Raw genomic sequence first — 144179 nt, 5'->3', positions numbered from 1 at the left:
ATTAACTATTTTGTGTGACATACCGTATTTCTCTGTTTAAAAGTCATGAAAATTCAAATTTGGAAAATTGCAAAATTTTCAAATTTTCACCAAATTTCCATTTTTTTTCACAAATAAATACAAGTAATATCAAAGAAATTTTACTACTATCATGAAGTACAATATATCATAAGAAAATACTGTCAGAATTCCCGGGATCCATGGAAGCGTTCCAGAGTTATTACCTCATAAAGGGACAGTGGTCAAAATTGTAAAAATTGTCCTGGTCATGAATGTGCAAATCACACTTGGGGGGGTAAAAGGGGTTAATCTATATTCAGATTGGCTATCATTATTGTCTCTTTATAACCCACAGAGTACCTATTGGGGATTACATCTATACTTATATAAGCAAATTTTTTCCCTCAGAATTTTTACATTTTCTTCATCTCGTATCTCTTATCTATGTGTTTTCCCACCTGACTATTGGTAGGGACATCTAGGGAAGTAAGGGATTGTCCTCGTTGAGTGGAGGCGCCCAAAAAAATCGAGCTCTTAGGCTACTTTCACACATCAGGTTTTCGGCGTCAGGCGCGATCCGGCGTCGTGCCGGAATGCCGGATCCGGCAAATGTTTTGTAAAACCTGATGTGCCGGATCCGGTTTTCTGCTGGATCCGTCTTGTTCTTGACAGACAAAACCGGATCCGTCTCATCCGGTTCATCCGTTTTTCTATCCGTTTTTCGACGGATTACGCCGGATCCGGTTTTTAAAATTGACCCTCAAGGCAGAGTACACTGGCAGGATGACAGAGTGTGAAAGATTTGTGCCCTTTACCAAACTTGTGTACCTTCTGGACCAACAGTATATACCTTTGCCAACCAAAGTTGGCTATCTTGTCATGGTCTACTATTTTTAGCTTTAGGCCACAGGTGTGTACCTGGTTGTGTTTTATGCAAAGTATTTCACCTTTTAACAAAAGTTGTGTACATTGTTAGGAAATCACCAACAATAAACACAACTTTTTAGGTGAAATACTTTGCTTCAAACACAACCAGGAACACAACTGTGGCAAAAAGCTAAAATTTACCCACAGTTATATACCTGGTTTTGAATACCTTTTTACCTTTGAAATACCCTGTATTTAACCTTTTTTTTAAACATAGTTCGCCGCAGAAAGAAAAGACAGACAACCATTGTGAAACGATAATTTAACTTTTATTTAAAAATTATTTTTTTTGTAAAATGTTTTTAAAGTGCAAAAAACTTTTTTAATAAAGGTTTTAAACCCAATGGGCATTTTTATAAAAAAAAAAAAAAATACAAATCTGTGTAGTGTGGGGTGGAAATACTGCTGGAGGGGCTGCGGGACACTTCGACACTGGGTGTGTGGAGAGAGGACTGGGATCGTGGTGGGGAAGGAACAGTTAGAGGTGAAGGTGTGGAAAAAGCTACAGAATGGGTGGACATGTTGGAGGCAGAAGAGGTGGTGGGCGGTGGAGTGGAGGGTTGGGCAGGGACTGTAGGAGCAGATGATGTTGATGGAAAGTTGTATGGGGAAGGAGTTTGGTACGGGGAAGGAGTTTGGTGCGGGGAAGGAGTTTGGTACGGGGCAGGTTGCTGGAAGTGGGGAGATGTCTGGTACTGGGGAGGTTGCTGGTACTGGTGAGGTTGCTGGTATGTAATAGGAGGGGGAGGATGGAAAGTGGCTGGAGGGGGTGCAGATGTAATAGGAGGGGGAGGATGGAAAGTGGCTGGAGGGGGTGCAGATGTAATAGGAGGGGGAGGATGGAAAGTGGCTGGAGGGGGTGCAGGTGGAGGAACTACAGTGGTGGGAGGTGGAGGTTGGGAGGTAACCTGCTGTAGAGCACCGTGGCACGAATGCATTACATGCATCTGCTGGGTAGGAGATAGTGTTGCCATGCGCTCCACAACAGACCTGAAAAAGGTGTGGTTTGGCGAAGATCTTGTCATGGTCTACTATTTTTAGCTTTAGGCCACAGGTGTGTACCTGGTTGTGTTTTATGCAAAGTATTTCACCTTTTAACAAAAGTTGTGTACATTGTTAGGAAATCACCAACAATAAACACAACTTTTTAGGTGAAATACTTTGCTTCAAACACAACCAGGAACACAACTGTGGCAAAAAGCTAAAATTTACCCACAGTTATATACCTGGTTTTGAATACCTTTTTACCTTTGAAATACCCTGTATTTAACCTTTTTTTTAAACATAGTTCGCCGCAGAAAGAAAAGACAGACAACCATTGTGAAACGATAATTTAACTTTTATTTAAAAATTTTTTTTTTGTAAAATGTTTTTAAAGTGCAAAAAACTTTTTTAATAAAGGTTTTAAACCCAATGGGCATTTTTATTAAAAAAAAAAAAATTACAAATCTGTGTAGTGTGGGGTGGAAATACTGCTGGAGGGGCTGCGGGACACTTCGACACTGGGTGTGTGGAGAGAGGACTGGGATCGTGGTGGGGAAGGAACAGTTAGAGGTGAAGGTGTGGAAAAAGCTACAGAATGGGTGGACATGTTGGAGGCAGAAGAGGTGGTGGGCGGTGGAGTGGAGGGTTGGGCAGGGACTGTAGGAGCAGATGATGTTGATGGAAAGTTGTATGGGGAAGGAGTTTGGTACGGGGAAGGAGTTTGGTACGGGGAAGGAGTTTGGTACGGGGCAGGTTGCTGGAAGTGGGGAGATGTCTGGTACTGGGGAGGTTGCTGGTACTGGTGAGGTTGCTGGTATGTAATAGGAGGGGGAGGATGGAAAGTGGCTGGAGGGGGTGCAGATGTAATAGGAGGGGGAGGATGGAAAGTGGCTGGAGGGGGTGCAGATGTAATAGGAGGGGGAGGATGGAAAGTGGCTGGAGGGGGTGCAGATGTAATAGGAGGGGGAGGATGGAAAGTGGCTGGAGGGGGTGCAGGTGGAGGAACTACAGTGGTGGGAGGTGGAGGTTGGGAGGTAACCTGCTGTAGAGCACCGTGGCACGAATGCATTACATGCATCTGCTGGGTAGGAGATAGTGTTGCCATGCGCTCCACAACAGACCTGAAAAAGGTGTGGTTTGGCGAAGATCTTGCTTCTGAATGCATGTTTTGCAGAAGTGTCTTCACCTCTAGAATGCTGGAGTTGATCTGCTGAAAGCCTGCGGAGATTTGCTCTGACAAGACTTTTAGACAGTTCTGGAAAGACGCATTCAGATGCAAGAACTCTTGCGCATAACTCTTTTCCTGACCCCTCTGCCGCTGCCGCCCAGTACCCGCAGGTGTACTAGAGGTGGCAGGGGCAGAAGGGTGGGGTAAAGGGAAAGCGATCTCCTCACCAGCAGCTTCATGTAATGTAGGCGGCCACGATGCTCCTGTGCTGGTGGATGGGACAGATGGGTCGAATGTGTGGGAAGGCTGGGAAGGTGCAGATGTACCGGGGCGGTCGAAGTGTCCCTCGGTGCCGGTCTCCTCAGGGATCGCCTCAGAAGGGTCCAATCGTGCAGGCTCCCGAGTGCTGCTCACCGTGCTGTGGAATAAAGAGAAAAAAAAACAATTAAAATACTGACATGGTATGGCCCTGGCTGAAAAAAAAAAGTTACATCTAACATTTTTTTTCACATGTGGTGTGTAATATTTACCTTCTGGTGAGCATTGTTTCCCGGAGGAACGACAGGGCTTGTGCGTACTTGTACTTGCTCCTGCGTCCTCCAGATCCACTCGGGGCCCGCATCTCTTTATTGAACTCCTTCTTGAAACGATCCCTCACAGACCGCCACCGATTCACAATTCTGTTCCCTGAAATGAGAAAGGAGTGGTTAGTATACAACATCAGTGTTTCACAAACTCCAGTCCTCATGGTCCCCAGGGGTCATGTTTTCAGGATTTCCATAGTAAATAGAAATCCTGAACACATGATCCGTGGGGACCACGAGGACTGGAGTTCGGGAAACACTGGTTTACATCAAGCAACCGGTACTGTATATACTTACGCTCTTTAATCTGGGCCCGAACATCGAGGTCCTCCCAGCGGCCCACAAGGAGCGAACAGATTTCCTCCCAGAGTCGTCGGGTAACGATAAGATCAGCGTGGCGGCGGTCAGCCATATTCCAGAGCGGCTCCCTTTTTCTGACGAGATCGATGAGGTGGTCCACATCGAGTCCTCCATCCTCACCGTCAGAGTCGGGAGCACGCTGTGAAGGCTGTTAAAGAAAAAGACAAAAATAACATTAGCCTCCACAAAAGAAATGAAATAAAAAGTGCAAAAAAACAAAGCAAAAATATTTATACTTACACGCTGGTGACCGCCGCGTTGCTGTCGCCGACGACCCTGGGAGGCACTGCGAGGACCTCTTGGCCGAGCACCAGATTGGGAAGACTAGAGAAAAAAACAAAAAATGTTATGTCTTTGGATGTAGGCATTTGTTTGCTGTGTGTGGTCTGCAGAACATTGTTTTCTATGTGTTGTGTGTAGTGTGATGTTGTGTTTCTGCGTTTGATGCAAAAAACTTACCAATTGTGAGCCCACTCCAGGTGTCTGTCCACCCCTTCCTTCTTCTTCTGGGAGCTCCTCTTCATCTTGTGATTCCTGTTTTGAAATAAAAGGCAATGAATAGACATATATTACAGAGATGATGGATTTTGGAAATAAAAACTTACCGTCAAACGCTGACGATGCGAGGGAGGGCTCCCAGAAGAAGATGTGCTGTCCTGTTGATGGCCAGACTCCATGGCTGTGGGTATTGCTGCTGCTGTTGCTGCTGCCAGTGATGCCATTTCTGCTGCTGCTGCTGCTGCATCTCTTTGGCGGCTGTTGAATAAAGAGAAACAAAGGGCCAATGAATATCTTGATATTCCATAGCCCTAGTTTGGAGGAATGGGGGATTTGATAATTACCGTCTCTCATCTGCTGCTGGACTCCCCTCCTCAGCATGTTCCATTTGCTGCTCCATTTGGGGTGGTGCTGATGGTGCTGCTGCTGCAGATGTCTGCTGCCTTCTCCTGCTCCTGGTTCTTGGCTTGGGTGGCATGTTGGGTGTGGCTGAGGGTCCCATTGTCTTGCTTTTATATATCTCCTGTGGGCAGAGCTACTGAGCATGCTCAGACCAAAAAACCGGATCCGGCGCATTGCGGCGCTCATAGGCTTTCATTGTGTGAAAAAGCCGGACGCGCCGGATCCGGCGTGTCCGGCTTTTTTGCCGGAGACAAAAAACGTTACAGTAGCCGTTTTTTCCAGACGCCGGATCCGGCGAAAACCGGATGAAACGCATGGCCATCCGGCGCGATCCGGCGCAAATGCAAGTCAATGGGGGGGAAACCGGATCCGGCATTGCATTTCGCCGGATCCGGTTTCTGTCAAAAGCGCCGGATCGCGCCTGACGGCGAAAACCTGATGTGTGAAAGAGGCCTTAGGGTGCCAACCTCCACTGCTAGATAGGAGTCAATTAGGACTACTGTAGGGTTCTGTAGATACTTGTTATCAATTTGGTTTACATTGATTTGTTTTTTTGACCAATTGTTTACACTGGGTAGGTGTCTTTTAATGCTATAATTAAAATAAAATTGTTTTAAGGGATTATATGTTCACACGTAATTATTACTCACAAGTCTGTATATGATCTTGTTTGCATACTCCTAAGGTGTCTAAACAGCAGAAATCATTCAAAGTCACCCTTTGTTGAAAACTACACCTCTGAAAAATTTTATTCAGGGGTATAGTGAGCATTTTGAAGCCACAGGTACTACACAGAATTAGAAGACATTAAGTTGTCATATTGAAAAAGTTCATTTTTTGTACACAAATCTTGTTTTAACCCCAAATTTCTCACTTTTGCAAGGATGACACCAAAAAGTGGACCTTAAAGTTTGTTACACATGTTCTTTTGAGCCTGACAATATCCCACATGTAATCAGAAAGTTCTGTTTAGACAAACAGCAGAGCTTGGAATGGAAGGAGCAATTTTTGAATTTTAGCAAACAAATTTGGCTGAAAGATATGGAGAGCACATTTCGTATTTGCAGGGCCCCTAAGGTGCCTAAACAGCAGAAACTCCAAACAATTGACCCCAATTTGGAAACTACAGTGGTGGATTCCGTTTATCGGCCTCTGGGCTAGATTTTTGCATCCACGTAATCAGACTACATACATTTCATCTCTCCAGCAAAACGGGGGTCGAACGGCGTCAAACCCGACAGAAATTTTGGACATAATGCGGCGTTACTATCATACATTATATATTATCGGCGGAGATTATCACCCTCAGTCACCCTTGGATCCTCAACCATGCATAGAATCTTATATTCATGACACTGCCCTTTCTACACTGGCCACGGATTTAACTATCCCGTTAGACTCGGACTTTACGACAGAGGAGATTGTTGAAGCCATCCAAAATACTCCGGCTGGTAAAAGCCCGGGACCGGATGGGTTTTCCCCTCATTTTTATAAGATGTTTCAAGAACAACTTAGCCCTATTATGACATGGGTGTTTAACTCCATCACAGCTGAGTCTCTGTTCGTTCCACAGTCTTTAGAGGCTTTTATTACAGTGATACCGAAGACGGGGAGGGACTCTAAATTAGTAACAAATTACCGCCCAATATCTCTCATAAATGTTGACGTAAAATTATACGCAAAAATTCTAGCGAATCGACTGGCTCCTCTCTTGCCTTCAGTAATACATTCAGACCAGGTGGGGTTTGTGCGGGGAAGGGAGGCGAGAGACGGCATAAGCAAGACTCTCAACTTGACTGCATATGCTAAATCGAAATGTAAACCGTTGGTTGTGCTGTCGATGGATGCGGAGAAAGCCTTTGACTGTGTACACTGGGGCTTCATGTTCTCGTCCCTACGACAGATGGGCCTGGGAAACCGCTTTTTGCATAGGGTTGCAGCCCTATACTCTGGCCCGTCGGCAAGGGTTAAGGTAAACGGAGCAAAGTCGGACTCTATGACCATTGGGAATGGGACCAGGCAAGCGTGCCCTTTGTCGCCCCTTTTATATGCGATAGTTATGGAACATTTGGCGGTGGTGATCAGAAAGAACCCCAGTGTGCACGGTTTATGGGTAGACAATGTTCATTATAAGGTCTCTCTTTATGCGGACGACCACCTACTATATATCCCAGCCACATATTACCCTCCCATCATTGATGGAAGAGTTCCAAAAATACGGAGCAGTCAGCAATTTTAAGATTAACTTTCAGAAAACTGAAGCCCTTAACATATCCCTAGGACAGACAGAACTTACAAGACTTATGGGAAATTTCCCCTTTCGGTGGAAGACTGGGGCCATTCAATATTTAGGCATTCAAATCCCTACTGACACGACTGACCTATATAAATTAAATTATGTGCCCCTGTTGGAGTCGACTCTGAAACGGTTGAGGGAATACGGACGGAAGAATATCTCATGGTTTGGCAGGATGGATTCATTTAAAATGGACATTCTCCCCAGGTTCTTATACCTATTCCAGGCGGTCCCGATTGTGCCGCCGAAGACATTCTTTCAGACCATTAGATCTGCGTTAATCCGCTTTATCTGGCAGACATCTAAACCTCGTCTTAAATATTCTATTCTAACCACCCCGAAACCCAGATGGGGTGCGGGCCTTACTGACCTGGAACTCTATCATAGAGCTTCCCTACTTGCACGTCTGTTTGACTGGCAGTTCGGCCACCGTTCTAAACAATGGGTTCAATTGGAACAGATGTCTTTTGGTATCCCATTGCGCCATCTTCCGTGGATCAGACGTACTGAACAGGTCGCAAATGACTTTAAGGGACCAACAGGTTTCTTGACTCGAGAAATTTTACAGACCTGGAATCATGTTAAACATAAAAAGAAACTGATCAGCACTTTGAACCCACTGTCACCAATATTTGGTAACCCGGACTTTCCTCCAGGATGTCACAGAGACCAATTTTTAGGTTGGCATAGGAGTTCTGACTTACGACTGGGACAGATACTAGTGGACGGAAATTTTCCGACGTGGGATGCCTTACAGGAAAAGTTTCCCAATAGGTCACTCTCCTGGTTGGAATATAATCAGTTGAGATCGTTTATACGGGGACGTTTGGTCGACCGTACTTCTCGCCCTCCCACGACGCGGTTGGAGGATTTCTTACAACTGCAGGACCCTCCCTCTCATCTGATTTCCTTTTTATATAAGGAACTTCATTCAGGAGACTCGGAAGTGGCTCCAAGTTACATCCGTGCATGGGAGGAGGATATGGGTTGTAAATTTTCGGCGGAAGACCTTGACAAAGCATTTCTTTTTACAGATAAAATGTCTCCGGCCTGGGGGTGCACAGGAGAAAAACTATAAGATACTGACTAGGTGGTATCTGTACCCCGTTAGATTGAAGTCCATCTTTCCGACAGTGGATGATACATGCTGGAGCTGTACAATGGAGAGAGGCACGCTATACCATATATGGTGGCAATGCCCTGCTGTACAACCCTTCTGGGAGGAGGTGTTTCGGGCCTACCAGAAGATCTCTGGAAAATTTGTCCCTCCCTCCCCACAAATTGCCATTTTATCTATTCTCCCGGGTTCCATATCCACTCAAAAGAAGAGCCTTCTCCGGTTTTGTATTACTGCGGCACGGATGGTGATCCCACGCCACTGGCGTACGACGACAAAGCCAACTATGGCTGAGTGGTTGTCAGAGTTTACAGACATTTTTCGTATGGAGGAGTTGATGGCTGAATTGGAGGGAGATAACTCCCGTTTGATTCGAACATGGCAGCCTTGGATCGTGTTCAGGGAGACGCCTGGACTACTTCGATTGGTCGAAAACGCTTCTTAGAGGCCGGCTCGGAAGTCAGACACCCGTCTTTTTTTCCCCTTTCCCCCCCTTTCCCCTTCGCCCTTCTTCCCTTTCTCTTTCTTTCTATACTTCCTGTGAGTCTTCTTTCTCTTTCTAATTTCTTTCTCCCTTTGGTATTTGCAATACACCTTCACAGGTTACGGGCAAACTGTTGTTGAACACGAACCATTGTTGCTGTGATCTAGTACGGCTTGGTGTATAATCGTGTATAATCTTGCATCTTGTATCTTATGTCTTGTATGTTATATGTCAAATTCTTTTCAATAAAATAGATTCAACATAATCGAAGAGCAACATTTACACTCTTGGTACATGACGTTTGTAAGATACGTATAATCAATTAAGTGACATGCACCTCTCAATGAATTAGGGATATTTTCTTTAGCAGCCTAATGAATAGGGGCTTAGTGCCTCGATTTGCGATGCTGGTTATTCCATTTTTCTGGCGTGAAAGACCGTCAAATCTCAAAATCTTTGTAAAATTTGTAAGTGGACCAAAAACTTTTGTCACTTTATAAAATATATTTAAATATTTTTACTTTCTTACTTTGGAATAGTGCATATGTTCCACCCTCATCCACGTTTTTAGGTCCTATAATTCTAGGGACATTTCGAAAATTTGTTTGCAAAGATTTAAGCTAACCTGTTTGCATGTGACATTGACTTAATGTAGGCTTCATAAAAAGTTTCTTTACATCAATTTTGTCTAAACCATGGTCTCAAGAAGGCCTGCATATTTTTATGGGTATAATTGACTATAGGTCTAAATCCCTCCAAATCTTTATCCCCTTCATGACCCAGCCTATTGTGACCTTAATGACCTGGCCACTTTTTGCAATTCTGACCAGTGTCCCTTTATGAGGTAATGACTCAGGAACGCTTCAATGCATCCTAGCGATTCTGAGATTGTTTTTTCGTGACATATTGGGCTTCATGTTAGTGGTAAATTTAGGTCGATAATTTTTGCGTTTATTTGTGAAGGTTGGTCACACTCATCTAACATAGTGTTTGACGAGTGTGACCAACTTTTCACTATTGAGGCTGCCTATGCAGCATCAGTAGTAAAAAGATCTAATGTTATAAATAATAAAAAAAATAAAAAATCGGGTAATATTCACCTTTCGATGTCCCCAGGCCTCCGCGATGCTCTGGGAGGTCCTGTTCCCAGTGATGCTTTGCGGCAATGACCTTTGATGATGTTGCCGTCTTGTGAGACCGCTACATTATCGCGAGACAGCGACGTCAGCAAAGGTCATCGCAATGCATTACTGGGAACGGAACCTGCCGCGTGTATCGCTGAAGCCTGGGGACGCTGCGCGGGACATTGGAAGGTGAATATAACCCGATTTTTTTATTTTGATTCTATTTTTTACAGGGATATGGTACCCACAGCCTGGAGGACAGTATCCTGTCATCCGGCCCATGGGTACTATCCGCAAATGTTCTGCTTACTTTTCGCATGGTGGGTACAGCCACATGCAGAAAGTAAGCAGATCAATGCATTCGTATGTGGGCGGAATCCCCGCGATTTCGCAAAATAATGAGCATGCTGCGTATTTTTCCCATAGGATTGCATGGGATGCTGTTTTTTTGCAGTGTCGCGGCAAAATCGCGCGTTAAAAACCGCCCCGAAAACGTGAAAAAAACGCGACGTGTGAACGCAGCCTGATACTTTCCTTGGGTCTGTGGGTCTAAAACCCATGTCTTTTTTTTCTGGGCATTTGGTTTTTATTGGATTTTGTGTGTTTTCTGCTTTTGCCAAATAAAATTTGCATTTTGTACTATACATTTTACATACATTTTTTTCAGGTTGATCGCCATTATAGCATGTCTTTTCTCGTTGTTGTATCCTGCCATTTATTTGCTATAAGCAGATCCCTCCTACAATATTAATATCTGTGGATGGTGCCCTCCATTTCGTTTTTTCAACAGATTTTTATCTGGTGTTTTTTTAACCCTTTGTTTCGGGAGTTGTGGCACATCATTGTATTGGTGTATTTTACAGGTTATATTTGAATTGTGCCTGTATTTATAGTTGTCTTTATTCTCTTGGCTAGTTCACCCACTTTATGGATCTTTCAGCCAGAGAAACAGCGTGGAGTAACAGGGCATTAGGATTGTTTGATGAGACTGATAATTTGGTAAAGCGCCCAGCTCCTGCCTCTGATTTTCAGGCTTTATCATTTGAAATTACCAATTTACATAAGTCGCTCACTAAAATATGGTGGAACATTAGGAGCCTCGAAGAATATAAAAAAGTGGGCATAATTCCCCGAGGTCTTCGCATACAGATTTTTCCCTCTTGGGAAGCAGCTTCTGACTTCCAGTCTGTTTGGGAAACAGGGTTGGCTAAATGTTTGATTACTTTAATTGACATTTTGATTGAGCAAGGCCAGGCTGATTATATGAGACTACTCCCCCCATCTTCCGCCTCCTGAGTATATGAGACTACTCCTCCCATCTTCCACCTCCTGATGATATGAGACTACTCCCCCATCCTCCGCCCTTTGAGTATACGAGACTACTCCCCCATCCTCCGCCCCCTGAGTATAGGAGAATACTCCCCCTATCCCCCGCCAACTGAGTATACGAGACTACTCCCCCCATCGTCCGCCCCCTGATTATATGAGACTACTCCCCCATTATCCGCCCCTTGAGTATACGAAACTACTCCCCCATCCTCCACCTCCTGAGTATACGAGACTACTCCCTCCATCCTCTGCCCCCTGATTATATGCGACTACTCCCCCCATCCTCCGCCCCCTGAGTATCGGAGACTACTTTCCCCATCCTCTTCACCCTGAGTATAGGAGACTACTTTCCCCATCCTCCGCCTCCTGATTATATGAGACTACTCCCCCCATCCTCCACCTCCTGATTATACGAGACTACTCCCCCCATCCTCTTCCCCCTGAGTATAGGAGACTACTCCCCTCATCCTCTGCCCCCTGAGTATACGAGACTACTCCCCCATCCTCTGCCCCCTGAGTATACGAGACTACTCCCCCCATCCTCTGCCCCCTGAGTATACGAGACTACTCCCCCATCCTCCGCCCCCTGAGTATACGAGACTACTCCCCCCATCCTCCACCCCATGAGTATATGAGACTACTCCCCCCATCTTCCGCATCCTAAGTATAGGAGACTACTCCCCCCATCCTCCACCCTCTGAGTATAGGAGACTACTCCCCCCATCCTCCACCCGCTGAGTATATGAGACTACTCCCCCCATCCTCCGCCTCCTAAGTATTGGAGACTACTCCCCCCATCCTCCACCCCCTGAGTATATGAGACTACTCCACCCATCCTCTGCCAAACTGAGTATATGAGACTACTCCCCCCCCATCCTCTGCCCCCTTGTCACGATCCATGCTGGATTGTGACAGATTTAGTACAAGTAACCTATTTTTTCCTTTAAGCTTTTGGCTTAAAGTTAGTTTTGCCCCCGGTGGCCATTAGGGTCATTACACTGTGGTGTCTTTAGTTCTAGTTAGGCCCCCGGTGGTGGCTAGCATTATTACACGTGAATCATTAGCAGGTGTGATTGCTCTGGCTCTTGCCTATAAAGGAGTGTCAGGTGGTTGCAATCACTGTTGGTGATATTGCTCATTTCCAACCAAGTCTGGTGAAGGAAGGAACTGCAGAGAGGAGTTCCTTGCAGCTCAGGGGAGCGCTGGTATAATAGCTTCAGGCGGAAGCTGAATTCAGGTGTCGAGCTTCAAGGGTGAAGCTGAACTTTGTGTCATGATCTCAGTGCAGGTTTTTGAGCTGCACGTCAGGGGTTAATGTCTGGAGCTCAGTGCAGGTTTTGACCTGCACACCTCGGGTTAATGATTATGGGCTATTTTTGGTTCTGGGAGAGCCTCTTAAGCCCCTGGGAAGTTCCAATCTTTGTCAGTTATACTTTTGCCTTTGGCCGAGTCTGGTGACCTCCGTGTGCCTGTTCGTTGTTATAGCTTGTTTATATGGTTCTGACCGATTCTGTTCCCCGTTGTGAGTTTGCATGTTGATTCTGTACTGCGCTATCCTCTGTGTATGACTCGTTGCCTGTTATCTGACTACTCTCTGCTCGCCCCTCTTGTACCTTGCAGCTATTTCTGTGTATGACTCATTGGCTACGTCCTGACTATCCTCCCTGTCTATGCCCCTTGGTAACTTTGTCTTGCAGTTACCCTGCTAGGAGTTCTCTTGCAGCTCCTAGCTCTCTGGAGTTTAGGCCACGCCCCTAGCAGTCACGTGCTTCAGATCCTGCTGTTCTGAAGTACGCACCTACTCGGCTGCTGCCCGCTCCACAGGTATCTTTGAGCACAGTTCGCTTTACTCAGGACACGCGCACTGGCTCAGTGAGCAACTTCAGTGCGGTGTTCCTGACATTTTGGTGTTATACTCTGTTGCTGGGAGCAATAGCAACAGAGCAAAGCTAAGTGGTGTTTTTTTCTGTTTGTGACTTTCCTTGTGTGTGTATTAGTGCAGTGGTGGGATTAGTTTCTGCACAGTCCAATTCACTAGAAAGGGATAGGTGCAGGGCGAGCTAGGGATTTGAGGTATTTCACCCCTGAGTATATTACACTACTCTCCTCAGCCTCCTCCTCCTGTATATATTACACTACTTTCATCCTCCTCCATCTCCTATATATATTATACTACTCTCCTCAGCCTCCTCCTCCTGTATACATTAGACTACTCTCATCATCATCCTCCTCCTGTATATATATTACACTACTCTCATCCTCCTCCTTCTCCTGTATATATTACACTACTCTCATCCTCCTCCTCCTCCTGTATATATATTACACTACTCTCATCCTCCTCCTGTATATATTACACTACTCTCATCATCAGGTACGGACTGGGGCTAAAATTCAGCCCTGGCATTTGAAATCGCACAGGCCCATGTTGTCCACGTCCCCAAGAACCAGATGAGTATATTACTAATATTACCCTGGACGGAGGAAAGGAAGAACACCGATTCTGTAAGCAACGTAGCAGACAAGGCAGCCCATGACCAGACAGGCCCTTCTGGCATTTGCCAGATGGCCAGTCCGGCCCTGCTCGGGGGGCATGACTTGAACATTCCTATTGTAAACACTGAGATGTGGGGAAGTATGCTTGACGAGAAACGTAAAACTTACATTATCCATTGAGGTCTCTAGAAATGTGGAGAATTTGTGTAATTTTGTGATGAGTGTAGACTGGACGGTAACATCCTGTGATAGTTATTATGGGTTACTGCTGAACCTGGAGCGGCAGACATATCACCCGGTTCCCATACTATTCTCATTGCTATATACAGTGCATGTCATGATAATTCTCTGCCATGTGGTGCCATACTGTGCTATTCTGTGCTGGGTATCACCAGCAGTGTCCTGTGGCTATAGTATTCCACCTGTGTAGTCAGGGCGTTACTGCACTGGTAAGTTATTGGGTGACTGATGTAACTGTATTCTACTTTTGATGGACAGATATACAATAGATTAGTGACTGACGGACATTAGGCCTCATGCGGAGATGGAAGTGAGTGATAATGTCAGAGTAGAGGATGCAGGAACTTGCGTCCCTGACTCAGAACCATAAACCCAGAGTTCTAGTGACAATGCCACCTCAGTCAGTTAGAGATGCGAGTCAGCTGTGTATCCAACCCACTGCCGCCTTGTAGGGCGCGGTCTCCGCTCCTGAGCCCGCTTCATGCACTCACAGCCAACATTCGCTGAAAATATACAGCTAAATAAAATCCTCATAGCACACGTAGTAACAGAAAACCTGGTGTTCTAGTAACAACACAACCTCATCCTCAGGAATAAGCAATAACAACATATAGGGAGGGCTGTAGGAAGGGGCCGGTGAGTTTACATGTTACATCGTAACTGTGCAGACTACTAGAGGCCCAAAACCTAATTATTCAGAAATCCATGTTTTATGTCACTGTGGACATCAATTCATTCCTACAGATGTGCAATGTAGAGGATAAGTAATAGTATATGAAACTCATGACAATGTGCAGTGTTACCACCTTTCTATAGATCACACACTGGTAATAAATGCAGAAATACACGAGATACAGGATGATGATGTTCAATAATTAATCATTTTATTTTTGTCTCCTATCAGTATGTTTTGAGCTGTGGGAGGAAACCGGAGTACCCGGAGAAAACCCACACGGACACGGGGAGAACATACAAACTCTGTGCAGAATGAGTCCCAGATTTACACTGAAGACCACCGTGCTGCTCGCTAACAGCGCTAATCACTGCGCCACCGTGCCGTCCTGTAGTATGATGGTCCTACATCTCCAAGTAGCCTGCCAGCCAGATGAGAATGCAGGAGACTGATATGTAACAGAGAAAATAGAAGAACTCGGGGGTGGGATTCCTACAGACCCCGCCTCTTTCTTCAGACCACACCCAGGTCCACGCCTTCCTGAGTCAGTAGTCAGGTATTGAGGGAGGGGGCTGCGTTATATTTCCATTGCTGCTGCTGTTAATGCTCTTCCACCGCTTGCTCATGTAGGAGAAGCCACAGAACAGCTGCTGGTCCTCTGGGGTTACAGGTGGTTTCTGAGCTTCAGTGTCAGACATCACTTGGTGCAATTCAATTTGTTTGCTGGTTTCCATATCTGGGTTCTATAGAAGAAAGACAAATCAGTCGGGTTAATTAATTAGGTATTTAATTATATCCGTCCCCTCTCGAGGGCACCTGTACAGATTGTGGATGAGCCGTGGTAACCGTGTGCAGATTGCCGATAATCACCATGATGCATCGTTACCTGCCCCTTGAGAACAAGTCAACTCCTGGTGCTGCCTGGCAATCTGCGGAATCCACATCTGCTACAACTGCACCATAAAGCTGCATTCACATGTTGCAACCACATTGGGTTCTTTTTACTCAGTGTCAACCATAATGCATACTTTTGTTGTGTTTTTACCCCAAAAATGTCCAGAGCATAATGGTTCTTTTTCGTAGGAAAAAAATGCACAGTGTGAACACAGATTAACGTATCCAAATTAGTCACTAAGTGGCCTTCTGAAGAATTGGGGACAATAACTACACTTTTGAGAAATATGTAAAAGCTTGTCCATCCTCCACATTCTGTAATTCCACCCATTTACCAGCAGGGGAGGATAAACACATTCTGGCCTACACTACGTAGGATTGTTACTCATTATTTGAGTATTTCTTACACATATTATCACATTATACAGACGAGGAGGTGACATTATAATAAAAGAACGCTGGGCACTTACAGGTGTCATTGTAAATGGTGGACGGGACCTTCCCGCCTCTAATGCCTCCCAGTTTATGGGCGAGAAGAATGGATGTTCTTTTAGATTGCTGCAAACAACCTGCCTCTTCTCTGGTGATTTACACAAGAGCTGCAATTATAGAAGAAGCATTATTATATCACAAGTAATAATATAAATAATCTCAGAAAAAACAGCAGTAACAGAATTATTTTCTCACTTTCTTATAGAAAGATGAATTTCTTAAAACAACCATTGCTAGAAACAAATATGATAGGATAGGATAGGATAGTACAGGACAGGATAGAATAGGATAGGACAGGACAGGATAGGATAATACAGGACGGGATAGGATAGGACATGACAGGATAGGATAGGCTAGTACAGGACGGCATAGTGCAGTATAGCATCGGATAATACAGGACAGGATAGGATAATACAGGACGGGATTGTACAGGATAGGATAGTACAGGATAGGATAGTACAGGACAGGATGGTACAGGATAGGAAAGGATAGTACAGGACAGGTATCAGGATCCTGACAACGCCGACATACAGCCTCTGCTGAGCAGGGACTCGCCCGCACTGTAAGGACCCCTGGGAATAAGAACAGCCAGAAAGTGCAGATGCACAGGACCTGAACGCTGAAGTTTAGCAAGCTGGCATAGGACCTACGGTCATGTGACTGCAAGGGGGTGGGGCTTAGCATTCTGCTTACAGAGAAGGTAGAAAACTCAGAGTCGGGCAAAACAGAGGTCATACACAGTACGGGCAAATGAGGTACAGGAGGGATAAACAGACGGGAGGTCAGACAAAGCCAAATGTCATACACAAGAGGGCGGTGCGGTACCAAAGAGACGAGCAGAGAGCAGTCGGGTCACAAGCAGAGAGTCATACACGAGAGCGGTGCGGTACAAGAGGGGCAGGCAGAACTCGTAACAGGGACAGAACCGGATCACAACCAAACAAGCAACAAGTTATCAGGCACAAGGCACACGTATACAAGAGGTCAACTAACTCAGCCGAGGGCAGGAGTATAACTGACACCGGACACAGGTCCAGTGAGTATTAAATAGCCGCCCTCTCCCAGAGAGAGGCAGAACAATTAACCCCCAGTCTGACCAGGACGGGCCAAAGCAAAATCCCGTCCTGGATCATGACAACAGGATGGTACAGGATGGGATAGTACAGAATGGGATAGTACAGGATGGGATGGTACAGGATAGGATGGTACAGGATAGGTTAGTACAGGACAGGTTGGTACAGGACAGGATAGTAAAGGATAGGATGGTACAGGATAGGATAGTACAGGACGGGATGGTACAGGATAGGATAGGATAGTACAGGACAGGATGGTACAGGACAGGATAGGGTAGTACAGGACGGGATAGTACAGGACAGGATGGTACAAGATAGGATGTTACAGGATAGTACAGGACGGGATGGTACAGGATAGGCCATCAGTAGTCGATCAGTCAGGGGCCGATACACACTAATCCTGAGGATTAGCTGTGTGAAGAGGTTTTGGTGAGCACTGCAGCCTCTTTACTGTATAATCTGGCCTGTAGATAAGAACACTGTACATATAGGAGAGGCTGTGCCGGGGCTCCAGCGTTGTCCCAATTCCTTCTATTGGATAAAGCTGAAATACCCAACACAGTGGTGATGAAATGTACGGTGTATTATCAAATCTCCTGACTGGTCTATCCTTCCTATGTCTCCAGGTAGTAGTGTCTATTTACTCACTCTCTCTATGACATCCCTGAGCTGAGAATCCATGTTGTACGGATACCATGGTTTATCACATTTAACACACGGACCATAGTAAAACGGGTGAGATCTTGTGGCCATTTGGAAGACTATGACCCCAAAAGCGAACAGGTCGACCGTGTAATTAAAGGGCTGTCGACGAAACATCTGTGGAAATATAAGATTAGAAGAGTAAGTTAGTACATTGTTCATCCTGGAAGAGGGAAAAGTACCGTGAGCCATGGTTACTGGTAGTGTTTTTTCACACCTAAGCCCCCATACATATGACATGTCGGCCAAAAGATCATTTGATTGATGGCTATCGCTCAAGTCGAGAATCCCCAGTACACAGTAAACTGGTTTATTTTATTTATTATGCTTTTCTTATTCAGCGCGATCTTATTCCGCAGTGCTGTACATACAGTGCTTTCCCTATCACTATGTCTTTGGAGTGGGGAAGGAAACCAGAGAACCCGGAGGAAACCCACACAAACATGGTATTGTCCTTGGTGGGATTTGACCCCAGGACCCCAGCACTGCAAGACTGTAGTCCTAACCACTGAGCCACCGTGCTGCCCTAGGCTTATGCTTCTGATATTGGCCGGTTCGGCTGACCTAAGTCTAATATGTATGGGGGCCATTACACAGTCCATCTATTAGATAACATTAGTAAATGTGAGCGCTGTGGTGATAGATCTGTGATTCCACAAGCTCCACATTAAGTGAGAATTGCAGGTGAATAATAAGAGATATTAGTAGTCACAGTCACCTCAGGAGCCATATAGGGAAGAGTGCCATAAAAGCCTCTGATCTTCTGAGAGCCAAATACATTCATAGCAGCAAGGCCGAAATCAGCAATCTTAGCGTGTCCATCACCGTCCAGAAGAATGTTATCTGGTTTTAAATCCCTTAAAAAAAGAAAGAAAAATAGTTCTGTGAGTCAGACGTAGATCAGCTGTAGTGCTTGGGTTGCTGTGGGGGCTTCACAGGACCACTCACTTTACACTGGGGGAAGATTCACTAATCCTATCTTGTGTAGACATATACCAGGATGTCTGAAAACGCGCCAAATTAATCACGGTGGCTGTATGACACATTAGGAGCATCTTCAGAGACTTTTGTCTGATGTTACACCACTATTGTTTTCATTACTTAGAGCCAATAATTTTCACAAAAATCTGGTTACAGTTTAGTTGCACGTTGTGACATTGTAAGCCACATGGATTCCCATCAAACTATTCCCATTTCCATAAAAGCCTTGTCCCCTTCTTCAAGTGAGCCCCAAAAGTGTCTAAAAGACTTCATAAATGTGGTACACGTCATGTTCACCAGAATTTTGGCCAAATAACACCACAATTCTGGCACAGTTAACTATTTCCCATAGTAAATCTTTCCCTATGTAGAAAACAAGAAATGACTTTTATTACCGGTGAATAATCCCCCGACTGTGGAGAAACTCTAATCCACTCAAGATTTCTGCTGCAAGGAACCTAAAAAGGAAGAAAAAACTCCTATCAGCATTAATTGTTCTACTGAACCACTAATAACTATGAGGGGAGACAGCGGCCACAGAAATCACAGAGCGGCTGCTCTCTTACCTGGTCGTGCAGATATCCAGGGGGCCTCTGGAACCGATAAATGCAGCCAAATCACCACCACTCAGATATTCCATGGCATAAAATGCATAGTCCTGTGTAAGAGGAGGGAAGATGATGGTAAATAATGCAGATTTTATCCATCCTGATAACATTTACTATGGTTCTGGGACCTATACTGTAGATCCAGAAGACATGTCTGTGTGTCTGCACACATTGGAGAGGTGTCCAGGGTGAAACTAAGTCAAAATCCTCTAATGATAGCTATCAGTAATGGTGCCCAGGGCATACAGGCACACAGAGCATGCAGCAGGTCCCTTCATTTACACAGGCAAAAATTAAATTTGCAATCTGATGGAAGCAAATGGACATGATGAGAGAAAGGAGAAAATTTATAGAACGTGAGGAGTCTCTTACCGCTGTCTGGAATGTGCCATAGACATGTGTGAAGAATCTGCTGTCTTCAGTAATTTCCAGGACATCTCTCTCTATGCGGAGGATGTCTTTATAATTCTCCAACAATTTCCTCTTCTTAACCATCTTGACCGCCAGCTGAAGTCCGCAGGGTTGATGTGTCGCCAGCATCACCTTGCCAAAGCCGCCTTCTCCAAGCTTCCTGGTAAAGATGAAACTCTCAAGGGAAAAACAGGCAGTCACTTGCTCTGAAGGGCTGGTGGTCTGAGCACCGATTACACCTAGAACGGAAAACAGATATAAGAACTAACAATCTTACAGTCATGCTCATATATAATGCTACAATAAATTGGCAATTTTTTTAAAATCTAACATGAAGTTTGAACCATGATGAACCTGGTTACCACCATATTTTGGCTGTAGAGCCCCAAGTATAGACGGTGGAGAGCTCTGATGTACGTGGTAAGATGTATGGGATAAGATTATGTCATTAGGTAACATTTTGTAAAATAAATGAACACTTTATATAAAGCATGGATGTAACCTGTGACTAAATGACTATAGACTTTACCTTCTGGAGCTTGATTGATGGATTTATCACTCTCATGTCTTCTCTTTGTGGTGGTCGCAGTGTCAGATGTCATCTTTCTCTTAAGCTGTTCTCTACAACTTTGATTTTCAACTCGCTCATGATATAAATGAGAGCTCCTGGTTTTAGCTGATAAGCTAAACCTTATTTCAGAGGTAACATCTTTTCCACTCTCAGATTCCACCATTCTTCCTCTCTTATTTGGGGTTTCATCTCCTTTTTCAGGAGATGTGTTCCCTCTCTTTTTCCCCTTTTTAAGGGTCTTTTTCTCTGGAGGATGTCCAGAAGATGATGTACAGGGATCATCTGTCTTCTCAACAGGTACGTCCTGTACAATGTCCTGAGAAGTTTCTCCACTCTGGGAAAAATTCTCTTCTGTGCATCTCCTTTTAGCCCTCCTCTTATTCTTTTCACTACACTTCCTTTTTTGTCCCATGATAAGTTAATATCAATAATAACAAAATTGCTAAGTGCACAAAAGTAGTCTTCACTCTCCAACCGATGAAGGTAAAGTAAGAACAGCGACATCGGAATCCTTAGCCTAACACTTAGTATTGTGACATCATCGCCACTGTGACATCATCTCCATTGTGACAATCAGCCAGAGTGAAAGCGATGATGTCATCGGCTGCTCCAGGACTAAGTTTGAAATAATCAGATAACCTAGTATAAGAAAAGTTTAGTTTTTCATAGTAGCATACTTAGCATATTTCAAGATCCTACTCAAGGTTCCTAAATGTTTTGCCTCTAACTATTTTAAAAAACTGTGAACACTAGAAAAAAAAAGAACTGATGCAGTAACAAATACAAAGATTAATAACCAAATAAATAAATGTTTCTTTATTCAATATGTAAAATTGCTGGACACAATCTCATTAAAATAATATATGAAGAAAAACCTATTATAATAACAATCGGAGACTCGGGTCTCCAGAGTACCAAGAATATTAGACAGGTGATTTTTATGTTATGGCTCATGGGTTCAAATCTGCAGTGATGCACATGAATGAAAGCGCTGGGGTCCTGGGTTCGAATCCCACCAAGGACAACATCTGCAAGGAGTTTGTATGTTCTCCCCGTGTTTGCGTGGGTTTCCTCCGGGCACTCCGGTTTCCTCCCACACTCCAAAGACATACTGATAGGGAATTTAGATTGTGAGCCCCATCGGGGACAGTGATGAAAATGTGTGCAAACTGTAAAGCGCTGCGGAATATGTTAGCGCTATATAAAAATAAAGATTATTATTATTATTATATTGTGCCCCCACCGCCTGCATCCCACAGGCATGTGTTGTGTAGAGGCCATAGCGACATTTTATCTACATATAAAATCTCCACATTCTCCAGTGGATTTTATACTCACTGGCGTTTTGTCCACAGTGATATTTTACCCTGCAGGAGCCATAGGATGACGTAGTTGCATGACTTTATCTCTCTGTGGATGTAATGTTACGGTATTATTACTGCGAAAAAAAAGTGAAAAACTATCCGGCGCTAGGAATCCGTTGGCTGCATTAGGAGATCAGCTGTATATAATGGATCTCCCAGGATATACGACCAAAAGGGCGGTGCTGGACACTCTATAAGGTGTAGTCCACATACAGCATCTTCAGAGAAAAGAGTATTAGACACCTTGGAAGTAAAATGCACGTATACATTATTTCTATGCAGCGGTAGATGGAACGTGCATGCAGGCAACATTATGTGGCAACCGATGTTTCGCACTGTGACTGACGCTTCTTCTGGCCCGACTCTATCATGACGTCAGTACAAATTGTGCAATTGCCGCATCTAATTTCCTTTAGCTGTGGAATTTTCTAACCAGGTGGTTTTCCTATCACTAAAGTGGCTCCACACTGAAATATCTTTTTTTTTATTGTGATTGAGTTTCTAATATAAAATCTGGATAATTATCAATTATATGACAATTTTTTTTATAAATGGCTAAATTTATAGCTGCATATAAAGGACTGTGTTTAAAAGAAAAGCGAACAGATTTTCTATTCTTCTTTCTTCATCTTTCGAATATGGCAGGTCACTGGAGCTTCGCATCTTCAGAGGTTCTGTGACTTCATTTTTTTGATTACCCTCTTTTTGTTAATTCTTCTTTTAATTCCGTCTCCTGTTCCGTGAAGGTTTCCATAATATTATTTGTACATCGTATACACAAGAATTGACTGTATGGATTACATTTTTTACATGTGGAGGATGGGCACTTTCTTACTGCAAAGAAAGAGTAGTTTTCTGTAGTTTTTAGTGATGATTTCGTTGTAATTATACAAACTGAAATGTCTAAAAATTCTATGATGATACCATTAACCTTTCTAGTAAATTTCATATTAATTGTGTTAAGTTATAATTTTTATCATATCCCTGTTTATTATCCTTATGTTGTCTGTGCAGACTTTTTTTCCATCCGTATGGCTTCTGTGTTATTATTCAGCAGTAAATAAACATTGCAAGACCAATGTGTCCTTAAAAATTGGATGTAAAACATACATATGATATACCGATTTTTTTGCACACCCATAGGCTTGAGTAGGTGAGTCTCATCTGAAATTCCGAAGTGAATGGTGTTATCTGAACAGCTCCATAGAATACCATTGATCCGAGCGCTGTCCGTGTGAGGTCTGTTGAGGCCGGGGGGACCGTGGCTGATCGCGGCCGGGTGTCAGTTGATTCTCACAACTGACACCCAGTACTAAGTGCCAGGAGCGGTCACGGACCGCTTCCAGCACTTTATCCCCCGGAATACTGTGATTAAACATGATGGCAGTGTTCCGGAACCGGCAGGGCTTACATCCCCTCTGCCTTTGGATCAGAGGCACCGTGGCATAACACGGGGTCCCAATTGCTGCCATGGAGACCCAATATTATCATGAGGACATCAGAGTTTCCAGGCCTGAGAGACTTCCTGTCATGCGCAGTGCATGCCAGGAAGTCTCACAGGTCAGTGTACAGAAGCTGCAGCGCTGGCAGCTTCTATAGCATGCAGATCTGCATCAGAAGTGATCAGTCTGCACAAAGTGAGTGTCCCATAGTGGGACAAAATGTAAAAGCAACAATGAAATAAAAAAAAATTTAATAATTGTAAAAATATTTTAAATAATAAATATATATTTATTCTATCATTAAATCAATATTTGAATAAAACTAAATAATAAAAGTACACATATTTAGTATCGCCGTGTCAGTAACGACTCAACCTATAAAACTGTCCCACTAGTTAATGCCTTTAGTGAACACCATTAAAAAATAATCAAGGCAAAAAAACAATGCTTTCTCATCATACCGTGGAACTAAAAGTGGAATAACACGCTATCAAAAAGACGGATATAAATAAACGAGATGCCGCTGAAAACGTCATCTTGTCCCACAAAAAACAAGCCACCTGACAGCATCATCAGAGAAAAAATAAAGTTATTACTCGCAGAATAAAGTGATGCAAAAATAATTACTTTTTATATAAAATAGTTTTTATTATATAAAAGCGCCAAAACATAATATCAATTTTACTACATGTGAAATGGTGTGAACGCCCCCCCCCACAAAAAAAATTCATGAATGTTCATTCTGCCTCTCAAAAATCGGAATAAAAGGTGATCAAAAAATGTGATGTGCCCGAAAATGGTACCAATAAAAACGTCAACTTGTCCTGCAAACAACAAAACCTCACATGACTCTGTGGGCCAAAATATGGAAAAATTTATAGCTCTCAAAATGTGGTGGTGCAAAAACTATTTTTGCAATAAAAATCTTCTTTTAGCGTGTGACAGCTGCCAAGCATAAAAACCTGCTATAAATAGTAAATCAAACCCCCTTTATCACCCCCTTAGTTAGGGAGAATAATAAAATAAAAAATGTATTTATTTCCATTTCCCCATTAGGGTTGGGGTTAGGGTTGGGGCTAAAGTTAGGGTTAGGGTTGGGATTAGGGTTGGAATTAGGGTTAGGGGTATGTTAGGGTTAGGTTTGTGGTTACAGTTATGGTTAGGGTTGGAATTAGGGTTAGGCGTGTGTTGGGGTTAGGGTTGGAGTTAGAATTGGGGAGTTTCCACTGTTTAGGCGCATCAAGGGCTCTCCAAGCGCGAAATGCATCTGATCTCAATTTCAGCCATTCTGCGTTGAAAAAGTCAAATGGTGCTCCTTCCCTTCCTATTTCTGCCATGCGCCCAAACATATGGGGTATCGGTGTACTCAGGACAAATTATACAACAACTTTTGGGGTTCAATCTCTCCTGTTACCCTTGGTCAAATAAAACAAATGGGATCTGAAGTAAATTTTTTGTGAAAAAAGTTAAATGTTCACTTTTTAAAAAATTTCTGTGAAGCAGTTGAAGAGTTAACAAACTTCTTAAATGTGGTTTTGAGCACCTTCAGGGGTGTAATTTTTAGAATGGTGGCACTTTTGGGTATTTTCTGTCATATAGACCCCTCAAAGTGACTTCAAATGTGATGTGGTCCCTAAAAAAATGGTGTTGTAAAAGTGAGAAATCGCTGTTTAACTTTTAACCCTTATAACTCCCTAACAAAAAAATGTGGTTAAAAAATTGTGCTGATGTAAAGTAGACATGTGGAAAATGTTATTTATTAACTATTTTGTGAGAAATACTCGTATTTCTCTGTTTAAAGGACATGGAAATTCAAATTTGGAAAATTGCGAAATTTTCAGAATTTTCACCAAATTTCCATTTTTTTCACAAATAAATGCAAGTAATATCAAAGAAATTTTACCACTATCATGAAGTACAATATGTCACAAAATAACATTGTCAGAATTACTGGGATCCATGGAAGTGTTCCAGAGTTATTACCTCATAAAGGGACAGTGGTCAGAATTGTAAAAATTGGTCCGGGCATTAACATGCAAATCACCCTTGGGGGTAAAGGGGTTAATCTATATTCAGATTAGCTATCATTATTGTCTCTGTATAACCCACACAGTTACAAAACCTCCAAAAACTAAGTATTCAGGATTATATAATCTAAAACAAACCAGAAAGAGAATAATCCCTAAAAATTAACTTTTAATTCAATCACTAAAAAACATATAATGGGTAATTTTACCATTATATGTTTTTTTTAGTGATTGAATTAAAAGTTAATTTTTAGGGATTATTCTCTTTCTGGTCTGTTATAACCCACAGAGTACCTATTGGGGATTGCATCTATATTTATATAAGCAAATTTTTTCCCTCAGAATTTTTACATTTTCTTCATCTCGTATCTCTTATCTATGTGTTTTCCCACCTGACTATTGGTAGGGACATCTAGAGAAGTAAGGGATAGTCCTCGTTAAGTGGAGGTGCCAAAAAAATCAAGCTCTTAGTGTGCCAACCTCCACTGCTAGATAGGAGTCAATTAGGACTACTGTAGGGTTCTGTAGATACTTGTTATCAATTTGGTCTACGTTTACATTGATTTGGTTTTTTTGACCAATTGTTTACACTGGGTAGGTGTCTTTTAATGCTATAATTAAAATAAAATTGTTTTTAAGGGATTATATGTTCACACGTAATTATTACTCACAAGTCTGTATATGATCTTGTTTGCATACTCCTAAGGTGTCTAAACAGCAGAAATCATTCAAAGTCACCCTATATTGAAAACTACACCTCTGAAGGATTTTATTCAGGGGTATAGTGAGCATTTTGAAGCCACAGGTACTACACAGAATTAGATGACATTAAGTTGTCATATTGAAAAAGTTCAATTTTTGTACACAAATCTTGCTTTAACCCCATATTTCTCACTTTTGCAAGGATAACACCAAAAAGTGGACCTTAAAGTTTGTTACACATGTTCTTTTGAGCCTGACAATGTCCCACATGTAATCAGAAAGTTCTGTTTAGAGAAACAGCAGAGCTCGGAATGGAAGGAGCAATTTTTGAATTTTGGCAAACAAATTTGGCTGCACAGTTTGCTACCCACATACTTCTCAGTATGTCAATACCTGTAATGAATGGAAGCGGAGGCAGAGATGGTGAAGTTCACATTCATTTTTTATTTTTAAAGTGGAACCTCGGGACCACGGTCCGGGGGACTCCGAAGGGGGCGTAACTAGTGAGCCCCGGGTACCCGAAGTAAAGCCCCTCAGACAGGACCAGAGTGGAATACCCGGAGGGCACAGGTGCTACCTCCAGTTTGACCTCAGACACAAGGCAGCTGTCCCAATGGGACCAAAAGAGATAACAGGATACAAAAGCAGAGTCCATAAAGAAGTAGACACACAGGTGAGGCTGGTCCTGGTTCCGGGTAGTTGGTACCTAGCAGGCTCCCGTAACCTTGTCACAGTCTATGGACATGGATGGCTGTTTGCAGAATGGGATGGCACTTGCACAGATGTTTGCAGAGATTGCCAGGATACAAATAATCTGTGGAGACAGATAGCATGAGAGAATGCACAGAGATTGCTAAGAGCAGCGCAGACAGGTCATGAACAGAACCGGATGTAGCAATGATAGATACTCGTTGCTCCGACACTCTCCCTATGGAGGAGAGACCAGAAATAGCAGCTAGTGCGCTGCCATTGGATAATTACTAGTGTTGAGCAATACCACCCGATACTGAAAAATATCAGATCAGAATGGATCGGCCGATCTAAAAAAAGTATCGGGTATCGCCGAATCCGATCCCGGAAGTCCCATTCAAGTCAATGGAACTGAAATATCGGAATTAAAAAAGACCCCTTTCTTTCCCTGTAGGTTAATTCTACATGAAGAAACACAACTAATAATGATGTAGAATGTATTGTGGGAGGTGTAGGAGACATTAAAGCCATAGAGTTTTAGCCCAATCAAATAGAATAGCAGGAATTAAAATTTTTTTTTAAAGACGTTTGGAGTTACAAAGATATTTACTATGTTAACCTCTTTTATATTTTGTCAGATATGTATGTTTCACTACTTCCATGCTCTTCACCTTCTTTTTTACTTCTCCCACACTTTCTCCTTCATCATCCTCAGCAGCATCTTTTTCATCAACTTCTTCTTCACCTTATTCATCTTCTTCTTCTTCACCTTCCTATTTAATTTTTATTTAGCATTCTGCATATTCTTCTTATTCAACTATTATTCTTCTTCATATTCAACTTCTTCAGCTTCTTCCTGTTCTTCTTCATCATATTCTTATTTGTGTCAGGCATTCCTGTAGTTGTTATCTATAAAAGTTTGAAGATTACACCTTCCGTTCAGCCTGTAACAACAGATTTACAACAGGATTTGTCCACGTTCAGTTTGGCCTGCAGCAGCAGGCCTTTTCCAGGGGCACCACGAGGAGGAACGGACTCACCCCCATACACTGCTTAGTCTTCTTCTGCTTATAAATTAGATAATGTAATTTTCTCTGATTTTTAGTCTTATGCTTAATGTTCTTCTGCTTTTGGTTTTTCTGCTTCTTGGTCTTCTGTCTCTTGTTGTTCTGCATCTTGGTGGTTGTCTTCCTGTTGTTTGTCCTCTTGATCATCTTCTTCAGGGTCATCTTTTAGGTATTCTTCTGTGTGGAAAAGTAGCAGAAGGTACAAGAAGACTGAGGAACTGCCGAGAACCAGCTGACGGTACTGGAACCCAGAGGGGCAGCAGAATGAACAAGAGCCAATGGCACAACCATGGACCAGCTGACGTTGCTGGAACACGGTTACTAAGCAGGAGGTACCTGTGCTCCAAAGCACTACCAAGGACCAGCAGACGTTGCTGGAACTCGGATACCAAGAAGGAGGTACCTAGGCAAAAGGCACTGCCGAGAACCAGCTGACGGTACTGGAACCCAGAGGGGGAGCAGAAGGAACAAGAGCCAATGGCACAACCATGGACCAGCTGACTGTGCTGGAACCCGGAGGGGCAGCAGAATGAACAAGAGCCAATGGCACAACCGTGGACCAGCTGACGTTGCTGGAACACAGTTACTAAGCAGGAGGTACCTGAGCTCCAAAGCACTACCAAGGACCAGCAGACGTTGCTGGAACTCAGATACCAAGAAGGAGGCACTTAGGCCAAAGGCACTGCCGAGAACCAGCTGACGGTGCAGGAACCCAGATGGGTAGCAGAAGCTGCAAGAGCAAATGACACTAGCGAGGACCAGCTGACGGTGCTGGAACCCGGAGGGGCAGCAGAAGGAGCAAGAGCCAATGGGACAACCGTGGACCAGCTGACAGTGCTGTAACACGGTTTCTAAGTAGGAGGTACCTGTGCTAAAAAGCACTACCAAGGAACAGCAGACGTTGCTGGAACTCGGATACCGAGAAGGAGGCACCTAGGCCAAAGGCTCTGCCGAGAACCAGCTGACGGTGCTGGAACCCGGATGGGTAGCAGAAGGTATCCATGATCAACAAAGTTGCAAGGCCACGAGCAGGATGCAGTTTCCGAAACCCACAGTCCTACAGGGGGTGCTTGTCCTATTGGCACTACGGAACCAGCCTTTATTACCAGAACCCGTAGCCCACATAGGAAGCACCAAAACTGCAGGCACCATAGACTCGGCTAACCCAACCGCAACACGACAGGACAACGTATTGGTGGCAAAGTGACGTTGACACTACCCGGAAACAGTAGGCGTGCTGGAACCAGGCTGGGCAGGAGGGAGTGCCCGTGCCAAAGACACTTCCGAGAACCAGCTGACGGTGCTGAAACCCGGATGGGTAGCATTAGCTACAAGAGTCAATGGAACTACCGAGAACCAGCTGACGGTGCTGGAACCCAGAGTGGCAGCAGAAGGAACAACAGCCAATGGCACAACCGTGGACCAGCTGACGGTGCTGGAACACGGTTACTAAGCAGGAGGTACCTGTGCTCCAAAGCACTACCAAGGGCCAGCAGACGTTGCTGGAACTCAGATACCAAGAAGGAGGCACCTAGGCCAAAGGCACTGCCGAGAACCAGCTGACGGTGCTGGAACCCGGATGGGTAGCACAAGGTACCCAGGAAAAAAACAAAGTTGCAAGGCCGTGTGCCGGCCTCAGTTACCGAAATCCACAGTCCTACAGGGGGTGCTTGTCCTATTGGCACTACGGAACCAGCCTTTATTATCAGAACCCGCAGCCCACATAGGAAGCACCAAAACTGCAGGCACCACAGACTCGGCTAACCCGACCGCAACACGACAGGACAACGTATCGGTGGCAAAGTGACGTTGACACTACCCGGAAACAGCAGGCGTGCTGGAACCAGGCTGGGCAGGAGGGAGTGCCCGTGCCAAAGACACTTCTGAGCTGCAACTGGCGATGTTGGAGCCCAGGGGTCAATCATGCAGCAGGCTGAGGCCTACTTGGAGCGAGTTTTATATTGGTTGCACACAACTACTGATTTTAACCGGGCTCCACTTAGGCCTCTGGCTCTACTGTCTCTTGTATTTCCCCTGGCCTCCAACCCCACCAGTCGCTGCTCTGAAGTGGCGTGTGCACAATCCACACTTGTTCCTGTGTGACTGGAGCTCATTTACGTCAGTTGATCCACTGATGTGTGTCCGGCAAGGTCTCCTGCTCTGTCCACATTCCAAACTACTAGTAATGTGAATGGGGACAGAGCGGGAGACATTGCCGGACACACATCAGTGGATCAACTGATGTGCCTGAGCCACAGTAACACAGGAACAAGAGTGGATTGTGCAGACGCCACTTCAGAGCAGCGACTGGTGGGGTTGGAGGCCAGGGGAAAAACTAGAGACAGTGGAGCCAGAGGCCTAAGTGGAGCACGGTTAAAAATCAGTAGTGTGAGTTTGGAGGCAGCAGGAGACTTTGCCATCAACACAGCAGGGGAACAGCTGGCGTTACTGAACCCCACAGACACCGGAACGAGTGTTTCAATCTGTGCGGATGGCACTTCCAGGCTACAACTGGCTGTGTTGCAGCCCAGGATGAAGCATGCAGCAGGCGGAGGCCAACTTGCAGCTGGTTTTATAGAGGTTGTAGACTACTACTGATTGTAACCATGCTCCACTATGGCCTCCGGCTCCACTGTCTCTAGTATTTCCCCTGGCCTCCAACCCCGCCAGTTCCTGCTCTGAAGTGGCGTCTGCACAATCCACACTTGTTCCTGTTTAACTGTGGCTCAGTCACGTCAGTTGATCCCCTGATGTGTGTCTGGCAAGGTCTCCTGCTCAGTCCTCATTCACACTACTAGTAATGGGAATGTGGACAGAGCAGGAGACCTTGCCGGACACACATCAGGAATCAACTGACGTGACTGAGCCACAGTAACTCAGGAACAAGTGTGGATTGTGCAGACGCCACTTCAGAGCAGCGACTGGCGGGGTTGGAGGCCAGGGGAAAAACTAGAGACAGTGGAGCCAGAGGCCTAAGTGGAGCACGGTTAAAAATCAGTAGTAGTGTGAGTTTGGAGGCAGCAGGAGACTTTGCCATCCACACAGCAGGGGAACAGCTGGCGTTACTGAACCCCACAGACACCGGAGCGAGTGTTTCAATCTGTGCAGACAGCACTTCCAGGCTACAACTGGCTGTGTTGTAGCCCAGGATCAATGCTCCGAGCAGGCTGAGGCCTACTTGGAGCGAGGAGAAAATACGATGTAGTGTGAGTTTGGAGGCGGCAGGAGACTTTGCAATCCACATAGCAGGGGAAAAGCTGGCATTACTGAACCCCACAGACACCAGAGCGAGTGTTTCAATCTGTGCGGACGGCACTTCCAGGCTACAAATGGCTGTGTTGTAGCCCAGGATCAATGCTCCGAGCAGGCTGAGGCCTACTTGGAGCGAGGAGAAAATACGATGTAGTGTGAGTTTGGAGGCGGCAGGAGACTTTGCAATCCACACAGCAGGGGAAAAGCTGGCATTACTGAACCCCACAGACACCAGAGCGAGTGTTTCAATCTGTGCGGACGGCACTTCCAGGCTACAACTGGCTGTGTTGTAGCCCAGGATCAATGCTCCGAGCAGGCTGAGGCCTACTTGGAGCGAGGAGAAAATACGATGTAGTGTGAGTTTGGACGCGGCAGGAGACTTTGCCATCCACACAGCAGGGGAAAAGCTGGCATTACTGAACCCCACAGACACCAGAGCGAGTGTTTCAATCTGTGCGGACGGCACTTTCAGGCTACAACTGGCTGTGTTGTAGCCCAGGATCAATGCTCCGAGCAGACTGAGGCCTACTTGGAGCGAGGAGAAAATACGATGCAGTGTGAGTTTGGAGGCGGCAGGAGACTTTGCCATCCACACAGCAGGGGAACAGCTGGCGTTACTGAACCCCACAGACACCGGAGTGAGTGTTTCAATCTGTGCGGACAGCACTTCCAGGCTACAACTGGCTGTGTTGTAGCCCAGGATGACGCATGCAGCAGGCGGAGGCCAACTTGCAGCTGGTTTTATAGAGGTTGTAGACTACTACTGATTGTAACCATGCTCCACACACTGTCTCTAGTATTTCCCCTGGCCTCCCACCCCGCCAGTTCCTGCTCTGAAGTGGCGTCTGCACAATCCACACTTGTTCCTGTGTAACTGTGGCTCATTCACGTCAGTTGATCCCCTGATGTGTGTCTGGCAAGGTCTACTGCTCAGTCCTCATTGACACTACTAGTAATGGGATTGTGGACAGAGCAGGAGACCTTGCCGGACTCACATCCGGGAATCAACTGACGTGACTGAGCCATAGTAACTCAGGGACAAGTGTGGATTGTGCAGACGCCACTTCAGAGCAGGAACTGACGGGGTTGGAGGCCAGGGGAAAAACTAGAGACAGTGGAGCCAGAGGCCTAAGTGGAGCACAGTTACAAATCAGTAGTAGTTTGAATGTGGATGGAGCAGGAAACATTGCCATCCACACAGCAGGGGAACAGCTGACGTTACTGAACCCCACTAACACAGGAGCTAGTGTGTTTTGCTCTGTGAAGATGGCACTTCTGAACACCAACTGGCGTTGTTGAAGCCCAGGATCAGGCATGGAGCAGGCTGAGGCCTGATGGTGTTGGCATGTGGATGGAGCAGGAGACTTTGCCCTCTATACAGCAGGGGAACAGCTGGCATTACTGAACCCCACTAACACAGGAGCTAGTGTGTTTTGCTCTGTGAAGACGGCACTTCTGAACACCAACTGGCATTGTTGGAGCCCAGGATGAAGCATGGAGCAGGCTGAGGCCTGATGGTGTTGGCATGTGGAGGCAGCAGGAGACATTGCCGTCCACACAGCAGGGGAACAGCTGGCATTACCGAACCCCACTAACACAGGAGCTAGTGTGCTTTGCTCTGTGAAGACGGCACTTCTGAACACCAACTGGCGTTGTTGGAGCCCAGGATGAGGCATGGAGCAGGCTGAGGCCTGATGGTGTTGGCATGTGGATGGAGCAGGAGACTTTGCCGTCTACACAGCAGGGGAACAGCTGGCATTACTGAACCCCACTAACACAGGAGCTAGTGTGTTTTGCTCTGTGAAGACGGCACTTCTGAACACCAACTGGTGTTGTTGGAGCCCAGGATCAATCATGCAGCAGGCGGAGGCCAACCTGCAGCAAGTTTTATATAGGTTGTAGACTACTACTGATTGTAACCGTGCTTCACTATGGCCTCTGGCTCCACTGTCTCTAGTATTTCCCCTGGCCTCCAACCCCGCCAGTTCCTGCTCTGAAGTGGCGTCTGCACAATCCACACTTGTTCCTGAGTTACTGGGGCTCAGTCTCGTCAGTTAATCCCCTGATGTGTGTCCGGTAAGGTCTCCTGCTCTGTCCACATTCCCACTACTAGTAATGGGAATGTGGACAGAGCAGGAGACATTGCTGGACACACATCAGGGGATCAACTGACGTGACTGAGCCCCAGTAACTCAGGAACAAGTGTGGATTGTGCAGACGCCACTTCAGAGCGGCAACTGGCGGGGTTGGAGGCCAGGAGAAATACTAGAGACAGTGGAGCCAGAGGCCTAAGTGGAGCAGGGTTAAAAATCAGTAGTAGTTTGAATGTGGATGGAGCAGGAGACTTTGCCGTCCACACAGCAGGGGAGCAGCTGGCATTACTGAACCCCAATAACACAGGAGCTAGTGTTTTTCTCTATGCAGACGACACATCTGAGCGACAACTGGCTGTGTTGAAGCCCAGGGATTATAGTTCAGGTGGTAGAAACATGAACACAACAGGAGACCTGGATACAGTTGCCAACCAATTATTTAGTCGGGAAGAGGACTGGCAAATTCTGGGGAGATCCAGGCCTTGTTCATTTTCAGAAAAGTAAGCCGGTCAACGTTATCGGAAGAAAGTCGCGTGCGACGGTCTGTTAGTACACCACCTGCGGCACTAAAGACGCGTTCCAATAAGACACTGGCAGCAGGGCAAGCCACCACCTCCAATGCATACTGGCTAAGCTCTGGCCATGTATCCAGCTTAGAGACCCAAAACTTGAAGGGGGAAGAGCCATCTGGGAGTACACTCTCAGGGCAAGACATGTAGTCTGCCACCATCTGACGGAAACGTTGCCTCCTGCTGACTGGAGCCATCAGTGATGGTGTAGACAATTGTGGCGGACACACAAAACTTTGCCACAATTGGGCCATAGTGGTCTTGCCTTGTGCTGAGGCCCTGCCTCTACTCCCTCTTTGTGCCGAGTTTCCTCCACTGACTCGTCGCACAGAGGTGCTTTGTAAAGCACTAGCACCACTGCTCTCGGGTGGAATGGAAAACATGATGGACTGCACCAGTGTGTCTTGGTACTCCCGCAGTTTACGCTCCCGGCTCAACGTTGGTATGAGGGTTTGCAAGTTGTCCCGGTAGCGAGGATCTAGGAGGGTGTACACCCAATAATCAGCCATGTAGAGAATGTGGGCGATGTGGCGGTCGTTTCTCAGGCACTGCAGCATGAAGTTAACCATGTGCTGCGGACTCCCAACTGCCAAAGAACCGCTGTCCCCTGCTTGAGGCGTGATCTCTGCCTGCTCTGCATCACCCCTCCCTCGCTGTACATACTGACTAGAGCTTTGTGTACCTCCCTCCTCTGGAGAGATGTCTGACTCCTCTTCATCCTCCTCACAAAGTGTCCCCTGCCTAGGCCTTTGTGAGGAAGCACATAGCGCAGACTGTCCAGAAGCAGATGGCATTTGGGACTCCTCATCCTCCACCTCTTCCAAAACCTCATCCCTTAGTGCTTGCAGTGTTTTTTGAAGCAGGCAGATAAGGGGGACAGTCGTGCTGACTAGTGCATCATCTGCACTCGCCATCCGCGTGGAATCATCGAAGGCACGCAAAACGAGGCAGATGTCCTTCATAGAGGCCCACTCAGTGGTGCTGAAGTGTGACCGGCGCACAGTGCGACTTGTTTGCGCCTGATGCAGCTGGTACTCCATGACTGCTGCCTGCTGCTCACACAACCGCTCCAACTTATGTAACGTAGAATTCCACCTGGTGGGTAGTTCACATATGATGCGATTTTCCGGAAGGCGTAATCGGCGCTGCAGAGCAGCAAGGCGCGACCTTGCCGTGCTGGAACGCCGCAAGTGAGCGCACTCTATGCTGACCTTGTGCAGCAGTGCATCAAGATCCGGATAGTCCCTCAGAAAGCTCTGCACGACCAAGTTGAGCACATGTGCCAGACATGGGATGTGAGTGAGGTTGCCAAGGCCAAGAGCTGCCACCAGATTTCAGCCATTGTCACACACTACCAAGCCCGGCTGGAGATTCGCTGGCACAAACCACATGTCGCTCTCCTGCTTGATGGCATTCCAGAGCTCCTGCACTGTGTGGCTTCGATTCCCAAAAGAAATTAATTTGAGTACGGCCTGTTGACGTTTGGCCACAGCTGTGCTCAAATCGGTCGTAACAGGCTCCTGCTGCGCTGTTTCAGAGGAACTTGAGTAGGAGGAGGAGTCAATGTGTACAGACTGGATTCTTGCAATCCGTGGAGTTGGCAGAACACGTAGAGCGCCACTCTCCAGATCTGTACCCGGCTCCACAACATTGACCCAATGGGCAGTGAGGGAAAGGTATCGTCTCTGTCCATGGTTACTGGTCCACGCATCGATCGGTGGTCAGGTGGACCTTGCTACTGACGGCGTTTAGTAGCGCATGTTTTATGTTTGCCTCCACATGTTTCTGCAGGGCAGGGATGGCTCGCCTGCTGAAATAAAAGCGGCTGGGCACGGTGTATTGTGGGACTGCCAATGCCATGAAGTCCCGGAAGGTGTCAGTCTCCACCAGCCTGAATGACAGCATTTCAAGTGCCAGTAGTTTGGCAATGCCAGCATTCAGAGCCTGTGCTCGGGGATGGTTTGCCGAGTATGGCCGCCTTTTCTCCCATGCCTGTGCTACCGATGGCTGTCGAGTGGCCTGGGAGTGTGAGGATGACTTGGAATGTGGTGCTGTGGGTGGAATGTCACAGGGTCTCCGGACAACAGTGCCAGAGGTTCTTCCTTGGCGATCCTGTGAGGAAGCCGAACCAGCTGTGTGTGAGTCTGGAGGAAGAGGCCCCAACACGAGCTGAAGAGGTAGTAGGTGGTGCTGTACGTTGGCCTACGTCTTCAGTGTGTCTGTGTAACTCCACCTCGTGCTTGGTCCGCACATGTTTCCACATATTAGTGGTATTGAGGTTGCTGACATTTTTCCTTCTTTTGACTCTCTGATGACACAGCTTGCATTTGACAAAGCAAATGTCATTTGCAACTGGCAACTGTGTCAAAAAAGGACCACGCACTGCAAGTCTTGGGAGCGCCCGTTTTGCCTTTTGAAAGTGGAATGCTTCTAACGGGTGCCGAAGTGGAGGCTACAGGCAACCAAGTCTGCCCCCTCCCTCTCCCTCTGGTTTTGGCCGTTCGGGGAATCTCTTCCTCAGAGCTGCTCCCACCACCTTCCTGTTCCTCACGCCATGATGGGTCAAGGACCTCATCATCTACACTCCCCTCTTCAAACACCTGCTTCTCCTGGGTTGTCTCGCCAGCACCGTACGCAACAGAAAGTGGCACCTGTGTCTCGTCATCATCTGATGCGTACTGAGGTGTGCTGACCATAGGCACTGGCCCACCCGCCTCTTCAGATTCAGAGGGACAAAGAAGTTGCGCATCACTGCATACTCCCTCTTCTTCACATTCTGGAATGCTGCTTGGCTGGCCCCCACGTTCCAAACCAACAGATTCCGAGAACAGAAGTAGAGACTGTGATGGCTCCTGTCCAGGGCTCTCTGACTGCCTGGGCACTTTGGCAGGTGGTGAAGAGACAAATGTTTGCTCTTCGGTGCTCTGGCCCTGAGAGGATGTGGAAGTAATTGAAGTCGATGCGTTAGCTGCCATCCATCCCACAACGGCTTCAATTTGTTCCTCCCGCAGCAGTGGGGTACGGTGAGGTCCTACAAAGCTGCGCATAAATGACTGTTGCCTGCTAAAACTGGGGGATGCTGACTCACTGGTGCCAACAGCAGGCACAGAATCCCCACGTCCTCTCCCTGGAGAATCCCCACGTCCTCTCCCTGCAGAATCCCCACGTCCTCTCCCTGCTGAAACTCCATGCCCACGTGCCTTACTCCCTGCCTTCTTCATCTTGCTAGACTGAGAAAGATAGGCAGAAGAGTACAAAGGGGGGCCTTAGTGTGCTTATTCCTGAACAGTTGGTTACAGGTTTAAGAAACACTAATTTTATGCAGAGTGTGTGTCGACTACACTTTAATGGGAGCTAATGTGGCCTACACATCTTTCAAATGTAGTGTTTGGTGAACTTTGTTTTTTCTTTTTGGGGAAAAAAAACTAAAAGGATGTGACCAAAGATTTGAAAGTGAGAGTATCACCAACTTTCTGGAGCTATTACAATGCAGGCAGGTAACCTACAATGCAAAAGATGAGGCTCCCAAAAAATTGGGTAATACTAATCTGGCTGCAGCTGAAGGGCACAAGCCAGAAACAAGGCTCCTCTATCTACCCCTATATAGTGTTTGCAACCAACTAATATAGATGGATATGGATGGATGCACACTAATAGGAGAAGAAAAAATGAGCTGCAATTAAAGAAAAATATGTGTGAGGCAGTGACGCACGCTGAGGGGCCTACAACCAGACGTAGCTGCAGGACACACTACTCAGCGTGAGCTGCACTCACACAGTCAGAGACCTCTCAGACAGCCGTGAACAGTGCAGCTAAGTGGGCACTAGCACTGAAAGGCTGCAGAAAGGCTCCGCTGTCTACTACTAGTGTTTGCAACCAACGTATATGGATACGGATGGAAGCACACTAGATAGAATTTTTTTAAAAATAAGCAGCTCAAAAAGAAAAATATGTATGAGGCAGCAGTGAGGCACGCTGGGCGGCCTACAACCAGGCGTGGCTGCAGGACCCACTCCACAGCGTGAGCTGCACTCACACAGCCCTTGCAGACAGCTGTGAACACTGCTGCTAGGGAAAAGAAAGCTACAGTGGTGGTTTATGTAGCCTGGGTAAAGCACAATATTGTTTTGAGAATCGCTATTTCTAACTGTCCCTCACAGTCTTCAACAGCAGCCTGTCCCTAACTGAATTCACAGCAGAGTGACCAGAAATGGCGGCGGCGGTGGCTTTTATAGTGCATCATGACATCATTTCAGCAGCCAATCACAGCCATGCCAATAATTAACATGCCTACATGCCTAACAGGATGTGCCCACACTTCTGAGGATTCCCATTGGCTGAATCAAAGCGAGCGGGCTCATAGCATTATGGGAACTTCCGATTCCGGTATCCGATATGATAAAAGTATCGGAAGTCAGTATCGGAATTCCGATACAGCTAATATCGGCCGATACCCGATACTTGCGGTATCGGAAAGCTCAACACTAATAATTACCAAATTTGAAAAATGCACACTGTCCCTTTAAGAAACCAGGGGAGCGTGTGCGCGTGCTTCAATGGCTTTGCCTGAAGACCTGCTGACAGGATGCCAGGAGATGGGGGAGGGGGAGAGAGTAGGACGCCGAGGAGCAGCATGAGACAGACTGGGAGCTCGCTGCTGCACAGGGACAGCGTGCAGCACAGGAGGTAAGTGGCCAGAACGGTGTGCAGTGGCAGACTGGGACGCAGAGCCAGCACGGGGACCGGGTGTAACAATACCCCACATGTAGTCTAAAAGTTATGTTTGGACAAACGACAGGGCTCGGAACAGAAGAGGCACAATTTGAATTTTAGTTCTATCTGGAATCTATAATATAACGGTGGGAGCATCACTCTGTCTGAAGCCTTTATAGACTGCTCAAGCACAACGCACCTGCGCAGTCTGGACAGAGTAACGCACCCGGGGATGAGGAGGGTGGCCCAGGAGATCGCGGTATGCGTAAGCACTGAACGCATACCACGATCTCCGACACAACACCTTACCGATCCGGTGTTGCCGAGGGGTCTTGCTGGGATGTCAGGAGAGGGCGAGTTGTGGCGCCGGAATTGGTGCATGCCCAGTCCGTGCTTTCCGGCTCCACATTTTGGTAGACACACTGCAGTGTGTCTTCAAGAAAATGGTGCCAGAAAGCGAGGACTGCGCAGGCGCCGATTTCGTTGGCATCGGCGCATGCCCAGTCCGAGCTTTCCGGTGCCATTTTGTGGAATGCACACTGCATTGTGTCTTCAAGAAAATGGCGCCAGAAAGTGACGACTGCGCAGGCACCGAATTCGCCGGCACAATCCCTCCCTCTCCTGACATCACAGCACAACTTACCAATCCGGTATTGCCGTGGGTTCTCGCCTTGATGTCAGGAGAGGGCGGGTTGTGGTGCCGGAATCGGGCTCCAATTTTGGACGGCACAATCCCGCCCTCTCCTGATCTCACGGTGAGACTTCGTGGCAATACCAGAATTGTGGAATGAGGGCTACCATGCATACCAGGAAAGGGGGGGTGAGGGAACCATGCATACGAGTATTGGGATGAGGGGACCACGCATACCAGGATAGGGGGGGTGAGGGGACCATGCATACCAGGATAGGGGGGTGAGAGGACCATGCATACCAGGATTGGGAATGAGGAGACCATGTATACCAGGATTGGGGGGTGATGGGACCATGCATAGAAAGATTGGGGGGTGAGGGGACCATGCATACAAGGATAGGGGGGTGAGGGGACCATGCATACCAGGATTGGGGGATGAGGGAATCATGCATACAAGGATTGGAGGGTGAGGGGATCATGCATTCCAGGATTGGGTGTGAGGAGACCATACATACCAGAATAGGGATGAAGGAGTACCATGCATACCAGGATAGGGATGAGGGGGCCATCAATAGCAGGATAGGGTTGAATGGGTACCATGCATACCAGGATAGGGATGAGGGGGTCATGCATTCGATTATAGGGATGAGGGGTACCATGCATAGCAGGATAGGGATGAAGGGGTGCCATGCATACCAGGGTAGGAGGGGGGCAGCACATACCAGGATGGGAGACCATATACCAATAAAAATGCTCGCCACCCAGGCATAGAACCTGTGTGGTTCAAGAGCAACAGGAAATGAACATAAATCTTTATTTTGCTAATTATACCCTCTAATTTATTTGTCTAACATAGTAACATAGTAAGGCCGAAAAAAGACATTAGTCCATCCAGTTCAGCCTATACAATTCTGTCAGAATAAATCCCCAGATCTACGTCCTTCTAAAGAACCTAACAATAACTGTAAGATACAATATTGTTACGCTCCAGGAAGACATCCAGGCCTCTCTTGAACCCTTCGACTGAGTTCGCCATCACCACCTCCTCAGGCAGGGAATTCCAGATTCTCATTGCCCTAACAGTAAAGAATCCTTTTCTATGTTGGTGGAAAAACCTTTTCTCCTCCAGACGCAGAAAATGCCCCCTTGTGACCGTCACCTTCCTTGGTATAAACAGATCCTCGGAGAGATATTTGTATTGTCCCCTTATATACTTATACATGGTTATTTGATCGCCCCTCAGTCGTCTTTTTTCTAGACTAAATAATGCTAATTTTGCTAATCTCTCTGGGTATTGTAGTCCCCCATCCCCTTTATTAATTTTGTTGCCCTCCTTTGTACCCGCTCTAGTTCCATTATATCCTTCCTGAGCACCGGTGCCCAAAACTGTACACAGTACTCCATGTGCGGTCTAACCAGAGATTTGTACAGAGGCAGTATAATGCTCTCATCATGTGTATCCAGACCTCTTTTAATGCACCCCATGATCCTGTTTGCCTTGGCAGCCGCTGCCTGGCACTGGCTGCTCCAGGTAAGTTTATCATTAACTAGGATCCCCAAGTCCTTCTCCATGTCAGATTTACCCAGTGGTTTCCCGTTCAGTGTGTAATGGTGATATTGATTCCTTCTTCACATGTGTGTAACCTTACATTTATCATTGTTAAAATGCATCTGCCACCTTTCGGCCCAAGTTCCCAACTTATCCAGATCCATCTGTAGCAGAATACTATCTTCTCTTGTATTGACTGCTTTACATAGTTTTGTATCATCTGCAAATATCGATATTTTACTGTGCAAACCTTCTGCCAGATTGTTAATAATTATGTTGAAGAGAATAGGTCCTAACACCGACCCCTGCGGTACCCCACTGGTCACAGCGACCCAGTTAGAGAATATACCATTTATAACCACCCTCTGCTTTCTATCACTAAGCCAGTTACTTACCCATTTACACACATTTTCCCCCAGACCCAGCATTCTCATTTTGTGTACCAACCTCTTGTGTGGCACGGTATCAAACGCTTTGGAAAAATCAAGATATACCACATCCAATGACTCACCTTGGTCCAGTCTATAGCTTACCTCTTCATAAAAACTGAATAGATTGGTTTGATAGGAGCGATTCCTCATAAACCCATGCTGATATGGCGTTACACAGTTATTCTCATTGAGATCATCCAGAATAACATCCCTCAGAAACCCTTCACATATTTTACCAACAATAGAGGTTAGACTTACTGGCCTATAATTTCCAGGTTCACTTTTAGAGCCCTTTTTGAATATTGGTACCACATTTGCTATGTGCCAGTCCTGTGGAACAGACCCTGTCGCTATAGAGTCTAGTGAGGTAGTGAGTAGTTTTTTTTGCAGTTTTATGCAACACAAGCTTGAAAAATTACAATTTGCATTTTTTTCACTGTCACGTTCATAATTTTTTTTTTTACATTCTAAGGAACACAGCTCAAATTTTATTGCACTAGTTTTTGTAGTAATTGTCAGTGTACATGTGGTATCCTTGGAGAAGAAATGGTGTCATTAGTTCCCAGATATTTTTTTTTTTTACCTGGGATGCTAATTGTCAGGGGGCAGTTTGGTGGGTTAATTTGGCTGTCCCTATCTTTGTAAATTAGATGGCCCTTGAAATTCATGAAGGAGTCGTTGACTGCAACATTTTGCTCTGGATATAGGAATTTAGGAAAGATTCTTTTAGGAGGGAAATTGGGGGTCTCAATTTGTTAAGGAGATTGTAGGTGGGGTCATTTCTTGTGGGGATTGGATCCAGGAATGGAATGAAAGGATTTGGGGGGTTTGGGGGTAAAATTGGTGACATCTAATTTTATTCCAGGCCCTGCCTCTGATGATTCAGCAGTGACCACTAAATCTAACACCATCAGGCTGTGGGATCTTGTGGAGGAAGAGGGGCCATCACTGTCTGAAAACTCTACTGCTTCAGAATCAGATTTCGTTTGACTCACGAAACTAACGGAGCAAAGCAGGGTGTACCGCTGCGCCTCGGTAACCGTTCTGCATGCCATCATTTTATTGTATATGAATGCCTAACAATAAGAACTAATGTAATATAACAATAGCAGACCTAATGTAATAGTAATATTTTTTTTAATTTTATTAATTTTATTATTTTTTTAAACTTTTGAATGAACCTAACCCTAAGCCCAACCCTAATGCTAACTCCAACCCTAGCCCAACTCTAACCCTAAACCCAACCCTATCCCCAACCATAAGGAGTTATCCCTAAGCCCTGGCTAAAAGCAAAGAAAGAAAGAAATCAAAATTATAAAATTAAAAACAAAAAAAAAACTAATTTAATCTGACTAGGAGGATGACAAATATTGGACTTTTGATCACTCTGAAAGGATCTATCACAGTGATCAAAAGTCAATGACCAATACAGAATATCTCTACTGTTGTTGTGCCGCCCGGAAGATCATTAACTAACATGCGCCTTGTTCTGCCCATTCTTTGCAGCTAGATATTTTTAAGTGCTGTTCCGGCTATTGCCAGTAGGTGTCATAAGTTACCCTTCTCCTTTTATTCATGTGTTTTGGAATTTTCTGTTCTCCAAATGGTTAATTGTTCAGAATCGCCCCTTCTTTCTGCCTGGTCAACAACATGTAACCGTTTTTCCAGCCGTCTCCGGAGTAGCTCCACCTGCACAGCTCAACTCTTTGCAAACCATTGCTTATAACAAGCAGATTCCGGTAAGGATAATGCAATTATTAGTTATCTCTGTTAGCAGCCATAATGCAGCCCCTATGATGTTAATCTTGGAAGGAAAAATTTGGAATGAAGATCCTTAACCTCTTCCCGACCTTTGACGCCACGTAGGCATCATGAAAGTTGGTGCCAATCCGACCCATGACGCCTATGTGGCGTCATGAATTCATAGCCCCCCTGCGGGTCGGGTGACCGGGGTCACTGAAAGGTCACCCGACCCGCACACACAGGACCCTTTCTACTTCACCCCAAGGGGGTGGCTTAGCCCCCCATGTTTACGATCGCTCTGATTGGCTGTTGAAAGTGAAACAGCCAATCAGAGCGATTGTAATATTTCACAGATATTACATGTCCTTAGTCATAGGTATAGCTTATCAAAACTAGGAAGCTTAAATAAATGAACACATGAGGAGACTGCAAAGTGAACACCCAGTTTCAGGTAATTAGCTCCACCCTATTCAGACCTAAGCAGTTAATGTTGTTAAGCTAACATATAAATAAGAAATATATGTTTGCAGACATAAATGAATACATGCAAAAACAGCAATAAACCATAAATCACAATAGACATCCTAGTTTTGATAAGATATACCTATGACTAAGGACATGTAATATCTGTCTGAAACGCATAAGTAGCCTTGCCTGTCATGGTGGCTTATTAATATGATTTTAAAACCTTCCTAATAAATATGAGTTTAATCTTTTTTCACTAATTTTGGTGCTGGAGACCCCCTCTTTTCTTCCTTTGGATTTATAGCGCCAGTTGAACCGCACTTGACATCTCCTGGCATCAGATCGCGTATGGACTATATGGACACTGATGAACGGTAGGCTGAATATTTTTTCCTCCTCTTTTGCATGGCTGGAGACACCGATCAGACCCCCCTACCGATTGACGGCGCCGATCGGCCGCCGCTGTCATCATCTGCTATACCCTTCCCTCCGCTCCCCCACCTTCTGATCCCCCCTCACCCACTGGTACCTCTTATGTCCCTCTGGCCATCCCAGTGTCCCACCGTTCCGGATCATGGGCGCTGCCATCTTGTAAAATGGCGAGCGCATGCGCAGTAAACCCGCCAGACATTCATTTATTTTGATCACTGTAATAAACTCTCACAGTGATCAAAATGAAAAAAGTAAATAAACCCCCCCTTTATCAACCCCATAGGTAGAAACAAATAGTAAAATAAAGAAAATATTTTTGTTTTTCCATTAGTGTTGGAATTAGGGTTAGGGTTAGAAATAGGGTTAGGGTTAGAAATAAGGTTAGGGTTGTAATTAGGGTTAGGGTTGGAATTAGGGTTGGGATTAGGGTTAGGGTTGTAATTAGGGTTAGGGTTGTGTTTAGGATTAGAGTTGGGATTAGGGTTAGGGGTGTGTTGGGGTTAGGGTTGTGGTTAGGGTTATGATTAGGGTTGGAATTAGGGTTATGGGTGTGTTGGGGTTAGAGTTAGAATTGAGGGGTTTCCACTGTTTAGGCACATCACATGGTCTCCAAACACGACATGGCACCACCATTTATTCCAGCCAATTTTGCATTCAAATGTCAAACCGTGCTTCCTCCATTCCGAGCCCCTACGTGTGCCCAAACAGTGGATTACCCCTACATGTGGGGTATAAGCGTAATCAGGAAAAATTGCACAACTTTGGAGGTCTAATTTCTCCTGTTAACCTTGGGAAAATAACAAATTGGGGCTAAAATAATTATTTTTGTGGAAAAAAAATTATTTTTTATTTTCACGGCTCTGCGTTATAAACTTCTGTGAAGCGCTTGGGGGTTCCAAAATCATATTTATTGAAATTTTACATGAAAGTTTTTACATAGTTAAACAGGAAAACACATCAATTCCGCAAACAGTGCAGAGTAGATTAATAATACATCAAGAAAACAGACATACAAACGTAGGAGGCAAGGAATAAGGGGGGGGAGGGGATATTTACACCTAAGTATAGGACTGTAAATTACTTAGATCAAAGGTCTTAACAGAAACTGACCCGCTAAAGTGCAGGTTCCTGAATATCAAAGTTGCATATAAACTAGACACATAGCAGGGTTCATCGCGGGCAGGGAATATCAGACCCTGAATCGAAGTAGCACAAGCATCATCACGGTGGATTGAAGGGGAGCCGGCTACCAAGGAGAGTTGTGGGAGGAAACCGGAGTACTCGGAGAAAACCCACATGGACACGGGGAGAACATACAAACTCTGTGCAGATGGAGTCCCAGATTTACACCCAGGACCACCTCGCTGCTCGCTGACAGCGCTAATCACTGTGCCACCATGCCGTCCTGTAATTTGATGGTCCTACATCTCCAAGTAGCCTGCCAGCCAGATGAGAATGCAGGAGATTTATATGTAACAGAGAAGATAGAAGAACTCGGGGGTGGGATTCCTACAGACCCCGCCTCTTTCTTCTGACCACACCCAGGTCCACGCCTTCCTGAGCCAGTAAATAGTATAGTAAAATAAAACCTGAGGCTACAAAAAATAGATTTTTGAATATGCAAGTTTATTGTGATAATTAAATGTCAGTCACACAGTACCCAACGTTTTGGCCGAACTGGCCTTTATCAAGGGTGTTATCTGAATAAAACATAATAAATAAAATTAGAGATTCTTTCTAAGAACATGATCTGTGAAATAAATGCAGAGTCATTGACTGACATACTATATAAATGAAAAAAAATACAGGAAAGAGGACATTTGACCAAAATGAGCAGTGCATTAACAAAAATAAAATTAGGAATCCATCATCAGAACAAATCATCACAGTAAATCATTAAACACATGCTGTAAAAAAAGGAAGAAAAAAAGGAATTATCAAATGCCATAGATAAATTAAAGCCTAATGCAGCCCTAAGGTACCGTAGAAAATTGTGCAAAGAGCAAGTAAAAAAGATATAAGTACCTGTGTGGTTATATGTTGGAATTTCAAAGTTCTAAACAAAAACCGGGAGAAAGAAAAGTAAAAGACTCAGTAAGTATCAAAGTGTAACAGAAAGGAGCGGTGCAGACATATTCTATCAAAAGCTATGTATAGCTAATATTAACAAACCTGAATCAGGGAATTGCGGTCAAAAGGGGGCTGCGCCGCCGCCTGTGATGAGTGTGTGTGTTATCCGGAACCAATGTCTTTTTTATATGCTGTGTGGCTGACAAATGCGGTACAGCTGGGGAAATAACAGACGCCCAATGGCGCCGATATCGTGTTTGCGCAGAATAGGTAATAACAGGCGCCCAATGGCGCCAATATCGCGCATGTGCAGACCGTCACAGAGGACGGAAGTGGGGCATAATATGTCCGGGACCGGAGGTGTGGCATAGAGGCATAGTGATGAATTGGAATAAAGTAGTGATCGGTATGGCGCAGGCGCTAGTCATAATGAAAGAAGGAAGTGGAGCATATTAAATAGAGACTAAATCTCCCGATATCATATCATGTAAAGGGGAATAAAAACCGCCTATATTGCCACATAATAAAATAGTATTAAATAAAACCAAATGACTGCCATGATATTCATGTAATAATCCATATGTATACACACAAAAAAATATGGACCGACTGTAAAAAAGGAATAGAAATATCTAGACGTGCATATCCCATATGTGTGTATAAACTTGTTGGAAAATTAATGTTCAGAATAAATATGTAAACCGTAAGGGAAAGGGGGAAAAAAGGAAGAGAAGGAAAAATCACCAAGTAAAAGAAATCAAGGACCGAAGGTGAGTACCTTAGGGCCCCGTTACATTTAGCGATGCACCAGCGATCCTGACCACAATATGACCCGGTTAGGATCGCTGGTGCATCGCTAAATGGTCGCCAGTGAGCTGCCAAACAGGCAGATCTCAGCAGCGACGCAGCAGCGGTCATTACTTACCTGTCAGACGCGGCGATGATGTCTTCTTCCGCCCGCATCCAGAAGGCTGCCAACGAGAAACGGCCCAGGACGTTCTCGCGCGATCAGCGATAACCAGGGGGGAGCCGGTCAGAGGTAAGTATGACATGTAGCGATATCGCTAGCAATATCGCTGCTGCGTCACAAAATCGGTGATGCTTTAGCGATATTGCTAGCGATATCGCTATGTGTGAAGCCCCCTTTACTTCCACAATTCGGTCTGTAAAAGAAAAATACAAAAGAGATTATTTTTTCTATAATATATAAATGAATATATACATATATAGGGGACACATATACATACAGATATGATCTACATAATATGTTACATGGGAAAAACATACAAATGCGCATATACATGAATGGCAATCACATGTACACACATATTAGCACGCAAATATCTATACATACATACAAGGTAAATATAGTGCTCCCCATTACAAGAAGATAAGGGCACACAAACTCCATGACATCATAATAGAAGTGAAGAAAAGGAAAATCAGTAAAAATCCTCATACTCCCTATTAAGGCCATAAGGTTCCAACGTTTGAAGAACAAAAATCCAATAAGCCTCTCTTTCCTTTAATCTTTGTATCCTGTTGCCTCCTCGTCTAGACAAAGGTACACTGTCAATTATTTGATAGCGAAGCTGAGAAATATGATGGTTATGTGAAATGAAGTGAGCTGGAATGGGTAACAAGGTTCTCTTACACCGGATAGTGGATTTGTGTTGAGCCAGTAGTCAGGCATTGGGGGAGGGGGCTGCGTTATATTTCCATTGCTGCGGCTGTTAATGCTCTTCCACCGCTTGCTCATGTAGGAGAAGCCACAGAACAGCCGCTGGTCCTCTGGGGTTACAGGTGGCTTCTGAGCTTCAGTGTCAGACATCACTTGGTGCAAATTCAATTTGTTTGCTGGTTTCCATAACTGGGATCTTTAGAAGAAAGACAAATCAGTCGGGTTAATTAATTAGGAATTTAGTTATATCCGTCCCCTCTCGAGGGCACCAGTACAGATTGTGGATGAGCCGTGGTAACCATGTGCAGATTGCTGATAATCACCATGATTCATCGTTACCTGCCCCTTGAGAACAAGTCAACTCCTGGTGCTGCCTGGCAAGCTGCGGTATCCACATCTGCTACAACTGCACTATAAAGCTGTGTTCACATGTTGCAACCACATTGGGTTCTTTTTACTCAGTGTTAACAATAATGCATACTTTTGTTGTGTTTTTACCCCAAAAATGTCCAGAGCATAATGGTTCTTTTTCGTAGGAAAAAAATGCACAGTGTGAACACAGACTAACGTATCCAAATTAGTCACTAAGTGGCCTTCTGAAGAAATGGGGATAATAATTACACTTTTGAGAAATATGTAAAAGCCTGTCCATCCTCCACATTCTGTAATTCCACCCATTTACCAGCAGGGGAGGATAAACACATTCTGGCCTACACTACGTAGGATTGTTACTCATTATTTGAGTATTTCTTACACATATTATCACATTATACAGACGAGGAGGTGACATTATAATAAAATAACGCTGGGCACTTACAGGTGTCATTGTAAGTGGTGGACGGGACCTTCCCGCCTCTAATTCCTCCCAGTTTATGGGCGAGAAGAATGGATGTTCTTTTAGATTGCTGCAAACAACCTGCCTCTTCTTTGGTGATTTACACAAGAGCTGCAAATTATAGAAGAACCATTATTATATCACAAGTAATAATATAAATAATCTCAGAAAAAAACGCAGTAACAGAATTATTTTCTCACTTTCTTATAGAAAGCTGATTTTCTTAAAACAACCATTGCTAGAAACAAATATGATAGGACAGGATAGGACAGGACAGGATAGGGCAGGACAGCATCGGAGGATAATACTGGACGGGATAGGGTAGTACAGGGCAGGATGTTACAGGATAGTACAGGACAGGATAGTACAGGACGGGATGGTACAGGACAGGATAGTGCAGGACAGGATGGTACAGGACCGGATAGGGTAGTACAGGGCAGGATGGTACAGGATAGGATGTTACAGGATAATACAGGACGGGATGGTACAGGATAGGCCATCAGTAGTCGATCAGTCAGGGGCCGATACCCAATAATCCTGAGGATTAGCTGTGTGAAGAGGTTTTGGTGAGCACCGCAGCCTCTTTACTGTATAAACTGGCCTGTAGATAAGAACACTGTACATATAGGAGAGGCTGTTCCGGGGCTCCAGCGTTGTCCCAATTCCTTCTATTGGATAAATCTGAAATACCAACACAGTGGTGATGAAATATACGGTGTATTATCAAATCTCCTGACTTTTCTATCCTTCCTATGTCCCCAGGTATAAATGTCTATTTACTCACTCTCTTTATGACATCCCTGATCTGAGAATCCATGGTGTACGGATAACAAGGTTTATCACATTTATCACACGGACCGTAGTAAAACGGGTGAGATCTTGTGGCCATTTGGAAGACTATGACCCCAAAAGTGAACAGGTCGACCGTGTAATTAAAGGGCTGTCGACGAATCATCTGTGGAAATATAAGATTAGAAGAGTAAGTTAGTACAATGTTCATCCTGGGAGAGAGAAAACTACCGTGGTCCATGGTTACTGGTAGTGTTTTTTCACACCTAAGCCCCCAGGACATATGACATGTCAGCCAAAAGATCATTTGGTTGATAGCTACCTCTCAAGTCGAGAAGCCCCAGTACACAGTAAACTGGTTTATTAATTTATTTAGTGCCATAAAAGACTCTGATCTTCTGAGAGCCAAATACATTCATAGCAGCAAGGCCGAAATCAGCAATCTTAGCGTGTCCATCACCGTCCAGAAGAATGTTATCTGGTTTTAAATCCCTTAAAAAGAGAAAGAAAAATAGTTCTGTGAGTCAGACATAGATCAGCTGTAGTGCTTGGGTTGCTGTGGGGGCTTCACAGGACCACTCACTATACACTGGGGGCAGATTCACTAATCCTATCTTGTGTAGACATATACCAGGCTGTCTGCAAATGCGCCAAATTCATCACAGTGGCTGTGTGACACATTAGGAGCATCTGACGGCACATCTAGAACTAGTCTGAATAGTGCATACCAAAAAACAGCTTACATATCAAATAAGGAAATGGTTGCACTCAATTGCATCAAGGCATATCAAATATGAAATATATGAAATACGAATAGCATAATGGCTTTTGTAATCTAAAAAAAACATATGAGATACTTAGCACAAAATTTGGCCAAAAGATGTGAGCCCATTCACCAACGTGAAGGTGATCTCATTGAACAGGTCCCTATTCTAACTGCCTAGTGTGAACTAACCTCTGGCTAATAACATGGTAAAGCCTGTATTTAGCCTGTAAGATAGGAACCAAAATGTGATTGCATGTAATTAAAATCACAGCTTGATGAAGGGCGGAGTGCTCAGTCAGAAAGCTAACATACAAATGACAGAAAAAACCGACGGCACATCTAGAACTAGTCTGAATAGGTGCATACCAAAAAACAGCTTACATATCAAATAAGGAAATGGTTGCACTCAATTGCATCAAGGCATATCAAATATGAAATATATGAAATACGAATAGCATAATGGCTTTTGTAATCTAGAAAAAACATATGAGATACTTAGCACAAAATTTGGCCAAGAGATGGGAGTCCATTCACCAACGTCATTATACTATTCGTATTTCATATATTTCATATTTGATATGCCTTGATGCAATTGAGTGCAACCATTTCCTTATTTGATACATTAGGAGCATCATCAGAGACTTTTGTCTGATGTTACACCACTATTTTCATTACTTAGAGCCAATAATTTTTACAAAACTCTGATTACAGTTTAGTTGCACGTTGTGACATTGTAAGCCACATGGATTTCTATCAACCTATTCCCATTTCCATAAAAGCCTTGTTCCCTCTTCAAGTGAGCCCCAAAAGTGTCTAAAAGACTTCATAAATGTGGTACACGTCATGTTCACCAGAATTTTAGCCCAATAACACCACAGTTCTGGCACTGCTAACTATTTCCCACAGTATATCTTTCCCTATGTATAAAACAAGAAATGACTTTTATTACCGGTGAATAATCCCCCGACTGTGGAGAAACTCTATTCCACTCAAGATTTCTGCTGCAAGGAACCTAAAAAGGAAGAAAAAACTCCTATCAGCATTAATTGTTCTACTGAACCACTAATAACTATGAGGGGAGACAGCGGCCACAGAAATCACAGAGCGGCTGCTCTCTTACCTGGTCGTGCAGACATCCAGGGGGCCTCTGGAATCGATAAATGCAGCCAAATCGCCACCACTCAGATATTCCATGGCATAAAAGACATAGTCCTGTGTGAGAGGAGGGAAGATGATGGTAAAAAATGCAGATTTTATCCATCCTGATAACATTTACTATGGTTCTGGGACCTATACTGTAGATCCAGAAGACATGTCTCTGTGTCTGCACACATTGGAGAGGTGTCCAGGGTGAAACGAAGTCAAAATCCTCTAATGATAGCCGTCAGTAATGGTGCCCAGGGCATACAGGCAAACAGAGCATGCAGCAGCAGGTCCCTTCATTTACACAAGTGTGGGGAAGGTGACTTGACGGACAGACGTGACTGGCAGTAGGAGAGGACGGTTTGTGCACCAGAGATGGAGATTGACAGGATAGAAGGGTGACAGCTGGGAAAGATAGATAGGAGGGTGTGGAACCGAGAAATGACCACAAGATGGCAGGGGAGAATAGTTGAGGACTGAACATCAGCTTATGGCTCAAGAAAACGCTTAGTCATGGGGGGACCCAAGAGGGGAATTCCCCAGTGAGAGAGGGGAAAAATAGAGCTGGTTGGGGTTCCAGACAGGCCAGTCCCGGGAGGAGCTCAGGAAAGGAAGACTCAGGACAGAAGACTGGAAACAGTGGAAGAGCTCAACCAGGGGACTGACAGAGAAGAGACAGTCAAGGGGGGTGGCCCTGACCCGCAGGACAGACGAGGCCCCGGGGGTACCGATTGGACGACGACCTCAGGCAGGTGAAGAGCTGGCGATAGATTGGTCTAGGACAGCCCCAGCAAAAGATCCGCGAGGGACGTTACTTCGACTGGAACAAAGGTGCAGGTACCCGGGCCTGCAGATAGAGTGCTGTAAAGAAGCTGCGGTGCGTGTGAATAAAAATCCGGAACTGTTACAAGTGGAATCTGTCTCCGTCTCGTCTTTGTCTCGTCTGGTAAGCAGTGGTCCACCCCCCCCATCCCCGGCCCCTACCACATTGGCAAAGATTAAATTTGCAATCTGATGGAAGCAAATGGACATGATGAGAGAAAGGAAAAAATTTATAGAACATGAGAAGTCTCTGCCGCTGTCTGGAAGGTGCCATAGGCATGTGTGAAGAATCTGCTGTCTTCAGTGATTTCCAGAACATCTCTCTATGCGGAGGATGTCTTTATAATTCTCCAACAATGTCCTCTTCTTAACCATCTTGACCGCCAACTGAAGTCCGCTGGGTTGATGTGTTGCCAGCATCACCTTGCCAAAGCCGCCTTCTCCAAGCTTCCTGGTAAAGATGAAACTCTCCAGGGAAAAACAGGCAGTCACTTGCTCTGAAGGGCTGGTGGTCTGAGCACCGATTACACCTAGAACGGAATACAGATACAAGAAATAACAATTAATCTTACAGTCGTGCTCATGTATAATGCTACAACAAATTGACAATTTTTTAAAATCTATCATGAACTTTGAACCATGATGAAACTGGTTATCACCATGTTCTGGCTGGAGAGCCCCAAGTATAGAAGGTGGAGAGCTCTGATGTACGCAGAAAGATGAACGGGATAAGATTATGTCATTAGGTTACATTTTGTAAAATAAATGAACACTTTATATAAAGCATGGATGTAACCTGTGACTAAATGACTATAGACTTTACGTTCTGGAGCTTGATTGATGGATTTATCACTCTTCCGCCTTCTCTTTGTGGTGGTCTCGGTGTCCAATGTCCTCTTTCTCTTAAGTTCTCTATAACTTTGATTTTCAACTCACTCATGATATAAGTGAGAGCTCCTGGTTTTAGCTGATAAGCTAAACCATATTTCAGAGGTAACATCTTTTCCACTCTCAGATTCCACCATTCTTCCTTTCTTATTTGGGATTTCATCTCCTTTTTCAGGAGATGTGTTCCCTCTCTTTTTCCCCTTTTTAAGGGTCTTTTTCTCTGGTGAATGTCCAGAAGGTGATGTACAGGGGTCATCTGTCTTTTCAACAGGTACGTGCTGTACAATGGCCTGAGAAGTTTCTCCTCTCTGGGAAAAATTCTCTTCCATGCATCTCCTTTTAGCCCTCCTCTTATTCTTTTCACCACACTTCCTTTTGGCTATCCCCAGCCTAAATGATCTTTTAAAATATTTGAAATAAATTTGAGGATTTTATCTATTTTTGGGACTTGCCAAAATTTCTTTCTTATGATAAGTCGCAAGTCACGACTATTGGCAGGAGACCCACTACATTGCAAGATGAACTGAATCATAATATAGGACACGGTGAGGCTATTTTTTTGTTTGTTTTACCTTTGAGATGTATCCTCAACCTATATGATCTTTTAAAATATTTGAAATAAATTTGAGGATTTTATCTATTTTTGGGACTCGCCAAAATTTCTTTCTTATGATAAGTCGCAAGTCACGAATATTGGCTGGAGACCCATTACATTGCAAGATGAACTGAATCATAAGTAGGACACTGTGAGGCTATTTTTTTGCTTGTTTTACCTTATGGAAAAATTTATAGCTCTCAAAATGTGGTGGTGCAAAAACTATTTTTGCACTAAAAAGCTACTTTTAGCGTGTGACAGCCACCAAACATAAAAACCTGCTATAAATAGTAAATCAAACCCCCTTTTATCACCCCCTTAGTTAGGAAAATAATAAAATAAAAAAATGTATTTACTTCCATTTCCCCGTTAGGGTTAGGGTTGGGGCTAAAGTTAGGGTTGGGATTAGGGTTAGGGTTGGAATTAGGGTTAGGGGTAGGTTTCTGGTTACAGTTATGGTTAGGGTTGGAATTAGGGTTAGGGGTGTGTTGGGGTTAGGGTTGGAGTTAGAATTGGGGGGTTTCCACTGTTTAGGCACCTCAGGGGCTCTCCAAACACAAAATGCATCTGATCTCAGTTTCAGCCATTCTGCGTTGAAAAAGTCAAACGGTGCTCCTTCCCTTCCTTTTTCTCCCATGCGCCCAAACAGGGGTTTACCCCCACATATGGGGTATCGGTGTACTCAGGACAAATTGTACAACAACTTTTGGGGTTCAATCTCTCCTGTTACCCTTGGTCAAATAAAGCAAATAGGATCTGAAGTAAATTATTTGTGATAAAAAGATAAATGTTCATTTTTTAAAACATTCCAAAAATTCCTGTGAAGCACTTGAAGGGTTAATAAACTTCTTAAATGTGGTTTTGAGCACCTTCAGGGGTGCAATTTTTAGAATGGTGGCACTTTTGGGTATGTTCTATCATATAGACCCCTCAAAGTGACTTCAAATGTGATGTGGTCCCTAAAAAATGGTGTTGTAAAGATGAGAAATCGCTGTTTAACTTTTAACCCTTATAACTTCCTAACAAAAAGAAAATTTGGTTCCAAAATTGTGCTGATGTAACGTAGACATGTGGGAAATGTTATTTATTAACTATTTTGTGTGACATACCGTATTTCTCTGTTTAAAAGTCATGAAAATTCAAATTTGGAAAATTCCCGGGATCCATGGAAGCGTTCCAGAGTTATTACCTCATAAAGGGACAGTGGTCAAAATTGTAAAAATTGGCCTGGTCATGAATGTGCAAATCACCCTTGGGGGGTAAAAGGGGTTAATCTATATTCAGATTGGCTATCATTATTGTCTCTTTATAACCCACAGAGTACCTATTGGGGATTACATCTATATTTATATAAGCAAATTTTTTCCCTCAGAATTTTTACATTTTCTTCATCTCGTATCTCTTATCTATGTGTTTTCCCACCTGACTATTGGTAGGGACATCTAGGGAAGTAAGGGAATGTCCTCGTTGAGTGGAGGCGCCCAAAAAATCGAGCTCTTAGGGTGCCAACCTCCACTGCTAGATAGGAGTCAATTAGGACTACTGTAGGGTTCTGTAGATACTTGTTATCAATTTGGTCTACGTTTACATTGATTTGTTTTTTTGACCAATTGTTTACACTGAGTAGGTGTCTTTTAATGCTATAATTAAAATAAAATTGTTTTAAGGGATTATATGTTCACACGTAATTATTACTCACAAGTCTGTATATGATCTTGTTTGCATACTCCTAAGGTGTCTAAACAGCAGAAATCATTCAAAGTCACCCTTTGTTGAAAACTACACCTCTGAAGAATTTTATTCAGGGGTATAGTGAGCATTTTGAAGCCACAGGTACTACACAGAATTAGAAGACATTAAGTTGTCATATTGAAAAAGTTCATTTTTTGTACACAAATCTTGTTTTAACCCCAAATTTCTCACTTTTGCAAGGATAACACCAAAAAGTGGACCTTAAAGTTTGTTACACATGTTCTTTTGAGCCTGACAATATCCCACATGTAATCAGAAAGTTCTGTTTAGACAAACAGCAGAGCTTGGAATGGAAGGAGCAATTTTTGAATTTTAGCAAACAAATTTGGCTGAAAGATATGGAGAGCACCATTTCGTATTTGCAGGGCCCCTAAGGTGCCTAAACAGCAGAAACTCCAAACAATTGACCCCAATTTGGAAACTACAGTGGTGGATTCCGTTTATCGGCCTCTGGGCTAGATTTTTGCATCCACGTAATCAGACTACATACATTTCATCTCTCCAGCAAAACGGGGGTTGAACGACGTCAAACCCGACAGAAATTTTGGACATAATGCGGCGTTACTATCATACATTATATAATATCGGCGGAGATTGTCCCCCTCAGTCACCCTTGGATCCTCAACCATGCATAGAATCTTATATTCATGACACTGCCCTTTCTACACTGGCCACGGATTTAACTATCCCGTTAGACTCGGACTTTACGACAGAGGAGATTGTTGAAGCCATCCAAAATACTCCGGCTGGTAAAAGCCCGGGACCGGATGGGTTTTCCCCTCATTTTTATAAGATGTTTCAAGAACAACTTAGCCCTATTATGACATGGGTGTTTAACTCCATCACAGCTGAGTCTCTGTTCGTTCCACAGTCTTTAGAGGCTTTTATTACAGTGATACCGAAGACGGGGAGGGACTCTAAATTAGTAACAAATTACCGCCCAATATCTCTCATAAATGTTGACGTAAAATTATACGCAAAAATTCTAGCGAATCGACTGGCTCCTCTCTTGCCTTCAGTAATACATTCAGACCAGGTGGGGTTTGTGCGGGGAAGGGAGGCGAGAGACGGCATAAGCAAGACTCTCAACTTGACTGCATATGCTAAATCGAAATGTAAACCGTTGGTTGTGCTGTCGATGGATGCGGAGAAAGCCTTTGACTGTGTACACTGGGGCTTCATGTTCTCGGCCCTACGACAGATGGGCCTGGGAAACCGCTTTTTGCATAGGGTTGTAGCCCTATACTCTGGCCCGTCGGCAAGGGTTAAGGTAAACGGAGCAATGTCGGACTCTATGACCATTGGGAATGGGACCAGGCAAGTGTGCCCTTTGTCGCCCCTTTTATATGCGATAGTTATGGAACATTTGGCGGTGGTGATCAGCAAGAACCCTAGTGTGCACGGTTTATGGGTAGACAATGTTCATTATAAGGTCTCTCTTTATGCGGACGACCACCTACTGTATATATCCCAGCCACATATTACCCTCCCATCATTGATGGAAGAGTTCCAAAAATACGGAGCAGTCAGCAATTTTAAGATTAACTTTCAGAAAACTGAAGTCCTTAACATATCCCTAGGACAGACAGAACTTACAAGACTTATGGGAAATTTCCCCTTTCGGTGGAAGACTGGGGCCATTCAATATTTAGGCATTCAAATCCCTACTGACACGACTGACCTATATAAATTAAATTATGTGCCCCTGTTGGAGTCGACTCTGAAACGGTTGAGGGAATACGGACGGAAGAATATCTCATGGTTTGGCAGGATGGATTCATTTAAAATGGACATTCTCCCCAGGTTCTTATACCTATTCCAGGCGGTCCCGATTGTGCCGCCGAAGACATTCTTTCAGACCATTAGATCTGCGTTAATCCGCTTTATCTGGCAGACATCTAAACCTCGTCTTAAATATTCTATTCTAACCACCCCGAAACCCAGAGGTGGTGCGGGCCTTCCTGACCTGAACTCTATCATAGAGCTTCCCTACTTGCACGTCTGTTTGACTGGCAGTTCAGCCACCGTTCTAAACAATGGGTTCAATTGGAACAGATGTCTTTTGGTATCCCATTGCGCCATCTTCCATGGATCAGACGTACTGAACAGGTCGCAAATGACATTAAGGGACCAACAGGTTTCTTGACTCGAGAAATTTTACAGACCTGGAATCATGTTAAACATAAAAAAAAACTGATCAGCACTTTGAACCCACTGTCACCAATATTTGGTAACCCGGACTTTCCTCCAGGATGTCACAGAGACCAATTTTTAGGTTGGCATAGGAGTTCTGACTTACGACTGGGACAGATACTAGTGGATGGAAATTTTCCGACGTGGGATGCCTTACAGGAAAAGTTTCCCAATAGGTCACTCTCCTGGTTGGAATATAATCAGTTGAGATCGTTTATACGGGGACGTTTGGTCGACCGTACTTCTCGCCCTCCCACGACGCGGTTGGAGGATTTCTTACAACTGCAGGACCCTCCCTCTCATCTGATTTCCTTTTTATATAAGGAACTTCATTCAGGAGACTCGGAAGTGGCTCCAAGTTACATCCGTGCATGGGAGGAGGATATGGGTTGTAAATTTTCAGCGGAAGACCTTGACAAAGCATTTCTTTTTACACATAAAATGTCTCCGGCCGGGGGTGCACAGGAGAAAAACTATAAGATACTGACTAGGTGGTATCTGTACCCCATTAGATTGAAGTCCATCTTTCCGACAGTGGATGATACATGCTGGAGCTGTACAATGGAGAGAGGCACGCTATACCATATATGGTGGCAATGCCCTGCTGTACGACCCTTCTGGGAGGAGGTGTTTCGGGCCTACCAGAAGATCTCTGGAAAATTTGTCCCTCCCTCCCCACAAATTGCCATTTTATCTATTCTCCCGGGTTCCATATCCACTCAAAAGAAGAGCCTTCTCCGGTTTTGTATTACTGCGGCACGGATGGTGATCCCACGCCACTGGCGTACGACGACAAAGCCAACTATGGCTGAGTGGTTGTCAGAGTTTACAGACATTTTTCGTATGGAGGAGTTGATGGCTGAATTGGAGGGAGATAACTCCCGTTTGATTCGAACATGGCAGCCTTGGATCGTGTTCAGGGAGACGCCTGGACTACTTCGATTGGTCGAAAACGCTTCTTAGAGGCTGGCTCGGAAGTCAGACGCCCGTCTTTTTTTCCCCTTTCCCCCCCTTTCCCCTTCGCCCTTCTTCCCTTTCTCTTTCTTTCTATACTTCCTGTGAGTCTTCTTTCTCTTTCTAATTTCTTTCTCCCTTTGGTATTTGCAATACACCTTCACAGGTTACGGGCAAACTGTTGTTGAACACGAACCATTGTTGCTGTGATCTAGTACGGCTTGGTGTATAATCGTGTATAATCTTGCATCTTGTATCTTATGTCTTGTATGTTATATGTCAAATTCTTTTCAATAAAATAGATTCAACATAATCGAAGAGCAACATTTACACTCTTGGTACATGACGTTTGTAAGATACGTATAATTAATTAAGTGACATGCACCTCTCAATGAATTAGGGACATTTTCTTTAGCAGCCTAATGAATAGGGGCTTAGTGCCTCGATTTGCGATGCTGGTTATTCCATTTTTCTGGCGTGAAAGACCGTCAAATCTCAAAATCTTTGTAAAATTTGTAAGTGGACCAAAAACTTTTGTCACTTTATAAAATATATTTAAATATTTTTACTTTCTTACTTCGGAATAGTGCATATGTTCCACCCTCATCCACATTTTTAGGTCCTATAATTCTAGGGACATTTCGAAAATTTGTTTGCAAAGATTTAAGCTAACCTGTTTGCATGTGACATTGACTTAATGTAGGCTTCATAAAAAGTTCCTTTACATCAATTTTGTCTAAACCATGGTCTCAAGAAGGCCTGCATATTTTTATGGGTATAATTGACTATAGGTCTAAATCCCTCCAAATCTTTATCCCCTTCATGACCCAGCCTATTGTGACCTTAATGACCTGGCCACTTTTTGCAATTCTGACCAGTGTCCCTTTATGAGGTAATGACTCAGGAACGCTTCAATGCATCCTAGCGATTCTGAGATTGTTTTTTCGTGACATATTGGGCTTCATGTTAGTGGTAAATTTAGGTCGATAATTTTTGCGTTTATTTGTGAATAGTGTTGAGCATTCCGATACCGCAAGTATCGGGTATCGGCCGATATCAGCGGTATCGGAATTCCGATACTTAATTCCGATACTTTTTTCATATCGGATTCCGGGATCGGAATCGGAATAGGAAGTTCCCATCATGCTATGAGCCTGCTTGCTTTGATTAAGCCAATGGGAATCCTCCGAAGTGTGGGCACATCCTGTTAGGCATGTAGGCATGTTAACTATTGGCATGGCTGTGATTGGCTGCCGAAATGATGTCATGATGCACTATAAAAGCCACCGCAGCCGCCATTTCTGGTCACTCTGCTGTGAATTCAGTTAGGGACAGGCTGCTGTAGAAGACTGTGAGGGACAGTTAGAAATAGCGATTCTAAAAACAATATTGTGCTTTATCCAGGCTACATAAACCACCACTGTAGCTTGCTTTTCCCTAGCAGCGCTGTTTTCACAGCTGTCTGCAAGGGCTGTGTGAGTGCAGCTCACGCTGTGGAGTGGGTCCTGCAGCCACGTCAGGCTGTAGGCCACCCAGTGTGATCACTGCTGCCTCATACATCTTTTATTTTTTGAGCTGCATTTTTTAAATAATTTCAATCTAGTGTGCTTCCATCCGTATCCATATACGTTGGTTGCAAACACTAGTAGTAGACAGCGGAGCCTTTCTGCAGCCTTTCAGTGCTAGTGTCCACTTTGCTGCACTGTTCACGGCTGTCTGAGAGGTCTCTGACTGTGTGTGAGTGCAGCTCACGCTGAGTAGTGTGTCCTGCAGCTACGTCTGGCTGTAGGACGCTCAGCGTGCGTCACTGCCTCACACATATTTTTATTTGAGTGCAGCTCATTTTTTCTTCTATTAGTGTGCATCCATCCGTCTCCATCTACGGTGGTTGCAAACACTATATAGGAGTACACAGCGGAGCCTTTCTGCAGCCTGTCAGTGCCAGTGCCCACTTAGCTGCACTGTTGACGGCTGTCTGAGAGGTCTCTGACTGTGTGTGAGTGCAGCTCACGCTGAGTAGAGTGTCCTGCAGCTACGTCTGGTTGTAGGACGCTCAACGTGCGTCACTGCCTCACACATATTTGTCTCTGAGTGCAGCTCATTTTTTCTTCTCCTATTAGTGTGCATCCATCCGTATCCATCAACATTGGTTGGTTGCAAACACTATATAGGAGTAGATAGAGGAGCCTTTTTTTCTGGCTTGTGCCCTGCCGGCGCAGCCAGATTAGTATTACCCAATTTTTTTGGAGCCTCATCTTTTGCATTGTAGGTTACCTGCCTGCATTGTAATAGCTCCAAAAAGTTGGTGATACTATCAGTTTCAATTCTTTGTTCTCATACTTTGAGTTTGTTTCAAACAAAGAAACCACATAAAAAGTTCACCAAACACTACATTTTGAACTTGTGTAGGCCACATCAGCTCCTATTAAAGTCTAGTCCACACACACACACTTCATAAAATTAGTGTTTCTTGTACCTGTAACCAGCTGTTCAGGAATAAGCACACTAAGGCCCCCCTTTGTCCTTTTTTGCCTATCTTAAGCAGTCTTGCAAGATGAAGAAGGCAGGGAGTAAGGCGCGGGGGCGTGGGCGTGGGCGTGGAGTTTCAGCAGGGAGAGGACGTGGGGATTCTGCAGGGAGAGGACGTGGGGATTCTACAGGTAGAGGACGTGGGGATTCTGGGCCTGCTGCGGGCACCAGTGGATCAGCATCCCCCAGTTTTAGCAGGCAACAGTCCTTTATGCGCAGCTTTGTAGGACCTCAACGTACCCCACTGCTGCGGGAGGAACAAATTGAAGCCGTTGTCGGATGGATGGCAGCTAACGCATCGACTTCAATTACTTCCGCATCCTCTCAGGGTCAGAGCACCGAAGAGCAACCATCTGTCTCTTCACCACCTGCCAAAGTGCCCAGGCAGTCAGAGAGACATGGACAGGAGCCATCACAATCTCTACTTCTGTTCTCGGAATCTGTTGGCTTGGAAAGAGGGGGCCAGCCAAGCAGCATTCCTGAATGTGAAGAAGAGGGAGTATGCAGTGATGCGCAACTTCTTTGTCCCTCTGAATCTGAAGAGGCGAGTGGGCCAGTGCCTATGGTCAGCACACCTCAGTACGCATCAGATGATGACGAGACTCAGTTGCCACTTTCTGGTGCGTACGGTGCTGGCGAGACAACCCCGGAGAAGCAGCTGTTTGAAGAGGGGAGGGAAGATGATGAGGTCCTTGACCCATCATGGCGTGAGCAACAGGAAGGTGGTGGGAGCAGCTCGGAGGAAGAGATTCCCCTACCGGCCAAAACAGGAGGCAGAGGGAGGGGGAAGACTTGGTTGCCTGTACCCTCCACTTCGGCACCCGTTAGGAGCATTCCTCCTTCCAAAGGCAAACCGGGCGCTCACAAGAGTTGCAGTGCGTGGTCCTTTTTTGACACAGTTGCAGATGACATTTGCTTTGTCAAATGCAAGCTGTGTCATCAGAGAGTCAAAAGAGGGAGAAATGTCAGCAACCTCAATACCACAAATATGTGGAAACATGTGCGCACCAAGCACGAGTTGGAGTTGCAGAGACACCCTCAAGACGTAGGCCAACGTACAGCACCACCTACCACCTCTTCAGTTCGTGTTGGGCCCTCTTCCTCCAGCTCACACACTGCTGGTTCGGCTTCCTCACAGGATCGCCAAGGAAGAACCTCTGCCACTGTTGTCCGGAGACCCTGTCAGATTCCACCCATAACAGCACGTTCCCATCCATCACAGCCATCGGTAGCACAGGCATGGGATAAAAGGCGCCCTTACTCGGCAAACCATCCCAGAGCACAGTCTCTGAATGCTGGCATTGCCAAACTTCTGGCAGTTGAAATGCTGTCATTCAGGCTGGTGGACACTGACACCTTCCGGGACTTAATGGCATTGGCAGTCCCCCAATACAACGTGCCCAGCCGCTTTTATTTCAGCAGGCGAGCCGTCCCTGCCCTGCAGAAACATGTTGAGGGCAAAATAAAACATGCGCTACTAAACGCCGTTAGTAGCAAGGTCCACCTGACCACCGATGCGTGGACCAGTAACCATGGACAGGGACGATACCTTTCCCTCACTGCCCACTGGGTCAATGTTGTGGAGCCGGGTACGGATCTGGAGAGTGGCGCTGTACGTGTTCTTCCAACGCCACGGATTGCAGGACTCCAGTCTGTACACATAGACTCCTCCTCCTACTCAAGTTCCTCAGAAACAGCAGAGCAGGAGCCTGTTACGACCGATATGAGCACAGCCGTGGCCAAACGTCAACAGGCTGTACTCAAATTAATTTCTTTGGGGAATCGAAGCCACACAGCGCAGGAGCTCTGGAATGCTATCAAGCTGGAGAGCGATGTGTGGTTTGGGCCAGCGAATCTCCAGCCGGGCTTGGTAGTGTGTGACAATGGCCGAAATCTGGTGGCAGCTCTTGGCCTAGGCAACCTCACACACATCCCATGTCTGGCACATGTTCTTAACTTGGTCGTGCAGAGCTTTCTGAGGGACTATCCGGATCTTGATGCACTGTTGCACAAGGTCCGCATAGAGTGCGCTCACTTGCGACGTTCCAGCACGGCAAGATCGCGCCTCGCTGCTCTGCAGCGACGATTTGGCCTTCCAGAACATCGCATCATATGTGACCTACCCACCCGGTGGAATTCAACGTTACATATGTTGGAGCGGTTGTGTGAGCAGCAGGCAGCAGTCATGGAGTACCAGCTGCATCAGGCGCAAACAAGTCGCACTGTGCGCCGTTCACACTTCAGCACCATTGAGTGGGCCTCTATGAAGGACATCTGCCTCGTTTTGCGTGCCTTCGATGAATCCACGCGGATGGCGAGTGCAGATGATGCACTAGTCAGCATGACTGTCCCCCTTATCTGCCTGCTTCAACAAACACTGCAAGCACTAAGGGATGAGGTTTCAGAAGAGGTGGAGGATGAGGAGTCCCAAATGCCATCTGCTTCTGGACAGTCTGCGCTACGTGTTTCCTCACAAAGGCCTAGGCAGGGGACACTTTGTGAGGAGGATGAGGAGGAGTCGATGGAGGAGGAAGACATCTCTCCAGAGGAGGGAGGTACACAAACCTCTACTCAGTATGTACAGCGAGGGTGGGGTGATGCAGAGCAGGTCGAGGTCACGCCTCAAACAGGGGACAGCGGTTCTCTGGCAGTTGGGAGTCTGCAGCACATGGTTGATTTCATGCTGCAGTGCCTGAGAAACGACCGCCGCATCGCCCACATTCTCGTCTCGGCTGATTATTGGGTGTACACCCTCCTAGATCCTCGCTACCGGGACAGCGTACAAAGGCTCATACCAACGTTGAACCGGGAGCGTAAAATGCGGGAGTACGAAGAGTCACTGGTGCAGTCCATAATGTTTTCCATTCCACCCGACAGCATTGTTGCAAGTGCTTTACAAAGCAGCTCTGTGCGTCGAGGCAGTGGAGGAAACTCTGCACAAAGAGGGAGCAGAGGCAGTGCCGCAGCACAAGGCAAGACCACTATGGCCCAAATGTGGCAAAGTTTTGTGTGTCCACCACAATTGTCTACACCATCAGCGACGCCTCGAGTCAGCAGGAGGCAACGCTTCCGTCAGATGGTGTCAGACTACATGTCTTGCCCTGTCGCTGTACTCCCAGATGGCTCTTCCCCCTTCAAGTTTTGGGTCTCTAAGCTGGATACATGGCCAGAGCTTAGCCAGTATGCATTGGAGGTGCTGGCTTGCCCTGCTGCCAGTGTATTATCGGAACGTGTCTTTAGTGCCGCAGGTGGTGTACTAACAGACCGTCGCACGCGACTATCTTCCGATAATGTTGACCGGCTGACTTTTCTGAAAATGAACAAGGCCTGGATCTCCAAAGACTTTGCCATTCCTCTTACAGACTAAATTAGTGGTTGGCAACTGTATCCAGGTCTGCTGGTGTGTTCATTTTTCTACCACCTGAACTATAATCCCTGTGCTTCAACACAGCCAGTTGTCGCTCAGATGTGTCGTCTGCACAGAGAAACACACTAGCTCCTGTGTTACTGGGGTTCAGTAATGCCAGCTGATCCCCTGCTGTGTGGACGGCAGAGTCACCAGCTCCATCAACATTCAAACCACTACTGATTTTTAACCGTGCCCAACTTAGGTCTCTGGCTCCACTGTCTCTACTATTTCCCCTGACCTCCAACCCCGCCATCTACATCTCTGAAGTGGCGTCAGCACAATCTACACTTGTTCCTGTGTTCCTGTGGCTCAGTCCCATCAGTTTATCCCCTGATGTGTGTCCGGCAAGGTCTCCTGCTCTGTCCACATTCCCATAACCAGTAGTGGGAATGAGGACAGAGCTGGCGAACTTGCCGGACAAACATCAGGGGATCAACTGATGGGACTGAGCACCAGTAACACAGGAACAAGTGTAGATTGTGCTGACGCCACTTCAGAGATGTAGCTGGCGGGGTTGGAGGCCAGGGTAAATAGTAGAGACAGTGGAGCCAGAGGCCTAAGTGGAGCATGGTTAGAATCAGTAGTAGTCCACAACCTCCATAAAAACCGCTGCCCATTGGCCTCTGCATGCGGCATGCGTAATCCTGGGCACCAACAGCGTCAGTTGGTGTTCAGAAGTGTCGTCTCCACAGAGCCAAACACATTCGTTCAAGTGTTAGTGGGGTTCAGCACTGCCAGCTGTTCCCCTGCTGTGGAGATGGCAAGTCTCCTGCTGCATTCACCTGCCAAAATCCAGTAGGCCCCAGCCTGCTCCTCGCCTAATCCTGGGCTCCAACAGCGTCAGTTGGTGTTCAGAAGTGTCGTCTCCACAGAGCCAAACACATTCGTTCAAGTGTTAGTGGGGTTCAGCACTGCCAGCTGTTCCCCTGCTGTGGAGATGGCAAGTCTCCTGCTGCCTTCACCTGCCAAAATCCAGTAGGCCCCAGCCTGCTCCTCGCCTAATCCTGGGCTCCAACAGCGTCAGTTGGTGTTCAGAAGTGTCGTCTCCACAGAACCAAACACATTCGTTCAAGTGTTAGTGGGGTTCAGCACTGCCAGCTGTTCCCCTGCTGTGGAGATGGCAAGTCTCCTGCTGCATTCACCTGCCAAAATCCAGTAGGCCCCAGCCTGCTCCTCGCCTAATCCTGGGCTCCAACAGCGTCAGTTGGTGTTCAGAAGTGTCGTCTCCACAGAACCAAACACGTTCGTTCAAGTGTTAGTGGGGTTCAGCACTGCCAGCTGTTCCCCTGCTGTGGAGATGGCAAGTCTCCTGCTGCCTTCACCTGCCAAAATCCAGTAGGCCCCAGCCTGCTCCTCGCCTAATCCTGGGCTCCAACAGCGTCAGTTGGTGTTCAGAAGTGTCGTCTCCACAGAACCAAACACGTTCGTTCAAGTGTTAGTGGGGTTCAGCACTGCCAGCTGTTCCCCTGCTGTGGAGATGGCAAGTCTCCTGCTGCCTTCACCTGCCAAAATCCAGTAGGCCCCAGCCTGCTCCTCGCCTAATCCTGGGCTCCAACAGCGTCAGTTGGTGTTCAGAAGTGTCGTCTCCACAGAACCAAACACGTTCGTTCAAGTGTTAGTGGGGTTCAGCACTGCCAGCTGTTCCCCTGCTGTGGAGATGGCAGTCTCTCCTGCTGTCTCCGCATTACAAAGACAGTAGGCCTCTGCCTACACCCTCCTATTTCCTGGGCTTCAACACAGCCAGTTGTAGTTCGGAAGTGCCGTCCACACGGAAAGAGACACTTGCTCCCGTGTCTCAGTGGGGTTCAGTAACGTCAGCTGATCCCCTGCTGTGTGGATGGCAGTCTCTCCTGCTGTAAACTCATTCAAAATACAGTAGGCCTCTGCCTACACCCTCCTATTTCCTGGGCTTCAACACAGCCAGTTGTAGTTCGGAAGTGCCGTCCACACGGAAAGAGATACTTGCTCCCGTGTCTCAGTGGGGTTCAGTAACGTCAGCTGATCCCCTGCTGTGTGGATGGCAGTCTCTCCTGCTGTAAACTCATTCAAAATACAGTAGGCCTCTGCCTACACCCTCCTATTTCCTGGGCTTCAACACAGCCAGTTGTAGTTCGGAAGTGCCGTCCACACGGAAAGAGACACTTGCTCCCGTGTCTCAGTGGGGTTCAGTAACGTCAGCTGATCCCCTGCTGTGTGGATGGCAGTCTCTCCTGCTGTCACCTCATTCAAAATTCAGTAGGCCTCTGCCTACACCCTCCTATTTCCTGGGCTTCAACACAGCCAGTTGTAGTTCGGAAGTGCCGTCCACACGGAAAGAGATACTTGCTCCCGTGTCTCAGTGGGGTTCAGTAACGTCAGCTGATCCCCTGCTGTGTGGATGGCAGTCTCTCCTGCTGTAAACTCATTCAAAATACAGTAGGCCTCTGCCTACACCCTCCTATTTCCTGGGCTTCAACACAGCCAGTTGTAGTTCGGAAGTGCCGTCCACACGGAAAGAGATACTTGCTCCCGTGTCTCAGTGGGGTTCAGTAACGTCAGCTGATCCCCTGCTGTGTGGATGGCAGTCTCTCCTGCTGTAAACTCATTCAAAATACAGTAGGCCTCTGCCTACACCCTCCTATTTCCTGGGCTTCAACACAGCCAGTTGTAGTTCGGAAGTGCCGTCCACACGGAAAGAGATACTTGCTCCCGTGTCTCAGTGGGGTTCAGTAACGTCAGCTGATCCCCTGCTGTGTGGATGGCAGTCTCTCCTGCTGTAAACTCATTCAAAATACAGTAGGCCTCTGCCTACACCCTCCTATTTCCTGGGCTTCAACACAGCCAGTTGTAGTTCGGAAGTGCCGTCCACACGGAAAGAGACACTTGCTCCCGTGTCTCAGTGGGGTTCAGTAACGTCAGCTGATCCCCTGCTGTGTGGATGGCAGTCTCTCCTGCTGTCACCTCATTCAAAATTCAGTAGGCCTCTGCCTACACCCTCCTATTTCCTGGGCTTCAACACAGCCAGTTGTAGTTCGGAAGTGCCGTCCACACGGAAAGAGATACTTGCTCCCGTGTCTCAGTGGGGTTCAGTAACGTCAGCTGATCCCCTGCTGTGTGGATGGCAGTCTCTCCTGCTGTAAACTCATTCAAAATACAGTAGGCCTCTGCCTACACCCTCCTATTTCCTGGGCTTCAACACAGCCAGTTGTAGTTCGGAAGTGCCGTCCACACGGAAAGAGACACTTGCTCCCGTGTCTCAGTGGGGTTCAGTAACGTCAGCTGATCCCCTGCTGTGTGGATGGCAGTCTCTCCTGCTGTCACCTCATTCAAAATTCAGTAGGCCTCTGCCTACACCCTCCTATTTCCTGGGCTTCAACACAGCCAGTTGTAGTTCGGAAGTGCCGTCCACACGGAAAGAGATACTTGCTCCCGTGTCTCAGTGGGGTTCAGTAACGTCAGCTGATCCCCTGCTGTGTGGATGGCAGTCTCTCCTGCTGTCACCTCATTCAAAATTCAGTAGGCCTCTGCCTACACCCTCCTATTTCCTGGGCTTCAACACAGCCAGTTGTAGTTCGGAAGTGCCGTCCACACGGAAAGAGATACTTGCTCCCGTGTCTCAGTGGGGTTCAGTAACGTCAGCTGATCCCCTGCTGTGTGGATGGCAGTCTCTCCTGCTGTCACCTCATTCAAAATTCAGTAGGCCTCTGCCTACACCCTCCTATTTCCTGGGCTTCAACACAGCCAGTTGTAGTTCGGAAGTGCCGTCCACACGGAAAGAGATACTTGCTCCCGTGTCTCAGTGGGGTTCAGTAACGTCAGCTGATCCCCTGCTGTGTGGATGGCAATCTCTCCTGCTGTAAACTCATTCAAAATACAGTAGGCCTCTGCCTACACCCTCCTATTTCCTGGGCTTCAACACAGCCAGTTGTAGTTCGGAAGTGCCGTCCACACGGAAAGAGACACTTGCTCCCGTGTCTCAGTGGGGTTCAGTAACGTCAGCTGATCCCCTGCTGTGTGGATGGCAGTCTCTCCTGCTGTCACCTCATTCAAAATTCAGTAGGCCTCTGCCTACACCCTCCTATTTCCTGGGCTTCAACACAGCCAGTTGTAGTTCGGAAGTGCCGTCCACACGGAAAGAGATACTTGCTCCCGTGTCTCAGTGGGGTTCAGTAACGTCAGCTGATCCCCTGCTGTGTGGATGGCAGTCTCTCCTGCTGTCACCTCATTCAAAATTCAGTAGGCCTCTGCCTACACCCTCCTATTTCCTGGGCTTCAACACAGCCAGTTGTAGTTCGGAAGTGCCGTCCACACGGAAAGAGATACTTGCTCCCGTGTCTCAGTGGGGTTCAGTAACGTCAGCTGATCCCCTGCTGTGTGGATGGCAGTCTCTCCTGCTGTAAACTCATTCAAAATACAGTAGGCCTCTGCCTACACCCTCCTATTTCCTGGGCTTCAACACAGCCAGTTGTAGTTCGGAAGTGCCGTCCACACGGAAAGAGATACTTGCTCCCGTGTCTCAGTGGGGTTCAGTAACGTCAGCTGATCCCCTGCTGTGTGGATGGCAGTCTCTCCTGCTGTAAACTCATTCAAAATACAGTAGGCCTCTGCCTACACCCTCCTATTTCCTGGGCTTCAACACAGCCAGTTGTAGTTCGGAAGTGCCGTCCACACGGAAAGAGACACTTGCTCCCGTGTCTCAGTGGGGTTCAGTAACGTCAGCTGATCCCCTGCTGTGTGGATGGCAGTCTCTCCTGCTGTCACCTCATTCAAAATTCAGTAGGCCTCTGCCTACACCCTCCTATTTCCTGGGCTTCAACACAGCCAGTTGTAGTTCGGAAGTGCCGTCCACACGGAAAGAGATACTTGCTCCCGTGTCTCAGTGGGGTTCAGTAACGTCAGCTGATCCCCTGCTGTGTGGATGGCAGTCTCTCCTGCTGTAAACTCATTCAAAATACAGTAGGCCTCTGCCTACACCCTCCTATTTCCTGGGCTTCAACACAGCCAGTTGTAGTTCGGAAGTGCCGTCCACACGGAAAGAGATACTTGCTCCCGTGTCTCAGTGGGGTTCAGTAATGTCAGCTGATCCCCTGCTGTGTGGATGGCAAAGTCTCCTGCTGCCTACACAGTCGTACCACTACTGATTTTTAACCGTGCTCCAATTAGGCCTGTGGCTCCACTGTCTCTCGTATTTCCCCTGTCCTCCAACCCTGCCAGTTACAGCTCCGAAGTGGCGTCTGCACAATCCACACTTGTTCCTGTGTTACAGGTGTTCAGTCCGATCAGTTAATCCCCTGATGTGTGTCCGGCAATGTCGCCTGCTCTGTCCACATTCCCATTATCGGAATGTGGACAGAGCAGGCGACATTGCCGGACACACATCAGGGGATTAACTGACCGGACTGAACACCTGTAACACAGGAACAAGTGTGGATTGTGCAGACGCCACTTCGGAGCTGTAACTGGCGGGGTTGGAGGACAGGGGAAATACGAAAATCAGTGAATCCACAGGCCTAAGTGGAGCTTGGTTCAAATTAGTAGTCTACAACCGATCTTAAAATTTCTTCAATGCAGCCTAAGCCTGCTCCGTGCTTGTCCCTGGGCTTCAACACAGCCAGTTGTTGCTCGGAAGTGCCGTCTTCACAGAGTAAAACACTAGCTCCTGTGTTTGTGGGGTTCAGTAACGTCAGCTGTTCCCCTGCTGTTTTGATGGCAATCTGTCCTGCTGCCTCCCAATTGACAGCACATCAGGCCTCAGCCTGCTAAGTGCTTGTCCTGGGCTCCAACATCGCCAGTTGCTGCTCATAACTGACTTTGGCACGGGTACTCCCTCCTGCCCAGCTTGGTTCCAGCCCTGCCTGCTGTTTCCGGGAAGTGTCAATGTCAGTTTGCCACCCCAAGTTGCCATGTCGTGTTGCGGTTGGGTTAGCCGAGGCTAGGGTGCCAGCAGTTTAGGTGCTTCCTATGTGGACTGCGGGTTCTGGTAAGAAAGGTTTGTTCCATAGTGCCAGTAGGACAAGCACCCCCTGTAGGACTGTGTGATTCGGTAACTGCGGCCAGCTTGCGGCATGCCAACTTTGCTTTTCAGGGGTAACTTCTGATACCCCTCCGGGTTCCAGCACCGTCAGCTGGTTCTCATCAGAGCCTTTGGCCTAGGTGCCTCCATCTCGGTATCCGAGTTCCAGCAACGTCTGCTGGTCCTTGGTAGTGCTTTGTAGCACAGGTACCTCCTGCTTAGTAACCGGGTTCCAGCACCGTCAGCTGGTCCTCGGTTGTGCCATTGGCTCTTATTCCTTCTGCTGCCCCTCCGGGTGCCAGCACTGTCAGCTGGTCCTCGCTATTTCCATTTGCTCTTGCAGCTTATGCTACCCCTCCGGGTTCCAGCACCGTCAGCTGGTTCTCGTCAGAGCCTTTGGCCTAGGTGCCTCCATCTCGGTATCCGAGTTCCGGCAACGTCTGCTGGTCCTTGGTAGTGCTTTGTAGCACAGGTACCTCCTGCTTAGTAACCGGGTTCCAGCACCGTCAGCTGGTCCTCGGTTGTGCCATTGGCTCTTATTCCTTCTGCTGCCCCTCCGGGTGCCAGCACTGTCAGCTGGTCCTCGCTATTTCCATTTGCTCTTGCAGCTTATGCTACCCCTCCGGGTTCCAGCACCGTCAGCTGGTTCTCGTCAGAGCGTTTGGCCTAGGTGCCTCCATCTCGGTATCCGAGTTCCGGCAACGTCTGCTGGTCCTTGGTAGTGCTTTGTAGCACAGGTACCTCCTGCTTAGTAACCGGGTTCCAGCACCGTCAGCTGGTCCTCGGTAGTGCCATTGGCTCTTGTTCCTTCTGCTGCCCCTCCGGGTGCCAGTACCGTCAGCTGGTTCAAGAGGACAAAGAACAGGAAGACAACCACCAAGATGCAGAACAACAAGAGAGAGAAGACAAAGAAGCATAAAAAAACAAAGCAGAAGAACATTAAGCATAAGACTAATACTCTGAGCAAATGATATTATCTTATTTATAAGCAGAAGAAGACTAAGCAGTGTATGGGGGTGAGTCCGTTCCTCCTCGTGGTGCCCCTGGAAAAGGCCTGCTTCTGCAGGCCAAACTGAACGCGGACAAATCCTGTTGTAAATCTTTTGTGACAGGCAGAACGGAAGGTGTAAACTTCTAACTTTTCTAGATAACAACTACAGGAATGCCTGACACAAACAAGAATATGATGAAGAAGAATAGGAAGAAGATGAAGAAGCTGAATATGTAGAATAATAATTGTTGAATAAGAAGAATATGAAGAATGTAAGAAAAGGAAGAAGAAGAAGAAGAAGAAGAAGAAGAAGAAGAAGAATGTAAAAAAAGGAAGTAGAAGAAGAAGAAGAAGAATGTAAAAAAAGGAATAAGAAGAAGAATGTAAAAAAAGGAAGTAGAAGAAGAAGAAGAAGAATGTAAAAAAAGGAAGTAGAAGAAGAAGAAGAATGTAAAAAAAGGAAGTAGAAGAAGAAGACATACATGTCTGGCAAAATATAAATGAGGCTAACATAGTCAATATCTTTGTAACTCCTAACATCTTTAAAAAAAAAAGTTTAATTCCTGCTATTCCATTTGATTGGGCTAAACCTCTATGGCTTTAATGTCTCCTCCACCTCCCACAATACATTCTACATTATTCTTAGTTGTTTTTCTTCATGTAGAATTAACCTACAAGGAAAGAAAGGGTTTTTTTTAATTCCGATATTTTGGCCCCATTGACTTGCATTGGTTCCCGGTATCGGAATCGGCGATACCGATACTTTTTTTTAAGATCGGCCGATCCATTCCGATCCGATATTTTCAAGTATCGGCTGGTATCGCTCAACTCTATTTGTGAAGGTTGGTCACACTCATCTAACATAGTGTTTGACGAGTGTGACCAACTTTTCACTATTGAGGCTGCCTATGCAGCATCAGTAGTAAAAAGATCTAATGTTATAAATAATAAAAAAAATAAAAAATTGGGTAATATTCACCTTTCGATGTCCCCAGGCCTCCGTGATGCTCTGGGAGGTCCTGTTCCCAGTGATGCTTTGCGGCAATGACCTTTGATGATGTTGCCGTCTTGTGAGACCGCTACATTATCGCGAGACAGCGACGTCAGCAAAGGTCATCGCAATGCATTACTGGGAACGGAACCTGCCGCGTGTATCGCTGAAGCCTGGGGACGCTGCGCGGGACATTGGAAGGTGAATATAACCCGATTTTTTTATTTTGATTCTATTTTTTACAGGGATATGGTACCCACAGCCTGGAGGACAGTCTCCTGTCCTCCGGCCCATGGGTACCATCCGCAAATGTTCTGCTTACTTTTCGCATGGTGGGTACAGCCACATGCAGAAAGTAAGCAGATCAATGCATTCGTATGTGGGCGGAATCCCCGCGATTTCGCAAAATAATGAGCATGCTGCGTATTTTTCCCATAGGATTGCATGGGATGCTGTTTTTTTGCGGTGTCGCGGCAAAATCGCGCGTTAAAAACCGCCCCGAAAACGTGAAAAAAACGCGACGTGTGAACGCAGCCTGATACTTTCCTTGGGTCTGTGGGTCTAAAACCCATGTCTTTTTTTTCTGGGCATTTGGTTTTTAATTGTTTTTATTGGATTTTGTGTGTTTTCTGCTTTTGCCAAATAAAATTTGCATTTTGTACCATTTTTTTCAGGTTGATCGCCATTATAGCATGTCTTTTCTCGTTGTTGTATCCTGCCATTTATTTGCTATAAGCAGATCCCTCCTACAATATTAATATCTGTGGATGGTGCCCTCCATTTCGTTTTTTCAACAGATTTTTATCTGGTGTTTTTTTAACCCTTTGTTTCGGGAGTTGTGGCACATCATTGTATTGGTGTATTTTACAGGTTATAATTGAATTGTGCATGTATTTATAGTTGTCTTTATTCTCTTGGCTAGTTCACCCACTTTATGGATCTTTCAGCCAGAGAAACAGCGTGGAGTAACAGGGCATTAGGATTGTTTGATGAGACTGATAATTTGGTAATGCGCCCAGCTCCTGGCTCTGATTTTCAGGCTTTATCATTTGAAATTACCAATTTACATAAGTCGCTCACTAAAATATGGTGGAACATTAGGAGCCTCGAAGAATATAAAAAAGTGGGCATAATTCCCCGAGGTCTTCGCATACAGATTTTTCCCTCTTGGGAAGCAGCTTCTGACTTCCAGTCTGTTTGGGAAACAGGGTTGGCTAAATGTTCGATTACTTTAATTGACATTTTGATTGAGCAAGGCCAGGCTGATTATATGAGACTACTCCCCCCATCTTCCGCCTCCTGAGTATATGAGACTACTCCTCCCATCTTCCACCTCCTGATGATATGAGACTACTCCCCCATCCTCCGCCCCTTGAGTATACGAGACTACTCCCCCATCCTCCACCTCCTGAGTATACGAGACTACTCCCTCCATCCTCTGCCCCCTGATTATATGCGACTACTCCCCCCATCCTCCGCCCCCTGAGTATAGGAGACTACTTTCCCCATCCTCCGCCTCCTGATTATATGAGACTACTCCCCCCATTCTCCACCTCCTGATTATACGAGACTACTTCCCCCATCCTCTTCCCCCTGAGTATAGGAGACTACTTTCCCCATCCTCCGCCTCCTGATTATATGAGACTACTCCCCCCATCCTCCACCTCCTGATTATATGAGACTACTCCCCCCATCCTCTTCCCCCTGAGTATAGGAGACTACTCCCCTCATCCTCTGCCCCCTGAGTATACGAGACTACTCCCCCATCCTCTGCCCCCTGAGTATATGAGACTACTCCCCCCATCCTCTGCCCCCTGAGTATACGAGACTACTCCCCCCATCCTCCGCCCCCTGAGTATACGAGACTACTCCCCCCATCCTCCACCCCATGAGTATATGAGACTACTCCCCCCATCTTCCGCATCCTAAGTATAGGAGACTACTCCCCCCATCCTCCACCCTCTGAGTATAGGAGACTACTCCCCCATCCTCCACCCGCTGAGTATACGAGACTACTCCCCCCATCCTCCGCCTCCTAAGTATTGGAGACTACTCCCCCCATCCTCCACCCCCTGAGTATATGAGACTACTCCACCCATCCTCTGCCAAACTGAGTATATGAGACTACTCCCCCCCCATCCTCTGCCCCCTTGTCACGATCCATGCTGGATTGTGACAGATTTAGTACAAGTAACCTTTTTTTTCCTTCAAGCTTTTGGCTTAAAGTTAGTTTTGCCCCCGGTGGCCATTAGGGTCATTACACTGTGGTGTCTTTAGTTCTAGTTAGGCCCCCGGTGGTGGCTAGCGTTATTACACGTGAATCACTAGCAGGTGTGATTGCTCTGGCTCTTGCCTATAAAGGAGTGTCAGGTGGTTGCAATCACTGTGGGTGATATTGCTCATTTCCAACCAAGTCTGGTGAAGGAAGGAACTACAGAGAGGAGTTCCTTTCAGCTCAGGGGAGCGCTGGTATAATAGCTTCAGGCGGAAGCTGAATTCAGGTGTCGAGCTTCAGGGGTGAAGCTGAACTTTAGTGTTGTACTCTGCTGCTGGGAGCAATAGCAACAGAGCAAAGCTAAGTGGTTTTTCCCTGTTTGTGACTTTCCTTGTGTGTGTATTAGTGCAGTGGTGGGATTAGTTTCTGCACCGTCCAATTCACTAGAAAGGGATAGGTGCAGGGCGAGCTAGGGATTTGAGGTATCCAGCTCGTCGCCAGGTGCGGAACCTGCCTAGGGATCGTCAGGAGTGTAGGGACACTGACTCAGGGGAGTGCAGGAGGTCTCCACGTTCCCGTTCCCTATTGTAGGGCCCTCCATTGTAACGGTTTCCCGGTGTTTCCCTTAACTCTGTTTAAATTCGCCCTGCTGGAGGCGGTGTATCCAGGGTCACGGGTGTGATAGAAATTCGCCTTGCTGGAGGCGGTGTATCCAGTCACACGTGACATTACATTATCACCAACCCTAACATTTTTCTCTGGTGAGCCATGGGCCAAGTTCAGACCGGTGAGCAGTTGCTGCTGGCCCTCAATGAGATTAGTGAGGATGGAATGATGTGTTTAAGCAGCACCTGCAGTGGAATTATGGGTCTGAGGCCCACCCTCTGCCTCAACTAGAGGGTCCATTTGCGGCTTTGGCGAAGATACGCCTTGGAGTCCCTGCTGGGAGCAAGACTTGCTTATACAGGCGGATGTACCCAGGCAAGTGGGAGGAGTTGGTGTCCCCATGGTGCTGCCTGGTGTTCCCCAAGGTGAAGGGGTTCATCCCTGTAGTGAGCAGACTAATGATTTAGTCCTTGGGGCTCACGTCAAAACTTCTGTACTATCAGAGAAGCCGTGTCCCCCTGGTCATGTGGAGGAAGACAACCTGGAAGTGTATATTTCCTCCTCGCCCTCAGAAGGTACTATGTCAGCAGAGGTGATGGTTGGCGAGGTACCTGAGGGCATACCGGCGCTTGATAACAGTGGAGCAGAAGTCAGTCTGCTGAATGCTCAGTTTGTCCAGACGCATGGTCTAAGGTGTGAGACGCCGGACAAACCCATAAGCGTCCAGGCCATTAACTCTGTCCCACTGAGCCAGGGGGGGTTAAACCTAGTCGTAGAAAACATTATGCTGCATAGTGGACATCATGATGAGTCCCAGTCATACTACGTCTTGGAGGGAAATCCAGCACCTATCGTTGTGGCCCTCCTTGGTCTAAGAAACACAACCCGGTCTTAAATTGGCGGACTAGGGAAGTAGTCAGCTGGGAGCAGTCGTGTGAGGGCTGCTGCCTAGGGGCTACTGTCTCTGCCATCTCTCTACAATCATCCCCTTCCTCTCCAGTGAGAGCAGTGCAGGTGCTGCAGGAGCGTAGGGGCAAGGCTCAACCCTCACCATTAGCCAACCCTGAGAGGCGCAGACGTCGTAGCAGGAGGGGTTGGAGGGTGGTGTTTCCCTTGGTGAATTGCAGGGGTGTAAGTGTGGTGACACAGGGGGATGCCTCTGTTGTAAGTTCCAGAAAGAGTTCACCATATTGTGACAAACGAATGTGTGGCAATAAACATTCAAGTCCGGACCTGTATGTGAACGAGCATATTTGGGTGGCCACCAAAAAACATCCGGTGGAAATGTGTTGCGGAGACTTACCAGCTGGAGTTACCCCCAAACATGCACATACACAACTGGTTCCCCAGGTCGGCGCTTTGGAGATTTGTGGTGCCTCCAGAACATACATTGCCAATACCAGCAGTGCTCGTTTGTCATAAACCTGAAGCGCAGGTAGTTGTTGGGGTGAACTCTGGACCTGGGCGTCCCCACCGTAGGTGGTTCCCTGATGAGGAGCGGTCTTGAGGGTCCAGAGGCCCCTCATTGAGGGAGGGTACTGTGACGATCCATGCAGGATTGTGACAGATTTAGTACAAGTAACCTTTTTTTTCCTTTAAGCTTTTGGCTTAAAGTTAGTTTTGCCCCCGGTGGCCATTAGGGTCATTACACTGTGGTGTCTTTAGTTCTAGTTTGGCCGCTGGTGGTGGCTAGTGTTATTACACGTGAATCACTAGCAGGTGTGATTGCTCTGGCTCTTGCCTATAAAGGAGTGTCAGGTGGTTGCAATCACTGTTGGTGATATTGCTCATTTCCAACCAAGTCTGGTGAAGGAAGGAACTACAGAGAGGAGTTCCTTGCAGCTCAGGGGAGCGCTGGTGTAATAGCTTCAGGCAGAAGCTGAATTCAGGTGTCGAGCTTCAAGGGTGAAGCTGAACTTTGTGTCATGATCTCAGTGCAGGTTTTTGAGCTGCACGTCAGGGGTTAATGTCTGGAGCTCAGTGCAGGTTTTGACCTGCACACCTCGGGTTAATGATTATGGGCTATTTTTGGTTCTGGGAGAGCCTCTTAAGCCCCTGGGAAGTTCCAATCTTTGTCAGTTATACTTTTGCCTTTGGCCGAGTCTGGTGACCTCTGTGTGCCTGTTCGTTGTTATAGCTTGTTTATATGGTTCTGACCGATTCTGTTCCCCGTTGTGAGTTTGCATGTTGATTCTGTACTGCGCTATCCTCTGTGTATGACTCGTTGCCTGTTATCTGACTACTCTCTGCTCGCCCCTCTTGTACCTTGCAGCTATCTCTGTGTATGACTCATTGGCTACGTCCTGACTATCCTCCCTGTCTATGCCCCTTGGTAACTTTGTCTTGCAGTTACCCTGCTAGGAGTTCTCTTGCAGCTCCTAGCTCTCTGGAGTTTAGGCCACGCCCCTAGCAGTCACGTGCTTCAGATCCTGCTGTTCTGAAGTACGCACCTACTCGGCTGCTGCCCGCTCCACAGGTATCTTTGAGCACAGTTCGCTTTACTCAGGACACGTGCACTGGCTCAGGGTTAGGGTTCAACTTCAACTTCAGTGCGGTGTTCCTGACATTTTGGTATTATACTCTGTTGCTGGGAGCAATAGCAACAGAGCAAAGCTAAGTGGTGTTTTTTCCTGTTTGTGACTTTCCTTGTGTGTGTATTAGTGCAGTGGTGGGATTAGTTTCTGCACAGTCCAATTCACTAGAAAGGGATAGGTGCAGGGCGAGCTAGGGATTTGAGGTATTTCACCCCTGAGTATATTACACTACTCTCCTCAGCCTCCTCCTCCTGTATATATTACACTACTTTCATCCTCCTCCATCTCCTATATATATTATACTACTCTCCTCAGCCTCCTCCTCCTGTATACATTAGACTACTCTCATCATCATCCTCCTCCTGTATATATATTACACTACTCTCATCCTCCTCCTTCTCCTGTATATATTACACTACTCTCATCTTCCTCCTGTATATATTACACTACTCTCATCATCAGGTACGGACTGGGGCTAAAATTCAGCCCTGGCATTTGAAATCGCACATGTTGTCCACGTCCCCAAGAACCAGATGAGTATATTACTAATATTACCCTGGACGGAGGAAAGGAAGAACACCGATTCTGTAAGCAACGTAGCAGACAAGGCAGCCCATGACCAGACAGGCCCTTCTGGCATTTGCCAGATGGCCAGTCCGGCCCTGCTCGGGGGGCATGACTTGAACATTCCTATTGTAAACACTGATATGTGGGGAAGTATGCTTGACGAGAAACATAAAACTTACATTATCCATTGAGGTCACTAGAAATGTGGAGAATTTGTGTAATTTTGTGATGAGTGTAGACTGGGCGGTAACATCCTGTGATAGTTATTATGGGTTACTGCTGAACCTGGAGCGGCAGACATTTCACCCGTTTCCCATACTATTCTCATTGCTATATACAGTGCATGTCATGATAATTCTCTGCCATGTGGTGCCATACTGTGCTATTCTGTGCTGGGTATCACCAGCAGTGTCCTGTGGCTATAGTATTCCACCTGTGTAGTCAGGGCGTTACTGCACTGGTAAGTTATTGGGTGACTGATGTAACTGTATTCTACTTTTGATGGGACAGATAGACAATAGATTAGTGACTGACGGACATTAGGCCTCATGCGGAGATGGAAGTGAGTGATAATGTCAGAGTAGAGGCTGCAGGAACATGCGTCCCTGACTCAGAACCATAAACCCAGAGTTCTAGTGACAATGCCACCTCTGTCAGTTAGAGATGCGAGTCAGCTGTGTATCCAACCCACTGCCGCCTTGTAGGGCGCGGTCTCCGCTCCTGAGCCCGCTTCATGCACTCACAACCAACATTCGCTAAAAATATACAGCTAAATAAAATCCTCATAGCATACGTAGTAACAGAAAACCTGGTGTTCTAGTAACAACACAACCTCATCCTCAGGAATAAGCAATAACAACATATAGGGAGGGCTGTAGGAAGGGGCCGGTGAGTTTACATGTTACATCGTAACTGTGCAGACTACTAGAGGCCCAAAACCTAATTATTCAGAAATCCATGTTTTATGTCACTGTGGACATCAATTCATTCCTACAGATGTGCAATGTAGAGGATAAGTAATAGTATATGAAACTCATGACAATGTGCAGTGTTACCACCTTTCTATAGATCACACACTGGTAATAAATGCAGAAATACACGAGATACAGGATGATGATGTTCAATAATTAATCATTTTATTTTTGTCTCCTATCAGTATGTTTTGAGCTGTGGGAGGAAACCGGAGTACCCGGAGAAAACCCACACGGACACGGGGAGAACATACAAACTCTGTGCAGAATGAGTCCCAGATTTACACTGAAGACCACCGTGCTGCTCGCTAACAGCGCTAATCACTGCGCCACCGTGCCGTCCTGTAGTATGATGGTCCTACATCTCCAAGTAGCCTGCCAGCCAGATGAGAATGCAGGAGACTGATATGTAACAGAGAAAATAGAAGAACTCTGGGGTGGGATTCCTACAGACCCCGCCTCTTTCTTCAGACCACACCCAGGTCCACGCCTTCCTGAGTCAGTAGTCAGGTATTGGGGGAGGGGGCTGCGTTATATTTCCATTGCTGCGGCTGTTAATGCTCTTCCACCGCTTGCTCATGTAGGAGAAGCCACAGAACAGCCGCTGGTCCTCCGGGGTTACAGGTGGTTTCTGAGCTTCAGTGTCAGACATCACTTGGTGCAATTCAATTTGTTTGCTGGTTTCCATATCTGGGTTCTATAGAAGAAAGACAAATCAGTCGGGTTAATTAATTAGGTATTTAATTATATCCGTCCCCTCTCGAGGGCACCTGTAAAGATTGTGGATGAGCCGTGGTAACCATGTGCAGATTGTCGATAATCACCATGATGCATCGTTACCTGCCCCTTGCGAACAAGTCAACTCCTGGTGCTGCCTGGCAATCTGCGGTATCCACATCTGCTACAACTGCACCATAAAGCTGTGTTCAAAAGTTGCAACCACATTGGGTTCTTTTTACTCAGTGTCAACAATAATGCATACTTTTGTTGTGTTTTTACCCCAAAAATGTCCAGAGCATAATGGTTCTTTTTCGTAGGAAAAAAATGCACAGTGTGAACACAGATTAACGTATCCAAATTAGTCACTAAGTGGCCTTCTGAAGAATTGGGGATAATAATAACACTTTTGAGAAATATGTAAAAGCCTGTCCATCCTCCACATTCTGTAATTCCACCCATTTACCAGCAGGGGAGGATAAACACATTCTGGCCTACCCTACCTAGGATTGTTACTCATTATTTGAGTATTTCTTACATATATTATCACATTATACAGACGAGGAGGTGACATTATAATAAAAGAACGCTGGGCACTTACAGGTGTCATTGTAAATGGTGGACGGGACCTTCCCGCCTCTAATTCCTCCCAGTTTATGGGCGAGAAGAATGGATGTTCTTTTAGATTGCTGCAAACAACCTGCCTCTTCTCTGGTGATTTACACAAGAGCTGCAAATATAGAAGAAGCATTATTATATCACAAGTAATAATATAAATAATCTCAGAAAAAACAGCAGTAACAGAATTATTTTCTCACTTTCTTAAAGAAAGATGAATTTCTTAAAACAACCATTGCTAGAAACAAATATGATAGGATAGGATAGGATAGTACAGGACAGGATAGAATAGGATAGGACAGGACAGGATAGGATAATATAGGACGGGATAGGATAGGACTGGACAGGATAGGATAGGCTAGTACAGGACGGGATAGTGGAGGATAGCATCGGATAATACAGGACAGGATAGGCTAATACAGGACGGGATTGTACAGGATAGGATAGTACAGGATAGGATAGTACAGGACAGGATGGTACAGGATAGGAAAGGATAGTACAGGACAGGTATCAGGATCCTGACAACGCCGACGTACAGCCTCTGCTGAGCAGGGACTCACCCGCACTGTAAGGACCCCTGGGAACAAGAACAGCCAGAAAGTACAGATGCACAGGACCTGAATGCTGAAGTTTAGCAAGCTGGCATAGGACTTACGGTCATGTGACTGCAAGGGGGTGGGGCTTAGCGTCCTGCTTACAGAGAAGGTAGAAAACTCAGAGTCGGGCAAAACAGAGGTCATACACAGTACGGGCAAATGAGGTACAGGAGGGATAAACAGACGGGAGGTCAGACAAAGCCAAATGTCATACACAAGAGGGCGGTGCGGTACCAAAGAGACGAGCAGAGAGCAGTCGGGTCACAAGCAGAGAGTCATACACGAGAGCGGTGCGGTACAAGAGGGGCAGGCAGAACTCGTAACAGGGACAGAACCGGATCACAACCAAACAAGCAACAAGTTATCAGGCACAAAGAACACGTATACAAGAGGTCAACTAACTCAGCCGAGGGCAGGAGTATAACTGACACCGGACACAGGTCCAGTGAGTATTAAATAGCCGCCCTCTCCCAGAAAGAGGCAGAACAATTAACCCCCAGTCTGACCAGGACGGGCCAAAGCAAAATCCCGTCCTGGATCATGACAACAGGATGGTACAGGATGGGATAGTACAGGATGGGATAGTACAGGATGGGATAGTACAGGATGGGATGGTACAGGATAGGATGGTACAGGATAGGATAGTACAGGACAGGTTGGTACAGGACAGGATAGTAAAGGATAGGATGGTACAGGATAGGATAGTACAGGACGGGATGGTACAGGATAGGATAGGATAGTACAGGACAGGATGGTACAGGACAGGATAGGGTAGTACAGGACGGGATAGTACAGGACAGGATGGTACAAGTTTGGATGTTACAGGATAGTACAGGACGGGATGGTACAGGATAGGCCATCAGTAGTCGATCAGTCAGGGGCCGATACCCACTAATCCTGTGTGAAGAGGTTTTGGTGAGCACCGCAGCCTCTTTACTGTATAAACTGGCCTGTAGATAAGAACACTGTACATATAGGAGAGGCTGTGCCGGGGCTCCAGCGTTGTCCCAATTCCTTCTATTGGATAAAGCTGAAATACCCAACACAGTGGTGATGAAATGTACGGTGTATTATCAAATCTCCTGACTGGTCTATCCTTCCTATGTCTCCAGGTAGAAGTGTCTATTTACTCACTCTCTCTATGACATCCCTGAGCTGAGAATCCATGTTGTACGGATACCATGGTTTATCACATTTAACACACGGACCATAGTAAAACGGGTGAGATCTTGTGGCCATTTGGAAGACTATGACCCCAAAAGCGAACAGGTCAACCGTGTAATTAAAGGGCTGTCGACGAAACATCTGTGGAAATATAAGATTAGAAGAGTAAGTTAGTACATTGTTCATCCTGGGAGAGGGAAAAGTACCGTGAGCCATGGTTACTGGTAGTGTTTTTTCACACCTAAGCCCCAATACATATGACATGTCGGCCAAAAGATCATTTGATTGATGGCTACCTCTCAAGTCGAGAATCCCCAGTACACAGTAAACTGGTTTATTTTATTTATTATGCTTTTCTTATTCAGCGCGATCTTATTCCGCAGTGCTGTACATACAGTGCTTTCCCTATCACTGTCTTTGGAGTGGGGAAGGAAACCAGATAACCCGGAGGAAACCCACACAAACATGGTATTGTCCTTGGTGGGCTTTGACCCCAGGACCCCAGCACTGCAAGACTGTAGTCCTAACCACTGAGCCACCGTGCTGCCCTAGGCTTATGCTTCTGATATTGGCCGGTTCGGCTGACCTAAGTCTAATATGTATGGGGGCCATTACACAGTCCATCTATTAGATAACGTTAGTAAATGTGAGCGCTGTGGTGATAGATCTGTGATTCCACAAGCTCCACATTAAGTGAGAATTGCAGGTGAATAATAAGAGATATTAGTAGTTACAGTCACCTCAGGAGCCATATAGGGAAGAGTGCCATAAAAGCCTCTGATCTTCTGAGAGCCAAATACATTCATAGCAGCAAGGCCGAAATCAGCAATCTTAGCGTGTCCATCACCGTCCAGAAGAATGTTATCTGGTTTTAAATCCCTTAAAAAAAGAAAGAAAAATAGTTCTGTGAGTCAGACGTAGATCAGCTGTAGTGCTTGGGTTGCTGTGGGGGCTTCACAGGACCACTCACTTTACACTGGGGGCAGATTCACTAATCCTATCTTGTGTAGACATACACCAGGATGTCTGAAAACGCGCCAAATTAATCACGGTGGCTGTATGACACATTAGGAGCATCTTCAGAGGCTATTGTCTGATGTTACACAACTATTGTTTTCATTACTAAGAGCCGATAATTTTCACAAAAATCTGGTTATAGTTTAGTTGCACGTTGTGACATTGTAAGCCACATGGATTCCTATCAAACTATTCCCATTTCCATAAAAGCCTTGTCCCCTTCTTCAAGTGAGCCCCAAAAGTGTCTAAAAGACTTCATAAATGTGGTACACGTCATGTTCACCAGAATTTTGGCCAAATAACACCACAATTCTGGCACAGTTAACTATTTCCCATAGTAAATCTTTCCCTATGTAGAAAACAAGAAATGACTTTTATTACCGGTGAATAATCCCCCGACTGTGGAGAAACTCTAATCCACTCAAGATTTCTGCTGCAAGGAACCTAAAAAGGAAGAAAAAACTCCTATCAGCATTAATTGTTCTACTGAACCACTAATAACTATGAGGGGAGACAGCGGCCACAGAAATCACAGAGCGGCTGCTCTCTTACCTGGTCGTGCAGATATCCAGGGGGCCTCTGGAACCGATAAATGCAGCCAAATCGCCACCACTCAGATATTCCATGACATAAAATGCATAGTCCTGTGTGAGAGGAGGGAAGATGATGGTAAATAATGCAGATTTTATCCATCCTGATAACATTTACTATGGTTCTGGGACCTATACTGTATATCCAGAAGACATGTCTCTGTGTCTACACACATTGGAGAGGTGTCCAGGGTGAAACTAAGTCAAAATCCTCTAATGATAGCTATCAGTAATGGTGCCCAGGGCATACAGGCACACAGAGCATGCAGCAGGTCCCTTCATTTACACAGGCAAAAATTAAATTTGCAATCTGATGGAAGCAAATGGACATGATGAGAGAAAGGAGAAAATTTATAGAACGTGAGGAGTCTCTTACCGCTGTCTGGAATGTGCCATAGACATGTGTGAAGAATCTGCTGTCTTCAGTAATTTCCAGGACATCTCTCTCTATGCGGAGGATGTCTTTATAATTCTCCAACAATTTCCTCTTCTTAACCATCTTGACCGCCAACTGAAGTCCGCAGGGTTGATGTGTCGCCAGCATCACCTTGCCAAAGCCGCCTTCTCCAAGCTTCCTGGTAAAGATGAAACTCTCAAGGGAGAAACAGGCAGTCACTTGCTCTGAAGGGCTGGTGGTCTGAGCACCGATTACACCTAGAACGGAAAACAGATATAACAACTAACAATCTTACAGTCGTGCTCATATATAATGCTACAATAAATTGGCAATTTTTTTAAAATCTAACATGAACTTTGAACCATGATGAACCTGGTTACCACCATATTTTGGCTGTAGAGCCCCAAGTATAGACGGTGGACAGCTCTGATGTACGTGGTAAGATGTATGGGATAAGATTATGTCATTAGGTAACATTTCGTAAAATAAATGAACACTTTATATAAAGCATGGATGTAACCTGTGACTAAATGACTATAGACTTTACCTTCTGGAGCTTGATTGATGGATTTATCACTCTCATGTCTTCTCTTTGTGGTGGTCGCAGTGTCAGATGTCATCTTTCTCTTAAGCTGTTCTCTACAACTTTGATTTTCAACTCGCTCATGATATAAATGAGAGCTCCTGGTTTTAGCTGATAAGCTAAACCTTATTTCAGAGGTAACATCTTTTCCACTCTCAGATTCCACCATTCTTCCTCTCTTATTTGGGGTTTCATCTCCTTTTTCAGGAGATGTGTTCCCTCTCTTTTTCCCCTTTTTAAGGGTCTTTTTCTCTGGAGGATGTCCAGAAGATGATGTACAGGGATCATCTGTCTTCTCAACAGGTACGTCCTGTACAATGTCCTGAGAAGTTTCTCCACTCTGGGAAAAATTCTCTTCTGTGCATCTCCTTTTAGCCCTCCTCTTATTCTTTTCACCACACTTCCTTTTTTGTCCCATGATATGTTAATATCAATAATAACGAAATTGCTAAGTGCACAAAAGTAGTCTTCACTCTCCAACCGATGAAGGTAAAGTAAGAACAGCGACATCGGAATCCTTAGCCTAACACTTAGTATTGTGACATCATCGCCACTGTGACATCATCTCCATTGTGACAATCAGCCAGAGTGAAAGCGATGATGTCATCGGCTGCTCCAGGACTAAGTTTGAAATAATCAGATAACCTAGTATAAGAAAAGTTTAGTTTTTCATAGTAGCATACTTAGCATATTTCAAAATCCTACTCAAGGTTCCTAAATGTTTTGCCTCTAACTATTTTAAAAAACTGTGAACACTAGAAAAAAAAAGAACTGATGCAGCAACAAATACAAAGATTAATAACCAAATAAATAAATGTTTCTTTATTCAATATGTAAAATTGCTGGACACAATCTCATTAAAATAATATATGAAGAAAAACCTATTATAATAACAATCGGAGACTCGGGTCTCCAGAGTACCAAGAATATTAGACAGGTGATTTTTATGTTATGGCTCATGGGTTCAAATCTGCAGTGATGCACATGAATGAAAATAGGAACAACTCCATATTGTGCCCCCACCGCCTGCATCCCACAGCCCTGTGTTGTGTAGAGGCCATAGCGACATTTTATCTACATATAAAATCTCCACATTCTCCAGTGGATTTTATACTCACTGGCGTTTTGTCCACAGTGATATTTTACCCTGCAGGAGCCATAGGATGACGTAGTTGCATGACTTTATCTCTCTGTGGATGTAATGTTACGGTATTATTACTGCGAGGAAAAAAGTGAAAAACTATCCGGCGCTAGGAATCCGTTGGCTGCATTAGGAGATCAGCTGTATATAATGGATCTCCCAGGATACACGACCAAAAGGGCGGTGCTGGACACTCTATAAGGTGTAGTCCACATACAGCATCTTCAGAGAAAAGAGTATTAGACACCTTGGAAGTAAAATGCACGTATACATTATTTCTATGCAGCGGTAGATGGGACGTGCATGCAGGCAACATTATGTGGCAACCGATGTTTCGCACTGTGACTGATGCTTCTTCTGGCCCGACTCTATCTTACAGCCCCTCTGCCTTTGGATCAGAGGCACCGCGGCATAACACGGGGTCCCAATTGCTGCCATGGAGACCCAATATTATCATGAGGACATCAGAGTTTCCAGGCCTGAGAGACTTCCTGTCATGCGCAGTGCATGCCAGGAAGTCTCACAGGTCAGTGTACAGAAGCTGTAGCGCTGGCAGCTTCTATAGCATGCAGATCTGCATGCTATAGAAGTGATCAGTCTGCACAAAATGAGTGTCCCATAGTGGGACAAAATGTAAAAGCAACAATGAAATAAAAAAAAAAATTTAATAATTGTAAAAATATTTTAAATAATAAATATATATTTATTCTATCATTAAATCAATATTTGAATAAAACTAAATAATAAAAGTGCACATATTTAGTATCTCCGTGTCAGTAACGACTCAACCTATAAAACTGTCCCACTAGTTAATGCCTTTAGTGAACACCATTAAAAAAAAATCAAGGCAAAAAAACAATGCTTTCTCATCATACCGTGGAACTAAAAGTGGAATAACACGCTATCAAAAAGACGGATATAAATAAACGAGATGCCGCTGAAAACGTCATCTTGTCCCACAAAAAACAAGCCACCTGACAGCATCATCAAAGAAAAAATAAAGTTATAGCTCGCAGAATAAAGTGATGCAAAAATAATTACTTTTTATATAAAATAGTTTTTATTATATAAAAGCGCCAAAACATAATATCAATTTTACTACATGCGAAATGGTGTAAACGCCCCCCCCCACAAAAGAAATTCATGAATGTTCATTCTGCCTCCCAAAAATCGGAATAAAAGGTGATCAAAAAATGTCATGTGCCCGAAAATGGTACCAATAAAAACGTCAACTTGTCCTGCAAACAACAAAACCTCACATGACTCTGTGGGCCAAAATATGGAAAAATTTATAGCTCTCAAAATGTGGTGGTGCAAAAACTATTTTTGCAATAAAAATCTTCTTTTAGCGTGTGACAGCTGCCAAGCATAAAAACCTGCTATAAATAGTAAATCAAACCCCCTTTTTCATCCCCTTAGTTAGGGAGAATAATAAAATAAAAAAATGTATTTATTTCCATTTCCCCATTAGGGTTGGGGTTAGGGTTGGGGCTAAAGTTAGGGTTAGGGTTGGGATTAGGGTTAGGGTTGGAATTAGGGTTAGGGGTATGTTAGGGTTAGGTTTGTGGTTACAGTTATGGTTAGGGTTGGAATTAGGGTTAGGCGTGTGTTGGGGTTAGGGTTGGAGTTAGAATTGGGAAGTTTCCACTGTTTAGGCGCATCAAGGGCTCTCCAAACGCGAAATGCATCTGATCTCAATTTCAGCCATTCTGCGTTGAAAAAGTCAAATGGTGCTCCTTCCCTTCCTATTTCTGCCATGCGCCCAAACATATGGGGTATCGGTGTACTCAGGACAAATTATACAACAACTTTTGGGGTTCAATCTCTCTTGTTACCCTTGGTCAAATAAAACAAATGGGATCTGAAGTAAATTTTTTGTGAAAAAAGTTAAATGTTCACTTTTTAAAAAATTCCTGTGAAGCAGTTGAAGAGTTAACAAACTTCTTAAATGTGGTTTTGAGCACCTTCAGGGGTGTAATTTTTAGAATGGTGGCACTTTTGGGTATTTTCTGTCATATAGACCCCTCAAAGTGACTTCAAATGTGATGTGGTCCCTAAAAAAATGGTGTTGTAAAAGTGAGAAATCGCTGTTTAACTTTTAACCCTTATAACTCCCTAACAAAAAAAATGTGGTTAAAAAATTGTGCTGATGTAAAGTAGACATGTGGAAAATGTTATTTATTAACTATTTTGTGAGACATACTGTATTTCTCTGTTTAAAGGACATGGAAATTCAAATTTGGAAAATTGCAAAATTTTCAGAATTTTCACCAAATTTCCATTTTTTTCACAAATAAATGCAAGTAATATCAAAGAAATTTTACCACTATCATGAAGTACAATATGTCACAAAATAACATTGTCAGAATTACTGGGATCCATGGAAGTGTTCCAGAGTTATTACCTCATAAAGGGACAGTGGTCAGAATTGTAAAAATTGGCCCGGGCATTAACATGCAAATCACCCTTGGGGGTAAAGGGGTTAATCTATATTCAGATTAGCTATCATTATTGTCTCTGTATAACCCACACAGTTACAAAACCTCCAAAAACTAAGTATTCAGGATTATATAATCTATAACAAACCAGAAAGAGAATAATCCCTAAAAATTAACTTTTAATTCAATCACTAAAAAACATATAATGGGTAATTTTACCATTATATGTTTTTTTAGTGATTGAATTAAAAGTTAATTTTTAGGGATTATTCTCTTTCTGGTTTGTTATAACCCACAGAGTACCTATTGGGGATTGCATCTATATTTATATAAGCAAATTTTTTCCCTCAGAATTTTTACATTTTCTTCATCTCGTATCTCTTATCTATGTGTTTTCCCACCTGACTATTGGTAGGGACATCTAGGGAAGTAAGGGATAGTCCTCGTTAAGTGGAGGTGCCACTGCTACATAGGAGTCAATTAGGACTACTGTAGGGTTCTGTAGATACTTGTTATCAATTTGGTCTACGTTTACATTGATTTGTTTTTTTGACCAATTGTTTACACTGGGTAGGTGTCTTTTAATGCTATCATTGAAATAAAATTGTTTTTAAGGGATTATATGTTCACAAGTAATTATTACTCACAAGTCTGTATATGATCTTGTTCGCATACTCCTAAGGTGTCTAAACAGCAGAAATCATTCAAAGTCACCCTATATTGAAAACTACACCTCTGAAGGATTTTATTTAGGGGTATAGTGAGCATTTTGAAGCCACAGGTACTACACAAAATTAGATGACATTAAGTTGTCATATTGAAAAAGTTCAATTTTTGTACACAAATCTTGCTTTAACCCCAAATTTCTCACTTTTGCAAGGATAACACCAAAAAGTGGACCTTAAAGTTTGTTACACATGTTCTTTTGAGCCTGTCAATGTCCCACATGTAATCAGAAAGTTCTGTTTAGACAAACAGCAGAGCTCGGAATGGAAGGAGCAATTTTTGAATTTTGGCAAACAAATTTGGCTACACAGTTTGCTACCCACATACTTCTGAGTATGTCAATACCTGTAACGAATGGAAGCGGAGGCAGAGATGGTGAAGTTCACATTCGTTTTTTATTTTTAAAGTGGAACCTTGGGACCACGGTCCAGGGGACTCCGAAGGGGGCGTAACTAGTGAGCCCCGGGTACCGGAAGTAAAGACCCTCAGACAGGACCAGAGTGGAATACCCGGAGGGCACAGGTGCAACCTCCAGTTTGACCTCAGACACAAGGCAGCTGTCCCAACGGGACCTAAAGGGATAACAGGATACAATAGCAGAGTCCATAAAGAAGTAGACACACAGGTGAGGCTGGTCCTGGTTCCGGGTAGTTGGTACCTAGCAGGCTCCCGTAACCTTGTCACAGTTTATGGACATGGATGGCTGTTTGCAGAATGGGATGGCACTTGCACAGATGTTTGCAGAGATTGCCAGGATACAGATAATTTGTGGAGACAGATAGCATGAGAGAATGCACAGAGACTGCTAAGAGCAGCGTAGACAGGTCATGAACAGAACCGGATGTAGCAATGATAGATACTCGTTGCTCCGACGCTCTCCCTATGGAGGAGAGACCAGAAATAGCAGCTATTGCGCTGCCATTGGATAATTACTAGTGTTGAGCAATACCACCCAATACTGAAAAATATCAGATCAGAATGGATCGGCCGATCTAAAAAAGTATCGGGTATCGCCGAATCCGATCCCGGAAGTCCCATTCAAGTCAATGGAACTGAAATATCGAAATTAAAAAAAACCCTTTCTTTCCCTGTAGGTTAATTCTACATGAAGAAACACAACTAATAATAATGTAGAATGTATTGTGGGAGGTGTAGGAGACATTAAAACCATAGAGTTTTAGCCCAATCAAATAGAATAGCAGGAATTAAATTTTTTTTTTAAAGACGTTTGGATAGAGTTGAGCGATACCGTCCGATACTTCAAAGTATCGGATCGGAATGGATCGGCCGATCTTAAAAAAAAGTATCGGTATCGCTGATTCCGATACCGGAAGTCCCATTCAAGTCTATGGGACTTCCGGTATCGGAATAAGAAAAATCCTGTTTTTCCCTTGTACAGCCTCTCTGGGGTCTGTACGGGCCTTTCGGGGGGCTGTGCCGGCCTGCCAGGGGGTCTGTGCAGGCTCCGGTGGGCTATGCCGGCCTGCCGGGGGGCTGTGCCGGCCTGCCGGGGGGCTGTGCAGGCTCCGGTGGTCTGTGCCGGCCTGCCGGGGGCTGTGCAGGCTCCGGGGGGCTGTGCCGGCCTGCCGGGGGGCTGTGCCGGCCTGCCGGGGGGCTGTGCAGGCTTCGGGGGTCTGTGCAGGCATCGTCCGATGGGACTACAAGTCCCATCGGGCGATGCCTGCTACCATGACAGTGATTGACACATTAGCCAATGATGGGACAGTAGTAGTCCCATCATCCGGCTAATGTGTTGAATGTAAAAAAAAAAAAAAAAAAAAGAAAAATACTACATACATACTACATGCATGCTACATACATACTACATGCTACATACATACTACATATATACTACATGCATGCTACATACATACTACATGCTACATACATACATATATACTACATACATACTACATATATACTACATACATGCTACATACATACTGCATGCTACATACATACTACATGCTACATACATACCACATATATACTACATACATACTACATGCATGCTACATGCTACATACATACCACATACATACTACATACATACTACATGCTACATACATACTACATATATACTACATGCATGCTACATACATACTACATGCTACATACATACCACATATATACTACATACATACTACATGCTACATACATACTACATATATACTACATGCATGCTACATACATACTGCATGCTACATGCATGCTACATACATACTACATACATACTACATGCTACATACATACCACATATATACTACATACATACTACATACAATACATTCATACAATACATACATAGACATACAGTACATATAACATAGAGTAACATACTTACCAATACTTGTCACATTGTTCCCCGAAGCCATTGTCTTTTACGGAATAAATATTAACATAACAAACCACAAAAATACTCACCCACGATCCGAAGCAGTCCACGAGTGTGTCCCACGACGATCTTGGGTAGAGAACTGCAGCATCAGCTGTTGCTGCCGTTCTCTACGGGCTGCAGGAATCCAATGACGGAAGGTAGGTATCCTTCCGCACTGTATTCCTCCGCCACTTAAAAAAAAAAAAGTCCCTAGTCTCACTTTATGCCATTGCTGTGTGGGTGAGTATTTTTGTGGTTTGTTATGTTAATATTTATTCCGTAAAAGACAATGGCTTCGGGGAACAATGTGACAAGTATTGGTAAGTATGTTACTCTATGTTATATGTACTGTATGTCTATGTATGTATTGTATGAATGTATTGTATGTAGTATGTATGTAGTATATATGTGGTATGTATGTAGCATGTAGTATGTATGTAGTATGTATGTAGCATGCATGTAGCATGCAGTATGTATGTAGCATGCATGTAGTATATATGTAGTATGTATGTAGCATGTAGTATGTATGTAGTATGTATGTGGTATGTATGTAGCATGTAGTATGTATGTAGTATGTATGTAGTATGTATGTAGCATGTAGTATGTATGTAGCATGCATGTAGTATATATGTGTTATGTATGTAGCATGCATGTAGTATGTATGTAGTATGTATGTGGTATGTATGTAGCATGCATGTAGTATGTATGTAGTATGTATGTAGTATGTATGTAGCATGCAGTATGTATGTAGCATGTATGTAGCATGTATGTAGTATGTATGTAGTATATATGTAGTATGTATGTAGCATGCAGTATGTATGTAGCATGTATGTAGTATGTATGTAGTATATATGTAGTATGTATGTAGCATGTAGTATGTATGTAGCATGCATGTAGTATGTATGTAGCATGTAGTATGTATGTAGTATGTATGTAGTATGTATGTAGTATATATGTAGTATGTATGTAGCATGTAGTATGTATGTAGCATGCATGTAGTATGTATGTAGCATGTAGTATGTATGTAGTATGTATGTAGTATGTATGTAGTATATATGTAGTATGTATGTAGCATGTAGTATGTATGTAGCATGCATGTAGCATGCATGTAGTATGTATGTAGCATGTAGTATGTATGTAGCATGCATGTAGTATGTATGTAGTATGTATGTAGTATTTTTTTTTTTTTAACATTTAACACATTAGCCGGATGATGGGACTATTACTGTCCCATCATTGGCTAATGTGTCAATCACTGTCATGGTAGCAGGCATCGCCAGATGGGACTTGTAGTCCCATCGGACGATGCTTGCACAAACCCCCGGACATTAGCACAGCCCCCCGGCAGGCCGGCACAGCCCCCAGGCAGGCCGGTACAGACCCCCACAGGGTGCACAGACCACCGGCAGGCCGGCACAGCCCCCCGGCAGGCCGGTACAGACCCCCACAGGGTGCACAGACCACCGGCAGGCCAGCACAGCCCCCCGGCAGGCCGGTACAGACCCCGGGCAGTCCACACAGCCCCCCGGCAGGCCGGCACAGCCCCCCGGCAGGCCGGCAGAGACCCCCGGAAGGCCCGAAATGACGGCGCATCATGATGCGCACACACCGCGCATCATGATGACGTCAGGCTGTCAATCAACTTTGAACTTCCGATTCCGATGCCGACTTCCGATATTGAAAAAATATCGGAAGTCGGTATCGGAATTCCGATACAGCAAGTATCGGCCGATACCCGATACTTGCGGTATCGGAATGCTCAACACTACGTTTGGAGTTACAAAGATATTTACTATGTTAACCTCTTTTATATTTTGTCAGATATGTATGTTTCACTACTTCCATGCTCTTCACCTTCTTTTTTACTTCTCCCACACTTTCTCCTTCATCATCCTCAGCAGCATCTTTTTCATCAACTTCTTCTTCACCTTATTCATCTTCTTCTTCTTCACCTTCCTATTTAATTTTTATTTAGCATTCTTCATATTCTTCTTATTCAACTATTATTCTTCTTCATATTCAACTTCTTCAGCTTCTTCCTGTTCTTCTTCATCATATTCCTATTTGTGTCACGCATTCCTGTAGTTGTTATCTATAAAGGTTTGAAGATTACACCTTCTGTTCAGCCTGTAACAACAGATTTACAACAGGATTTGTCCACGTTCAGTTTGGCCTGCAGAAGCAGGCCTTTTCCAGGGGCACCATGAGGAGGAACGGACTCACCCCCATACACTGCTTAGTCTTCTTCTGCTTATAAATTAGATAATATAATTTTCTCTGATTTTTAGTCTTATGCTTAATGTTCTTTTGCTTTTGGTTTTTCTGCTTCTTGGTCTTCTATCTCTTGTTGTTCTGCATCTTGGTGGTTGTCTTCCTGTTCTTTGTCCTCTTGATCATCTTCTTTAGGGTCATCTTTTAGGTATTCTTCTGTGTGGTCTTCAGGGTCGTCGTCTTCAGGGTCATTGTCAGGGAGATCCAGAGTGAGAATCAAAAACCATTTCCACAAGCTTGAACTTGGAAAAGTAGCAGAAGGTACAAGAAGACTGAGGAACTGCCGAGAACCAGCTGACGGTACTGGAACCCAGAGGGGTTACTAAGCAGGAGGTACCTGTGCTCCAAAGCACTACCAAGGACCAGCAGACATTGCTGGAACTCAGATACCAAGAAGGAGGCACCTAGGCCAAAGGCACTGCCGAGAACCAGCTGACGGTGCAGGAACCCAGATGGGTAGCAGAAGCTGCAAGAGCAAATGACACTAGCGAGGACCAGCTGACGGTGCTGGAACCCGGAGGGGAAGCAGAAGGAACAAGAGCAAATGGGACAACCGTGGACCAGCTGACGGTGCTGTAACACAGTTTCTAAACAGGAGGTACCTGTGCTAAAAAGCACTACCAAGGACCAGCAGATGTTGCTGGAACTCGGATACCGAGAAGGAGGCACCTAGGCCAAAGGCTCTGGCGAGAACCAGCTGACGGTGCTGGAACCCGGATGGGTAGCAGAAGGTACCCATGATCAACAAAGTTGCAAGGCCACGAGCAGGACGCAGTTTCTGAAACCCACAGTCCTACAGGGGGTGCTTGTCCTATTGGCACTACGGAACCAGCCTTTATTACCAGAACCCGCAGCCCACATAGGAAGCACCAAAACTGCAGGCACCATAGACTCGGCTAACCCAACCGCAACACGACAGGACAACGTATTGGTGGCAAAGTGACGTTGACACTACCCGGAAACAGTAGGCGTGCTGGAACCAGGCTGGGAAGGAGGGAGTGCCCGTGCCAAAGACACTTCCGAGAACCAGCTGACGGTGCTGAAACCCGGATGGGTAGCATTAGCTACAAGAGTCAATGGAACTACCGAGAACCAGCTGACGGTGCTGGAACCCAGAGTGGCAGCAGAAGGAACAACAGCCAATGGCACAACCGTGGACCAGCTGACGGTGCTGGAACATGGTTACTAAGCAGGAGGTACCTGTGCTCCAAAGCACTACCAAGGACCAGCAGACGTTGCTGGAACTCAGATACCAAGAAGGAGGCACCTAGGCCAAAGGCACTGCCGAGAGCCAGCTGACGGTGCTGGAACCCAGATGGGTAGCACAAGGTACCCAGGAAAAAAACAAAGTTGCAAGGCCGTGTGCCGGCCGCAGTTACCGAAACCCACAGTCCTACAGGGGGTGCTTGTCCTATTGGCAATACAGAACCAGCCTTTATTACCAGAACCCGCAGCCCACATAGGAAGCACCAAAACTGCAGGCACCATAGACTCGGCTAACCCGACCGCAACACGACAGGACAACGTATCGGTGGCAAAGTGACGTTGACACTACCCGGAAACAGCAGGGCAGGAGGGAGTGCCCGTGCCAAAGACACTTCTGAGCTGCAACTGGCGATGTTGGAGCCCAGGGGTCAAGCATGCAGCAGGCTGAGGCCTACTTGGAGCGAGTTTTATATTGGTTGTACACAACTACTGATTTTAACCGGGCTCCACTTAGGCCTCTGGCTCTACTGTCTCTTGTATTTCACCTGGCCTCCAACCCCGCCAGTCGCTGCTCTGAAGTGGCGTGTGCACAATCCACACTTGTTCCTGTGTGACTGGAGCTCATTTATGTCAGTTGATCCACTGATGTGTGTCCGGCAAGGTCTCCTGCTCTGTCCACATTCCCACTACTAGTAATGTGAATGGGGACAGAGCGGGAGACATTGCCGGACACACATCAGTGGATCAACTGACGTGCCTGAGCCACAGTACCACAGGAACAAGAGTGGATTGTGCAGACGCCACTTCAGAGCAGCGACTGGTGGGGTTGGAGGCCAGGGGAAAAACTAGAGACAGTGGAGCCAGAGGCCTAAGTGGAGCACGGTTAAAAATCAGTAGTAGTGTGAGTTTGGAGGCAGCAGGAGACTTTGCCATCAACACAGCAGGGGAACAGCTGGCGTTACTGAACCCCACAGACACCGGAACGAGTGTTTCAATCTGTGCGGACGGCACTTCCAGGCTACAACTGGCTGTGTTGTAGCCCAGGATGAAGCATGCAGCAGGCGGAGGCCAACTTGCAGCTAGTTTTATAGAGGTTGTAGACTACTACTGATTGTAACCATGCTCCACTATGGCCTCCGGCTCCACTGTCTCTAGTATTTCCCCTGGCCTCCAACCCCACCAGTTCCTGCTCTGAAGTGGCGTCTGCACAATCCACAATTGTTCCTGTTTAACTGTGGCTCAGTCACGTCAGTTGATCCCCTGATGTGTGTCTGGCAAGGTCTCCTGGTCAGTCCTCATTCACACTACTAGTAATGGGAATGTGGACAGAGCAGGAGACCTTGCCGGACACACATCAGGAATCAACTGACGTGACTGAGCCACACTAACTCAGGAACAAGTGTGGATTGTGCAGACGCCACTTCAGAGCAGCGACTGGCGGGGTTGGAGGCCAGGGGAAATACTAGAGACAGTGGAACCAGAGGCCTAAGTGGAGCACGGTTAAAAATCAGTAGTAGTGTGAGTTTGGAGGCAGCAGGAGACTTTGCCATCCACACAGCAGGGGAACAGCTGGCGTTACTGAACCCCACAGACACCGGAGCGAGTGTTTCAATCTGTGCCGACGGCACTTCCAGGCTACAACTGGCTGTGTTGTAGCCCAGGATCAATGCTCCGAGCAGGCTGAGGCCTACTTGGACCGAGGAGAAAATACGATGTAGTGTGAGTTTGGAGGCGGCAGGAGACTTTGCAATCCACACAGCAGGGGAAAAGCTGGCATTACTGAACCCCACAGACACCAGAGCGAGTGTTTCAATCTGTGTGGACGGCACCTCCAGGCTACAACTGGCTGTGTTGTAGCCCAGGATGACGCATGCAGCAGGCGGAGGCCAATTTGCAGCTGGTTTTATAGAGGTTGTAGACTACTACTGATTGTAACCATGCTCCACACACTGTCTCTAGTATTTCCCCTGGCCTCCCACCCCGCCAGTTCCTGCTCTGAAGTGGCGTCTGCACAATCCACACTTGTTCCTGTGTAACTGTGGCTCATTCACGTCAGTTGATCCCCTGATGTGTGTCTGGCAAGGTCTACTGCTCAGTCCTCATTGACACTACTAGTAATGGGAATGTGGACAGAGCAGGAGACCTTGCCGGACACACATCAGGAATCAACTGACGTGACTGAGCCACAGTAACTCAGGAACAAGTGTGGATTGTGCAGACGCCACTTCAGAGCAGCGACTGGCGGGGTTGGAGGCCAGGGGAAATACTAGAGACAGTGGAGCCAGAGGCCTAAGTGGAGCACGGTTAAAAATCAGTAGTAGTGTGAGTTTGGAGGCAGCAGGAGACTTTGCCATCCACACAGCAGGGGAACAGCTGGCGTTACTGAACCCCACAGACACCGGAGCGAGTGTTTCAATCTGTGCCGACGGCACTTCCAGGCTACAACTGGCTGTGTTGTAGCCCAGGATCAATGCTCCGAGCAGGCTGAGGCCTACTTGGAGCGAGGAGAAAATACGATGTAGTGTGAGCTTGGAGGCGGCAGGAGACTTTGCAATCAACACAGCAGGCGAAAAGCTGGCATTACTGAACCCCACAGACACCAGAGCGAGTGTTTCAATCTGTACGGACGGCACTTCCAGGCTACAACTGGCTGTGTTGTAGCCCAGGATGACGCATGCAGCAGGCGGAGGCCAACTTGCAGCTGGTTTTATAGAGGTTGTAGACTACTACTGATTGTAACCATGCTCCACACACTGTCTCTAGTATTTCCCCTGGTCTCCCACCCCGCCAGTTCCTGCTCTGAAGTGGCGTCTGCACAATCCACACTTGTTCCTGTGTAACTGTGGCTCATTCACGTCAGTTGATCCCCTGATGTGTGTCTGGCAAGGTCTACTGCTCAGTCCTCATTGACACTACTAGTAATGGGAATGTGGACAGAGCAGGAGACCTTGCCGGACTCACATCCGGGAATCAACTGACGTGACTGAGCCATAGTAATTCAGGGACAAGTGTGGATTGTGCAGACGCCACTTCAGAGCAGGAACTGACGGGGTTGGAGGCCAGGGGAAAACTAGAGACAGTGGAGCCAGAGGCCTAAGTGGAGCACAGTTACAAATCAGTAGTAGTTTGAATTTGGATGGAGCAGGAAACATTGCCGTCCACACAGCAGGGGAACAGCTGACGTTACTGAACCCCACTAACACAGGAGCTAGTGTGTTTTGCTCTGTGAAGACGGCATTTCTGAACACCAACTGGCGTTGTTGGAGCCCAGGATGAGGCATGGAGCAGGCAGAGGCCTGATGGTGTTGGCATGTGGATGGAGCAGGAGACTTTGCCCTCTATACAGCAGGGGAACAGCTGGCATTACTGAACCCCACTAAGACAGGAGCTAGTGTGTTTTGCTCTGTGAAGACGGCACTTCTGAACACCAACTGGCGTTGATGGAGCCCAGGATGAAGCATGGAGCAGGCAGAGGCCTGATGGTGTTGGCATGTGGAGGCAGCAGGAGACATTGCCGTCCACACAGCAGGGGAACAGCTGACGTTACTGAACCCCACTAACACAGGAGCTAGTGTGTTTTGCTCCTTGAAGACGGCACTTCTGAACACCAACTGGCGTTGTTGGAGCCCAGGATGGAGCAGGCTGAGGCCTGATGGTGTTGGCATGTGGAGGCAGCAGGAGACATTGCCGTCCACACAGCAGGGGAACAGCTGATGTTACTGAACCCCACTAACACAAGAACTAGTGTGTTTTGCTCTGTGAAGACGGCACTTCTGAACACCAACTGGCGTTGTTGGAGTCCAGGATGAAGCATGGAGCAGGCTGAGGCCTGATGGTGTTGGCATGTGGAGGCAGCAGGAGACATTGCCGTCCACACAGCAGGGGAACAGCTGGCATTACCGAACCCCACTAACACAGGAGCTAGTGTGTTTTGCTCTGTGAAGACGGCACTTCTGAACACCAACTGGCGTTGTTGGAGCCCAGGATGTGGCATGGTGCAGGCTGAGGCCTGATGGTGTTGGCATGTGGATGGAGCAGGAGACTTTGCCGTCTACACAGCAGGGGAACAGCTGGAATTACTGAACCCCACTAACACAGGAGCTAGTGTGTTTTGCTCTGTGAAGACGGCACTTCTGAACACCAACTGGTGTTGTTGGAGCCCAGGATCAATCATGCAGCAGGCGGAGGCCAACCTGCAGCAAGTTTTATATAGGTTGTAGACTACTACTGATTGTAATCGTGCTTCACTATGGCCTCTGGCTCCACTGTCTCTAGTATTTCCCCCGGCCTCCAACCCCGCCAGTTGGTGCTCTGAAGTGGTGTCTGCACAATCCACACTTGTTCCTGAGTTACTGGGGCTCAGTCACGTCAGTTAATCCCCTGATGTGTGTCCGGCAAGGTCTCCTGCTCTGTCCACATTCCCACTACTAGTAATGGGAATGTGGACAGAGCAGGAGACATTGCTGGTAGTCTGTCACCATCTGATGGAAACGTTGCCTCCTGCTGACTGGAGCCATCAGTGATGGTGTAGACAATTGTGGCGGACACACAAAACTTTGCCACATTTGGGCCATAGTGTTCTTGCCTTGTGCTGAGGCGCTGCCTCTACTCCCTCTTTGTGCCGAGTTTCCTCCACTGGCTCATCAGGTGCTTTGTAAAGCACTAGCACCACTGCTCTCGGGTGGAATGGAAAACATGATGGACTGCACCAGTGTGTCTTGGCACTCCCGCAGTTTACGCTCCCGGCTCAACGTTGGTATGAGGGTTTGCAAGTTGTCCCGGTAGCGAGGATCTAGGAGGGTGTACACCCAATAATCAGCCATGTAGAGAATGTGGGCGATGTGGCGGTCGTTTCTCAGGCACAGCAGCATGAAGTTAACCATGTGCTGCGGACTCCCAACTGCCAAAGAACCGCTGTCCCCTGCTTGAGGCGTGATCTCTGCCTGCTCTGCATCACCCCTCCCTCGCTGTACATACTGACTAGAGCTTTGTGTACCTCCCTCTTTTGGAGAGATGTCTGACTCCTCTTCATCCTCCTCACAAAGTGTCCCCTGCCTAGGCCTTTGTGAGGAAGCACATAGCGCAGACTGTCCAGAAGCAGATGGCATTTGGGACTCCTCATCCTCCACCTCTTCCAAAACCTCATCCCTTAGTGCTTGCAGTGTTTTTTGAAGCAGGCAGATAAGGGGGACAGTCGTGCTGACTAGTGCATCATCTGCACTCGCCATCAGCGTGGAATCATCGAAGGCACACAAAACGAGGCAGATGTCCTTCATAGAGGCCCACTCAGTGGTGCTGAAGTGTGACCGGCGCACAGTGCGACTTGTTTGCGCCTGATGCTGCTGGTACTCCATGACTGCTGCCTGCTGCTCACACAACCACTCCAACATATGTAACGTAGAATTCCACCTGGTGGGTAGGTCACATATGATGCGATGTTCCGGAAGGCGTAATCGGCGCTGCAGAGCAGCAAGGCGCGACCTTGCCGTGCTGGAACGCCGCAAGTGAGCGCACTCTATGCGGACCTTGTGCAGCAGTGCATCAAGATCCGGATAGTCCCTCAGAAAGCTCTGCACGACCAAGTTGAGCACATGTGCCAGACATGGGATGTGAGTGAGGTTGCCAAGGCCAAGAGCTGCCACCAGATTTCAGCCATTGTCACACACTACCAAGCCCGGCTGGAGATTCGCTGGCACAAACCACATGTCGCTCTCCTGCTTGATGGCATTCCAGAGCTCCTGCGCTGTGTGGCTTCGATTCCCAAAAGAAATTAATTTGAGTACGGCCTGTTGACGTTTGGCCACAGCTGTGCTCATATCGGTCGTAACAGGCTCCTGCTGCGCTGTTTCAGAGGACCTTGAGTAGGAGGAGGAGTCAATGTTTACAGACTGGATTCCTGCAATCCGTGGAGTTGGCAGAACACGTAGAGCGCCACTCTCCAGATCTGTACCCGGCTCCACAACATTGACCCAATGGGCAGTGAGGGAAAGGTATCGTCTCTGTCCATGGTTACTGGTCCACGCATCGATCGGTGGTCAGGTCGACCTTGCTACTGACGGCGTTTAGTAGCGCATGTTTTATGTTTGCCTCCACATGTTTCTGCAGGGCAGGGATGGCTCGCCTGCTGAAATAAAAGCGGCTGGGCACGGTGTATTGTGGGACTGCCAATGCCATAGAAGTCCCAGAAGGTGTCAGTCTCCACCAGCCTGAATGACAGCATTTCAAGTGCCAGTAGTTTGGCAATGCCAGCATTCAGAGCCTGTGCTCGGGGATGGTTTGCCGAGTATGGCCGCCTTTTCTCCCATGCCTGTGCTACCGATGGCTGTCGAGTGGCCTGGGAGTGTGAGGATGACTTGGAACGTGGTGCTGTGGGTGGAATGTCACAGGGTCTCTGGACAACAGTGCCAGAGGTTCTTCCTTGGAGATCCTGTGAGGAAGCCGAACCAGCTGTGTGTGAGCTGGAGGAAGAGGCCCCAACACGAGCTGAAGAGGTGGTAGGTGGTGCTGTACATTGGCCTACGTCTTCAGTGTGTCTGTGTAACTCCACCTCGTGCTTGGTCCGCACATGTTTCCACATATTAGTGGTATTGAGGTTGCTGACATTTTTCCTTCTTTTGACTCTCTGATGACACAGCTTGCATTTGACAAAGCAAATGTCATCTGCAACTGTGTCAAAAAAGGACCACGCACTGCAAGTCTTGGGAGCGCCCGTTTTGCCTTTTGAAAGTGGAATGCTTCTAACGGGTGCCGAAGTGGAGGCTACAGGCAACCAAGTCTGCCCCCTCCCTCTCCCTCTGGTTTTGGCCGTTCGGGGAATCTCTTCCTCAGAGCTGCTCCCACCACCTTCCTGTTCCTCATGCCATGATGGGTCAAGGACCTCATCATCTACACTCCCCTCTTCAAACACCTGCTTCTCCTGGGTTGTCTCGCCAGCACCGTACGCAACAGAAAGTGGCACCTGTGTCTCATCATCATCTGATGCGTACTGAGGTGTGCTGACCATAGACACTGGCCCACCCGCCTCTTCAGATTCAGAGGGACAAAGAAGTTGTGCATCACTGCATACTCCCTCTTCTTCACATTCTGGAATGCTGCTTGGCTGGCCCCCTCGTTCCAAACCAACAGATTCCGAGAACAGAAGTAGAGACTGTGATGGCTCCTGTCCAGGGCTCTCTGACTGCCTGGGCACTTTGGCAGGTGGTGAAGAGACAAATGGTTGCTCTTCGGTGCTCTGGCCCTGAGAGGATGTGGAAGTAATTGAAGTCGATGCGTTAGCTGCCATCCATCCCACAACGGCTTCAATTTGTTCCTCCCGCAGCAGTGGGGTACAGTGAGGTCCTACAAAGCTGCGCATAAATGAATGTTGCCTGCTAAAACTGGGGGATGCTGACTCACTGGTGCCAACAGCAGGCACAGAATCCCCACGTCCTCTCCCTGGAGAATCCCCACGTCCTCTCCCTGCAGAATCCCCACGTCCTCTCCCTGCTGAAACTCCATGCCCACGTGCCTTACTCCCTGCCTTCTTCATCTTGCTAGACTGAGAAAGATAAGCAGAAGAGTACAAAGGGGGGCCTTAGTGTGCTTATTCCTGAACAGTTGGTTACAGGTTTAAGAAACACTAATTTTATGCAGAATGTGTGTCGACTACACTTTAATGGGAGCTAATGTGGCCTACACAACTTTCAAATGTAGTGTTTGGTGAACTTTGTTTTTTCTTTTTTGGGGAAAAAAAACTAAAAGGATGTGACCAAAGATTTGAAAGTGAGAGTATCACCAACTTTCTGGAGCTATTACAATGCAGGCAGGTAACCTACAATGCAAAAGATGAGGCTCCCAAAAAATTGGGTAATACTAATCTGGCTGCAGCTGAAGGGCACAAGCCAGAAACAAGGCTCCTCTATCTACTCCTATATAGTGTTTGCAACCAACTAGTATAGATGGATATGGATGGATGCACACTAATAGGAAAAGAAAAAATGAGCTGCAATTAAAGAAAAATATGTGTGAGGCAGTGACGCACGCTGAGGGGCCTACAACCAGACGTAGCTGCAGGACACACTACTCAGCGTGAGCTGCACTCACACAGTCAGAGACCTCTCAGACAGCCGTGAACAGTGCAGCTAAGTGGGCACTAGCACTGAAAGGCTGCAGAAAGGCTCCGCTGTCTACTACTAGTGTTTGCAACCAACGTATATGGATACGGATGGAAGCACACTAGATAGAATTTTTAAAAAATAAGCAGCTCAAAAAGAAAAATATGTATGAGGCAGCAGTGAGGCACGCTGGGCGGCCTACAACCAGGCGTGGCTGCAGGACCCACTCCACAGCGTGAGCTGCACTCACACAGCCCTTGCAGACAGCTATGAACACTGCTGCTAGGGAAAAGAAAGCTACAGTGGTGGTTTATGTAGCCTGGGTAAAGCACAATATTGTTTTGAGAATCGCTATTTCTAACTGTCCCTCACAGTCTTCAACAGCAGCCTGTCCCTAACTGAATTCACAGCAGAGTGACCAGAAATGGCGGCGGCGGTGGCTTTTATAGTGCATCATGACATCATTTCAGCAGCCAATCACAGCCATGCCAATAATTAACATGCCTACATGCCTAACAGGATGTGCCCACACTTCTGAGGATTCCCATTGGCTGAATCAAAGCGAGCGGGCTCATAGCATTATGGGAACTTCCGATTCCGGTATCCGATATGATAAAAGTATCGGAAGTCAGTATTGGAATTCCGATACAGCTAATATCGGCCGATACCCGATACTTGCGGTATCGGAAAGCTCAACACTAATAATTACCAAATTTGAAAAATGCACGGTGTCCCTTTAAGAAACCAGGGGAGCGTGTGCACATGCTTCAATGGCTTTGCCTGAAGACCTGCTGACAGGATGCCAGGAGATGGGGGAGGGGGAGAGAGTAGGATGCCGAGGAGCAGCATGAGACAGACTGGGAGCTCGCTGCTGCACAGGGACAGCGTGCAGCACAGGAGGTAAGTGGCCAGAATGGGGTGCAGCGGTAGACTGGGATGCAGAGCCAGCACGGGGACCGGGTGTAACAATACCCCACATGTAGTCTAAAAGTTATGTTTGGACAAACGACAGGGCTCGGAACAGAAGAGGCACAATTTGAATTTTAGTTCTATTTGGAATCTATAATATAACGGTGGGAGCATCACTCTGTCTGAAGCCTTTATAGACTGCTCAAGCGCAACGCACCTGCGCAGTCTGGACAGAGTAACGCACCCGGGGATGAGGAGGGTGGCCCAGGAGATCGCGGTATGCGTAAGCACTGAACGCATACCACGATCTCCGACACAACACCTTACCGATCCGGTGTTGCCGAGGGGTCTTGCTGGGATGTCAGGAGAGGGCGAGTTGTGGCGCCGGAATTGGTGCATGCCCAGTCCGTGCTTTCCGGCTCCATATTTTGGTAGACACACTGCAGTGTGTCTTCAAGAAAATGGTGCCAGAAAGCGAGGACTGCGCAGGCGCCGATTTCGTCGGCATCGGCGCATGCCCAGTCCGCGCTTTCCGGTGCCATTTTGTGGAATGCACACTGCATTGTGACTTCAAGAAAATGGCGCCAGAAAGTGACGACTGCGCAGGCACCGAATTCGCCGGCTCAATCCCTCCCTCTCCTGACATCACAGCACAACTTACCAATCCGGTATTGCCGTGGGTTCTCGCCTTGATGTCAGGAGAGGGCGGGTTTGTTGTGCCGGAATCGGGCTCCAATTTTGGGCGTCACAATCCCGCCCTCTCCTGATCTCACGGTGAGAGTTCGTGGCAATACCAGAATTGGGGAATGAGGGGTACCATGCATACCAGGAAAGGGGGGGTGAGGCGAACCATGCATACCAGTGTTGGGGATGAGGGGACCACGCATACCAGGATAGGGGGGTGAGGGGACCATGCATACCAGGATAGGGGGGTGAGAGGACCATGCATACCAGGATTGGGAATGAGGAGGCCATGCATACCAGGATTGGGGGGTGATGGGACCATGCATACCAAGATTGGGGGTGAGGGGACCATGCATACCAGGATAGGGGGGTGAGGGGACCATGCATACCAGGATTGGGGGATGAGGGGATCATGTATACAAGGATTGGAGGGTGAGGGGATCATGCATTCCAGGATTGGGTGTGAGGAGACCATACATACCAGGATAGGGATGAAGGAGTACCATGCATACCAGGATAGGGATGAGGGGGCCATCCATAGCAGGATAGGATTGAATGGGTACCATGCATACCAGGATAGGGATGAGGGGGTCATGCATTCGATTATAGGGATGAGGGGTACCATGCATAGCGGGATAGGGATGAAGGGGTGCCATGCATACCAGGATAGGAGGGGGGCAGCACATACCAGGATGGGAGACCATATACCAATAAAAATGCTCGCCACCCAGGCATAGAACCTGTGTGGTTCAAGAGCAACAGGAAATGAACATAAATCTTTATTTTGCTAATTATACCCTCTAATTTATTTATCTAACATAGTAACAGAGTAAGGCCGAAAAAAGACATTAGTCCATCCAGTTCAGCCTATAAAATTCTGTCAGAATAAATCCCCAGATCTACGTCCTTCTAAAGAACCTAACAATAACTGTAAGATACAATATTGTTATGCTCCAGGAAGACATCCAGGCCTCTCTTGAACCCTTCGACTGAGTTCGCCATCACCACCTCCTCAGGCAGGGAATTCCAGATTCTCATTGCCCTAACAGTAAAGAATCCTCTTCTATGTTGGTGGAAAAACCTTTTCTCCTCCAGATGCAGAAAATGCCCCCTTGTGACCGTCACCTTCCTTAGTATAAACAGATCCTCGGAGAGATATTTGTACTGTCCCCTTATATACTTATACATGGTTATTTGATCGCCCCTCAGTCGTCTTTTTTCTAGACTAAATAATCCCAATTTTGCTAATCTCTCTGGGTATTGTAGTCCCCCATCCCCTTTATTAATTTTGTTGCCCTCCTTTGTACCCGCTCTAGTTCCATTATATCCTTCCTGAGCACCGGTGCCCAAAACTGTACACAGTACTCCATGTGCGGTCTAACCAGAGATTTGTACAGAGGCAGTATAATGCTCTCATCATGTGTATCCAGACCTCTTTTAATGCACCCCATGATCCTGTTTGCCTTGGCAGCCGCTGCCTGGCACTGGCTGCTCCAGGTAAGTTTATCATTAACTAGGATCCCCAAGTCCTTCTCCATGTCAGATTTACCCAGTGGTTTCCCGTTCAGTGTGTAATGGTGATATTGATTCCTTCTTCACATGTGTGTAACCTTACATTTATCATTGTTAAACTGCATCTGCCACCTTTCGGCCCAAGTTCCCAACTTATCCAGATCCATCTGTAGCAGAATACTATCTTCTCTTGTATTGACTGCTTTACATAGTTTTGTATCATCTGCAAATATCGATATTTTACTGTGCAAACCTTCTGCCAGATCGTTAATAATTATGTTGAAGAGAATAGGTCCTAACACCGACCCCTGCGGTACCCCACTGCTCACAGCGACCCAGTTAGAGAATATACCATTTATAACCACCCTATGCTTTCTATCACTAAGCCAGTTACTTACCCATTTACACACATTTTCCCCCAGACCCAGCATTCTCATTTTGTGTACCAACCTCTTGTGTGGCACGGTATGAAAACGCTTTGGAAAAATCAAGATATACCACATCCAATGACTCACCTTGGTCCAGTCTATAGCTTACCTCTTCATAAAAACTGAATAGATTGGTTTGATAGGAGCGATTCCTCATAAACCCATGCTGATATGGCGTTAAACATTTATTCTCATTGAGATCATCCAGAATAACATCCCTCAGAAACCCTTCACATATTTTACCAACAATAGAGGTTAGACTTACTGGCCTATAATTTCCAGGTTCACTTTTAGAGCCCTTTTTGAATATTGGTACCACATTTGCTATGTGCCAGTCCTGTGGAACAGACCCTGTCGCTATAGAGTCTAGTGAGGTAGTGAGTAGTTTTTTTTGCAGTTTTATGCAACACAAGTTTGAAAAATAACAATTTGCATTTTTTCACTGTCACGTTCATAATTTTTTTTTTTTACATTCTAAGGAACACAGCTCAAATTTTATTGCACTAGTTTTTGTAGTAATTGTCAGTGTACATGTGGTATCCTTGGAGAAGAAATGGTGTCATTAGTTCCCAGATATTTTTTTTTTTACCTGGGATGCTAATTGTCAGGGGGCAGTTTGGTGGGTTAATTTGGCTGTCCCTATCTTTGTAAATTAGATGGCCCTTGAAATTCATGAAGGAGTCGTTGACTGCAACATTTTGCTCTGGATATAGGAATTTAGGAAAGATTCTTTTAGGAGGGAAATTGGGGGTCTCAATTTGTTAAGGAGATTGTAGGTGGGGTCATTTCTTGTGGGGATTGGATCCAGGAATGGAATGAAAGGATTTGGGGGTTTGGGGGTAAAATTGGTGATATCTAATTTTATTTCAGGCCCTGCCTCTGATGATTCAGCAGTGACCACTAAATCTAACACCATCAGGCTGTGGGATCTTGTGGAGGAAGAGGGGCCATCACTGTCTGAAAACTCTACTGCTTCAGAATCAGATTTCGTTTGACTCACGAAACTAACGGAGCAAAGCAGGGTGTACCGCTGCGCCTCGGTAACCGTTCTGCATGCCATCATTTTATTTTATATGAATGCCTAACAATAAGAACTAATGTAATATAACAATAGCAGACCTAATGTAATAGTAATATTTTTTTTAATTTTATTATTTTTTTAAACTTTTGAATGAACCTAACCCTAAGCCCAACCCTAATGCTAACTCCAACCCTAGCCCAACTCTAACCCTAAACCCAACCCTATCCCCAACCATAAGGAGTTATCCCTAAGCCCTGGCTAAAAGCAAAGAAAGAAAGAAATCAAAATTATAAAATTAAAAAAAAAAAAAAAACTAATTTAATCTGACTAGGAGGATGACAAATATTGGACTTTTGATCACTTTGAAAGGATCTATCACAGTGATCAAAAGTCAGGGACCAATACAGAATATCTCTGCTGTTGTTGTGCCGCCCGGAAGATCATTAACTAACATGCGCCTTGTTCTGCCCATTCTGTGCAGCTAGATATTTTTAAGTGCTGTTCCGGCTATTGCCAGTAGGTGTCATAAGTTGCCCTTCTCCTTTTATTCATGTGTTTGGAATTTTCTGTTCTCCAAATGGTTAATTGTTCAGAATCGCCCCTTCTTTCTGCCTGGTCAACAACATGTAACCGTTTTTCCAGCCGTCTCCGGAGTAGCTCCACCTGCTCAGCTCAACTCTTTGCAAACCATTGCTTATAACAAGCAGATTCCGGTAAAGATAATGCAATTATTAGTTATCTCTGTTAGCAGCCATAATGCAGCCCCTATGATGTTAATCTTGGAAGGAAAAATTTGGAATGAAGATCCTTAACCTCTTCCCGACCTTTGACGCCACGTAGGCGTCATGAAAGTTGGTGCCAATCCGACCCATGAGGCCTATGTGGCGTCATGAATTCATAGCCCCCCTGCGGGTCGGGTGACCGGGGTCACTGAAAGGTCACCCGACCAGCACACACAGGACCCTTTCTACTTCACCCCAAGGGGGTGGCTTAGCCCCCCGTGTTTACGATCGCTCTGATTGGCTGTTGAAAGTGAAACAGCCAATCAGAGCGATTGTAATATTTCACAGATATTACATGTCCTTAGTCATAGGTATAGCTTATCAAAACTAGGAAGCTTAAATAAATGAACACATGAGGAGACTGCAAAGTGAACACCCAGTTTCAGGTAATTAGCTCCACCCTATTCAGACCTAAGCAGTTAATGTTGTTAATCTAACATATAAATAAGAAATATATGTTTGCAGACATAAATGAATACATGCAAAAACAGCAATAAACCATAAATCACAATAGACATCCTAGTTTTGATAAGATATACCTATGACTAAGGACATGTAATATCTGTCTGAAACGCATAAGTAGCCTTGCCTGTCATGGTGGCTTATTAATATGATTTTAAAACCTTCCTAATAAATATGAGTTTAATCTTTTTTCACTAACTTTGGTGCTGGAGACCCCCTATTTTCTTCCTTTGGATTAATAGTGCCAGTTGAACCGCACTTGACATCTCCTGGCATCAGATCACGTATGGACTATATGGACACTGATGAACGGTAGGATGAATATTTTTTCTTCTTCTTTTGCATGGCTGGAGACACCGATCAGACCCCCCTACCGATTGATGGCGCCGATCGGCCGCCGCTGTCATCATCTGCTATACCCTTCCCTCCGCTCCCCCACCTTCTGATCCCCCCTCACCCACTGGTACCTCTTATGTCCCTCTGGCCATCCCAGTGTCCCACCGTTCCGGATCATGGGTGCTGCCATCTTGTAAAATGGCGAGCGCATGCGCAGTAAACCCGCCGGACTCTGCTGGCTGCAGATTCATTCATTCATTTATTTTGATCACTGTAATAAACTCTCACAGTGATCAAAATGAAAAAAGTAAATAAACCCCCCCTTTATCACCCCCATAGGTAGAAACAAATAGTAAAATAAAGAAAATATTTTAATTTTTCCATTAGTGTTGGAATTAGAGTTAGGGTTAGAAATAAGGTTAGGGTTGTAATTAGGGTTAGGTTTGGAATTAGGGTTGGGATTAGGGTTAGGGTTGTAATTTGGGTTAGGGTTGTGGTTAGGGTTAGAGTTGGGATTAGGGTTAGGGGTGTGTTGGGGTTAGGGTTGTGGTTAGGGTTATGATTAGGGTTGGAATTAGGGTTACGGGTGTGTTGGGGTTAGAGTTAGAATTGAGGGGTTTCCACTGTTTAGGCACATCACATGGTCTCCAAACATGACATGGCGCCACCATTTATTCCAGCCAATTTTGCGTTCAAATGTCAAACCGTGCTTCCTCCATTCCGAGCCCCTACGTGTGCCCAAACAGTGGATTACCCCTACATGTGGGGTATAAGCATAATCAGGAAAAATTGCACAACTTTGGAGGTCTAATTTCTCCTGTTAACCTTGGGAAAATAACAAATTGGGGCTAAAATAATTATTTTTGTGGAAAAAAAATTATTTTTTATTTTCACGGCTCTGCATTATAAACTTCTGTGAAGCGCTTGGGGGTTCCAAAATCATATTTATTGAAATTTTACATGAAATTTTTTACATAGTTAAACAGGAAAACACATCAATTCCGCAAACAGTGCAGAGTAGATTAATAATACATCAAGAAAACAGACATACAAACGTAGGAGGCAAGGAATAAGGGGGGGAGGGGATATTTACACCTAAGCATACGACTGTAAATTACTTAGATCAAAGGTCTTAACAGAAACTGACCCGCTAAAGTGCAGGTTCCTGAATATCAAAGTAGCATATAAGCTAGACACATAGCAGGGTTCATCGCGGGCAGGGAATATCAGACCCTGAATCGAAGTAGCACAAGCATCAGTTGTGGGAGGAAACCGGAGTACTCGGAGAAAACCCACATGGACACGGGGAGAACATACAAACTCTGTGCAGATGGAGTCCCAGATTTACACCCAGGACCACCTCGCTGCTCACTGACAGCGCTAATCACTGTGCCACCATGCCGTCCTGTAATTTGATGGTCCTACATCTTCAAGTAGCCTGCCAGCCAGATGAGAATGCAGGAGATTTATATGTAACAGAGAAGATAGAAGAACTCGGGGGTGGGATTCCTACAGACCCCGCCTCTTTCTTCTGACCACACCCAGGTCCACGCCTTCCTAAGCCAGTAAATAGTATAGTAAAATAAAACCTGAGGCTACAAAAAATAGATTTTTGAATATGCAAGTTTATTGTGATAATTAAATGTGAGTCACAAAGTACCCAACGTTTTATCAAGGATGTTATCTGAATAAAACATAATAAATAAAATTAGAGATTCTTTCTAAGAACATGATCTGTGAAATAAATACAGAGTCATTGACTGACATACTATACAAATGGAAAAAAATACAGGAAAGAGGACATTTGACCAAAATGAGCAGTGCATTAACAAAAATAAAATTAGGAATCCATCATCAGAACAAATCATCACAGTAAATCATTAAACACATGCTGTAAAAAAAGGAAGAAAAAAAGGAATTATCAAATGCCATAGATAAATTAAAGCCTAATGCAGCCCTAAGGTACCGTAGAAAATTGTGCAAAGAGCAAGTAAAAAAGATATAAGTACCTGTGTGGTTATATGTTGGAATTTCAAAGTTCTAAACAAAAACCGGGAGAAAGAAAAGTAAAAGACTCAGTAAGTATCAAAGTATAACAGAAAGGAGCGGTGCAGACATATTCTATCAAAAGCTATGTATAGATAATATTAACAAACCTGAATCAGGGAATTGCGGTCAAAAGGGGGCTGCGCCGCCGCCTGTGATGAGTGTGTGTGTTATCCGGAACCAATGTCTTTTTTATATGCTGTGTGGCTGACAAATGCGGTACAGCTGGGGAAATAACAGACGCCCAATGGCGCCGATATCGTGTTTGCGCAGAATAGGTAATAACAGGCGCCCAATGGCGCCAATATCGCGCATGTGCAGACCGTCACAGAGGACGGAAGTGGGGCATAATATGTCCGGGACCGGAGGTGTGGCATAGAGGCATAGTGATGAATTGGAATAAAGTAGTGATCGCTATGGCGCAGGCGCTATTCATAATGAAAGAAGGAAGTGGAGCATATTAAATAGAGACTAAATCTCCCGATATCATATCATGTAAAGGGGAATAAAAACCGCCTATATTGCCACATAATAAATAAAATAGTATTAAATAAAACCAAATGACTGCCATGATATTCATGTAATAATCCATATGTATACAAACAAAAAAATATGGACCGACTGTAAAAAAGGAATAGAAATATCTAGACGTGCATATCCCATATATGTGTATAAAACTTGTTGGAAAATTAATGTTCATAATAAATATGTAAACCGTAAGGGAAAGGGGGAAAAAAGGAAGAGAAGGAAAAATCACCAAGTAAAAGAAATCAAGGACCGAAGGTGAGTACCTTAGGGCCCCGTTACATTTAGCGATGCACCAGCGATCCTGACCACAATATGACCCGGTTAGGATCGCTGGTGCATCGCTAAATGGTCGCCAGTGAGCTGCCAAACAGGCAGATCTCAGCAGCGACGCAGCAGCGGTCATTACTTACCTGTCAGACGCGGCGATGATGTCTTCTTCCGCCCGCGTCCAGAAAGCTGCCAACGAGAAACGGCCCAGGACGTTCTCGCGCGATCAGCGATAACCAGCGGGGGAGCCGGTCAGAGGTAAGTATCACATGTAGCGATATCGCTAGCAATATCGCTGCTGCGTCACAAAATCGGTGATGCTTTAGCGATATTGCTAGCGATATCGCTATGTGTGAAGCCCCCTTTACTTCCACAATTAGGTCTGTAAAAGAAAAATACAAAAGAGATTATTTTTTCTATAATATATAAATGAATATATACATATATAGGGGACACATATACATACAGATATGATCTACATAATATGTTACATGGGAAAAACATACAAATGCGCATATACATGAATGGCAATCACATGTACACACATATTAACACGCAAATATCTATACATACATACAAGGTAAATATAGTGCTCCCCATTACAAGAAGATAAGGGCACACAAACTCCATGACATCATAATAGAAGTGAAGAAAAGGAAAATCAGTAAAAATCCTCAAACTCCCTATTAAGGCCATAAGGTTCCAACGTTTGAAGAACAAAAATCCAATAAGCCTCTCTTTCCTTTAATCTTTGTATCCTCTTGCCTCCTCGTCTAGCCAAAGGTACACTGTCAATTATTTGATAGCGAAGCTGAGAAATATGATGGTTATGTGAAATGAAGTGAGCTGGAATGGGTAACAAGGTTCTCTTACACCGGATAGTGGATTTGTGTTGAGCCAGTAGTCAGGTATTGGGGGAGGGGGCTGCGTTATATTTCCATTGCTGCGGCTGTTAATGCTCTTCCACCGCTTGCTCATGTAGGAGAAGCCACAGAACAGCCGCTGGTCCTCCGGGGTTACAGGTGGTTTCTGAGCTTCAGTGTCAGACATCACTTGGTGCAAATTCAATTTGTTTGCTGGTTTTCATAACTGGGATCTATAGAAGAAAGACAAATCAGTCTGGTTAATCAATTAGGTATTTAGTTATATGCGTCCCCTCCCGAGGGCACCTGTACAGATTGTGGATGAGCCGTGGTAACCGTATGCAGATTGCCGATAATCGCCATGATGCATCGTTACCTGCCCCTTGAGAACAAGTCAACTCCTGGTGCTGCCAGGCAATCTGCGGTATCCACATCTGCTACAACTGCACCATAAAGCTGTGTTCACATGTTGCAACCACATTGGGTTCTTTTTACTCAGTGTCAACAATAATGCATACTTTTGTTATGTTTTTACCCCAAAAATGTCCAGAGCATTATGGTTCTTTTTCGTAGGAAAAAAATGCACAGTGTGAACACAGACTAACGTATCCAAATTAGTCACTAAGTGGCCTTCTGAAGAATTGGGGACAATAATTACACTTTTGAGAAATATGTAAAAGCCTGTACATCCTCCACATTCTGTAATTCCACCCATTTACCAGCAGGGGAGGATAAACACATTCTGGCCTACACTACGTAGGATTGTTGCTCATTATTTGTGTATTTCTTACATATATTATCACATTATACAGACGAGGAGGTGACATTATAATAAAATAAGGCTGGGCACTTACAGGTGTCATTGTAAGTGGTGGACGGGACCTTCCCGCCTCTAATTCCTCCCAGTTTATGGGCGAGAAGAATGGATGTTCTTTTAGATTGCTGCAAACAACCTGCCTCTTCTTTGGTGATTTACACAAGAGCTGCAAATATAGAAGAACCATTATTATATCACAAGTAATAATATAAATAATCTCAGGAAAAACAGCAGTAACAGAATTATTTTCTCACTTTCTTATAGAAAGCTGATTTTCTCAAAACAACCATTGCTAGAAACAAATATGATAGGACAGGATAGGACAGGACAGGATAGGGCAGGACAGCATCGGATAATACTGGACGGGATAGGGTAGTACAGGGCAGGATGTTACAGGATAGTACAGAACGGGATGGTACAGGACAGGATGGTACAGGACAGGATGGTACAGGACCGGATAGGGTAGTACAGGGCAGGATGGTACAGGATAGGATGTTGCAGGATAGTACAGGACGGGATGGTACAGGATAGGCCATCAGTAGTCGATCAGTCTTGGGCCGATACCCAATAATCCTGAGGATTAGCTGTGTGAAGAGGTTTTGGTGAGCACCGCAGCCTCTTTACTGTATAAACTGGCCTGTAGATAAGAACACTGTACATATAGGAGAGGCTGTGCCGGGGCTCCAGCGTTGTCCCAATTCCTTCTATTGGATAAATCTGAAATACCAACACAGTGGTGATGAAATATACGGTGTATTATCAAATCTCCTGACTTTTCTATCCTTCCTATGTCCCCAGGTATAAGTGTCTATTTACTCACTCTCTTTATTACATCCCTGATCTGAGAATCCATGGTGTACGGATAACAAGGTTTATCACATTTATCACACGGACCGTAGTAAAACGGGTGAGATCTTGTGGCCATTTGGAAGACTATGACCCCAAAAGTGAACAGGTCGACCGTGTAATTAAAGGGCTCTCGATGAATCATCTGTGGAAATATAAGATTAGAAGAGTAAGTTAGTACAATGTTCATCCTGGGAGAGAGAAAACTACCGTGGTCCATGGTTACTGGTAGTGTTTTTTCACACCTAAGCCCCCAGGACATATGACATGTCAGCCAAAAGATCATTTGGTTGATAGCTACCTCTCAAGTCAAGAAGCCCCAGTACACAGTAAACTGGTTTATTAATTTATTTAGTGCCATAAAAGACTCTGATCTTCTGAGAGCCAAATACATTCATAGCAGCAAGGCCGAAATCAGCAATCTTAGCGTGTCCATCACCGTCCAGAAGAATGTTATCTGGTTTTAAATCCCTTAAAAAGAGAAAGAAAAATAGTTCTGTGAGTCAGACATAGATCAGCTGTAGTGCTTGGGTTGCTGTGGGGGCTTCACAGGACCACTCACTATACACTGGGGGCAGATTCACTAATCCTATCTTGTGTAGACATATACCAGGCTGTCTGCAAATGCGCCAAATTCATCACAGTGGCTGTGTGACACATTAGGAGCATCTGACGGCACATCTAGAACTAGTCTGAATAGTGCATACCAAAAAAACAGCTTACATATCAAATAAGGAAATGGTTGCACTCAATTGCATCAAGGCATATCAAATATGAAATATATGAAATACGAATAGCATAATGGCTTTTGTAATCTAAAAAAAACATATGAGATACTTAGCACAAAATTTGGCCAAAAGATGTGAGCCCATTCACCAACGTGAAGGTGATTTCATTGAACGGGTCCCTATTCTAACTGCTTAGTGTGAACTAACCTCTGGCTAATAACATGGTAAAGCCTGTATTTAGCCTGTAAGATAGGAACCAAAATGTGATTGCATATAATTAAAATCACAGCTTGATGAAGGGCGGAGTGCTCAGTCAGAAAGCTAACATACAAATGACAGAAAAAACCGACGGCACATCTAGAACTAGTCTGAATAGGTGCATACCAAAAAACAGCTTACATATCAAATAAGGAAATGGTTGCACTCAATTGCATCAAGGCATATCAAATATGAAATATATGAAATACGAATAGCATAATGGCTTTTGTAATCTAGAAAAAACATATGAGATACTTAGCACAAAATTTGGCCAAGAGATGGGAGTCCATTCACCAACGTCATTATGCTATTCGTATTTCATATATTTCATATTTGATATGCCTTGATGCAATTGAGTGCAACCATTTCCTTATTTGATACATTAGGAGCATCTTCAGAGACTTTTGTCTGATGTTACACCACTATTTTCATTACTTAGAGCCAATAATTTTTACAAAACTCTGATTACAGTTTAGTTGCACGTTGTGACATTGTAAGCCACATGGATTTCTATCAACCTATTCCCATTTCCATAAAAGCCTTGTTCCCTTTTCAAGTGAGCCCCAAAAGTGTCTAAAAGACTTCATAAATGTGGTACACGTCATGTTCACCAGAATTTTAGCCCAATAACACCACAGTTCTGGCACAGTTAACTATTTCCCACAGTAAATCTTTCCCTATGTATAAAACAAGAAATGACTTTTATTACCGGTGAATAATCCCCCGACAGTGGAGAAACTCTATTCCACTCAAGATTTCTGCTGCAAGGAACCTAAAAAGGAAGAAAAAACTCCTATCAGCATTAATTGTTCTACTGAACCACTAATAACTATGAGGGGAGACAGCGGCCACAGAAATCACAGAGCGGCTGCTCTCTTACCTGGTCGTGCAGACATCCAGGGGGCCTCTGGAATCGATAAATGCAGCCAAATCGCCACCACTCAGATATTCCATGGCATAAAAGACATAGTCCTGTGTGAGAGGAGGGAAGATGATGGTAAATAATGCAGATTTTATCCATCCTGATAACATTTACTATGGTTCTGGGACCTATACTGTAGATCCAGAAGACATGTCTCTGTGTCTGCACACATTGGAGAGGTGTCCAGGGTGAAATGAAGTCAAAATCCTCTAATGATAGCCTTCAGTAATGGTGCCCAGGGCATACAGGCACACAGAGCATGCAGCAGCAGGTCCCTTCATTTACACAAGTGTGGGGAAGGTGACTTGACGAACAGACGTGACTGGCAGTAGGAGAGGACGGTTTGTGCACCAGAGACGGAGATTGACAGGATAGAAGGGTGACAGCTGGGAAAGATAGATAGGAGGGTGTGGTACCGAGAAATGACCACAAGATGGCAGGGGAGAATAGTTGAGGACTGAACATCAGCTTATGGCTCAAGAAAACGCTTAGTCATGGGGGGACCCAAGAGGGGAATTCCCCAGTGAGAGAGGGGAAAAATAGAGCTGGTTGGGGTTCCAGATAGGCCAGTCCCGGGAGGAGCTCAGGAAAGGAAGACTCAGGACAGAAGACTGGAAACAGTGGAAGAGCTCAACCAGGGGACTGACAGAGAAGAGACAGTCAAGGGGGGTGGCTCTGACCCGCAGGACAGACGAGGCCCCGGGGATACCGATTGGACGACGACCTCAGGCAGGTGAAGAGCTGGCGATAGATTGGTCTAGGACAGCCCCAGCAAAAGATCCGCGAGGGACGTTACTTCGACTGGAACAAAGGTGCAGGTACCCGGGCCTGCAGATAGAGTGCTGTAAAGAAGCTGCGGTGCGTGTGAATAAAAATCCGGAACTGTTACAAGTGGAATCTGTCTCCGTCTCGTCTTTGTCTCGTCTGGTAAGCAGCGGTCCACCCCCCCATCCCCGGCCCCTACCACATTGGCAAAGATTAAATTTGCAATCTGATGGAAGCAAATGGACATGATGAGAGAAAGGAAAAAATTTATAGAACATGAGAAGTCTCTTGCCGCTGTCTGGAAGGTGCCATAGGCATGTGTGAAGAATCTGCTGTCTTCAGTGATTTCCAGAACATCTCTCTATGCGGAGGATGTCTTTATAATTCTCCAACAATGTCCTCTTCTTAACCATCTTGACCGCCAACTGAAGTCCGCTGGGTTGATGTGTTGCCAGCATCACCTTGCCAAAGCCGCCTTCTCCAAGCTTCCTGGTAAAGATGAAACTCTCCAGGGAAAAACAGGCAGTCACTTGCTCTGAAGGGCTGGTGGTCTGAGCACCGATTACACCTAGAACGGAATACAGATACAAGAAATAACAATTAATCTTACAGTCGTGCTCATGTATAATGCTACAACAAATTGACAATTTTTTAAAATCTATCATGAACTTTGAACCATGATGAAACTGGTTATCACCATGTTCTGGCTGGAGAGCCCCAAGTATAGAAGGTGGAGAGCTCTGATGTACGCAGAAAGATGAACGGGATAAGATTATGTCATTAGGTTACATTTTGTAAAATAAATGAACACTTTATATAAAGCATGGATGTAACCTGTGACTAAATGACTATAGACTTTACGTTCTGGAGCTTGATTGATGGATTTATCACTCTTCCGCCTTCTCTTTGTGGTGGTCTCAGTGTCCGATGTCCTCTTTCTCTTAAGTTCTCTATAACTTGGATTTTCAACTCACTCATGATATAAGTGAGAGCTCCTGGTTTTAGCTGATAAGCTAAACCATATTTCAGAGGTAACATCTTTTCCACTCTCAGATTCCACCATTCTTCCTTTCTTATTTGGGATTTCATCTCCTTTTTCAGGAGATGTGTTCCCTCTCTTTTTCCCCTTTTTAAGGGTCTTTTTCTCTGGTGAATGTCCAGAAGGTGATGTACAGGGATCATCTGTCTTCTCAACAGGTACGTGCTGTACAATGGCCTGAGAAGTTTCTCCTCTCTGGGAAAAATTCTCTTCCATGCATCTCCTTTTAGCCCTCCTCTTATTCTTTTCACCACACTTCCTTTTGGCTATCCCCAGCCTAAATGATCTTTTAAAATATTTGAAATAAATTTGAGGATTTTATCTATTTTTGGGACTTGCCAAAATTTCTTTCTTATGATAAGTCGCAAGTCACGACTATTGGCAGGAGACCCACTACATTGCAAGATGAACTGAATCATAATATAGGACACGGTGAGGCTATTTTTTTGTTTGTTTTACCTTTGAGATGTATCCTCAACTTATATGATCTTTTAAAATATTTGAAATAAATTTGAGTATTTTATCTATTTTTGGGACTCGCCAAAATTTCTTTCTTATGATAAGTCGCAAGTCACGAATATTGGCTGGAGACCCATTACATTGCAAGATGAACTGAATCATAAGTAGGACACTGTGAGGCTATTTTTTTGCTTGTTTTACCTTATGGAAAAATTTATAGCTCTCAAAATGTGGTGGTGCAAAAACTATTTTTGCAATAAAAAGCTACTTTTAGCGTGTGACAGCCACCAAACATAAAAACCTGCTATAAATAGTAAATCAAACCCCCTTTTATCACCCCCTTAGTTAGGAAAATAATAAAATAAAAAAATGTATTTACTTCCATTTCCCCGTTAGGGTTAGGGTTGGGGTTAGGGTTGGGGCTAAAGTTAGGGTTGGGATTAGGGTTAGGGTTGGAATTAGGGTTAGGGGTAGGTTTCTGGTTACAGTTATGGTTAGGGTTGGAATTAGGGTTAGGGGTGTGTTGGGGTTAGGGTTGGAGTTAGAATTTGGGGGTTTCCACTGTTTAGGCACCTCAGGGGCTCTCCAAACACAAAATGCATCTGATCTCAGTTTCAGCCATTCTGCGTTGAAAAAGTCAAACGGTGCTCCTTCCCTTCCTTTTTCTCCCATGCGCCCAAACAGGGGTTTACCCCCACATATGGGGTATCGTTGTACTCAGGACAAATTGTACAACAACTTTTGGGGTTCAATCTCTCCTGTTACCTTGGACAAATAAAGCAAATAGGATCTGAAGTAAATTATTTGTGATAAAAAGATAAATGTTCATTTTTTTAAACATTCCAAAAATTCCTGTGAAGCACTTGAAGGGTTAATAAACTTCTTAAATGTGGTTTTGAGCACCTTCAGGGGTGCAATTTTTAGAATGGTGGCACTTTTGGGTATGTTCTATCATATAGACCCCTCAAAGTGACTTCAAATGTGATGTGGTCCCTAAAAAATGGTGTTGTAAAGATGAGAAATCGCTGTTTAACTTTTAACCCTTATAACTTCCTAACAAAAAGAAAATTTGGTTCCAAAATTGTGCTGATGTAACGTAGACATGTGGGAAATGTTATTTATTAACTATTTTGTGTGACATACCGTATTTCTCTGTTTAAAAGTCATGAAAATTCAAATTTGGAAAATTGCAAAATTTTCAAATTTTCACCAAATTTCCATTTTTTTTCACAAATAAATACAAGTAATATCAAAGAAATTTTACTACTATCATGAAGTACAATATATCATAAGAAAATACTGTCAGAATTCCCGGGATCCATGGAAGCGTTCCAGAGTTATTACCTCATAAAGGGACAGTGGTCAAAATTGTAAAAATTGTCCTGGTCATGAATGTGCAAATCACACTTGGGGGGGTAAAAGGGGTTAATCTATATTCAGATTGGCTATCATTATTGTCTCTTTATAACCCACAGAGTACCTATTGGGGATTACATCTATATTTATATAAGCAAATTTTTTCCCTCAGAATTTTTACATTTTCTTCATCTCGTATCTCTTATCTATGTGTTTTCCCACCTGACTATTGGTAGGGACATCTAGGGAAGTAAGGGATTGTCCTCGTTGAGTGGAGGCGCCCAAAAAATCGAGCTCTTAGGGTGCCAACCTCCACTGCTAGATAGGAGTCAATTAGGACTACTGTAGGGTTCTGTAGATACTTGTTATCAATTTGGTCTACGTTTACATTGATTTGTTTTTTTGACCAATTGTTTACACTGGGTAGGTGCCTTTTAATGCTATAATTAAAATAAAATTGTTTTAAGGGATTATATGTTCACACGTAATTATTACTCACAAGTCTGTATATGATCTTGTTTGCATACTCCTAAGGTGTCTAAACAGCAGAAATCATTCAAAGTCACCCTTTGTTGAAAACTACACCTCTGAAGAATTTTATTCAGGGGTATAGTGAGCATTTTGAAGCCACAGGTACTACACAGAATTAGAAGACATTAAGTTGTCATATTGAAAAAGTTCATTTTTTGTACACAAATCTTGTTTTAACCCCAAATTTCTCACTTTTGCAAGGATAACACCAAAAAGTGGACCTTAAAGTTTGTTACACATGTTCTTTTGAGCCTGACAATATCCCACATGTAATCAGAAAGTTCTGTTTAGACAAACAGCAGAGCTTGGAATGGAAGGAGCAATTTTTGAATTTTAGCAAACAAATTTGGCTGAAAGATATGGAGAGCACCATTTCGTATTTGCAGGGCCCCTAAGGTGCCTAAGCAGCAGAAACTCCAAACAATTGACCCCAATTTGGAAACTACAGTGGTGGATTCCGTTTATCGGCCTCTAGGCTAGATTTTTGCATCCACGTAATCAGACTACATACATTTCATCTCTCCAGCAAAACGGGGGTCGAACGACGTCAAACCCGACAGAAATTTTGGACATAATGCGGCGTTACTATCATATATTATATAATATCGGCGGAGATTGTCCCCCTCAGTCACCCTTGGATCCTCAACCATGCATAGAATCTTATATTCATGACACTGCCCTTTCTACACTGGCTACGGATTTAACTATCCCGTTAGACTCGGACTTTACGACAGAGGAGATTGTTGAAGCCATCCAAAATACTCTGGCTGGTAAAAGCCCGGGACCGGATGGGTTTTCCCCTCATTTTTATAAGATGTTTCAAGAACAACTTAGCCCTATTATTACATGGGTGTTTAACTCCATCACAGCTGAGTCTCTGTTCGTTCCACAGTCTTTAGAGGCTTTTATTACAGTGATACCGAAGACTGGGAGGGACTCTAAATTAGTAACAAATTACCGCCCAATATCTCTCATAAATGTTGACGTAAAATTATACGCAAAAATTCTAGCGAATCGACTGGCTCCTCTCTTGCCTTCAGCAATACATTCAGACCAGGTGGGGTTTGTGCGGGGAAGGGAGGCGAGAGACGGCATAAGCAAGACTCTCAACTTGACTGCATATGCTAAATCGAAATGTAAACCGTTGGTTGTGCTGTCGATGGATGCGGAGAAAGCCTTTGACTGTGTACACTGGGGCTTCATGTTCTCGGCCCTACGACAGATGGGCCTGGGAAACCGCTTTTTGCATAGGGTTGCAGCCCTATACTCTGGCCCGTCGGCAAGGGTTAAGGTAAACGGAGCAATGTCGGACTCTATGACCATTGGGAATGGGACCAGGCAAGCGTGCCCTTTGTCGCCCCTTTTATATGCGATAGTTATGGAACATTTGGCGGTGGTGATCAGAAAGAACCCCAGTGTGCACGGTTTATGGGTAGACAATGTTCATTATAAGGTCTCTCTTTATGCGGACGACCACCTACTATATATATCCCAGCCACATATTACCCTCCCATCATTGATGGAAGAGTTCCAAAAATACGGAGCAGTCAGCCATTTTAAGATTAACTTTCAGAAAACTGAAGCCCTTAACATATCCCTAGAACAGACAGAACTTACAAGACTTATGGGAAATTTCCCCTTTCGGTGGAAGACTGGGGCCATTCAATATTTAGGCATTCAAATCCCTACTGACACGACTGACCTATATAAATTAAATTATGTGCCCCTGTTGGAGTCGACTCTGAAACGGTTGAGGGAATACGGACGGAAGAATATCTCATGGTTTGGCAGGATGGATTCATTTAAAATGGACATTCTCCCCAGGTTCTTATACCTATTCCAGGCGGTCCCGATTGTGCCGCCGAAGACATTCTTTCAGACCATTAGATCTGCGTTAATCCGCTTTATCTGGCAGACATCTAAACCTCGTCTTAAATATTCTATTCTAACCGCCCCGAAACCCAGAGGTGGTGCGGGCCTTCCTGACCTGGAACTCTATCATAGAGCTTCCCTACTTGCACGTCTGTTTGACTGGCAGTTCGGCCACCGTTCTAAACAATGGGTTCAATTGGAACAGATGTCTTTTGGTATCCCATTGCGCAATCTTCCGTGGATCAGACGTACTGAACAGGTCGCAAATGACTTTAAGGGACCAACAGGTTTCTTGACTCGAGAAATTTTACAGAATTGGAATCATGTTAAACATAAAAAGAAACTGATCAGCACTTTGAACCCACTGTCACCAATATTTGGTAACCCGGACTTTCCTCCAGGATGTCACAGAGACCAATTTTTAGGTTGGCATAGGAGTTCTGACTTACGACTGGGACAGATACTAGTGGACGGAAATTTTCCGACGTGGGATGCCTTACAGGAAAAGTTTCCCAATAGGTCACTCTCCTGGTTGGAATATAATCAGTTGAGATAGTTTATACGGGGACGTTTGGTCGACCGTACTTCTCGCCCTCCCACGACGCGGTTGGAGGATTTCTTACAACTGCAGGACCCTCCCTCTCATCTGATTTCCTTTTTATATAAGGAACTTCATTCAGGAGACTCGGAAGTGGCTCCAAGTTACATCCGTGCATGGGAGGAGGATATGGGTTGTAAATTTTCGGCGGAAGACCTTGACAAAGCATTTCTTTTTACACATAAAATGTCTCCGGCCGGGGGTGCACAGGAGAAAAACTATAAGATACTGTCTAGGTGGTATCTGTACCCCGTTAGATTGAAGTCCATCTTTCCGACAGTGGATGATACATGCTGGAGCTGTACAATGGAGAGAGGCACGCTATACCATATATGGTGGCAATGCCCTGCTGTACGACCCTTCTGGGAGGAGGTGTTTCGGGCCTACCAGAAGATCTCTGGAAAATTTGTCCCTCCCTCCCCACAAATTGCCATTTTATCTATTCTCCCGGGTTCCATATCCACTCAAAAGAAGAGCCTTCTCCGGTTTTGTATTACTGCGGCACGGATGGTGATCCCACGCCACTGGCGTACGACGACAAAGCCAACTATGGCTGAGTGGTTGTCAGAGTTTACAGACATTTTTCGTATGGAGGAGTTGATGGCTGAATTGGAGGGAGATAACTCCCATTTGATTCGAACATGGCAGCCTTGGATCATGTTCAGGGAGACGCCTGGACTACTTCGATTGGTCGAAAACGCTTCTTAGAGGCTGGCTCGGAAGTCAGACACCCGTCTTTTTTTCCCCTTTCCCCCCCTTTCCCCTTCGCCCTTCTTCCCTTTCTCTTTCTTTCTATACTTCCTGTGAGTCTTCTTTCTCTTTCTAATTTCTTTCTCCCTTTGGTATTTGCAATACACCTTCACAGGTTACGGGCAAACTGTTGTTGAACACGAACCATTGTTGCTGTGATCTAGTACGGCTTGGTGTATAATCGTGTATAATCTTGCATCTTGTATCTTATGTCTTGTATGTTATATGTCAAATTCTTTTCAATAAAATAGATTCAACATAATCGAAGAGCAACATTTACACTCTTGGTACATGACGTTTGTAAGATACGTATAATTAATTAAGTGACATGCACCTCTCAATGAATTAGGGACATTTTCTTTAGCAGCCTAATGAATAGGGGCTTAGTGCCTCGATTTGCGATGCTGGTTATTCCATTTTTCTGGCGTGAAAGACCGTCAAATCTCAAAATCTTTGTAAAATTTGTAAGTGGACCAAAAACTTTTGTCACTTTATAAAATATATTTAAATATTTTTACTTTCTTACTTTGGAATAGTGCATATGTTCCACCCTCATCCACGTTTTTAGGTCCTATAATTCTAGGGACATTTCGAAAATTTGTTTGCAAAGATTTAAGCTAACCTGTTTGCATGTGACATTGACTTAATGTAGCCTTCATAAAAAGTTCCTTTACATCAATTTTGTCTAAACCATGGTCTCAAGAAGGCCTGCATATTTTTATGGGTATAATTGACTATAGGTCTAAATCCCTCCAAATCTTTATCCCCTTCATGACCCAACCTATTGTGACCTTAATGACCTGGCCACTTTTTGCAATTCTGACCAGTGTCCCTTTATGAGGTAATGACTCAGGAACGCTTCAATGCATCCTAGCGATTCTGAGATTGTTTTTTCGTGACATATTGGGCTTCATGTTAGTGGTAAATTTAGGTCGATAATTTTTGCGTTTATTTGTGAAGGTTGGTCACACTCATCTAACATAGTGTTTGACGAGTGTGACCAACTTTTCACTATTGAGGCTGCCTATGCAGCATCAGTAGTAAAAAGATCTAATGTTATAAATAATAAAAAAAATAAAAAATCGGGTAATATTCACCTTTCGATGTCCCCAGGCCTCCGCGATGCTCTGGGAGGTCCTGTTCCCAGTGATGCTTTGCGGCAATGACCTTTGATGATGTTGCCGTCTTGTGAGACCGCTACATTATCGCGAGACAGCGACGTCAGCAAAGGTCATCGCAATGCATTACTGGGAACGGAACCTGCCGCGTGTATCGCTGAAGCCTGGGGACGCTGCGCGGGACATTGGAAGGTGAATATAACCCGATTTTTTTATTTTGATTCTATTTTTTACAGGGATATGGTACCCACAGCCTGGAGGACAGTCTCCTGTCCTCCGGCCCATGGGTACCATCCGCAAATGTTCTGCTTACTTTTCGCATGGTGGGTACAGCCACATGCAGAAAGTAAGCAGATCAATGCATTCGTATGTGGGCGGAATCCCCGCGATTTCGCAAAATAATGAGCATGCTGCATATTTTTCCCATAGGATTGCATGGGATGCTGTTTTTTTGCGGTGTCGCGGCAAAATCGCACGTTAAAAACCGCCCCGAAAACGTGAAAAAAACGCGACGTGTGAACGCAGCCTGATACTTTCCTTGGGTCTGTGGGTCTAAAACCCATGTCTTTTTTTCTGGGCATTTGGTTTTTAATTGTTTTTATTGGATTTTGTGTGTTTTCTGCTTTTGCCAAATAAAATTTGCATTTTGTACTATACATTTTACATACATTTTTTTCAGGTTGATCGCCATTATAGCATGTCTTTTCTCGTTGTTGTATCCTGCCATTTATTTGCTATAAGCAGATCCCTCCTACAATATTAATATCTGTGGATGGTGCCCTCCATTTCGTTTTTTCAACAGATTTTTATCTGGTGTTTTTTTAACCCTTTGTTTCGGGAGTTGTGGCACATCATTGTATTGGTGTATTTTACAGGTTATAATTGAATTGTGCATGTATTTATAGTTGTCTTTATTCTCTTGGCTAGTTCACCCACTTTATGGATCTTTCAGCCAGAGAAACAGCGTGGAGTAACAGGGCATTAGGATTGTTTGATGAGACTGATAATTTGGTAATGCGCCCAGCTCCTGGCTCTGATTTTCAGGCTTTATCATTTGAAATTACCAATTTACATAAGTCGCTCACTAAAATATGGTGGAACATTAGGAGCCTCGAAGAATATAAAAAAGTGGGCATAATTCCCCGAGGTCTTCGCATACAGATTTTTCCCTCTTGGGAAGCAGCTTCTGACTTCCAGTCTGTTTGGGAAACAGGGTTGGCTAAATGTTCGATTACGTTAATTGACATTTTGATTGAGCAAGGCCAGGCTGATTATATGAGACTACTCCCCCCATCTTCCGCCTCCTGAGTATATGAGACTACTCCTCCCATCTTCCACCTCCTGATGATATGAGACTACTCCCCCATCCTCCGCCCCTTGAGTATACGAGACTACTCCCCCATCCTCCGCCCCCTGAGTATACGAGACTACTCCCTCCATCCTCTGCCCCCTGATTATATGCAACTACTCCCCCCAATCTCTGCCCCCTGAGTATAGGAGACTACTTTCCCCATCCTCCGCCTCCTGATTATATGAGACTACTCCCCCCATTCTCCACCTCCTGATTATACGAGACTACTTCCCCCATCCTCTTCCCCCTGAGTATAGGAGACTACTTTCCCCATCCTCCGCCTCCTGATTATATGAGACTACTCCCTCCATCCTCCACCTCCTGATTATACGAGACTACTCCCCCCATCCTCTTCCCCCTGAGTATAGGAGACTACTCCCCTCATCCTCTGCCCCCTGAGTATACGAGACTACTCCCCCATCCTCTGCCCCCTGAGTATACGAGACTACTCCCCCCATCCTCTGCCCCCTGAGTATACGAGACTACTCCCCCCATCCTCCGCCCCCTGAGTATACGAGACTACTCCCCCCATCCTCCACCCCATGAGTATATGAGACTACTCCCCCCATCTTCCGCATCCTAAGTATAGGAGACTACTCCCCCCATCCTCCACCCTCTGAGTATAGGAGACTACTCCCCCATCCTCCACCCGCTGAGTATACGAGACTACTCCCCCCATCCTCCGCCTCCTAAGTATTGGAGACTATTCCCCCCATCCTCCACCCCCTGAGTATATGAGACTACTCCACCCATCCTCTGCCAAACTGAGTATATGAGACTACTCCCCCCCCCATCCTCTGCCCCCTTGTCACGATCCATGCTGGATTGTGACAGATTTAGTACAAGTAACCTTTTTTTTCCTTCAAGCTTTTGGCTTAAAGTTAGTTTTGCCCCCGGTGGCCATTAGGGTCATTACACTGTGGTGTCTTTAGTTCTAGTTAGGCCCCCGGTGGTGGCTAGCGTTATTACACGTGAATCACTAGCAGGTGTGATTGCTCTGGCTCTTGCCTATAAAGGAGTGTCAGGTGGTTGCAATCACTGTGGGTGATATTGCTCATTTCCAACCAAGTCTGGTGAAGGAAGGAACTACAGAGAGGAGTTCCTTGCAGCTCAGGGGAGTGCTGGTATAATAGCTTCAGGCGGAAGCTGAATTCAGGTGTCGATCTTCAGGGGTGAAGCTGAACTTTAGTGTTGTACTCTGCTGCTGGGAGCAATAGCAACAGAGCAAAGCTAAGTGGTTTTTCCCTGTTTGTGACTTTCCTTGTGTGTGTATTAGTGCAGTGGTGGGATTAGTTTCTGCACCGTCCAATTCACTAGAAAGGGATAGGTGCAGGGTGAGCTAGGGATTTGAGGTATCCAGCTCGTCGCCAGGTGCGGAACCTGCCTAGGGATCGTCAGGAGTGTAGGGACACTGACTCAGGGGAGTGCAGGAGGTCTCCACGTTCCCGTTCCCTATTGTAGGGCCCTCCATTGTAACGGTTTCCCGGTGTTTCCCTTAACTCTGTTTAAATTCGCCCTGCTGGAGGCGGTGTATCCAGGGTCACGGGTGTGACAGAAATTCGCCTTGCTGGAGGCGGTGTATCCAGTCACACGTGACATTACATTATCACCAACCCTAACATTTTTCTCTGGTGAGCCATGGGCCAAGTTCAGACCGGTGAGCAGTTGCTGCTGGCCCTCAATGAGATTAGTGAGGATGTTTAAGCAGCACCTGCAGTGGAATTATGGGTCTGAGGCCCACCCTCTGCCTCAACTAGAGGGTCCATTTGCGGCTTTGGCGAAGATGCGCCTTGGAGTCCCTGCTGGGAGCAAGACTTGCTTATACAGGCGGATGTACCCAGGCAAGTGGGAGGAGTTGGTGTCCCCATGGTGCTGCCTGGTGTTCCCCAAGGTGAAGGGGTTCATCCCTGTAGTGAGCAGACTAATGATTTAGTCCTTGGGGCTCACGTCAAAACTTCTGTACTATCAGAGAAGCCGTGTCCCCCTGGTCATGTGGAGGAAGACAACCTGGAAGTGTATATTTCCTCCTCGCCCTCAGAAGGTACTATGTCAGCAGAGGTGATGGTTGGCGAGGTACCTGAGGGCATACCGGCGCTTGATAACAGTGGAGCAGAAGTCAGTCTGCTGAATGCTCAGTTTGTCCAGACGCATGGTCTAAGGTGTGAGACGCCGGACAAACCCATAAGCGTCCAGGCCATTAACTCTGTCCCACTGAGCCAGGGGGGGTTAAACCTAGTCGTAGAAAACATTATGCTGCATAGTGGACATCATGATGAGTCCCAGTCATACTACGTCTTGAAGGGAAATCCAGCACCTATCGTTGTGGCCCTCCTTGGTCTAAGAAACACAACCCGGTCTTAAATTGGCGGACTAGGGAGGTAGTCAGCTGGGAGCAGTCGTGTGAGGGCTGCTGCCTAGGGGCTACTGTCTCTGCCGTCTCTCTACAATCATCCCCTTCCTCTCCAGTGAGAGCAGTGGAGGTGCTGCAGGAGCGTAGGGGCAAGGCTCAACCCTCGCCATTAGCCAACCCTGAGAGGCGCAGACGTCGTAGCAGGAGGGGTTGGAGGGTGGTGTTTCCCTTGGTGAATTGCAGGGGTGTAAGTGTGGTGACAGATGGGGATGCCTCTGTTGTAAGTTCCAGAAAGAGTTCACCGTATTGTGACAAACGAATGTGTGGCAATAAACATTCAAGTCCGGACCTGTATGTGAACGAGCATGTTTGGGTGGCCACCAAAAAACATCCGGTGGAAGTGTGTTGCGGAGACTTACCAGCTGGAGTTACCCCCAAACATGCACATACACAACTGGTTCCCCAGGTCGGCGCTTTGGAGATTTGTGGTGCCTCCAGAACATACATTGCCAATACCAGCAGTGCTCGTTTGTCATAAACCTGAAGCACAGGTAGTTGCTGGGGTGAACTCTGGACCTGGGCGTCCCCACCGTAGGTGGCTCCCTGATGAGGAGCGGTCTTGAGGGTCCAGAGGCCCCTCATTGAGGGAGGGTACTGTGACGATCCATGCAGGATTGTGACAGATTTAGTACAAGTAACCTTTTTTTTCCTTTAAGCTTTTGGCTTAAAGTTAGTTTTGCCCCCGGTGGCCATTAGGGTCATTACACTGTGGTGTCTTTAGTTCTAGTTTGGCCGCTGGTGGTGGCTAGCGTTATTACACGTGAATCACTAGCAGGTGTGATTGCTCTGGCTCTTGCCTATAAAGGAGTGTCAGGTGGTTGCAATCACTGTTGGTGATATTGCTCATTTCCAACCAAGTCTGGTGAAGGAAGGAACTACAGAGAGGAGTTCCTTGCAGCTCAGGGGAGCGCTGGTGTAATAGCTTCAGGCAGAAGCTGAATTCAGGTGTCGAGCTTCAAGGGTGAAGCTGAACTTTGTGTCATGATCTCAGTGCAGGTTTTTGAGCTGCACGTCAGGGGTTAATGTCTGGAGCTCAGTGCAGGTTTTGACCTGCACACCTCGGGTTAATGATTATGGGCTATTTTTGGTTCTGGGAGAGCCTCTTAAGCCCCTGGGAAGTTCCAATCTTTGTCAGTTATACTTTTGCCTTTGGCCGAGTCTGGTGACCTCTGTGTGCCTGTTCGCTGTTATAGCTTGTTTATATGGTTCTGACCGATTCTGTTCCCCGTTGTGAGTTTGCATGTTGATTCTGTACTGCGCTATCCTCTGTGTATGACTCATTGCCTGTTATCTGACTACTCTCTGCTCGCCCCTCTTGTACCTTGCAGCTATCTCTGTGTATGACTCATTGGCTACGTCCTGACTATCCTCCCTGTCTATGCCCCTTGGTAACTTTGTCTTGCAGTTACCCTGCTAGGAGTTCTCTTGCAGCTCCTAGCTCTCTGGAGTTTAGGCCACGCCCCTAGCAGTCACGTGCTTCAGATCCTGCTGTTCTGAAGTACGCACCTACTCGGCTGCTGCCCGCTCCACAGGTATCTTTGAGCACAGTTCGCTTTACTCAGGACACGTGCACTGGCTCAGTGAGCAACTTCAGTGCGGTGTTCCTGACATTTTGGTATTATACTCTGTTGCTGGGAGCAATAGCAACAGAGCAAAGCTAAGTGGTGTTTTTTCCTGTTTGTGACTTTCCTTGTGTGTGTATTAGTGCAGTGGTGGGATTAGTTTCTGCACAGTCCAATTCACTAGAAAGGGATAGGTGCAGGGCGAGCTAGGGATTTGAGGTATTTCACCCCTGAGTATATTACACTACTCTCCTCAGCCTCCTCCTCCTGTATATATTACACTACCTTCATCCTCCTCCATCTCCTATATATATTATACTACTCTCCTCAGCCTCCTCTTCCTGTATACATTAGACTACTCTCATCATCATCCTCCTCCTGTATATATATTACACTACTCTCATCCTCCTCCTTCTCCTGTATATATTACACTACTCTCATCCTCCTCCTTCTCCTGTATATATATTACACTACTCTCATCTTCCTCCTGTATATATTACACTACTCTCATCATCAGGTACGGACTGGGGCTAAAATTCAGCCCTGGCATTTGAAATCGCACATGTTGTCCACGTCCCAAAGAACCAGATGAGTATATTACTAATATTACCCTGGACGGAGGAAAGGAAGAACACCGATTCTGTAAGCAACGTAGCAGACAAGGCAGCCCATGACCAGACAGGCCCTTCTGGCATTTGCCAGATGGCCAGTCCGGCCCTGCTCGGGGGGCATGACTTGAACATTCCTATTGTAAACACTGAGATGTGGGGAAGTATGCTTGACGAGAAACGTAAAACTTACATTATCCATTGAGGTCACTAGAAATGTGGAGAATTTGTGTAATTTTGTGATGAGTGTAGACTGGGCGGTAACATCCTGTGATAGTTATTATGGGTTACTGCTGAACCTGGAGCGGCAGACATATCACCCGGTTCCCATACTATTCTCATTGCTATATACAGTGCATGTCATGATAATTCTCTGCCATGTGGTGCCATACTGTGCTATTCTGTGCTGGGTATCACCAGCAGTGTCCTGTGGCTATAGTATTCCACCTGTGTAGTCAGGGCGTTACTGCACTGGTAAGTTATTGGGTGACTGATGTAACTGTATTCTACTTTTGATGGGACAGATAGACAATAGATTAGTGACTGACGGACATTAGGCCTCATGCGGAGATGGAAGTGAGTGATAATGTCAGAGTAGAGGCTGCAGGAACATGCGTCCCTGACTCAGAACCATAAACCCAGAGTTCTATTGACAATGCCACCTCTGTCAGTTAGAGATGCGAGTCAGCTGTGTATCCAACCCACTGCCGCCTTGTAGGGCGCGGTCTCCGCTCCTGAGCCCGCTTCATGCACTCACAACCAACATTCGCTAAAAATATACAGCTAAATAAAATCCTCATAGCACACGTAGTAACAGAAAACCTGGTGTTCTAGTAACAACACAACCTCATCCTCAGGAATAAGCAATAACAACATATAGGGAGGGCTGTAGGAAGGGGCCGGTGAGTTTACATGTTACATCGTAACTGTGCAGACTACTAGAGGCCCAAAACCTAATTATTCAGAAATCCATGTTTTATGTCACTGTGGACATCAATTCATTCCTACAGATGTGCAATGTAGAGGATAAGTAATAGTATATGAAACTCATGACAATGTGCAGTGTTACCACCTTTCCATAGATCACACACTGGTAATAAATGCAGAAATACACGAGATACAGGATGATAATGTTCAATAATTAATCATTTTATTTTTGTCTCCTATCAGTATGTTTTGAGCTGTGGGAGGAAACCGGAGTACCCGGAGAAAACCCACACGGACACGGGGAGAACATACAAACTCTGTGCAGAATGAGTCCCAGATTTACACTGAAGACCACCGTGCTGCTCGCTAACAGCGCTAATCACTGCGCCACCGTGCCGTCCTGTAGTATGATGGTCCTACATCTCCAAGTAGCCTGCCAGCCAGATGAGAATGCAGGAGACTGATATGTAACAGAGAAAATAGAAGAACTCGGGGGTGGGATTCCTACAGACCCCGCCTATTTCTTCAGACCACACCCAGGTCCACGGCTTCCTGAGTCAGTAGTCAGGTATTGGGGGAGGGGGCTGCGTTATATTTCCATTCCTGCGGCTGTTAATGCTCTTCCACCGCTTGCTCATGTAGGAGAAGCCACAGAACAGCCGCTGGTCCTCCGGGGTTACAGGTGGTTTCTGAGCTTCAGTGTCAGACATCACTTGGTGCAATTCAATTTGTTTGCTGGTTTCCATATCTGGGTTCTATAGAAGAAAGACAAATCAGTCGGGTTAATTAATTAGGTATTTAATTAGATCCGTCCCCTCTCGAGGGCACCTGTAAAGATTGTGGATGAGCCGTGGTAACCATGTGCAGATTGTCGATAATCACCATGATGCATCGTTACCTGCCCCTTGCGAACAAGTCAACTCCTGGTGCTGCCTGGCAATCTGCGGTATCCACATCTGCTACAACTGCACCATAAAGCTGTGTTCACATGTTGCAACCACATTGGGTTCTTTTTACTCAGTGTCAACAATAATGCATACTTTTGTTGTGTTTTTACCCCAAAAATGTCCAGAGCATAATGGTTCTTTTTCGTGGGAAAAAAATGCACAGTGTGAACACAGATTAACGTATCCAAATTAGTCACTAAGTGGCCTTCTGAAGAATTGGGGATAATAATTACACTTTTGAGAAATATGTAAAAGCCTGTCCATCCTCCACATTCTGTAATTCCACCCATTTACCAGCAGGGGAGGATAAACACATTCTGGCCTACACTACATAGGATTGTTACTCATTATTTGAGTATTTCTTACATATATTATCACATTATACAGACGAGGAGGTGACATTATAATAAAATAACGCTGGGCACTTACAGGTGTCATTGTAAATGGTGGACGGGACCTTCCCGCCTCTAATTCCTCCCAGTTTATGGGCGAGAAGAATGGATGTTCTTTTAGATTGCTGCAAACAACCTGCCTCTTCTCTGGTGATTTACACAAGAGCTGCAAATATAGAAGAAGCATTATTATATCACAAGTAATAATATAAATAATCTCAGAAAAAACAGCAGTAACAGATTTATTTTCTCACTTTCTTATAGAAAGATGAATTTCTTAAAACAACCATTGCTAGAAACAAATATGATAGGATAGGATAGGATAGTACAGGACAGGATAGAATAGGATAGGACAGGACAGGATAGGATAATATAGGACGGGATAGGATAGGACTGGACAGGATAGGATAGGCTAGTACAGGACGGGATAGTGCAGGATAGCATCGGATAATACAGGACAGGATAGGCTAATACAGGACGGGATTGTACAGGATAGGATAGTACAGGATAGGATAGTACAGGACAGGATGGTACAGGATAGGAAAGGATAGTACAGGACAGGTATCAGGATCCTGACAACGCCGACGTACAGCCTCTGCTGAGCAGGGACTCACCTGCACTGTAAGGACCCCTGGGAACAAGAACAGCCAGAAAGTACAGATGCACAGGACCTGAACGCTGAAGTTTAGCAAGCTGGCATAGGACTTACGGTCATGTGACTGCAAGGGGGTGGGGCTTAGCGTCCTGCTTACAGAGAAGGTAGAAAACTCAGAGTCGGGCAAAACAGAGGTCATACACAGTACGGGCAAATGAGGTACAGGAGGGATAAACAGACGGGAGGTCAGACAAAGCCAAATGTCATACACAAGAGGGCGGTGCGGTACCAAAGAGACGAGCAGAGAGCAGTCGGGTCACAAGCAGAGAGTCATACACGAGAGCGGTGCGGTACAAGAGGGGCAGGCAGAACTCGTAACAGGGACAGAACCGGATCACAACCAAACAAGCAACAAGTTATCAGGCACAAGGCACACGTATACAAGAGGTCAACTAACTCAGCCGAGGGCAGGAGTATAACTGACACCGGACACAGGTCCAGTGAGTATTAAATAGCCGCCCTCTCCCAGAGAGAGGCAGAACAATTAACCCCCAGTCTGACCAGGACGGGCCAAAGCAAAATCCCGTCCTGGATCATGACAACAGGATGGTACAGGATGGGATAGTACAGGATGGGATAGTACAGGATGGGATAGTACAGGATGGGATGGTACAGGATAGGATGGTACAGGATAGGATAGTACAGGACAGGTTGGTACAGGACAGGATAGTAAAGGATAGGATGGTACAGGATAGGATAGTACAGGACGGGATGGTACAGGATAGGATAGGATAGTACAGGACAGGATGGTACAGGACAGTATAGGGTAGTACAGGACGGGATAGTACAGGACAGGATGGTACAAGTTTGGATGTTACAGGATAGTACAGGACGGGATGGTACAGGATAGGCCATCAGTAGTCGATCAGTCAGGGGCCGATACCCACTAATCCTGTGTGAAGAGGTTTTCGTGAGCACCGCAGCCTCTTTACTGTATAAACTGGCCTGTAGATAAGAACACTGTACATATAGGAGAGGCTGTGCCGGGGCTCCAGCGTTGTCCCAATTCCTTCTATTGGATAAAGCTGAAATACCCAACACAGTGGTGATGAAATGTACGGTGTATTATCAAATCTCCTGACTGGTCTATCCTTCCTATGTCTCCAGGTAGAAGTGTCTATTTACTCACTCTCTCTATGACATCCCTGAGCTGAGAATCCATGTTGTACGGATACCATGGTTTATCACATTTAACACACGGACCATAGTAAAACGGGTGAGATCTTGTGGCCATTTGGAAGACTATGACCCCAAAAGCGAACAGGTCAACCATGTAATTAAAGGGCTGTCGACGAAACATCTGTGGAAATATAAGATTAGAAGAGTAAGTTAGTACATTGTTCATCCTGGGAGAGGGAAAAGTACCGTGAGCCATGGTTACTGGTAGTGTTTTTTCACACCTAAGCCCCCATACATATGACATGTCGGCCAAAAGATCATTTGATTGATGGCTACCTCTCAAGTCGAGAATCCCCAGTACACAGTAAACTGGTTTATTTTATTTATTATGCTTTTCTTATTCAGCGCGATCTTATTCCGCAGTGCTGTACATACAGTGCTTTCCCTATCACTATGTCTTTGGAGTGGGGAAGGAAACCAGATAACCCGGAGGAAACCCACACAAACATGGTATTGTCCTTGGTGGGATTTGACCCCAGGACCCCAGCACTGCAAGACTGTAGTCCTAACCACTGAGCCACCGTGCTGCCCTAGGCTTATGCTTCTGATATTGGCCGGTTCGGCTGACCTAAGTCTAATATGTATGGGGGCCATTACACAGTCCATCTATTAGATAACGTTAGTAAATGTGAGCGCTGTGGTGATAGATCTGTGATTCCACAAGCTCCACATTAAGTGAGAATTGCAGGTGAATAATAAGAGATATTAGTAGTCAGTCACCTCAGGAGCCATATAGGGAAGAGTGCCATAAAAGCCTCTGATCTTCTGAGAGCCAAATACATTCATAGCAGCAAGGCCGAAATCAGCAATCTTAGCGTGTCCATCACCGTCCAGAAGAATGTTATCTGGTTTTAAATCCCTTAAAAAAAGAAAGAAAAATAGTTCTGTGAGTCAGACGTACATCAGCTGTAGTGCTTGGGTTGCTGTGGGGGCTTCACAGGACCACTCACTTTACACTGGGGGCAGATCCACTAATCCTATCTTGTGTAGACATATACCAGGATGTCTGAAAATGCGCCAAATTAATCACGGTGGCTGTATGACACATTAGGAGCATCTTCAGAGGCTTTTGTCTGATGTTACACCACTATTGTTTTCATTACTTAGAGCCAATAATTTTCACAAAAATCTGGTTACAGTTTAGTTGCACGTTGTGACATTGTAAGCCACATGGATTCCCATCAAACTATTCCCATTTCCATAAAAGCCTTGTCCCCTTCTTCAAGTGAGCCCCAAAAGTGTCTAAAAGACTTCATAAATGTGGTACACGTCATGTTCACCAGAATTTTGGCCAAATAACACCACAATTCTGGCACAGTTAACTATTTCCCATAGTAAATCTTTCCCTATGTAGAAAACAAGAAATGACTTTTATTACCGGTGAATAATCCCCCGACTGTGGAGAAACTCTAATCCACTCAAGATTTCTGCTGCAAGGAACCTAAAAAGGAAGAAAAAACTCCTATCAGCATTAATTGTTCTACTTAACCACTAATAACTATGAGGGGAGACAGCGGCCACAGAAATCACAGAGCGGCTGCTCTCTTACCTGGTCGTGCAGATATCCAGGGGGCCTCTGGAACCGATAAATGCAGCCAAATCGCCACCACTCAGATATTCCATGGCATAAAATGCATAGTCCTGTGTGAGAGGAGGGAAGATGATGGTAAATAATGCAGATTTTATCCATCCTGATAACATTTACTATGGTTCTGGGACCTATACTGTATATCCAGAAGACATGTCTCTGTGTCTGCACACATTGGAGAGGTGTCCAGGGTGAAACTAAGTCAAACTCCTCTAATGATAGCTATCAGTAATGGTGCCCAGGGCATACAGGCAAACAGAGCATGCAGCAGGTCCCTTCATTTACACAGGCAAAAATTAAATTTGCAATCTGATGGAAGCAAATGGACATGATGAGAGAAAGGAGAAAATTTATAGAACGTGAGGAGTCTCTTACCGCTGTCTGGAATGTGCCATAGACATGTGTGAAGAATCTGCTGTCTTCAGTAATTTCCAGGACATCTCTCTCTATGCGGAGGATGTCTTTATAATTCTCCAACAATTTCCTCTTCTTAACCATCTTGACCGCCAGCTGAAGTCCGCAGGGTTGATGTGTCGCCAGCATCACCTTGCCAAAGCCGCCTTCTCCAAGCTTCCTGGTAAAGATGAAACTCTCAAGGGAGAAACAGGCAGTCACTTGCTCTGAAGGGCTGGTGGTCTGAGCACCGATTACACCTAGAACGGAAAACAGATATAAGAACTAACAATCTTACAGTCGTGCTCATATATAATGCTACAATAAATTGGCATTTTTTTTAAAATCTAACATGAACTTTGAACCATGATGAACCTGGTTACCACCATATTTTGGCTGTAGAGCCCCAAGTATAGACGGTGGAGAGCTCTGATGTACGTGGTAAGATGTATGGGATAAGATTATGTCATTAGGTAACATTTCGTAAAATAAATGAACACTTTATATAAAGCATGGATGTAACCTGTGACTAAATGACTATAGACTTTACCTTCTGGAGCTTGATTGATGGATTTATCACTCTCATGTCTTCTCTTTGTGGTGGTCGCAGTGTCAGATGTCATCTTTCTCTTAAGCTGTTCTCTACAACTTTGATTTTCAACTCGCTCATGATATAAATGAGAGCTCCTGGTTTTAGCTGATAAGCTAAACCTTATTTCAGAGGTAACATCTTTTCCACTCTCAGATTCCACCATTCTTCCTCTCTTATTTGGGGTTTCATCTCCTTTTTCAGGAGATGTGTTCCCTCTCTTTTTCCCCTTTTTAAGGGTCTTTTTCTCTGGAGGATGTCCAGAAGATGATGTACAGGGATCATCTGTCTTCTCAACAGGTATGTCCTGTACAATGTCCTGTGAAGTTTCTCCACTCTGGGAAAAATTCTCTTCTGTGCATCTCCTTTTAGCCCTCCTCTTATTCTTTTCACCACACTTCCTTTTTTGTCCCATGATAAGTTAATATCAATAATAACGAAATTGCTAAGTGCACAAAAGTAGTCTTCACTCTCCAACCGATGAAGGTAAAGTAAGAACAGCGACATCGGAATCCTTAGCCTAACACTTAGTATTGTGACATCATCGCCACTGTGACATAATCTCCATTGTGAGATAATCAGCCAGAGTGAAAGCGATGATGTCATCGGCTGCTCCAGGACGAAGTTTGAAATAATCAGATAACCTAGTATAAGAAAAGTTTAGTTTTTCATAGTAGCATACTTAGCATATTTCAAGATCCTACTCAAGGTTCCTAAATGTTTTGCCTCTAACTATTTAAAAAAACTGTGAACACTAGAAAAAAAAAGAACTGATGCAGCAACAAATACAAAGATTAATAACCAAATAAATAAATGTTTCTTTATTCAATATGTAAAATTGCTGGACACAATCTCATTAAAATAATATATGAAGAAAAACCTATTATAATAACAATCGGAGACTCGGGTCTCCAGAGTACCAAGAATATTAGACAGGTGATTTTTATGTTATGGCTCATGGGTTCAAATCTGCAGTGATGCACATGAATGAAAATAGGAACAACTCCATATTGTGCCCCCACCGCCTGCATCCCACAGCCCTGTGTTGTGTAGAGGCCATAGCGACATTTTATCTACATATAAAATCTCCACATTCTCCAGTGGATTTTATACTCACTGGCGTTTTGTCCACAGTGATATTTTACCCTGCAGGAGCCATAGGATGACGTAGTTGCATGACTTTATCTCTCTGTGGATGTAATGTTACGGTATTATTACTGCGATGAAAAAAGTGAAAAACTATCCGGCGCTAGGAATCCGTTGGCTGCATTAGGAGATCAGCTGTATATAATGGATCTCCCAGGATATACGACCAAAAGGGCGGTGCTGGACACTCTATAAGGTGTAGTCCACATACAGCATCTTCAGAGAAAAGAGTATTAGACACCTTGGAAGTAAAATGCACGTATACATTATTTCTATGCAGCGGTAGATGGGACGTGCATGCAGGCAACATTATATGGCAACCGATTTTTCGCACTGTGACTGACGCTTCTTCTGGCCCGACTCTATCATGACGTCAGTACAAATTGTGCAATTGCCGCATCTAATTTCCTTTAGCTGTGGAATTTTCTAACCAGGTGGTTTTCCTATCACTAAAGCGGCTCCACACTGAAATATCTTTTTTTTTATTGTGATTGAGTTTCTAATATAAAATCTGGATAATTATCAATTATATGACAATTTTTTTTATAAATGGCTGAATTTATAGCTGCATATAAAGGACTGTGTTTAAAAGAAAAGCGAACGGATTTTCTATTCTTCTTTCTTCATCTTTAGAATATGGCAGGTCACTGGAGCTTCGCATCTTCAGAGGTTCTGTGACTTCATTTTTTTGATTACCCTCTTTTTGTTAATTCTTTTAATTCCGTCTCCTGTTCCGTGAAGGTTTCCATAATATTATTTGTACATCGTATACACAAGAATTGACTGTATGGATTACATTTTTTACATGTGGAGGATGGGCACTTTCTTACTGCAAAGAAAGAGTAGTTTTCTGTAGTTTTTAGTGATGATTTCGTTGTAATTATACAGACTGAAATGTCTAAGAATTCTATGATGATACCATTAACCTTTCTAGTAAATTTCATATTAATTGTTTTAAGTTATAATTTTTATCATATCCCTGTTTATTATCCTTATGTTGTCTGTGCAGACTTTTTTCCATCCGTATGGCTTCTGTGTTATTATTCAGCAGTAAATAAACATTGCAAGACCAATGTGTCCTTAAAAATTGGATGTAAAACATACATATGATATACCGATTTTTTTGCACACCCATAGGCTTGAGTAGGTGAGTCTCATCCGAAATTCCGAAGAGAATGGTGTTATCTGAACAGCTCCATAGAATACCATTGATCCGAGCGCTGTCCGTGTGAGGTCTGTTGAGGCCGGGGGGACCGTGGCTGATCGTGGCCGGGTGTCAGTTGATTCTCACAACTGACACCCAATACTAAGTGCCAGGAGTGGTCACGGACCGCTTCCAGCACTTTATCCCCCGGAAGACTGCGATTAAACATGATGGCAGTGTTCCGGAGCCGGCAGGGCTTACAGCCCCTCTGCCTTTGGATCAGAGGCACCGCGGCATAACACGGGGTCCCAATTGCTGCCATGGAGACCCAATATTATCATGAGGACATCAGAGTTTCCAGGCCTGAGAGACTTCCTGTCATGCGCAGTGCATGCCAGGAAGTCTCACAGGTCAGTGTACAGAAGCTGCAGCGCTGGCAGCTTCTATAGCATGCAGATCTGCATGCTATAGAAGTGATCAGTCTGCACAAAATGAGTGTCCCATAGTGGGACAAAATGTAAAAGCAACAATGAAATAAAAAAAAAAATTTAATAATTGTAAAAATATTTTAAATAATAAATATATATTTATTCTATCATTAAATCAATATTTGAATAAAACTAAATAATAAAAGTACACATATTTAGTATCGCCGTGTCAGTAACGACTCAACCTATAAAACTGTCCCACTAGTTAACGCCTTTAGTGAACACCATTAAAAAAAAATCAAGGCAAAAAAACAATGCTTTCTCATCATACCGTGGAACTAAAAGTGGAATAACACGCTATCAAAAAGACGGATATAAATAAACGAGATGCCGCTGAAAACTTCATCTTGTCCCACAAAAAACAAGCCACCTGACAGCATCATCAGAGAAAAAATAAAGTTATAGCTCGCAGAATAAAGTGATGCAAAAATAATTACTTTTTATATAAAATAGATTTTAGTATATAAAAGCGCCAAAACATAATATCAATTTTACTACATGCGAAATGGTGTAAACGCCCCCCCCACAAAAGAAATTCATGAATGTTTATTCTGCCTCCCAAAAATCGGAATAAAAGGTGATCAAAAAATGTAATGTGCCCGAAAATGGTACCAATAAAAACGTCAACTTGTCCTGCAAACAAAAAAACCTCACATGACTCTGTGGGCCAAAATATGGAAAAATTTATAGCTCTCAAAATGTGGTGGTGCAAAAACTATTTTTGCAATAAAAATCTTCTTTTAGCGTGTGACAGCTGCCAAGCATAAAAACCTTCTATAAATAGTAAATTAAACCCCCTTTATCACCCCCTTAGTTAGGGAGAATAATAAAATAAAAAAATGTATTTATTTCCATTTCCCCATTAGGGTTGGGGTTAGGGTTGGGGCTAAAGTTAGGGTTAGGGTTGGGATTAGGGTTAGGGTTGGAATTAGGGTTAGGGGTATGTTAGGGTTAGGTTTGTGGTTACAGTTATGGTTAGGGTTGGAATTAGGGTTAGGCGTGTGTTGGGGTTAGGGTTGGACTTAGAATTGGGGAGTTTCCACTGTTTAGGTGCATCAAGGGCTCTCCAAGCGCGAAATGCATCTGATCTCAATTTCAGCCATTCTGCGTTGAAAAAGTCAAATGGTGCTCCTTCCCTTCCTATTTCTGCCATGCGCCCAAACATATGGGGTATCGGTGTACTCAGGACAAATTATACAACAACTTTTGGGGTTCAATCTCTCCTGTTACCCTTGGTCAAATAAAACAAATGGGATCTGAAGTAAATTTTTTGTGAAAAAAGTTAAATGTTCACTTTTTAAAAAATTCCTGTGAAGCAGTTGAAGAGTTAACAAACTTCTTAAATGTGTTTTTGAGCACCTTCAGGGGTGTAATTTTTAGAATGGTGGCACTTTTGGATATTTTCTGTCATATAGACCCCTCAAAGTGACTTCAAATGTGATGTGGTCCCTAAAAAAATGGTGTTGTAAAAGTGAGAAATCGCTGTTTAACTTTTAACCCTTATAACTCCCTAACAAAAAAAATGTGGTTAAAAAATTGTGCTGATGTAAAGTAGACATGTGGAAAATGTTATTTATTAACTATTTTGTGAGATACTGTATTTCTCTGTTTAACCCCTTCACCCCCAAGGGTGGTTTGCACGTTCATGACCGGGCCAATTTTTACAATTCTGACCACTGTACCTTTATGAGGTCATAACTCTGGAACGCTTCCATGGATCCCGGTGATTCTGACATTGTTTTCTCGTGACATATTGTACTTCATGTTAGTGGTAAAATTTCATTCAAATAACTTGCGTTTATTTGTGAAAAAAATGGAAATTAGGCAAAAATTTTGAAAATTTCGTAATTTTCCAACTTTGAATTTTTATGCCCTTAGATCACAGAGATACGGCACACAAAAAACTTGATAAGTAACATTTCCCACATGTTTACTTTACATCAGCACAATTTTGGAACCAAAATTTTTTTTTGTTAGGAAGTTATAAGGGTTAAAAGTTGACCAGCGAGTTCTCATTTTTACAACACCATTTTATTTTTAGGACCACATCACATTTGAAGCCACTTTGAGGGGTCTATATGATAGAAAATACCCAAAAGTGACACCATTCTAAAAACTGAACCCCTTAAGGTGCTCAAAACCACATTCAAGAAGTTTATTAACCCATTAGGTGCGTCACAGGAATTTTTTTGAATATTTAAAAAGAAATGAACATCTAACTTTTTTTCACAAAAAAAATACTTCAGGTTCAATTTTTTTTATTTTACCAAGGGTAACAGGAGAAATTGGACTGCAAAAGTTATTGTGCAATTTGTCCTGAGTACGCTGATATCTGATTTGTGGGGGGAACGACTTTTTCGGCGCATGGCAGAGCTCAGAATGGAAGGTGCGCCGTTTGACTTTTTCAATGCAAAATTGGCTGGAATTCAGATCGGACGCCATGTCACGTTTGGAGAGTCCCTGATGTACCTAAACAGTGGAAACCCCCTACAAGTGACCCAATTTTGGAAACTAGACCCCCCAAGGAACTTATCTAGATATGTGGTGAGAACTTTGAACCCACAAGGGCTTTACAGAAGTTTATAACGTACAGCGGTACAATTAAAAAATCATATTTTTTCCACAAAAATGATCTTTTCACCCCAATTTTTATTTTCCCAAGGGTAACAGGACCCTAAAAGTTATTGTGCAATTTGTCCTGAGTATGCTGATACCCCACATGTGGGGGTAAACCACTATTTGGGCGCATGGCAGAGCTCGGAAGGGAAGCAGCGCCATTTGACGTTTTTGGCTGGAATTGAGATCGGATATCATGTCGCGATTGGAAAACCCCTGATGTACCAAAACAGTGGAAACCCCCCACAAATGACACCATTTTGGAAACTAGACCCCCTAAGGAACTTATCTAGATGTGTGGTGAGAACTTTGAACCCCCAAGGGCTTCACAGAAGTTTATAACATAAAGCCGTACAATTAAAAAATCATATTTTTTCCACAAAAATGATCTTTTCACCCTCAATTCTTATTTTCCCAAGGGTAACAGCACCCTAAAAGTTATTGTGCAATTTGTCCTGAGTACGCTGATACCCCACATGTGGGGGTAAACCACTATTTGGGCGCATGGCAGAGCTCGGAAGGGAAGCAGCGCCATTTGACGTTTTTGGCTGGAATTGAGATCGGACACCATGTCGCGATTGGAAAACCCCTGATGTACCTAAACAGTGGAAACCCCCCACAAATGACACCATTTTGTAAACTAGACCCCCCAAGGAATTTATCTAGATGTGTGGTGAGCACTTTGAACCCCCCAGTGCTTCACAGAAGTTTATAACGCCCGGGCGTGAAAATAAAAAATTCGTATTTTTTCCACAAACATGATCTTTTAGTCACCATTTTTTGTATTTTCCCAAGGGTAACAGGAGAAATTGAACCCCAAAAGTTGTTGTCCAATTTGTCCTGAGTACGCTGACACCCCATATGTGGGAGAAAACTACTGTATGGACACACGTCAGGGCTCGGAAGGGAAGTAGTGACGTTTTGGAATGCAGACATTGATGGAATGGTCTGCGGGTGTCATGTTGCCTTTGGAGAGCCCCTAATGTACCTAAACAGTGGAAACCCCCCACAAATGACCCCATTTTGGAAACTAGACCCCCTAAGGAACTTATCTTGATGTGAGGTGAGCACTTTGAACCCCCAAGGGCTTCACAGAAGTTTATAATGCCCGGGCATGAAAATAAAAAAATCGTATTTTTTCCACAAACATGATCAATTAGTCCCCAATTTTTTCATTTTCCCAAGGGTAACAGGAGAAATTGGACCTCAAAAGTTGTTGTCCAATTTGTCATGAGTACGCTGACACCCCATATGTGGGAGAAAACTACTGTATGGACACACGTCAGGGCTCGGAAGGGAAGTAGTGACGTTTTGGAATGCAGACTTTGATGGAATGGTCTGCGGGTGTCATGTTGCCTTTGGAGAGCCCCTAATGTACCTAAACAGTGGAAACACCCACAAATGACCCCATTTTGGAAACGAGAACCCCTAAGGAACTTATCTAGATCTGTGGTGAGCATTTTGAACCCCTAAGGGCTT

The sequence above is a fragment of the Dendrobates tinctorius genome, unplaced genomic scaffold (assembly GCF_039654945.1).
Source record: "Dendrobates tinctorius isolate UK_male_01 unplaced genomic scaffold, ASM3965494v1 ptg000059l, whole genome shotgun sequence".
Lineage (NCBI taxonomy): Eukaryota > Metazoa > Chordata > Amphibia > Anura > Dendrobatidae > Dendrobates > Dendrobates tinctorius.
Note: the sequence above shows the minus strand (reverse complement) of the source record.